The following is a 144,179-nucleotide window of genomic DNA, read 5'->3' as shown; positions in this document are numbered from 1 at the left end:
CCTATTAGCGGGACTTTAGCGGACTTTGTGGTGTTTTTATGCTAGGCTAATTTATCTTTATGGCTGTTAGCTTGATGTCATGTGCATTTAGTGGAGCTCTTTTTTAGCTAAATTAGAAGAAAGCGTTGGTGAGTATCAATTTTCAAGACGTTTGCCAAAAATAAGATAGCCACAGACTTTAGAGAAGTAATGAAATGGTTATATTATTGAAAAAAAAACCCAAAATAAAACAGAAGTGGTCTTATTTGGATATGGTAGTTGTTATAAATGTCCTGCATGTTTGGCTAGCCAGACAGCAGGAGATTCATTAAACTGAATGCCTCTGGATGAGTCACAAGGGATATGTATGTGGGGTTTTTTTTAGCAACAAATGCAACATGACAAGTGCAGCTTAAAGTCCCCCTCCCCTCAAAAATGTCTTTTTCTTACTGTTACTTCACTTGGATGTTTGACTGTGCAGAGTGACGTGTGTGCAGACACTGGGAGGCTGTTTTGCATTCACCTGCTGTAGGAAGAAAGTCACTTTGTGCTAAACTTAAATCAGTTTAATTGTAAGAGCAGTTTGGAAGCCAATCGTCATCCAATATGCAGCTTACACAAGTGTGATGCAGTACACTGAGGATCAACAGTCAAATAGGACACATTCTGTTAAACTTTTAAACAGAAAAATATTTGCGTATTTGTAGAATCAGTGAGGGAGAAGGAGTGGAACTTTCTTTATTAGTTCATTTTTACTTCTTGTGGAAAGACCATATCAGACACAAATTATTATTCAAAGAAAAGTATTTTCTTCTTCTACTTCTGACACATTTCAGACCAGATCAAAGAAAAGGGTAAGAAAATAAAATTTTGAGCTGCCTAAAGTTGTCTCTGCCTTACTTGTGATAAAGAAACTCTGAGGTTAAGAGTTGAAAACTTTTACTTGCAGTGTGTGTGTGTGTGTGGACCTGCGCTCTCACTGACACCAGTGGGTCACTCATGGCTGGGAGGCAGATTTCTGACACTGTTGTACACATTCCTACCAGATTAACTAGCAGCACAGATTAATGGGGTGCAGAGCTCAGATTCACCATTGAAAACGACATGAATGATGTTCATATTTCTGCTGCAGGTGAAGAACAGAGAGCGTCATTGCCACAGTGGTGTGATGTATCTTCAACACTTGTTCCTCTGAGCTCACACAAGGTACCAATAAATGTCTAAGTGTAACCTTGATAAGCATATTTGCCTAATTGGTGCTTTTTAGGTGAGGGACGTTCCTAGAAAAATGTTATTTTTTACACTACTGTTAAATGAGGAAAAGCTTGAGAATTATTGCTATTTTCCATTGAATTCAAAAATGTTAAATTGCCATTTATTTCTTTTTTACCAGCCTGTCAGGGTATTTAGACGTGTGTGTTTGGAGGCACATGTTCCCATGTCCCTTGTAGGCTTAGTCTAGCTTTAATCAGCTCAAGGACCTGGCCTCTAGCCCTGCTGCTGAGATCAACTCTAACCTGAAGGGTTAAGAGGATCCACGAGTCGCTCAGAACTGGTAGATGTGACAATGTGGGAGAGAGGCACACTGGTTGGTGGTTGCCTTTCCTCTAGCCATCAGTTGACTTTAGATTGACCAATGTATTGGTTTTGATGATATTGTGATTGTGATGATATATACTGTAAATACGTTTTCTTAAAGGACCGTAGTGGTTTTGCATGTTTTAGCCAAATAAATTCAATCTGCTTACACCATCTGTTAGTGCCAGTAATTTCCCAAAGCTTGCAGCCATATTTTAGCTTTTGTAATATTGTTTAATAATTTTTAAAATGAAATATGTTCTGGTGATACACCCACCTTAAAATTTTCCGGCCAACACACACGTTTATACATCGCGGTAATTATGTTTCGCTACTTACACAATCTTATATTGTAGGAGTAATTTCCATGGAGGAGATATTCATTTCTTCTACGTAGTTCTGTGTCGGATCAGCTAGTACGACACAAGTAGTTCTGATTGGACAGTCTGCTCCGTGAAGCACACCACGTTTCTCCACAACACATTCTAGCTAGGGGGGACACATAACTTTGTCTTTAGGCACACTTTAGGTACACTTTACTAACTACTATGTCAGTCTTCCAACCCTGATCATCCAATGATAGCGCACATCTGAGTTTGACATAGTGGAATGGTGTGTGTATGTGATGTTGCTGTAGCTAAAACTCTGAAGTTTCGTAGACCATTCAATACAACTAGCATTCATCATGAATGAAAAGCTATCTGTCCGCTTAATGGCGAAGCGCTGTCATCAGACTTTCTCTTTAGCACTTGAATGCTCCACCAGGAAGGACTCACAGATCACTCAGCGATTTTACCAATATTAAAACTCTAAAATTAAGTAACTTTAACGGAAACCAGTGCGGGCATGTGTTTCATTATGATGCATTAGCTGTGTTTAGCTAGTTTGACATCTCTGTGAGTTTTGATAGTATACTGAAATGAACTGAAACCAATGGGCCCCTTTGGCAGGTCAGATGGCTACTTACATGAACTGGGAAGTACAGTAATGTAAGCTGTAAACACTGGTGTGGTCCTGTAAACATCAGGTGTGAGAGCTCATCTGCTGACATGATGGAGGTACTAATGCTTTTGCGTGTGATGGCAGTTCTCAGATGTTTCGGCTGTAATGTCACTGGTGATTTGGGCTGAGTGGGTGGACAAACGCAGAGGTCAGGTTGGATTGTGTGTGTATGTGTGTGTGTGTTAGAGGATGTGCTTTGTGCGTGTCTCTGCGCTAGAATCATCTATAGATCAGGAAGCCTTTCCAGAGACTTCTTGCTGCAATCGGCCACCTTGCGCTCCATCAGTGTGTCTTTGATATCTGATCCTCTGTCAGGGCCCCTGCAGGCTGAGACGCTCATAATCATGTCCCTGATATAAATCAACCCCTTGTTTGCAGCAAAGAGAGACGGATTAGTACTACGCCTCTTTTCATGTCTGTCTCTGTTGCTCCCTTCTTCCTGTCTAAAAGATATGTCTCTGGGGAATGATTTAACTCAGACTAATAGAGTGTATTACAGCTAATGATTATTGTACTTGCAACAATCTAACGCATCACCAGCTAGTGGCCATGCAAGTGCGTCAACGCTCAGCAGTAAACAATCACCAACCTACTTCTCTTTTGATTTATTACCCCAGTAAACATTTTCCTGATGAGTTTATGGTCTCAATCAATACTTTCAAGCCTTCTTCAATGCAGCATGATGTTCATTTTGTAAATTATGGTCCATTTAGAGTAAAATAGACGATAAAGCTGGGTATGCTTTAGGGCGGGGCTACCTTCTGATTGACAAGTTGCTACCACAGCGACCTGTCAATCAGGATAGAGGCGTTCGGTTGTACTAAAAGACACTCGAGGAGTCAGCTGTTAATTCTTTCCAGTAAGTACATTTACAAGCTAACTTTGTTAGCAGCTACGTTGCACTGTGTAACTAGGAGCCAGGGGCAGCGAGGTTGCCAGTATAGATGGGCGTGCATAGTGTCCTTGGGTTCTCAGATTCCCAGCTCCACCCTCTCGTCCAAATGTGGTCATTTCAGGTTCCAAAAAACCAAGATGGCGACAACCAAAATGCCAAACTTGAGGCTTCAAAACAGTAGTCCACAAACCAACGGCTACGTTCACTTCTTTTATACAGTCTATGGTCGCCCATAAATCATTAGAGGGAAGAAGAGTGATGGTAAAATGTGTTTCAGACAACTGTTGCTATACCGTTTGTTTGATAAATGATATTTGTTTAGTGCATAACTCAGTCACTGAACTAAGACCTTTCTGTTTGTGTCATCATTTTCATAAAATCCCAACTTCTGTAATTTTCTCGTCTTCTCTCTCTGTTTCTCACTGACCCTGACATTTGAGAGCCGTTAGATGTTGTGTAGATGAGTGGCTGTAAACTTTGGTATTCATTTGACAACGTCAAAACACACACAAAACACTTAAGGTCATGAAAGCATGTGACAGAACTTGTGTTTCTGCACACAATGTGATAATCTTTTTTTAATGTCTGTCGGTCAGTCTGATGAGCTGCAATCATTGACAATTACCTCTCAGGATGTAACGCAGTTTCTCTATAGGTGTGTCTGTTTCCCTCTCCTGCACACACATACACACACAGAGGGGACATTTATACTAGAAATGTCTGATGGCATGTATCACGGATTGTCTCGTCAATAACAGGAAATGCAATTTCCTTATGTGTTATTGAAAAAGTCAGCCAAATGTCCTGCCTATCTTTTATGTAGGCAGGAAACTTCTCCAAGCACTGATTGCCCCTCTGCTGCAACCTTCAAAGCTAATGGAGATCCAAACAAAGAATAAAGGATGAGGAGTTGTTTTTGTTTCTCTCAAACTGCAGGAATTATAGAGTAATGGGTGGAAAATGTTCACGCAATAGACTGAAGAACTAGATATTAACATCTGTTGATCTGGTCAGAGCTCAGGATTTCAATAAGGTGGTGGTTAAATTTTCCACAGAAACTAGTGAGGAAGAAACTCCTGCTTTAATGTAAGACAGCTCACACTGGTACTGTGTGTGTTTATGGCTACGACAGATGTATGAGTATCACATACAAATGTACCTCTAAACAGTAGTTTCCAGCAAGTTCCGTCCTTTCTAAATAATGAATAAAAGCTCTGACAATGACAATTTCCTTTTCTGAAATGATTCCCTGGAGTGTGGCCTCGGGCTTAAGGTCTGCCTGACTAATCTGCACATTACTTTCCTTCTCCACAGGACGTAATGCTGAGCCACAAACTGCCGTTCACCTCCACCTCTCACCTTCTGATTCTCTGGCTTTCTAGTACAAACATGAATGTGATGGTTGTGTAGGTTGGTGTGTCTGCACTGAATTTAATCACCTTAAAGGCTCCTCACTGGCTACTGTCTGGTCATGCCCTCACATTAGCTTTTTGTCCGCCTCTCGGGCGTGTCTGAGTTTAGTTAAAGATTAATTTCTGTGATCAACTGCTTAAGACCCTAAACGACATCGCTGATTTCAGAGCAGATCGGTTACAGAGTGTAGTTGTTGTTGTTGGGTTGAATAAGAGGGCTTAAACCAAACTGTACTGGTTGTGTATGAACAGGAATGCGCTATACACACTTTCGGTTGTGTGTGTGTGTGTGTGTACATAGGTGGTGTGGAACAAACACTAAGTAAGCCTAGCAGTAGATGGTATTAGGTGTGCCTTTGTTTGAGGTCTGGGTCAATAGCAGTGGAAATCTGCAGTGCGTCTCACACTGGGAGATTTAACTCTCTCTCTGCAAACCTGAAAAGGAATATTATCTTTGATGGTAATCTTTCATTTACAGTAAGATGCCAGCAGAAAGTAAACATCCAGACAGTATTATGAGATTTCCTTTGGCTCCACAGGCAACGATCTGACAATGTATGTGGCGGATTAGGAAGTTGTTTGAAGGGAAGTTGTTTCCTTGATTGACACCTTTTAGTTCCCTCTAAAATGCTTGCGTGTTTGGGTGGTCTTTTTCCATCAAATCAAGGAGATGATTGAATTGTTGACTGGTGGAGAGTTAATTGTTTGGACTTGTATTATATTTGTTGGTATCTGCCAATGCTTTCCCTGTAGCTTTCAGTCCATAAGTGTTTCTTAAGGGTTTTGTAAATCTATTGGAGTAAGCCACCTTCTTATCCGTAAGACCCCCATGAAGAATCATTTAAACCTCATTGTTTCACAAAATTTTGGTACAAGTTGTAAGTGTCGTTTTCATAGCTCCATGTAATTGTAAGGAAAACAATACTATAAATTTGAACATTCGGCATACTGTATGTCTATGTTGAAAAGTAGGGCACTAGTTGCCAAGATGGTGCAGATTGTTAAATTTAGAGAGACACAGACTCAGACTCAGACTCATTGTGGCTTCAAGGTGTGTTACAGTAATTAATGACTGCTTTGACTGCTGATTTTTGCAGAGCAGCGCAAACGTTCAATCAGGCGTCTGGAAAAGTGAGTCATTCTGATCAAAAAAAAACGTTGTCTACACCAACCTATTGCTATAATTACTCTCTCCACCGACACATACAGTGATATATACCCCAAAGCTAAATGCAAGTTCTCATCCAGTCTGTTTGGGTAGCTGGAAGTCATTTATTAACAATATAGTAAATCACTAACTGAATTAAAGGTAGATAAAAAAAAACTGTGGAAGTGTGGAAGCAATAAAACTAGAAATGAAAGTCGCACTCAGGAGGCAGCATTCAACTAACACATTTCTCTGCTGTGCGTAACTTGTTGAGCAGTGCAGTCAGTAAGAGCTCAACTGAGCAGCACTGAAAAGTATTGCACTTCAAGGCACTTTCTTATGTTTGGTCGTTCTGCTGTAGATATGAGTAGAGTATTGCTGCAATGGGTTGTTTTGTGTCGTAAGATCAGTGGTTAGTTTTTAACCAGGCACTCTTTTCTTTGATACTTGAGTGCACTTCACCTTCTGTTTGTTAACTGTGGCTTTTGCTCTGTACTAAATTGACTATATGATATGATATCATTTACTGTATATAGTTTATCTGCAATAGAGGCGAACTGAATTAACTGTATTGCCTCTTTGCTATTTGCAGATTTTGTCCTTTGAGATTTTTTTTTTTTTTTTTTAACTCATTCTTTTCTTTATTCCTAATTTTTTATACCTTGTGTTGTCCAGATCAGTGATTCCTAACCATTTCTGTAGCTGTCAGGGGGTACATGGATGATTGTAGAGTAGCTTAACTACTTTGAAAAAGTAGACATTACAATTTGATTTAAAAAATACATACTCATATTGAGTCAGCGGCAACACCTGAACTGAACATGTTGCGTTTGAGAGTGTGTGGAAACTAGATAGCAGAGGAGTTAGCTAAAAGTAATGGACAAATGGTTAAAACTTCTGCCACTCCAAGGTAGTATCCACTTTTATATAATTAGTGGTGTTAGATAACATCCAGTTTAAAATCAATTCAAAAGAACACATTTGGAACATGGCGATGAAGATGAGCTTGATTTCATCTGGGCTGTGGGGATACATCAGACAAATAAGGTTGGGAACCACCGCTCTCGATGACTGCACATATTTCCCCCTCACAGTAGCGCAGGTAGCAGCAGCTCTGAATATTGAGTCACCTGCCTGTATAAGGTTAGCAGACTTCCTCCATGACCTCATCTGAATGATCTGATCCTCTTTCCAGCCCGCCCTTGTCTTACAGTACTCCAACAACAGAGTCTCAAGCTGTGGCGTATTGGCGGTGTGTTCGGTAGCTCAGTCTGAAGCCCTTCATTTGATGTGTACACAAACTCAGACACACACAGAGTCTGGCTTATCGTGTTATTGTGTTTAAGGATATGGGAGCCTGGGATTGTTTGGACTGGTGTCTCGAGATTTCTTGGCTTTGTCTGACGCCTACACAGAAGCTGTAGTGGTGGCACTGAACTTTCTGCAGGTTTCCTCTTATCTTGTTGTCGCGATTGTGTGTGTGTGTTTGCGTCACAGTCTTTGCTCAAGGTCTAGGCTAACCTGGTACAGTCTGACTTTTCTCCTCTGATTTATTTGACTTGTACAGTAGTTCCTTTATTAAATACCTGGATGCCTGCATGCTCGTGAAGTGGAGGATTACAGAATGTGTGATAGATATTGTGACGAAGAGTATTCAGTTTTAATGCATTCATTGCTCAGGCTTTTTCTCTTCAGGTTTGTGATTGCACTTCTTTTGGAAAGGGTGTTTACATTTATTCACCAGGAAGACATCTCAGTTGTCTCATAAGTCAAACCTAAATTACCAAGTACAAAAGACGATGAGTGAGAGTGCAGTGATTGAAATTAAATTCTCACAACTGATGGTTTGAGAAAATCTATAATGTAGAAAAAAATATATTGATTGATTTCTGCAGCATTGAGTGCATTGAGCCATCTAGCCTAGAACTTGCACCAGTAGCTCTGCTGTGTGACCATCCATCTCCCTCTTTAGCCGAGGTCAAAGGTCGCATCACCAGAGAGCTGTGATTGTGAACACTGCTTTGTTTGTCGTCTCGCCTGAATCACACACATGCATGCACATAACCCAGACATGCATATATATCTTACATGCACAGGCACAAACACGCACCTTCCCACTCCTTTCCCTTTGTCTTTTCTGATCTAGTCATAGCACCAGTTGCTTCAACCTTTTGAACTTTTGAATAGAGTTGACCTCCATGGCCCCGGTCCAATGCCACAACCCAGTTGATTTGTCACATCCCTTTTTTCTCTTTAGTCTAACTGGAGGTAACACGGATGAAGCAGCACCAGCAGAACTGGTAACTGCATTTCAGTAAAACAAATCTTAAATAATAATAATAATAATAATTTTTTACAAAAAATAGCAGTGAAAAAGGTTTGCACAGCATTCATCCTGCAGTGCATACGACTAGCTCTTCACAGTTTTGGGGAGAGTGCATTTTTGTCTTTCAGTGCAGGTTGGTGAAGCTTTCATCCGTTGGTCGGCTCCTCTTGCTAAGTGCCATGAAAGTGGTGCTATGTGGTGGTGCGGTGGAGTGGACGGTGGTGGTGCTGCACTGAAGCTCTGTGCCCTAGTTTACCCCAGAGAGCCAAAATGTCTCTCCGTCCCCGTCAGAGTCCCTTCTCTCCTTTCCTCATTCCTTTTTCCAGTAGGTTTACTACTTCTTCCATCTTCTTCTCTTTCTCTCTCTCTCTCTTCCTCTTTTAACTATCTCTCTCTCTCTCTCTTTCTCTGGCCTCCTCTCGCCCTTCACTCTCCCTCAGTGTCCAGAAGAAAGGGGTGGTGCATTCCAAAAGCCTGGAGACCATTCCCCTCTTTCAGCCAGTGGCCCACAGAGTGACAGAGGAATTAGAATAAGAATAGCTGTCCATTCACCCCAGTGCCCCAGTGACGAGCTGGAGGGAGCAAAAAAGGACGAAACGGAGGGAGCCGGAGGGAGGAGAGGAATGGGGGGGGGGGTCTTGCACACTGGGTTCCCATTTGCCGGCGGTATTCCCTCTGTTTTTACATTGCTGCCGTCAGTTGTGCTTTCAAGTTTGTTTTACACATTCTGGCGCACATACACACCACACATGTGCATGCACGCGTAAATATACACATTCGGATCCAGGGCCTGCACACGTGCACACTTGGATACGGGAATCGACACACACATACACACTGACAGACCAAAGTGGCCCACAGAGACAGAGTGAGCAATTCTGACCACGCAGTGCAGAGGAGAGTGAGGTGACCTGTGGCTGTGTGAGTATGAAGCTACAATCAGTTATTGCTAATGCTGGACTGATAATGAATATTACACTGTTACTGTAAGTGTGGTCTTAGTGTTTTACTTATTTGTATCAGCTGAAACTCTGTCTATATTCTTGTGTTTTCGGTGAATTAGTCTTGTGGTGGTGAAGTTTTAGATTAAAATGTGACCTTATGTCACTACCTCTGTAGGTCGCCTGTAGCTGTTTATTTAATGTAAGAAGCTGGAAAATTATCTCGACCCATGAATTAACACTTAATCCGTCATTTTTTTTCTGAAAAATTCTCAATCATTAAATGCATGGTTTTCCTTGCACAGCAATAATTAGTTTGTCTATTCATATCCTGCCCATGTACTATGTCTGTAGGGTGAGCATGCATGGACAGCGTAATCTGAATATTACCAAGAAACACAAGTAAAACTGACTTTGTTTGAGTAGTGATGAAGCAAAAAGCTATTGTGATCTCTCATTGTTGAAGGGAATATTGGCATACAGCAGCTGATACAAGTTAGTTCAGGCTGTTATACGGTATTTGCATGTAAACATCAGGAACACAAATAGCTTATTGTTATGGATGCAGTCAACAGCGTAATACACATGTAAATCTGTTGAACTGAGTGTTGAGATGTTGAGCGGCCCCTCCTCAGTGCCTCTGCCTTTGACAGTGAGAGCACTGGGCCACGTGGACCTCTCATTACCAAGCTGAGTGTGAAAAATGCTTTCCAACAGAGACCTGCTTTAGATCTCAAACATGGATTAGTGAGTAAGGTTAAGCTTTAGAAATTCTTTAAAATGGAAGACATTTGATTTGTGATTTGTCAGACGACAAAGCAGTTCTCCTTCTGACTCAAATGACTTATTTAGGCTGCAAAAGCAAACCTGGCTGTGAAGTCAGTCCATTCATTTAGTCCGTCCTCTTGTCTTCCTGTTACCACTTTTACTTGTCTCAGAAGTCAGATTGGTTTAGTGTGTGACATGAATAACGTGTGTTCTTGTCTGTCAAAGTGTGTGCCTACTCACACACACACACACACACACCCACAGTGGTCTCTATGTTTGTGGAGCCTGAGTATACAAGAGGCCTTTTCTCTCCTCTGTGGTTCAACACAATCAACACCCTTCTACCTCAGAGTAGAACTACTCTGAACTACTACACTGCATCGGCAATCCGTTTTTTACCATTTAAAGCTGCTTTGTGTTGTGTTAACACCAGCCATAACCACAGCACTTTGGGGGCATAGTAGTAAAAATGTACTGCAGACAAACAAGACCATTGTTAAGACCTGTAACCTCCTAAGACCTGGCATCCACATGCGTGGACATCACATTTTGGGTTATACCATAATACTTAATTCTGCTTATATGGAAATTCAAAATTGTCCCCGTATGTGGAACCACATCATGTCAACAGATGATGCTTAGTTTTTATACTTATCAGGTCCCAATAAGCCCAAATAGCAAAGAGAAATTAAGATAGAGCTTGGGTCTTAGGAGGGTAAAGGCTTTTACCGTCTGCTTTGACAATTGGAGAATTTCAGAAAAAAATGACTTCTGGGAAATTTGCGAAATGATTGCCCTGGCCTCCTTTTTATTCTGGCAGTTTTTTACTAAATAATAATAATAATAATTTTTATATAGATGTTTTGTTGATTTCTTGGTCACACTCTAAAATTATTTGTGTCCGCTTGTTACAGCCAGAGAGACAGCCTGGTGTCCATGCGTCCAGGCATCCTGATGCCCATCATGACTGTGTATCTGGGCCTCCTCATGCTGGGTGAGTAGAAGTCATAGATCAGTTTTGTCTTTGTCTGTTTGGGGGCGCTTCCACATCTCTTTTAGGCCATTTAGGCCACCTGGCTTCAGTTTGATTCCAATTGGATTATGGTGCAGTTTGATTGTGGTGTGAAAGCAAAGCAGACCAACCACAGAATTTAGTGATAGTGGATTGATTTTAGCATGAATTCAAAAGCTATTAAAGCAATCTGCTGATCGTATTAGTAGTTAGTTATTTGTAGTCGTTAATCATTTGTTAAATCTTGCTAAAATCACGTATCTACTGTCAAAACTGTCCATTTTGCTTTCACACCATAAATGAACCACACAGAGTCCGATTGGAAGTGGGCCGAAACCCTACTTTTCAAGCGGTCAGTCCGGTTGTTGTTGCTTTTACACCAGCCCAAATGAACCACACTACATGGGCAAACGCACCAGAGTTCGATTGAACCAACCCACACAGGTGAGGTGTCAAACAGGTAAGCTGAGCTGCAGTTTATCAGTGATTACACATTTTTATATTGCAGTTTTTATGCGAGTACAAAAACAGATCCAAAAGATATTTGTTTGTTGTTTTGCCTTCGCTGCTGCACACACAATATTACACAGACTGTAATAGTGAAGAGAGACAAGCCTAAGCTCATTGGCTATTGAGCACCTTTCAGATGTCTCAGTCACACATGTTCAAAATCTCATCGTCAGTCAACAGTGTGAAATGACTTATAGCAACAGGACAAAGTCTCTTCAGTCAAACCAAAGCGTGTCATGCCAGCCTATTCCTCCTCAGTGATGCAGCAGTAGGGTAGCATGTGAAATGTGGTAATTATTACTGAAGACGGTGTGAACAGGCTCCCTCCAAGCCTTAACCCTTAGTATGTTGTTGTTGTTTTTGCCTCAGTAGACTCACAGCCAAAGGAAATCCTCACAGACTCATACTCTCCTTGTACATTGTCATTTGGTCTAATCCATTATTATTTCATGCACGCTAATCACAGGATTGAGCTGTAACCACAGATGTTTGTACAGGATTGTGTTTACTTTAAGAAACAGGAAGTGAAGGTTTTAAGTAAGAATTTAACTCTCCTTCACTGAGTTGATGTTGCCTTTTAGTCAAGTCAAAATGACCAGGTGGCCAGACCCTAAATGATAATAATAATAATTATGTCGTACTTGATTCACCACCATATAGAGAAGAATAAGGACTGTAATCCAAGACCCTCAGGAAACTCTCTGTAAACACACTCTCTGTCTTTTTTTATTTGTTAAATAAACACAATAAGCAAACCAAAAGGCCTGTAATTTTAAATTGTATTTACAGCAGAACAACCAAGTAAAGCACAATATCAAGTAAATATTATTTGGCTCCCAAATTGGGAGTGAGTGGTGCAGAGTGGGAGCGGAGCACCATGGAGTGACTTTCCTTTTGAAAGTCGGACTGTCAGTGTTCTCTCTCACGCCAAGTTAACGAACAAGCTGCATTTAGATACAAAGTGAAGTGGATTTTCAGCTGGCTTTGAACGCTGCTGTGCAACAGACCCCTCCTGTGAGGGAGACAGAGGTTCTTACCTGTACATGGTCCTGAGCTTACAATACTTGCAAAATGTCTTTCACCGTAATCAAATTTAAACATTTATTTTCCCACAATCAAAAAAAATTGTGGTCTCTATAATCGTCCACAGAAGCATTGCCATGTATTCACGCTTGCTTTCCAGTGTGGACACTTGTTGCACTGAGCATCAGCTCCATCCCACACATGATGTTAAAGCTCCTGTGGTCGTGCAAACGCAGGTTTATTAGGTCAGCTTGTAGGATCTGGAAGCTGTGAGAATCTGGGGTATTTGTGGAATGTGTAGTAAATGATGGGCTACTGACAGCAGCGCTGGATCTGAGGCAGAATGGGCCCTTGCAGGGTTAATTGGTGACTGAGGGGCATTTTTTGAAAAGGGCCACACACACACACGGACAGCCACTTTTAAATGTTCTGTCTCCTGCTCACCTATGTGTCTGTGTTTGGGTGTCTCCGGAGACTTAACAGTGATTTAAGTTAAAGAGAAGTTCTTGTCTTTAACTTTAGCCACCCACACATGGAAATTGAGACTGACTAAGTATATTATACTTGCTTTTCCCAACTCGCCGACACACAGGCATCTAGGTCAGTCTCTATGTTAATTATTAACTGGAAGAAGACTGTATTTGTGTGTGAGAGGGCAGAATATGCCAACTTCAGTAATGGTGAGCTTGCTTCAGTCTTGCAGTATATATTAATGAATCAATTAATCAATGAGAGAATTAATTAATATTTAGGGTGACTAAACAACAAATGACAGCCTCAATAGTTATCTCATTTACCAAAGATTGACTACAGGTAACTGAAAAAACATCAGGAAGAGTTGTGTTGACGGGAGTTTAACTGATCAATAGCAGCAAAGAAGAAAGGGTTGAACTTCATTAGCGTATGAAAGCATTATTTCTTTCAAAAAAGAGAAAGCGCAGTGTTGTGTTTTTACCTTGCCTTCATCAGCGACCGGCCTTTATTTGTTCTTGCAGACCCCCGTGTTTTATTTGAGACATTATTTGAATACTGGTTTTTATATGGGAAGTACAAACTCATTGGCAGAGGTGCACTCTCAGACTCTCAGAACTGATATTACTAACTGATATTTTGCTTATAAACTGGTTAATGTTAACTCAACTTTAAAGACATGAAATCGGGCTTTTCAAATATGCTTTGGTGGAGTTTAAATGTATCAGTTAACCAACGTTTGTAGTTTGCACAGGGAACAGGCTAGAATGGATACTGCTGCTCCTCACATTTCAACATTTCAACATGCAAATACACTTAACAACATAGATAAATAGATATAGCTAAATTTTTGAGATATGCCCAAAATTTGATTCTGAGATTTTTAGGGGGCTCTATGTGTTCATTATCCATTGGAGACCTACTGTATTGTCAACACTGTTTCAGGCAGAATTTGACTCCGTTAAGGTAAAATTAGTCAAACTGAGATTACACAAGCAAGGACTAGGTTAAAGTAGTAGTTTAAATGAATTACTTGAGTTGAAAGTAATAATGTCTTACATTTTAATCTGCTCCTCTTGATTAATTATTCATATAACTATATACTGTAATAGTGATAGCCTGTTTGCAGTTCATAAAAGCGATTAACCGATTAGAAATAGCAATGAACGACTGCAACCATGGCTGAACAGAAAAAGAAAATAATCTGCAAAACATTGAATTTCATCAAAAGAAACTCCACAGAAAAGACTTTGCTGTACTAAAGGACATTGAATGAGAAGTGCAGTGCAGAAACTCCACTTATCACCCAACAAAACAAAACCTGGATCTCAGAGCTTGCCACACTGATTACTGGATATGAAAAATCAACGTGCTTTGTTTACATTCCTGCCTCCTCCTGCAAAGCTGTTACACCTCCAGCAGAAATGTTGTATCACTAATTCAACATAGATATAAGATGGGGATGAATTTCGCAGCATGCGTTTGAATCTTGAAGCTTGAAACCCTATTGATTGGCCATTAGTAGAAAGAACGTGTGTGTACCGTGTAGATCCTGTACCTCCATTCTCTAGCCTACATACTGTTTGTGTGTATACATGCAGAACTCAAGCGTGCGTTTGCATCATTTGCGGACACCACGCTGACGCCTGGAATGTTTCCTCTAATGAATAACATTTTCCTCTCTGTCTCTGCATTCCTGCCACGGTGCTGTATACAGGAGGGAGATGCCCCAGGGTGTGTTTACCTGCAACCCCTCCCCTTTGTGTATCTGCTTTGTGTGCATGTGTGTGCTACATTGCCACGTGCTAACACGCTAATCACACACTGGTAAACCAGCTGGTGTCAAACATCTGTGCAGCTGGCTTCACTGACTTCAAGTCACACTCATGCATCTCAGCCTTGCTTTTTCTTTGACGTTCGGTCGTCTTGCACAACAACTGTTTTTGTGTCCATCAGGCACATTTGTTGGTTTGCCTCAAAAGGTGCCCACTAGGTTCACCATTTTACCAGACAGCTAGATTCTCAGCATAGCGTAGCGCTCCTATAAGTCAAAAATGGCAGGTAACTTACCAATACTTAACAAGACAGTACGTTCCCACTCTTTACCCCAGAACCTCAGACATTTTAGTTGGAACCAGTGTTTCTGTTTTAAGTGTCTTTGCTTGCATTTTTTGTCTTGCTGGGTTTTGTTGTCCTTGTCTTGAAATGTCTTGAAAATAACTTGAATGGAATGAAAGCACACTTACTTTACCTAAAGTAATCACGGTTTGGAAGTGCCTTGCTGAATGGCACTTTTAAGTGTCATTTTCCCAGCCTCAACCTGGTGACTGGTCACTTAAGCATCCTCTCCCCTCATGTGTGTTGTTGTTGAGCTGTATCGTCACTTCTGCAATCAAATCTGAAGGTTCCTAAAGTTTAAAAGCATCCTACAAGCAGGCTGTAATTGCAACATATGCACAAACAGTACTGAAAATGATGATGTCAGTATGTTACTGTATGCACCACTAAAGTAATACAATCCACACCTAAAAATACACGTTCTGACGTCCTCCATGCTAGTCGGGGCAGGTGAAAACCAAGTAAAGGATATGTTTCCGACAGCCCACACAGAGAGGGGGATGAACACTACTGTCATGTCTCAGATGTCAGAGGCATCTTTTGAAAAATGAGGCTCTCCCACATTTGAGTGTGTGCCTAGATGATGGCTTTGACTTGTAATCATCAACACAAACACTATTGTTTTTTGTTACTTTATAGTAACGACATACCATGCATGTGTGGTCTATTTCAAGACAGAACACAACCTCTGCCATTAATTAAAACTGAGGGCAAATTATGAGAAGTACGTGTCTAGACAGAGTGTCGGGAGAGGAATTCATAACACATCTGAATGTTATGGCCAATATGATAAACTGTAATGATACAGAGCCGGTGCAGCTCAAAACCTAAAATCTGAATGACAGGTTACCATTAAAGTGGTAACCTGCTGTATGCTAATTTCTGTCATTTTAGTGAACTGATTTCATGCTTTGGGGCTTTTCCATCAAAATCAATTTGAAGTTGTGCTAAATCTTAAATAGTTACAGATAGTAAAATACTATCAAATCAGAGACATAAATTAGTTCTACTCATCACCAGGGTATATCTTTTTTTTTTTACTTTGTAGTAGCAAAAAACACCAAGATGAGATGGAGAAACATTCTTTTAGAGATTTAGAGAATATTGTGAAAATATTTTGAGGAAATCTTCATTTGAGAATGTGTCTTTGTATGTTGAGGATAAAAACAAACTCAAGAAGAATTCAAAAATGTTTCAAGAAAAAGTCGTAATATTTTGAAATTATTTTTCACAACAGTACTCCGTCATACGCAAAACATATTGGAGACACAAAGTTAAAACAGTGCCAGTAACATGAAGTGCAACAAGAAGACGTGGAAGCCTTTGTAAACTCGTGAAATAGGAATGTTGTAATGGATTACAAATAAAGTTGAACCACAGCTGCACTTCAACCTTCCTGAATTCCAAAGACTGGGAGGAGCTTTGACTGAGTCTTGATTGAGTTCCTCTAGTTACAATCCAAAGCCAGATGAAGTTCAAGTTTTTTGTTCATGGCAGGAAGATTTCCATGTATTTCATGGCGTCTCATTTAGGGCAGGTTATTTGACCAGTGAGTGAACCCATTGCATAATGTCATACCTGTAAAGTGAGGTCAGCTGAAACCCAGCTACAGCTCTCAGTCAGTTTCTATGTTTCTGTATTCTTGAAGGTTGTTTGAGTAGAGGGGTGGGACGACATTACAGCTTTAATAAAGACACACATGGGCGTATTTATAGTTTTCTACTTCTCTTAGACTTTGTTTGTTAGGGAAATTTTTTCTTTTTGCAGCCTTGTGTCTGTACATAACATCGTTGAGCTTCAGTATTGCTGCGCTGCCTTGTGTTTTATGTTTGGCCAGGGTGTGTTTGATCTTTATCTACAGTCCACAGGTTTACCTTCTAACCCATGTCTGTGCAATTCTGCATGTTCACATTGTACATGAGCACACCTGCGTATACGGTGTGTGTGAATATGAGTCTCATAGTATATTCATGCAGTGGAATAACATTACAAGTGATTGTGTGGTGTATTTTCCTGCAGGTTTATCAGTAGAATTGTTAACATTGTCAGTCAGGCATTGTTAATGCCTCACAGGAATTCAGAAAATCTGCCTCTGTTAAATCTTTTACTTGAACTGGAGCCAAGAGATTTATACACACACAGACATTGTGTGTGTGTGTGTGTGTGTGTGTGTGTGTGTGTACAGAAGGACTGACGGAGCTGCAGTCTTTTCTAGTCTCAGAAAACGGTGAAAATATATTGGAATTTATTACGATTAAGATTTGACATAAAAGTATTTCATTTTGTTGTACAAAATAGAATTCTTGCACACTAGAATCTGCACACTTTAAGTATATTCACAAGTATTTGAGTGCTGTTTTGCATGTAATCATGAAAAAACAAATCTATTTAGTTCCTGAATCATTAAATGGTACAGATAGTGGGATGATTTTGTTAATTAATCAACAATGACTGTGTTGCATTACCTAACACTAACCCTAACCCAAAACTGTAAATCCTCAAACATATCTTTTGTGTTGAATATGATTTTTGTTATTTTTTCTACTGAGGAGGCCTACCAATTAGCTCTTTCTCAAACTGGATCAGAATGAATATTCTTAAAAGGCTAAATAACTCCCCGTTATTTGACCCACGACCTACACTCCACAGGCTCATATCATCTCTCATAGCAGCTTAAGGATGCACCTCTCTTTGTATATAGTGGGGGCATTATTGACAGGAGAGAGAGACGGGGAAGGCAGGGGAGAGAGAGGGGATGGCATGCAGCAAAGGGCTTGGGTCGGACAAGATGTTGAAAAGGTGTTCATGCATTTGTCTCTCCAAGATGCAGACATAATGTGTGTTCATTTTAAATGTAATTATGCCGGTAAGCACTCTGAAAATAACCTCTCGCAGCGTTTGTCCCCATGATAACAGCGACTGAAGTTACTCGGCAACCAAACTGAATTAATAATAACTAATTACTGAATTAGCCGTTGTTCTTCCTGTGCCAATAATTTCAACACATATAGTCATACAGAAGGAGCTGTTGCAGCCTTTATCTGATATCGGTTCAATCACTGAGTGATCTGGGTGAGGGAGCAGCGTCCAATGAAGACAATAAAACTTTTGTCTTGTCTGTAGTTAATAAATACGTTTCATCTGTGTAAGTAAGGAAGTAATTTATTTGTTTTCTACAAACAATAACAAACAAGAGCATTAATATATTGAGACTGTGCCTTTATTGTATCATACATAAAGCACCCTCCTATGCTGTTGCATGTAAGCATTTAACACAGACTGAAAGAGGTCAAACACTTTGTCTGTAAACAGGTACTGAAGTCTACATTCATCAGACGTAGAAAACAAATCAGGACAGTCTGCAGACATTTTAAGGATGTCTGTGCGTTTGTGGTTGCTTATGGATAGTTGTTAACTAGCTAGCTAAACTTTTATTGTTGCGACTAAACTGTAACTAAAGCGCAAAAGTTATTTTTGTTTTGGTTGTTACTAAAAAGCGTGGGGTGCATCACCACCACTCTCTGGACTAGTATTGGTGACCCCGATTAGCATGTAGCCCAAGAAAACACAAACACAGACAATCAGATTTGCAATCTGGCCAACAGGGACACATATACAGCATATGGCCGAGTGTGACTGAAGTGTTCTTGTGTTCTGTTTTCCTTGTATGTCAAGCCTGTGACTGAAAGCTTGAATCCTTTAGTATTTCATGAGTGAAATCAACCACACAGTCATACCTCAGAGTGCTACATAAATGAGCTCTCCACCAATAGAGAGTCTGTATGCATATATGCAGCTCTTTTTTTACGAGGATGCTTATGATTCCATCTGAAACAGTTCGTGTCTTTGTCATGCCTCAACATGTTGTTTTCTGTAGATCAACAGGATGAAAGGCCCTCAGATATCTCTGTCAAGATCTCTCATCCCCTATCACTCTGTGCACTGCTGATTATGGAGCCTCAGTTTTTTTTTTTTTATCAGGCAGGCACAGAAGTCACATGTTCCATACGACCACGCCCTTTTCACAGTCCATAGAAAAAGATTTTGTGCTAATTTCTTCAGCATACATCATTGCTGCCACATCACTGCCTGCTTCCCAACATATGTATCTCCTTCTGTCTCCATAGTCTTCTCATGCTGTTAGATCTACAGTGAATTTAGAACATTTCTCTCAATAAGGTTTCATGTTCATTCATATGTTGCAAAGTAAATGGTTAAACCTTGACGTAAATACCCTGACTGAACTGTCTCTACACTGTCTTAATGACTGCTGAACCCTTTCTGAGCCTCTTAATTCTGTTTGTAGAAATTAGTCCGTCCACATAGTTTTTCCGTACATCTTTCAGTTTTGCTTTACCATAATTTATCTCATTGTCTCTCTCCCCCACCCCCCTCACTCTTGCTGTCTCTCTCTCACGTAACCCCGTTATTCAGAATCAGTGATGCAGAGAGAGTGTTTACATGGGTGAGGGAGAGAGTTTGAGGGAACAAGGCCAGAGCATTTCAGAGAGTTAAAATGAATGTGCTTCCTCTCAGACACCTAAGTCCATTAAGGCAATTACTATCTTAGATGTCAGGCAGTGTCTAAAATGTTATACCACAACAATGATTTTACTATTTATAATCCACCATGCTTCTGTGTAGCCAGACTTGCTGTCTATGAGTCTACTTACTCTGGATTAGAGCCGACTGAAACTGAATAATTTAGGCCAAATACCCATACTAATACTTGAGAGTTACAAAAATTTGTTTACATATTTACAACATACACATACAACATTTTTGATAAGGATACCTTAAATTAGTTTTTAAGGAATTGTGACAAAGGTATGTACTGAATGGAGATGAAACACAAACTTGTCAGTGCTCTATGGTGGACAAAAAGATATGATTGCGACACTATAAATTACCTCAAACATATCTTTGGCATTTCTCTACCTCATTTACTCGTTATTTATCAGCTGAGCTATACTGTATGCCGATACGATATATCTGCATCAGCCAATATTTGCTGATATATTTGCCTGGAGGTTAGAGAGAGTGGTTTGCCTTTATCAGTCTAGGACCAATTTCACACCTTTTACAATGTCTGCAATTTGGCTGTTACATAGTGGCAAATTTAAGTTTGACTAGCTTTAATGAGTTTGGCTGACACGAGGCGTCTATGTTTGTTTGGTTCCTTCCATTTTATTGCTAAGCAGTTCGTATTATCAATCATGTTTTTCATTACAAGAGAAAATGCTATTAGGATGTGGACTAGCTAATGTGTTTTGTAAACATAAAGCTATCTCGGACACAGTGGAGGTGCTAGTCGTGAACAGGGCTTTTTAGCGTAACTTGCTATTTAGCTGGACATGCTAACGACTGCAGCTTACATTAGAGCAGATAACACACTGTTCCCCAACATACAATTTTGCTCTTGCGTTTTTAGTTTTGGGAAAAAAAGACACTACCCTCCAAGCTTAAATGCTGAGTATTGCTCTTACTACCCCCTGCACACCGCTTCAGCATGGGGGGGAGTACAAAGCTTGACAGGCTTGCCATGCTAAGCTATTATTGGACATTGGGGTTAGAAAGTATAACAGTAACTCTGATATGACATGACAACGGCATGTGGCTTTTTGTGTGCTGAATCGAAATGGGGTGCATCACAAACAACTGCCACAGTGTTGGATTTTGAAGTGACCCCCATTCTTATTAGTACATAGATTCCGATCACATCAGAGCAGAGGCCTAATTAGTCAATTAACATCTGAAAACACAGGGGTACTGGGCCTTTAAAGCATGCACTTATTTCTAATAAAGGATATATACCCACATCAGCTCCATTTTTGTGTGCCACCCAACGTATTGTTACTAATTTCTGAATTAAATTACTTATTAAGATGAAATGCTCTGACTATGTGCACTTCCACAGCATTAAGAGCTTCACATGTAAAGTACGATGAGTAAAATAATTATTGTCTCCTTTGTTTCTACCCTCCATCCCTCCTCCTCCAGCTCTTAGTGTGTTTGGACAGGAGCTCCCATCAGGCCCTCATGGCTGCACGGAGGGCAGCTGTTATCCTGCGACAGGAAACCTTCTGATTGGACGGGCTGTCAACCTATCCGCCACCTCTACTTGCGGCCTGGACGGGCCGGAGCACTACTGCATTGTCAGCCATCTGCAGGTCAGAACACACATGAACACACAGTCAAGGTGAAATATAAAGAGTAACATTATCAGCTTCAGATGATGGCTGATTTTCTATTCACACTTTTCCTGCTAATGACTAATGCTAATCACGCATTATTTTCTTCCTTCATTTGCACCCTGTATTATGTGCTGTGATTCACATTGATTTTTCCACAATTGGCATTTTCAGAATATAAAACCCTCAATTTTCACTGCTTTTAAAAGTTTCTCATATACACTCAACTTGCCTCTCCCACCTGCCTGTTCCATCTCCCAGCACCCTCCTTTACAATACATGGCCCCCTATAGTCAAAGCAAAGAGAAATGGGATGGTTTGTTTGTTCTTTCTTTCATGCATTCATCCATCTTCATCCTTCAGTCGCCACTCTTCCATCTTCATTTGTTCATCTGTCCGTTTTTTCCATGAGCCAGGCCCCCCAACGCTACCCAGCCTTTCAATATCAGGCCCCAGGTGGACACACAAGTCAGCCACACCTTAGTCACACACACACACACACACACACACACATACACACTCCCTCCATCTCTCTCTCTCTCTGCATCTCTTTCTCTGTCAATATCATAACCTTGCTGTTTTTACCTTGAAGTAAGCTCTCTTTTAGTTTTTCTTTTTATTGTCTCCGTTTTTGTCATTTCCATGATCGCTGGCCATATTAAGTGATTAATTTAGGTACATGGTTATGTTAAAGCTAAACTTACACATTGATGTATGAGTGGTATAAATGCCAGCAGAAATGTCTTTAGGCTAGGCTTAGGCTCCTGACACGTTCACCATCAAGTTGACATTCACCTCTCTTGCATCCGTACACTACATGTGTTTCCGTGCATCTACAAGTATGTGCCTGCACTTCCATTGCCTCAGGGCAGGAATATTCAACAGTGTCGACTTCCAGGTGAACATGATTGACATTGTCTGATTGCTGAGAGGCCCTCTACTACAGTAACAGGCAGGATATGGTGATAACCTGTCGTACCATAAATCCAGGTGCGGACCATTGCTGGTCTGTCAGAAGCTACTTTAGAGGCCCACACCAAACATTTGTCCCTCAGCCTTTAAATGTCCAGAAGTTCATCAATCATTTGTGTTTGACGTAGGGTCTCCTAGGTAGTTTTTTTGTTCCTTGTGGGATCGGATTGCATAGTTTTTTATGCACAATTCTATCCCAGGAGAAGCAGTGTGTTTAGGGAGCTGCTGCCGAGCCAATTGTGTTTAGACCTTTAAAGGGGTTCTGGTTTGGCCCTCAGACCTACCTGGTAGAGTGGAACTAAAACTGTAACTTTAGACAAGCTCCCATGACCAAGAGAGAGGAACAGGAAAAGTGAAGGAGATGGAAAAACAGGGAATGACAAATGACAAAAAAAAAAAAGGAGGATGCAGAGGAAGTCAGAGACATGGAGGCAGTAGAGAAAAGAGCGAAAAGTATGGCAGGAAAATGAGAAGTGAGATGCTGTATCAACAACAAGGGAATATCAGTTTCAGAGTTGTAACTGAGGTGGAAAGGAAACTGAATGAGGTAGGTGGGGTGTGCTTTTTTTTTTTTAAAGCCACCATCGTGTGACAAAGAACATCAACATCAGACTTACATCAGTGTTTTGTTGGAGCAGAAAGCCTCATAGTTGAGCTGACCAGGCTTGACTAATGGGAGATAAATAAGAGCTCAGAGGGGGGAGGGAGGGAGGGTCTTAAAGCCACACAAGTTTACACCAAGCACCAACTGAAGCTTTACAGTATCCTTGAAAGAGGAGAAAGAGATGAATTTAAACTTTCTGAGTAGAAGTTCAAGGTGTTTTGGTTAACTACTACTTTTTGCTACATCTACTCTAGATAAGGTAAATCTAGATTTACCTGAAACCTTGCTCTTGGACCTTAATTCCTGAAAACAGTATAAAGCTGCAGCGAATACTCAGTGCTGTTACAGAAAGGCTCTCTAATAATGGCACATTGCATCAGGATGGATGGACTACTGTGCAGAGAGGAATGCCCTTTTCAGCAGCCGGGCTCTGAGATGAGGGTTTGGGCAGATTTATGCTGGGAGGGTAGGTGAAGAAGGCAAGCATGCATGTTAAAAACACACACATTCACTTACATGTGGGCATGTGTCCACATGTGGTCACGCACATCCACACACATCACTTCCAGCACGCTTTAGGCATTTCTTTTCACCTCTCAGCTGAGTCTCTTTAACCGCCATGTTGTTGGTTGCAGCTTAATCACCCTTGACAACAACCTAATTAAGAAACGCTGCCCTGGAATCCACTGTTTCTCTGTGCCAACTTACCCTCATCTGCCTGTTTAGCCCTCTTTCCCCCTCTCCCTCCCCCCCTCCCTCCCCCGCTCCCCTCTTTATGGCCCCCTCTCAAACGCACCCCCTTTTTACCCTCTCCCAGCATCTCCCTCGCTCTCTGCCGGCCCCCTTCTTTGTCCTTCAACCCCGCTGTGCTGTTTGAGACCCCTCTCCACTGCATGCCCACTTCTCTCACCTGCACCTTCCTTTCTCTAACCACCCTCTCTAACTTCTAGTACACCCCTTCATTCAAGCTCTTGCTCTTGGCCTTGGTCCCCACATTCTTGTGTCTTTCCCATGCCCTCTGACTTCAAGCTCTTCCCCTCCTTCTTCTTCCTTCTACCTCATCAATGTCAGCAGCTAACTGCATTTTCCCTTCATCTTCCCCTTCCATTCATGTCAGTGCCTCCCTTAATGATAAAGATGAGGATAATGAGACAAATGCAAAAAGCATTTGTCTCATTATCCTCATCTTTATCATTGATGCTTCAGATGCAACAGTCATGTTAGTGTGTAGACCCTCTGGATACCCAAAGTATCGATTGTTAGCCATGCTAGCTGTGTGGCTCTAGGGATGGCATTGTCAGTTAGTCAGTCGGTCCACCATTTTGGCCCAGATGGAAATATCTCAAATATTGAAAGTTTGAGATGAAAGTTTGTACAGACATCCATGGTTCCCAGAGAATGAATCCTACTGACTTTAGTGATCCCCTGACTTTTCCTTTTGCGCCACCATGAGGTTGACCTTTTTGGTTTTTAGTGAAAAGTCTCTATTGAATGGATTGCCGTGAAACGCTCATGTCCCCCTCAGGATGAAATGTAAGAACTTTGATGATAATTTGGTTTAAAGCCAAATACCTGCAAAACCAATGACATTCCCATCAGCTGAACTTAATGTTTAGTGCTAATTTGTAAATGTTAGCATCCTAACACACTAAACTAAGATAGTGAACATGGTAAACATTAAATCTACTAAAGATTGTTATATTGACATTGTCACTGCTGTAGGTTTTCTTTATTGCCCTTTATTCTTATCCTCTCACCTGCCTCCTTCTCTCCCACTGTGTCCCTTGCTCTCATATGCCTCTCCTGTTTTCTTCCCCTCTTTTACTCCTCGCTTTCTTTTCTCTCCTGTCAGCTGTTCTTCCTTTTTAATCTTCTGACCCAGTGGAGATACAATCCAGTCCCCTTTTGTCCCTTTCACACTGGTATTGGCGCACATTGCCCACATTATTTCAGCTTGACAGATGAAAACCTTAATCTGAGGAAACAGCTCCATCCCAGGGGCTTGACTGACACTGTACTACATGTACAAGACACAACCTGTGCAGACAAAATTAAATGAAGTAATACCGTACACACTGTAGGTGTCTGTAAGGAATTACAGCAAGTTGTTTGAATTGTTTCCCATGTAACATCCGCGGGTGGTTTATTACACAGATGGTTCATTCTTTTGGGATATTTTGGTACAAATAGAAAGGTGCTGAACTTTCTGAGCCAACAACTTTCTCCAAGAGTAAATGTGTGTTTTCTAACTCGACAGGAGTCAGACAAGTGTTTTGAGTGTAACTCCCAGCATCGCTATGACCCGTACCGCCACAGAAACAGCCACCGCATCGAAAACGTGATCTACCTCATGGACAGCATTGAAGACAACACCTGGTGGCAGTCTGTCAACGGTGTGTGTGTTTTGTATTTACTCTACAACAGAACACAAGAACACATCAGTGTGTTCATTGCCTCTGTCCTCCCACATGTATGAGAGTATATGTATGCGAGGAATATATTTGTTCTTCGTGTTGTGTTGTTGATAGTTAAATCCTGATGGTAAAGAACATATACATTTTAATTCATTAACTGTAAGTCTATATCCAAATACTTACCATATGTTGTTGAGATGCAGTGGTATAAGAAAAAGACTTACTGCTAAATCTATGTCCTCACTGGGGTAACAAAAATGCAAAGAAAGATCTCCTACAGTCAGTCCGTCTAGCAGACACTGACTTTAGGAGACAAGACTTGTACATCCATTGTGTTGTTATGACATTGAGTGACAGTTATTTCCTCCACAGGAGAGGAGAATGTCAGCATCAGACTCAACCTGGAGGCCGAATTCCACTTCACGCATCTCATCATAAAGTTCAAGGTACAATGCGCACTTTTTTGCATGTATGTAGGTGCCGTTGTGTATGTGTGTGTTTGTGGACCTATGTTTAAAGAGGTGACAGTACTGTATGTGCTTAAGCATGCAGGGTGCATACTTGTCTAGGTGTGTCTTTGTTGTGTACACTGAACTTCGATGGCTGCATTCCATCATCCTACTGTTTGTAAAGACAACATGAAACAAAAGGTCCTGATAGATCAGTCAGGCTGTTGATACCATAACAAATGTCACAGATTTTTCTCATAGCCCATAACTTATTGATGGGACGTGTATTATATTCATACATGAAATACAAGTCTCATTATAATCCCCAGGTGCCACATAACACCAAAATACAAGGAGCAGATGAAGCTTAAAGGACTGAATTCTCTTCCTCTCTTTTCCTCCTCAGACTTTCCGACCTGCAGCTATGATCATCGAACGTTCGGCTGATTTCGGCCGCACATGGCGCCCCTACCGCTACTTTGCTTCAAACTGTACCAAGACCTTTCCTAGCATCCCCGCCAACGGCCTGCACCACATAAACGACATCATCTGCGAGGAACGCTACTCAGACATCGAACCCTCCACTAACGGAGAGGTAAGAAGTAGAAGAGGTGCTGGTAGCAGTAATAGTAGGGACATGTTAGACTGTGAGAACAGAGTGTTAAGACAGTGTCAAAAGATAAGGCTGGCAATATTGTAAAACAACAGAGGAGCAGCTGGTGTACCTGTTTACAGTGTGGACAAACAAACTCATGTTGTTTTAATAAAGAAGTCAATAATCAGCCTTTTTCCATCTTGCCATGAGCAACGGTGATATGATTTCATGCAGTGCACGGTGCAAGTAGTTGGAGGTGTGCAGCCTGTCGCCTGCAGCTCTTCATTTAACAGCTCAATAAAAAAAATGTGACCTTTAATGTGAGGCAGCAGCAGAAGTAAATGTTGGGTTAGCATTAGCAGGAACTTAGCGTCACTTAGCGTCAGGATAGTGAACAGTGAGTAAACAGTGAGGCTGACTTCGATGAGATCAAATTAGAAACATTTCTGAAAAACACAGACATAAATAGTATCAAAAATGGAATTTTATTTCATGAAAACATTAAGGATTAAAACTTTAAAGAATAATTTGTATGAAGATCATAGGAGGAATGGGTGAAGTGTGAATCGTATCTAACTGTTTCTAAAATAATAGATTTTGATAAAAGTGCTGTTTGAAGATTGTGAAGGAAAGTGACTTTGATTTGTTCATAGTAATTGTTGTATTCAAGCTGAAGATCCAGCCCAGATCTGCTTTGGAAAATTGTTCATTTTACACAGTATGCCTGCTTTTGGTTCGCCTCTTTCTCTAGCTGAACAATCATGTTCTGTATTTAAGGTAATTTATAAAGTTTTGGATCCCGCCATTCATGTGAAAGACCCCTACAGCTTGGACATTCAAGGTCAGTGCAGACGTTTAACTTTGACTCTAACATTGTCATTAGCAGCACTGCATAATGTGCCTCTAAAAATTTCACCTTGATATTATTTCACATTTACTGTATTTTATTATACAGTAAATGTGAAAAACCTCTTAATTCAGGCACTGAAATTGAGACTTATGCTCTTATTACTTTTCTTCAGAATTCTTCATCGACCTCTACATCTATAGTGTTTGAAAGTAAATGCTAACTTTGGGCATTTAGGTATGGAACAAAAAGCTTCTTTGCAAGAAGTACTTAGAACAATACTGTTTTTAAAGAAATTATACTATAGTACGTTTTGAATAGTGAGGCTAATATACATAATCAAACCTAATTAATCTGTTTTTCTCCTTTACAGAACTTCTGCGTATCACCAACCTGCGCATCAACTTCACCAAGCTGAACACTCTGGGAGACGACCTGCTGGATCGACGCTCTGATGTCCTACAGAAATATTACTTTGCCATCTATGAGCTGGTGGTCAGAGGGAGCTGCTTCTGTTACGGACACGCCTCCGAGTGCGCCCCAGTGCCAGGGGTCGACGTCCGGGAGATCGGCATGGTGAGCTAGTGGCTATTTATTGCAATCCTGCTATCTGTAATCATCAACGCATCTGTTGTGGGACTAACCAGAAAGAGCAGAAAGCAGTTTGTTTGAAAATAATAAAAACCTCAGCTTGTCTGATTCGTTCAGTACACATTACCATGCCATTATTATTGATAATGACCTTTTTGCTTTTCATTTTGCTACATCGTGATTGGCCAGATCCACGGTCGCTGTGTATGCAAACATAATACAGAGGGCCTGAACTGTGAGCGCTGCCGAGATTTCCACAATGACCTGCCGTGGAGACCAGCTGAGGCGGAGAACCCACACAGCTGCAGAGGTGGGAACACAAGCCTGTTGCTGCTAAAGGCGATATGTAGTTTTTTATTGAATTTCACAATTTACATAAAGTTGCAAAAAGGAACACCATTCTCACCCCACAACGAACATCCCATGTGTATGCACAGTGTGTCATTTTACACAAGGCTCACACAATCATTTCATAAATCATTTTTTATGTGATTGTTTTGTAAAATAACTTTGTGCACACAGTAAGCACACTGACAGGAGTTTCAGTCTCTCCTGAAATGTAAATTCAACATCGTCTGCCCTTGAAAGCATGCATTGAGATGCAAACAAATTTGGGATGTCTTAAGATTTGAAGTTCAGTATAGTAATCTTCCAGATATTAATATACTGCTTATGTACTGCTGTATCTTAATCTTAAGAGAACTCTAAATCTTATCTTCCTGTAGAAGAACACTTTCCTTCAGAAAAGCCTGCTGGAGTTTTTCCACGGCTCATTAAACTGTCTGCTAATTTGAAAGTGTTAAGCAGGATGGTGGTGGTCAAGGTGATGTTTGTGTGCGTGTAACTAGTCTTTATTTGTTCAATTTCTTCCTTGTTTCTCCAGAGTGTAACTGTAACGGCCACTCAAACCAATGTCACTTTGACATGGCGGTGTATTTGGCCACGGGCAACATCAGCGGAGGAGTGTGTGACGACTGTCTTCACAACACTATGGGACGCAACTGTGAGATGTGCAAACCTTTCTTCTACCAAGACCCTGTTAGGGATATCAGGGACCCAAGAGTTTGTGTTGGTGAGTCCTTTGTTCTTTCCTGCCATGATATAGAACATGGGTCACTAACAGGCGGACCGCGGTCCAAGTCCGGACCCGGACACCGTCCTATTCGGACCCGGACCTATAATCAATAAATTACTAAGGGATTTTTAATTTTGACGGGGCGCTTCTATTTTAACCGGCGCAGCTTTTCTAGTCTTGACGGCATTGGTTTAGCGGATCAGGAAACTCACAGACCAGTTGCATACGAGTTACGCCAGCCCACGTGATGCTACTCAGCCAATCAAATCTGTGAATTCCAGGCGATAAACATTGCGACTCAGACAGACGAGAGAGGTGACAGGCGAGTGACAGATGACAAGACGAGTGAACAATACAGGGAGAGAAGACGGAGAGACGAGTGAGCAGGAGGGAGAGAAGACACATTATTTATTGTGAAATTGGTTAAGACTGTAAAGAAAAAGGGAAACTCAAGCTGCTGCTACACTTTTTTCTAAAATTAAGCACTTTATTTTAAGATGCACAATTTTTCAAAAGCTATTTTATTTATTTTCTCTATTTTATTTTTAAATGCAGCCCTTCTTTTACTTAATTAGAGAAGAGCATTATACATATCTACAGTATTATATATCTGTATAGGTCAATGTTAAGTGACAATAAATATTGTCAAAATGTTTATGAATTGTACTTTCTTTATTTGATTTGACAGTCAGTTGTTAATTACGTTGATTCAACTACTAGGCTACTTCAATATATATCACACTAAATCACAATGCAAGTTAGACATTATGATGTTCCAGACCTTTGCTTGAGGAAATTTTCTCTAACTGGACCTCTTCAAATTTTAGAGGAATACCCCTGATATAGAACAACAAATGTTATCTAGATGAAAGTCAGTATTGAAAAATCCCTAAATTGTCCATGAAACATTTGGAAAATTTCCTGTGCAAGTGCAGTTATCTCAAGGATGTTCTTATTTGTGCCATTGAACACTCAGTCAATGGCAATCAACCTCAAGTTAGGAAAATGCCGGAAATCCTTGAGACTGCATTCAAAACAAATGAAATTATCTGACGTCTTTGACAGAATGTTCCATTTAGTTTTGAGGTTACAAGAGTTTAAAATTCATCTGACACTAGATGAACACCTTAACCAGTAACACTTTTCTACACAAAGATCTACACAAACAAAAGCACAAGCATTACTCATTGCTCATTACATGAGCGTTATTAAGTATCTGTTTGCTGATCTTCATGAAAATAAAACCTTCTCAAAAAAATGTCCCCATTGCTCTTGTTCTCTAGGCAAGTTTCCCATTTATGCCCTTTAGTTTTGGCCTCTCCTTTACTTACTCTCTCCATCTGACTTCTGACCGCCAGCTTGTGACTGTGACCCAGTCGGATCACTGGAGGGAGGAGTGTGTGACAGTCACACCGACCTGAACATGGGGATGATCACAGGACAGTGTCGCTGCAAAGCCAATGTCAAAGGCACGCGCTGCGACGACTGCAAGGAAGGTTATTACGGACTCAGCCAGAACGACCCACTGGGTTGTCAGCGTACGTATCTGTGCGTGTGTGTTTGTGCAGCGATGAAGATGGTTTCATCGACCACTATCTTATTCTTTGTGTGCGTGTGTCTCCATCAGCTTGCAACTGTGACCCTCGTGGCATCATCATGATGGGAGCTCCTTGCGACCAGATCAGTGGGGACTGCTCCTGCAAAAGATATGTCACTGGTCGCTACTGCAACCAGTGTCTGGTTAGTAACAACTTTTGGTTTCATACCAAAAGATCATGTTGCTGTTGATTAGCATTACTAAACAGAGAAACGTTAGGTTAGGCTGTTTGGCTGTTGAATGTAATGTTTTTAAATATTGTATAACAATTGAAAGCAATTGTGTCAAGAGAAATAGATATCTTGGTGTCTTTGATGAAGGGACATAGTACACAGTAACAACTGTGCAAGCTGTACAAGGACAACAGATCGTCAGACGCTGTGCAGAGATATATAGATATATCACTGTGCATCCTGGTTTTGAGGTTTATTTCTCTCCCCGTAGCCTGAATACTGGGGGCTCAGTAACGACCTGGCCGGCTGCAGACCATGTGACTGTGACTTTGGTGGAGCCTTCAACAACAGGTACAGTACAGATTTTCAGTGAGGCTGAGACTGTTCATGAGTGAAGACGACAAAGAGGTAGAGAGAGAAAGAAGAAAAGGTCAAGATCAGATTCAATTGGCATTTAAAGTTTGTCTCTGTCTGTCACTGAAGGTGCATGATGGAGAACGGCCAGTGTGACTGCAGGAGGCATCTAATTGGTCGACAGTGTTCAGAAGTCCAGCCTGGGTATTTCTGTGCCCCGCTGGACTACTACAAATACGAGGCTGAAGATGCCGCTGGACACTCCCCTGGTGACTCCGCACTGCCGGTGAGCGCACTGTTCAGTGTAGCTCACTAATTCACATTTCAGGTCACAATAATTAAGACTTAAAGTAGACCTCCATCAAAAGAGGGAGAGATCAGTTTGAAGGCTTATTAGAATCAGACACAAAGACATCCAAAAATATACACTTTTTACTGCAGAACAGTCACAGTTGTCTTTTATTTGATCAGCTGATGGTTTTAATAGAGGCGATTGTACAGTGGTGTTACAGAGTGGCAGTTCAAACAATCTTTGACCGGCTTACAGAGAGCACTTAGACCAGACAACTGACAACTTTTATTTTGGCTTGTTATTATGTTAACTCTTGGAATTACTGTTAATTAGCGACAGCTGATATGATTCAAAGTACAGCAAACACACAGTATCACACACAGATCTATAAACACCAACACATACACGCCAAGATATTGCACATTCCCCTCAATAAGAGCCGTAACGTTGTTTTCGTGTAACATCCAACCTGTTACAGCAAGAAGACAGCCACTGTGACAGGCCTGTTCCTGCTGTCATGGACTCATCTTACCTACCTATCAGTCGTACATCGCTGTCTCTATCCTCTCTGTCTACCCGCTTCCTCGCATTCTTTACTGTCTCTGTCTGTGTCCGTCACCACCCTGCATCCACCTCCGTCCTCCCCACTCTAAGCAGACCCCCTGCCCCCTCCACTTCCCCATTCAGCCCTTTGGGCAAGCTGAGACAGTCCACACTTACAACATCACCGCGACAGGAATGTGGAAAAAAAGGCAAAGTATTGACTTAAGAAGGTTATGAGATAAAGGCAACAGTGCAAAACACTAAGCAAGAGGAGCTGCGTCTTTGACATATGAGGCTGTTGTCTTTAGGGGGTGAACATGTCGTGCTTAACTGGCTCTGGATGGAAATTGAGTGTTCATGGAAAAGGACAACAAAGAGGTACAGAATATGCAGGATACAGTCAAAGTCCTGCATTTCTGTGCAGAATTCCAACTCCACAGTAGCACAGATACCAACCTGTCACAACTAATTGCTGCACGGCACACACACTTACTAACACATATAACACACGCACACACACACACACACACACACACACACACACACACACACAGAAAAACACACTCTCACCATCACATTCTTTGTTTCTGTCTGTCACACTCCGGCAATTTCAGCACAGCACGGCTCTTTCTGCTCTGAGTGGTCATTTTCAGTTTTGGAATGAGAAAGCTGTGCAGGATTAACCCCTGTAGGTTGTAAGTGTAGTTGTAAAAAGTTGTAAAAGTAAAAGTATGATCGACACAAGCATGAACATTCTCCTCTCCTCTCAGGGAAAAGTTCGTCCTCAGGCAGAGACTGACTGTGTTCAGCACCTCAGCAACCAGCTGAGGAGGCACCGGCGTCACCGTCGCATTACCAACTCACAGCAACATCGGGCAGCACTGAGACGTATCCGCCAGCTTCAGCAAACAGTAGGATATTTGCTTCGATTGATTCACTGATTTCATTCATGGTTTGGACAAAAAGCAATGTAGATTAGTGGTTTTAACCTTTTTGACTTGTGACCCCTAACATATATCTACTTGTAAAAGTACAATATTTGCCTCTGAAATGTTCTTTGGTGATCCGTCTGTCTCTCTCAGCCGGATGTGAGGACCGTTCACAGAGAGCACACTCCCAGCCACATGGTGTCGTGGACAGGACCTGGTTTTGCCCGCGTCAAAGATGGTGCCGGCCTGGTGTTCACTATCGACAACATCCCTTACGCCATGGAGTACGACATCATGATCCGCTATGAGCCTGAGGTGTGTGTGTGTGTGTTTTTATTGATGTAAAACTACTCTTTTGTTACTAATTAATGAAGGTCTTTTGAACCAAGCCTTGTGTGTGTGTGTGTGTGTGTGTGTGTGTGTGTGTAGTCCACAGAGGACTGGGAGGCTATAGTTAGTATTACATCTGTACTGCTGCCGTCCAGTCTCCGGTGTGGAAACCTCCTACCAACTGAACAGCTCTACACAGTGACCCTGCCGCACCGCAACAGGTACCACAACCTGAATATATAAAAGTGTGTGTTTGTGTGAGAGAGGTGCCACTGCAGCCAGGATGTTTGTTCAAGTCACTTAAGATTTGTGCTGGTATCCCGTATGGTTTGTTTGTTGTTTTATAGCTCAGGAAGAATTGCATCATTACACTGTTATCACTTAAACCTGCCCTGGCTTGTATGAGTTAGGCCTGTATTTGTATTCTCATTTCACTGCACCCTCTGCAGTATGTTTTACTATTGATTCACTGATAGGAGGGCAAACATACCGGAAGGCCTGTGTAAGAATCAGGGACAGTAATATGAAAGGAAGGCAGGAGCTTTGTTTGCTGAAGTCTAGAGTGGGAAAAATCAGATACCTGTTGAAGACGAGCAGAAAGCAGTACAGAAACGGCAGAGAGATTGTATATCTAAGCCCATACACCTGGTCCAGGTCCATTGAGTTTATTTTTTTCCCCCTCTATCTTTAAAGGATCAAAGATAATTGAGGTAATAGTGTGCCATCAATATAAGAAAGAACTGGGCGAGATCCTCCATTTGGAGAGGTTTGGATTTAACATTGCAGGAAGGACGAGAATATTTGATAAGGCATGGAGACCAGTGTAGAGACATTTAAGGGGTCTGAGGGAGGAGGTGGGATGAAGGATCAACTTTTTTTCATCCTTGATTTGCTCTCTTGTTTCCTAACATGACTCTTGCTTTTTAAAAACGACTGAGAGATATTGACCGCCAGACCTACTGATATTTAGAGAACTATACAAAAATATAATACATGGAATTTGACTGTCCACAGTACCTGCTAGCTACAGAATGAACATGAATCAGACATTTATGTTCCCCACAGGATGAATCGTAATAACTTAAGTGGTCCTTTAACTCTTTGTCAGTTTAAAATTTGTATCTGTCCAATGCTTCGCTTTATGACATTCATCAGCTATACGTTGCGCTTAGTGCTAATTGACTAATGTTAACATGCTAACACACTGAACTAACATGGCGGACATGGTAAACTCTACACCTGCTAAACAACAGCATGTTAATATTGTTACTGTGAGCTTGTTAGCATGCTGACATTAGCATTTAGCTCAAAGCACTGCTGTGCCTCAGTACAGCCTCACAGAGCCGCTACCGTGGCTTTAGACTCTTGTTACCATACATTGCACTCCCTCCACTTTCCCTCCCATATTTTCACCTTACCCCACCTTTGTCATACCTAATGACATTACTGAGAGTGAAAGTTTTGTAGTTCAGATATTTTTAGTTCTCAGCTTATCATTTGTATGTTTTTTTCCTGAGTTATATTTACATTTACGACCCCCTGAAATTAAAGGATTACAGCGCGATATTTACCTCATATTGATCTGTTGATATGAAAAGCTTATTTCACTGTTGCATGGTCAACACATTAGACAGATTACTACAGATCAGACTACATTAAGTGTTAATTATCCCTTTATCCCCGTAGAGAAATCAAGCAAGCAAAAATAGGATATAGGATAAAAAAACAAGGAAAGCCTTACACTAAGACTGTTTACTTTCAACCTGCTGAAAAGCCTTTCAGTGTCTGAACTCATCTGGAACTAAGAGGTCAGGCCCTTCCCGGATCTGGCTTTCTCAGCGGACCGTAGCTTGCCTTCCGTTCTCTTCTGTGGTTGGTCCATCAGCCAAAACCAATTAACAAAGTGAGCCCAAAACACAGACCGAGTGGTGGAAGCCAAACACAGGTAGAGGAGAGTGGATGGAGTCACCACAAATATCACAAATACTGACATGACATGACAAGAAGTTTTACTTACCTAACACAGTCGTTCAGGTTTTAACAGCAGGAAAAATCATTCTGGGGGACTCAGTCGTGTGCAGTTATGAATCAGAATCAGAAATACTCTACTGATCCCCGGGGGGAACATTGGTCCATAAATAACTGTAGCCACCGCTGATTGGTCAGCGTTTCACAGAAGTCATCAAAAGCCTTGTGAGTGAGATCTAGTACTTGTCACTTCGTAGGGCGTCATGAATAGTTCCTCTTTCCACAGGAAATGAATGTACAGTGAGATGACATTGAGCCCGTTAGCGGAAGGAAACCGAGAGAGAGTGGAAAAGGAAAAGAGAAAAGAGATAGGAGTAGAGTCAGACAAACTATGGCATGTATGAATATATATGTATTAATTTATCTATTTAAGTGCTTTTGTATGTATTGCGTTTTTCCAGATACATCCAGATGCCAAGGCCGTTCTGTTTCGAGCCCAGTAACCGTTATGTGGTTGCAATCAGGTTCCAGCGCCACGGGGTCACACACAGACATCTTACTGCCTTCATTCTTATTGACTCGGTGAGCCAACACCGCCCGCCATCCTCATTATCCACCTTTATGCCTGCTTGAAAAGTAGCAGTGGCCATGGAAACTGAGATCACCTTGACTTGACAGCATGTTGCTCAGGGCTTCACCTATGAGGTTCCCCCTAGTGGTGGGAAAATATAAATGCAAATGCAAACAAGTAAATATACTTCCCTTTAAAGTAATTTCTTTAAACATGAAACAGATTTTGGTTGTTCAGTATTTAACTGTCCTCTGTTGTAGTCACTATCATTTTCTGAAACGACCTTCTTGTGATCAATATTTCCTCCCTGGCTCATAATCCCAGCCAATTTACATGCATTGCTATAAGTACAGTATAATCTTTTTCCTTTTTTAACCTTTGTTTTTTTTGTCCCCAATAGCTGGTTCTGATCCCTAAATACACTGAGCTTCCTGGTTTCCAAGGTAACGAACCGGAGGCAGAGCAGCGGCGGGACGAGATGATTCGCTACATGTGTCTGGATTCCTTTATGATCACGCCGATGCCCGCGCTGGCTGAGATGTGCTCCAAACTCATCTGTAGCATTTCATCCATCATTCATGATGGAGCTCTGCGTGAGTAGAAACAGAAACAAACACACTGACAGTTCAAATCCTTGGTTTATTTTTAAATGATAATAAATGGCTGACATTTTCTTTCTGGTCTTTTTTGGTATATCTGTTGTGTCCAGCCTGTCAGTGCGACCCTCAGGGCTCCCTCAGTGGTGAGTGTGATAAGGTGGGAGGTCAGTGTCGTTGTAAACCCAACGTGATGGGTCGACTCTGTGACCAGTGTGCCCCAGGAACCTACGGCTTTGGAGTGAATGGCTGTACTGGTGAGTCTGTCACATGATAACACCTTTACCCAACACCATCTGTCCCTTAACCCAAAGCTAAATGAAAATGTTGTTGCTGACGTCCTTTGTTAAAAAAAGCCTTAAGACATTCTGTAAACTAGGTTCTGAAATGAATTGCATTAATTATATGACACGATGCCTGAGCATGCTGTCCCAGCACAAAGCTGAGGGCATCATTTGAATCCGCCGCAGCGTCTCAAACAGAATGGCTCGCTGTACATACACCAATCAGGCATGACATTATGACCACCTGCCTAATATTGGGTTGGTCCCCCTTTTGCTGCCAAAAGAGCCCTGACCCGTCAAGGCATGGACTCCACTAGACCCCTGAAGGTGTGCTGTGGTATCTGGCACCAAGATGTTAGCAGCAGATCCTTTAACCTCCTAAGACCCAAGCTCTATCTTAATTTCTCTTTGCTATTTGGGCTTATTGGGACCTGATAAGTATAAAAACTAAGCATCATCTGTTGACATGATGTGGTTCCGCATTAGGGGACAATTTTGAATTTCCATATAAGCAGAATTAAGTATTATGGTATAACCCAAAATGTGATGTCCACGCATGTGGATGCCAGGTCTTAGGAGGTTAAGTCCTATAAGTTGCGAGGTGGGGCCTCTATGGATCGGACTTGTTTGTCCAGCACATTCCACAGATGCTCAATTAGATTGAGATCTGGGGAATTTGGAGGCGAAGTCAACACCTCAAATTCGTTGTTCCTCCTCAAACCATTCCTGAACCATTTTTGCTTTGTGGTGGGGCGCATTATCCTGCTGAAAGAGGCCACAGCCATCAGGGAATATCGTTTCCAAGAAAGGGTGTACATGGTCTGCAACAATGCTTAGGTAGGTGGTCAAAGTAACATCCACATGGATGGCAGGACCCAAGGTTTCCCAGCAGAACATTGCCCAAAGCATCACACTGCCTCCGCCGGCTTGCCTTCTTCCCATAGTGCATCCTGGTGCCATGTGTTCCCCAGGTAAGCGACGCACACGCACCCGGCCATCCACGTGATGTAAAAGAAAACGTGATTCATCAGACCAGGCCACCTTCTTCCATTGCTCTGTGGTCCAGTTCTGATGCTCACGTGCCCATTGTTGGCGTTTTCGGCGGTGGACAGGGGTCAGCATGGGCACCCTAACTCGTCTGCGGCTATGCAGCCCCATACGCATCAAACTGCGATGCACTGTGTATTCTGACACCTTTCTATCAGAACCAGCATTAACTTCTTTGGCAATTTGAGCTACAGTAGCTCGTCTGTTGGATCGGACCACCCGGGCCAGCCTTCGCTCCCCACGTGCATCAATAAGCCTTGGCCGCCCATGACCCTGTCGCCGGTTCACCACTGTTCCTTCCTTGGACCACTTTTGATAGATACTGACCACTGCAGACCGGGAACACCCCACAAGAGCTGCAGTTTTGGAGATGCTCTGACCCAGTCATCTAGCCATCACAATTTGGCCCTTGTCAAACTCGCTCAAATCCTTACGCTTGCCCAATTTTCCTGCTTCTAACACATCAACTTTGAGGACAACAGTTGTGCTGCACATAGCTACACCAGACACGACACCTGACTTCAATTCACTGACCAAGCTGGTCAGAGGCTTTATTCTTTCCACTCACAGTGACACTCTTGTCACAGAACGCCCATGTGTGACTAGTACAGTTGTTCAAGCCCAGTGATGGCTGGGTAATTGTGTCAGGTGTAATCCGTGCTTGTCCGACTTCTTTGTTGTTTTTGTTCTTTTGTTTGTTTGTTTTGTTCAGATAATTTATTTCTGTTAGTAAGTAAGCTACTGTAAGTCGGCAAAACAGTTTTTTGAGGTGAAAGGTGAGGAAAATAATCGGCCAGTCCTCTACTTTTGACATTAACATCCCATTTCCAATATCCAAGAGAAGTCAGATTGACTCATGCAATTTCAAGCCAAAAGAGCAAATTGTTTTAGTCTACAATAAAAATATAGAGCAGTCACAACATTGACATTGTACAGGTAAAACATTCAAGTTAATTTCTACTTTCCCCCAGCCCCCGTTAGAATTCAAACTGATGCTGCCGAATCAGATACCAATACAAAATGTGAAAACAGAATTTTGATGACTGGGGGCAGCTGTGGCTCAGGACGTAATCCCAGGGTTTGGTGATTTGATCGCTTGTCCTCCTGTCCGTGTATCAATGTGTCCTTCCTGTTCAAGACACTGCTCCCAAAACCAGCGCCATGCATGGCATCTCTGCCTTACACATTGGTGTATGTGAATGGGTTAATGTTGAAAATCACTATATGAATGCAGTCCATGAACATTTTACCATACGTGTTTGTTTTATCTCTTAGATGTTAAGTAATATTTAATCACACATTTGCACAAACCATTGACCTTGACTATAGAGCTGCAGTGTTTGGCTCTAAGGAAATAGACACATTGTTGTATGATTATGTGTCATAATGTTTCATGTTGAAAGAAAAACCTTGTGCACATGCCCCCTTTCCAAGAAGAAAAGAATCATTTGAATAACTCATTATATGTTGTTTTCCTGATTCCAGTAAGAAGCACAAAAGGGATTGTCAATAGAAACACAGTGATTAACCCTTTAAATGCCTCCTCTCGTTCAGCCTGTGACTGCCACTCAGAGGGCTCATTGAGCCACCAGTGTGACCCAGTTACAGGCCAGTGCCAGTGCAGGCAGGGAGCCACCGGGCGTCAGTGCTCAGACTGCCAACCAGGCCAGTGGGGCTTCCCCAGCTGCAGCCCCTGTCAGTGTAACGGCCACGCAGACATCTGTGACCCCCGCACCGGGGAGTGTGGAGACTGCAGGGACTACACAGCAGGACACCTCTGTGAACGGTAAGGACCCCTCAGACTGTCAGACTTTACTTCACTTTGTCCCTGGTTGTCAGACTGATGGTAAATGTCTCCCTTATTGGTCCCAGTTGTGTGGATGGGTTCTTTGGAAACCCGGTGCTTGGTTCAGGGGAGCACTGTCGGCCGTGCCCCTGCCCTGGTAACCCCGGCTCGGATCACTTTAACGGCCACTCCTGTCAAGCTGACCACACCTCTGACCAGATCATTTGTAACTGCAGACAAGGTTTCACTGGTGAGCTATCACACTACCCACCCCCTGCTGAAGTCTCACATCAGTGAACAGCAGCTTTAAAGCTAATTGTCTTATCATATTCTCCCTTTTCTCCCCAAGGGCCCCGCTGTGACCAGTGTGCTCCTGGTTACTATGGCAACCCAGAGCAACCGGGTGGGCAGTGCCTCCCGTGCAAGTGCAACGGCAATATCGACACCCAGGACACTGAGTCATGTGACCCCAGGACCGGCCAGTGCCTCAAGTGCCTGTACCACACAGACGGCCCGTCCTGTGCCCACTGTCAACATGGTTACTATGGCAACGCTTTGGCCCACGACTGCAGACGTGAGTAATGATGGCAGATAGAAATACATCTTTATGCATTGTTTATTTTTTTTCAGTTGTAACCAGCTCAGATTGATTTTGTTATCTTGCCCCCCCCCCCAATGTTTGGTTTCTTGAATGGGCTGAAGCTGATTTTATTGATTTTATTTTGTTGACTTGGATATGACTGTATGACAAATATGATGACCAACTAGTTTCTCAGCGTTGAAGTTTAAAGACAAAAAAATGTTTCATTGTATGTATAAACAGTATGTCTTAACCACAAAGTTTTCTTAAAGGATTAATTTTGTCATTTTAGTGCTGTGGAACATACAGACACTGAGTAGAAACTTACTGTCTTCTCTCTATCTGTGCATTGAATATATGTTTCTCTTCCCAGGCTGCACCTGTGTGACTGCTGGCACCGTCCAGTCTGCTTGCAGTGATGGACAGTGTCACTGTGACCGGCAGACTGGTGCCTGCCCATGCAGGGAGAACGTGGCCGGCCATAACTGTGACCAGTGTGCTCCTAACCACTGGAACTACGGTCAGGACCGAGGCTGCGAGCTCTGCGGCTGCGACCCACAACACGCCCTGGGAACTCACTGCAACATGGTGAGGAAGCACGAAGGCCTTGGAAAGCCTGAGAGTGGATAACGCAAAGACAAGAAGTATAAGTTTGTATTCTTATCTGTCTGTCTTGCAGTGTTTGTCAATCAGTCTCCCTCTGTCCTCTGCAGTTCACAGGCCAGTGTCACTGTCGCCCAGGATTTGGAGGTAAACAGTGCACTGAGTGTGAGCAGCTCCACTGGGGAGATCCACAGGTGCAGTGTCAAGGTAACTCACCTTGTCACAAATACTATAGAATAAATATCACTTGTGAACAGGAATGGGCATACTTTACTTTGCGTGGCGGCTCACATTTTTTATTTAGTTCTCAATTTAGAGCAGAAATTATGCAGAAACATTTAGTGAAGCTATAAAACAGTCCATCAGTGTGTCATGTTCAAACGCACCAAAATCCACTTTCTATTCTTTTCAATTAAAAGGGGACAAGACACATTTTGTGAATTGATCCTGCCTCGTTTGCCTCACGATCAGTTCAATGTGACTGAACTCTGAGCTGAGAAAGGCCAGATTTACTGACTGTGTCCACTCAGGAGGCGTAGCGTGAGCAGCAGCAGCAGCAGCAGCAGTCTTCCATCATGTCCACAGGATGCGTTCAGGCACAGTATTGAGTGTAGGTCACCTGGAGAGCCCAACACACTGTAGTAACATAAAGCAAAACTGAAGAAAATAGATTTGAAGCCTAAAAATGCGCTTTTACGCACAAGTAAAACACAAGCCGCTACGTGGCCTGTGTAGGAGCGTATGTGTTCCATCAAACACGTGTAAAATGGACGACTGAAAAACATGCCGTGACCTGCTGCTCCACCCCCCCCCCCCCCATCAGTGTTATCTTGTAACATCTCTTTGTCATTTCCCATGAGGTTCGTCTGACTCCTTTTCCATTAATGATATAGTAAAACCTTCAGATTATAATGTTATCATGTTCAATTTAGTCGTGTCTTCCCCTCCTGTGTCTTCCTTCCATTCAGAGTGTAACTGCCATCTGCTGGGCTCAGAGATGGCCCAGTGTGACCGAATAACGGGAGCGTGCGAGTGCCGGGAGGGAGCAGCAGGGAAGCACTGCGATGAATGCGCTCGCGGCTTCACTGGCGTCTTCCCCAAGTGTGTCCAGTGTCATCCGTGCTTCCAGCTGTGGGACGATGCGGTGTGCCAGATTAAAAGGGACCTGGAACACATCCAATACTCCGTGCAGAACATCCTGGAAAGCGGGGTCACGCCAGGAGTCGGGGACACCCGCATCAAAGAGCTAGAGAGGAAGCTGAAGCAAGTGCAGGATCTGATCAGTGCGGAGGACAGTGACAGGATCCACCAGCTGATTGGACAGAGCATCGATGACCTCAGGTGATGATTCGTAGTGTTTGGATGTTGATTGAGGGTTAGGATGATTTACCTGACACCATCTGCTGAGATATTATATAAAATACCCTGATCTGTGTGTTGCAGGGCTGAGATCGCCCTGACCGATGGGCGTCTGATGGCCGTCACCCGAGAGCTAAATACAACAGCAGGAGAAGAAGCGGCCCTGAGACGCACATTGAGTGACCTAGAGAGAGAGCTGAGGGACATCAACACCACTGTGGCTCACAAACAACACCTGCTGGATGACTACCTCACCTCAGGATTTGCAGGTAGCAAACTCAATCAAGTCGGTAAAGCTTTGAAAAACATCATGTGTGAGTAGAGTTCAGAACTCCCCTCAGATTTCTGTAAACACGGCATAAGTAGACATTAAAAATATGTGTGATACAAATCAAGCTGCTGCAAAATGTTGTGAAAACAATAACAAAAAAAACAATTGTATATAAAACTCCTGCTCCTGATTCCTCACAGATCAGTTTGAGAAAGTGAAGAAGCACTATCGGGAGTCAGTGAAGGCTGAGGAGAAGTGCAACTCTTCAGTGTTCGGTCCTTCCAGTCCTGTGGAACAGTCCAAAGCAACCCGCGCTCTCACTGGAGACCTGCTGGATGCCAGTAAAGACAAGTTCCTCCGCACTGTGGCTGCTCAGAACAAATCATTAAACGAGCTGCAGCAGAAAGCCCACGACCTGGATAAGAAGGCCCATCACCTCAGTCACAAGGTAGGCAGTGTTGCATTTATCATTTCCTTCATTTGTCCATGTAATTATCTCGCACAGTGTGTGCAGTATTCATCTACTGTTGAAAACATTCCTGCAATTTGTATTATGTCTGTTTATCATCCATCCATTCAATTGTTCCTCTGGAAAATGGACAAAATTTCAATTTTCTTTTTTTTCCCGTTTTCATCTTGAGGTGGATAATCTAATATATATCTGATAATCTAAAAATGTATCCAAAACCCCAAAAAACGCTTCTGTTCTCAACATTTAAAGCAATTAAAAATTTACATTTGAGTTCAATTTTAATGTTTTTATGTCATTTTGTCAGAGGACTACTGTTAATGATAGATACTAATCTTTACTGTCAGGTTTATCAATAATGACAGCAGCCTATGTTGAACAGAAGACTGACCAAAATGCATTAGACTGTCCAGAAATAGTGTTTCTTTTTTGCACATGGAAGCTTTTGTTGTCGTCAATGTGTTTTTAATCATGGGAGTTTAGACAGTTATCCTGTCATGCACTACAGAACTGATTTGTTCAATTTGAATAGTTTTATGACGAGACAATGCTCTTGTTTGTGATATTTTTGCGTCCCACAGTGACATCTAGTGGCCACAAGTCATCAAAGCAGTTCCATTGCACCACGTCGAGTTTAGTGACCAACCCTGGATGTAGCCTATCACTGTTTGGGGAATCTGACACCCATGAGTCCCTCATGACCAAAAGCCCCAGCACTGGTCTTCCTCATCAGTGGTGGAGGGGGTCAAATAGATAGCACATGAAAACAGATCCACACAAGTGGACAGTAAATACAAAAGCAAATGTCACACATAGGATACATACAAGGAACAACCCCCCTCCACAAACAGTGTGTAACTTATTTTTCACAATACAGCTGATACTTCTTCTTTAGGCTTAGTCTGTAGTTGATTAAATATCGTTACATTGCATAGCTTACATATATTACTTACAGATATTTCTCGTGAGTCTAATAATGCAAATACATTCATGACATAGGCTCCGTCTAACATTATTGGTGAAGAAACGCAGAAATACACAAACAAATAATACGCAAGCCGTATGTCTCACTTATGATATGATTGATATGCTGTAAATTTTTAATAGCATAAATAATTCATCAGTATTTTACTGCCCTTAAACTTAGTTTGATTTGACTTCATAGAACTATGCGCGAATTATTAGTCCCAGCTTGTTGTGGAAAATGTTTCTGACTATAAAAGTGTAAGTTACTTTCAGTAGCTGACAGTAGTTTCCACTTTGTTTTAATTCATTTCTGAATGTATTTCTATTCATTTTCTTATTCCATGTATTTTATTGCACCCTCCAGGTATGTGGTGGTCACAGCAATGCCAGCGCCAATGGCAGTTGCTCAGACAGCCGATGTGGCGGTGCCGGTTGCCGTGACGATCAGGGCAATCGTGTATGTGGAGGAGAGGGGTGCAACGGGACAGTGAGCGCTTCTGTCGCAGCACTGAGTCACGCCAGGAACGTCAGCGACAGTCTGGACGCTGCCAATGAGGACCTGCAGAGCGTGGCGAGAAAGGTGCCGAGAGTTTGGACAGAGTGATGGTGTATCCTCTTATCTGACATGACTGGAGACTATAAAGGATAAAGTTTCTCTGTTGACTTGACATCTCGGTTCCCTGTGTCCAGCTCCAGGATATAGCCTCTCTGACACAGGATGTGAAGAACCAGGCGATGAACACACTGGAGAAAGCCCAGAAGAAGAAGGACCACTTTGAAAACAACAACAAAAAGCTCAAAGATTTCATTAAGAAGATCAGAGACTTCCTCACTGGTATGTAGATGTAGTTTTAACTGGTTGTGTCACCTTAAAAGTCCAACTTAAGTTCAACTGCAGCCAGATTTCTGCTGTGGGCTTTGTTTCTACATTTTGCATTTATTTTCTCTCCTTCCTCCCTTTTGCTGTCCAGAGGAGGGAGCAGATCCAGAGAGCATAGAGAAGGTGGCTCTGCAGGTCTTGTCGATCTCCCTGCCAGTCAACAGGACCACTCTGGACAAAATGGTCATGCAGATAAAGGACAGAATTTCCAACCTCACCAACATCGAGGGGATCGTCAACCAAACCTCGCAGCACATCAGCAAAGCCAAGGAGCTGCTCGACAAAGCTAAAGATGCAAAGTAAGTACTGTTTTTTTTAAACTGAAGACCACATTTCCCACAAACCATCTTGCTTACTGTCAGGAGGAGCAGGATGGCCAACGCTTTAAGGCTGTGCTTCTTGCATCGTCACAGGTGATAATAATGCACTGGTCAAACTTACACAATGCAACCAGAATATCCAAAACACACACACACACACACTCACACTCCAAGATTGCTGCAGCTCCTTTTTCTGTTTTTCCCCTTTGTAGCATAGATTTTGAATTATGGTATTTTTCCTTGTCTTGTTTGCTTACAGTGGTTTTAAAGTGGCAGTGACTTTGTGTTAGTGTTTAAATGCTGCATAGATACCTTTAATTAAATTCAATCTTATTTCCTACACCGACTACAACATATACTCATTACTGAGGACTATACGTCTAATTTCTGGTTGGCATTGTGCAGGAGCCGAGCAGAGGGAGTGAAGGATACAGCTAATAATACCAAGCAGGCGTTGGATGTGTCTGAGAAGGCCATAGAGAAAGCAAGAGCGGCCCTGAAGGAGGCCCACAGCAACCTGAACAGCACGAGGAATGCTACAGCTGAGGTACAGCACGCTTGAAAGTTGTCCGTGTGTTTGTGTGTGTGATAACTACTAATGTGTAAAACTGTAGGTTTTCACATATTCTCCTTACTTCCACCTGCCTGTAGAGCACTTTATTATAAGGGTTTTTTTTGTCTTTCCAACATCAAAATACTACATATTTCTCCATCTTAATTTGTAACTTTTTTATGTCTCATTCCCTCCTAGGTGGATGTGAGGCTGACACAGCTGGAGGATAAGCAGATGGATGTCATGATGCGTTTAAACAACCTCTCCTTAGGGGTGGAAGCCCTGAGGAACAAGACGGAGCAGAACAGAGAGATGGCAAAGGATGCTAAAGCACTGGCTAACAATGCTACACACCTAGCATCCTCACTGGAGCAGGTGAGTGTGTGGGCGGCAACTTTGTTTTTTTTATTTTTGTCCGAAAATGCATGAAAGGAAGCAAACACTGTGGACAACACCAGTAAATTAAATGTTTTTGTTTTTTTACAGTAAATAAAGTCAACTCATAACTAACTAATATTGTGTCGTCTCCCAGAGCCTCAATGACACAGAGAAACGGTACCATGAGCTGCAGATGAAGGTGGACTCTCTTGGTGGGGACTCCGGAGGTCTGAACAGCATCAACCAGAAGGCCATGGACATCAAGAAGGAGGCAGAAGACCTCCTCAACAAAGCCAGCAAGGGAATAGAACAGCTCAGGAGTGAGTACATGAAGCTGCTCTTAGTGTTCAATCTTTTCATTGGGGGGGGACATAATAGTGAGTGTATTATTGCAAAAAGCACACGAGTGTTCTCCACAAAAAACAAGGATCTCAAAACCTCACGGTGACGGGGAAATGCAGCTTTGTAACAGTGACGATTTAGGCCTTTTACAACCAACAGATTTCAGTCGGTAATATATCAAATTTTGATCACTTGTATAGCTCCTCAGGTAATTAATTAATTTACGTCCCCCCCGACTCATCATGAAGTTATGAAGAAACAAGCTGCATTTATACAAATCATTGGTTTATTTCTTCATTTACTCTTTCGTTCATTTATTCAAATTCACAGGCTATATTTCAGAGACATGGTCATGTTGTTATAGTGTATTTCTCACCACAATGTCAGCATCCCGCCCTCTATTTAAGTGAGGCTTTGCTTGCTCACAAAGCGACTGGAGTGTCTCGCTGTCAATCAACATATCAATAACTCTGACCTTCACGAGCAAAATGAGGCATCAGCTTGGTCGTGACCCCATTTTTACATCTATTTATCTCAATCCAAGCAACATGCATCAAACTTTGCTTGTGCCCAGTTCTTGTCAAAGAGTTCACCGGGGGGGGGGGGGGGATAAGGCACAGGGATATATATACAGGGATATACAGGGACACATTAAATCAGCTGCAGGGTTACTTTCTATAGCTTAATACCAAAGACAAGTGTTGATGATGGCATCCACCTGTAGTGATCCCCCTGCTGTTACCCATTGTGACCTCTGTGTTCACTCCCTGTGGTCGCAGAGCTGGAGAAAAAGTTCAAGAGCAACGAGCAGCGGATGCAGAGGCAGCGCATGGAGCTGGACGGGCTGAAGGAGAACGCCACCGTGGTGCGGGACGAGATCCGGGAACAAGTGCAGAAGTACAGTAACTGTGTGTGAGGATGTTACAGTTTCCCCCGTTTACCATTTGCTGCTGTAGTCCAGAGCAGAGTTACGGCTTGCGCTGTGACTGGGACAGAAAAACTACATCACTCATGAAAATAAACCGCTGCTTTGGTACCTCCTCTCTTTCACTGTCATATCATGTTTTACACATTACCTGTCAAGTGTTATATCACAGAAATGCCTTCCTCTGTCCATGTACTGTACCACTTTGTGACTCCTTGATATCTACACTATCCTGTGTGTGGGTGTTTATGTTTTTAAGCTACTGTATTACAACAAGTGGAGAGTATTTGTTTCATTGTATAGGCCATGACAATTGATTTCATAAAAAACAGAAGAAATATATCAGAGTATGTTATCAGAACTTTGTTATTTTGACCAAAAGTACTTTAAAGATTGTTGATTTTAAGATTGTGTTTTCTTTCTGTAATTTGACCACATGTGTATGGTATTTACAATATGACATTCCTATTAAGAAATGTGTGGAAAAGTTTGATTTTGAAACTAAATTGTGTTTTCATTTTTATTACAAAAGAAACTCTTGATTAAATACATGCAAAAGCGTACACAAGTGTTCTCATAAGCAAAATTCATTCCGAGGTGTGACGATGGAGACAAATAAATTTGACACAGTTTATGTAAATTCATCACATTGTGTGTCCTGTTTGTGTGATCGTGTGTGCGCAATATCAAGTTTGTGTTGTCTATATCAGTGGTTCCCAACCTTTTTCTTAAGGGACCCCTATTTTACCATTGTGTATACACTGACGACCCACACTGCCCACCACCCATACAAAAAGGGGAAAAAGCAGCCTACTTCTTTTGAAATATCTTTATGTATATTTCATTATAGTCATTAAATAAAAAACAGTAACAGCAGAGAACAATTAACTGTACAATTCACCTAAATAATGAACGTAACACCTGCAGGAAGTTTGTGTAAAACTAGCAATTTGTGTAAAACTCCTGTGGTTAATTTCCTGTGGATATGTATGTCACGATTGTTCCTTGTATTTTTAGGAACACAATTCTATGTTTGTATTATGATTTTCTTTTAATTTCACTATCGTACATATCATACATGCATTTTAATAGTCTGGCTTTTTAATACATAAAGTTATAAACTTATAAAATAAGCTTTACATTTAGTTGTGTTAGTTACACACACAGGTGTTTTCAGTTAATCTGACTGATTAGACTTCTTCTCAGGACTGTGAGGGCGTGTACAGACTGGGCTTGACTGACATTCACCTGACCCTATGGCTGCTTGTTTGTGAAAGGGGGTTGCTCGTAGTGATGACCGCCTGACTCTGCAGATCACCTCAGCTTTATGGAGCTGTGCAATTGTACTGTTTCGGTTCACTTTCAGCTCACTGTACTGTCTCAGCACCAGACAGAGTGAGAAGACCAAGTGGCTCCCAATCCAGGGGTCAGCTCCCCTCCAGAAGGTCACAAAATAAATCTGAGCGGTCGATTTATCCTCAAACAGTTGAATTAAACCATCTGAGGAGTCTTTGGTGGAACTGTTAACAACTTATAGACATCTGAAACGTGAGACAATTAGACAGCTTCTTTGTGAGGAGTCACAAGCCAAAAAGGCTGGGAACCACTGGTTTAATTTTTAACAATGAACTGCACTTTATAACTGCCAAATGGAGTGAAGTCGAAGTTACTTTCCACCTTTATCACTCTTGTTCGTATGTAGGTTGTTGAGTCCCACGAGCAGAGGTCTAATCACAGCAGCTGAAACACACCTGTGTGCAGTGTCCCTACAGGGATTGTTAACATGTTGAACACGAGCTCTGTTCAATCACAGGTATATACGGTATATAGTACCAGGGATTCATTCATCCCCCTGCTGCTCTCAGTATGAAGCAGCTCTGCTATTCTCTGCCGGGGTCTGGCACTGGATCCTGAGCTCTAACAAAGAGAGGCTGTCCTCCAGCCGCACAGGGAATGTGTAATATGACAGAGATTTACAGCAGGCTTTGTCCTGGTGAACACAACCTGCCCGCAGTGGGGCTCAAACACCTGTACACATCAGACACACTGTATTAGACATTATTAGAGACCGAAAGACATAACTGATGTGATCAAATGCACCTGTAAAGTGTAATACATTGTGTTTCATGTCAAAAACTTCAGCCTACAGAAAGTTAATTCATTGGATCAAATTTAAGCTACATTAAGGTCTTTTTTTTTTCCCCTGAAAAGTTGACCTTTGCTTCTCGCTGCATGACTGTTAGTCCGAATGGAAATCGTCTCCAACCACCTGTTTGATGAGGCTGATGTTTTGAGACCGAGCAGCCGGGGGATCTGAGATCTGTGCGCGGCCACAGTTTGCTCATTGTGTGCAATCAAAAGGAATCTAATCCGTCCAGCAGGGAGCGCGCATTCCTGCTCCCAGACACAGACGGGGGCTCGCTGGAAAACACGCGCTGGGTTTTGTCGAGGGGGAAACTTGTGGAGGAATTCAACTTTAACGTTAACATGTTGTCACTGTTTATCACGCAGCATTGTTTTTTTGTCTTTTTACCTCTTTGTAACCGTCTCACTGAAAAATATTACACTAGAAAATGACACCAATGATAAGCTAATAGTAACGTAAAGACATGGTGGAGTGTACCTGTAAGCTATAGGCTAACTATACATAGTAATACTTCATGTTTACCCAGTTACACAATAACATGTCATTACTTCAAGTTGCGGCAATTTTACATGTTTAGGAAATTTACTTCCCATATGTGACAATCTTGGTTGACATCCGCCATCTTGTCTGCAGCCAGGTTACTGAGAGCCAAACAATCTATTGGTAAATTCTATTTACTATTTAGGTAGAGTCACAGTGATACTGCTTGCATTATCAATAATAATTCAACAAAGCCAAATATCAGCTGGGGATATTGATCGCCCCACTCTGACAGCTGGGGGTGGGGCAACTTCTGCTCAAAGGGTGTGTCCACATTGAAGTGTACAGGAAATACTCGGTTTTCTTGTGTTTCAATGCAAGTCAGTGATGGTTTGTAGAAAACCACAAGAAAAGTATCCATTACCCAAAAAACTGTTGAGCTGTTCCACCAAAACACAGATGAACAAATCTGATGTAGATTTAAGATCGCACTTCATATTATGACTTTTTGTTCAGGAGGGGGTTCCCCCTTTCCCGCGACACCCTGACTTGAGGCATTCCGTGTCCTCGTGCTCTGCTCTGGCATTCACAACTGCTGTGTTTGGGCTGAGCGCGCAGCAGCACGCAGATCCTCATGCTTCGTCAACACCCACCACGTATAAAGCGAGGAGCGACCTTCTGATGGCACTGGATGACTCTTGAGCGCTCACCTGGAAGAGGCCTCATTCTTTTATGAGCACCAATATTCAGCTCTGGGAGGTCTTTGGCAGAGGTGTCATGGGTCGACCAATCCGCTAACTTTTATTATTCAGGCGCAGGTGTACAAACAATACAATTCATTGGCTAGAGGCAGTCCATCGTCAGTATCTGAGCCCTCTTGCCCTGCATCTTCAAGCACATACACTTTTTGTTATTTTGTTGGACTTGTTTTTCTTATCATGCACACATTCACACTGTCTGTTTGGGCCCTGAATAAATTCACTGGAAGGGTAGAGATCGTTCATGACTTTGTGGGGAAATTGTTTCAGTTGGAACTGGGTATTTGAAGGACTTTGTTCTCAGTTTGGATACTGTTGGTTGGTTGTCGGCTGTCCTTCTGAATTCTGAAAAGACAGGACGTTTTTGTTTTTGTTGTTATATTTGACCATTCAGCACAGCACTCACGTGCACACACATCTGGGTTAGTTTCTCAAAACACCACTAGGTGTCACCCATAGACTGTGTCACCCAAAAACAAGCACCAAACATATGCCCATACGTAACAGCACCTACATGTGAACAAGACACTATCTGAGTAACCAGTCAGCATCTGTTACCTTAGTAACCAATGTGTTCAGAGTGACATTTCAAGGGCATCGCTTTCACCAGTGTTTCACAAAGTTACATATTATCATCAGTCTTTAAGAAATGTAGCATGTTTATGTTATATGTAAAATGTTTCATTTATTACTTTACACATTGCTCGTGTACATAAAAAGACATGAACAATGTGTTTATTTCACTTTAATGGAGACTTTAAAGTCCAGGCAGAGGGATGGACCTTCTGCAAAAATCTCAATTTGTTAGAAGCTAATTTTCAACTGTTGTTGTGCCGCCGGAAGTAAGAAAAAACAAAGGAAAAAAAAAACACTTCTTAGTTTATAGCTTCACCCGCCCTCCGGGGGATTCGAACCAACGACCTTACCGTCAGCAGGACCGCCTGTCTCCCCCCCGCCTCTCGCTCCCTCCTCCTCCAAAAGCTTCGCTCCGCTCCGGGACTCCAGCTCGGGGTTTGCAGCTTCGAGGCGCAGGAGCTGAAGACTCCTCTTCTCATTCACGCAGCTCAGCCCCGCATCTGTCCGGCAACTCCGCAGCAAGTGGACCAAGAGGGAGACTGTACTCGACACACACACACGCGAACATCTGAATCGGTGAGTGTTTGTGATCCGCTGACTGTAACTGTTTAAGGGGAGAGACGACCAGGTCACACGCTGGACGCTGAAAGACCCACGCGTTTGGGACCTCCAGCCGGAAAAAACATAAAAGCCAAACTTCACCCCAAAAGTGTGCCCTCTTCTGCGGGGACCACGGCTTCACGGCTCCTCATCAACATGTCATTTCCTAATAAACTCTGTGTGTGCCTGTGTACTTCCTCTGCGGTGTATAACTCAGACTGTTGCGTGCCGCAGGATCCCTGCAGCCCCGCGGGTTGATGCGCGCTCAGAGATGCAAGCGTCACTGCTAATGCTCGTCTGCGGTAAGTGGACTGTCCGAGTCTATCCATGTTTTCTGCTCCACAACAGATCCTCAGAAGTGATCCAGTGAGCGGGTAACGACTGTCTCCAGATCAGTGGGCTTTCTTTGATTAGTCTCTGGAAAAATATGGAGCTTATGTATCCCTGTTAAGCCTGTGGGTGTTGAGTTGAAGTTTTATTTTTACTTACTTACAACAACAAAAAAAAAAAAGTGATTTCATGTGAATCTGTAGCAGAGTTGTTTTCATGAAAGTGGCTTCAAGATCCTCTTCCAGAGGGTCTCTGCAAGTGAGAATGCTTTGAAAAGAGGTATTTATCTCAGCCCACAGAAGTCAAGATAAAAGGGATTTGAAGTCAGGATGAGAGGCTTCGTTGTCCTTTCAGATCAACATATTTGCAGTGACATGGCCGGGAAAAGGAAAAAAATCTACTCACCTCTGTTACCTACTATTTGTTTCCTTACACAGGACTGCACTTTGTAAATGCCCATTTTAGTTGTAGTTTCATGTGTTTAACTCTTCTATGGTGAAGAAAAAGGCAGATTTGAGAGTCCAACTGAAGACCAAAAGAACATTTGTGATAGATATTTATTCAAATTTGTCCCCTTCCAGAGCAGACTTTATAGTAACGTCTCTGCTTCTCTACCAGTATACACCAGTATACGGTCAGCAGCCTGACGCGGTGCTGGCAGAAACAGTAGCCTGAACACGCTGGATGTGAGGCTGATGGGAGAGTCGGGCCCCTGCATCCCCCTGCGCAGAGATAAGATAGCTGATGTTTCTTTTTTAGGGCCCCTGGAGCCCTCCGGGTCTCTGGGGTCATCCCTGTCTCTCTCTCTCTCTCTCTCTCTCTCTATGGGTGGCGTCGCTCTGTTTATGGTCCTCTTAAAACAGCCCAGCTGAATCCGCAAATAGAGACACCCACTCCACACCTACCTCCAGCACTGCTCAAGACCCTTCTGCTGGATGCGTGTGTGTGCGCAGCGCTGCATGTATATGTACGTGTGTGTGGGTGACAGAAACAAAGGACGTCAGGGAAATGAACAGATTTAAACGGAATAACACATATACCCCGCGTTATCTGATCAAGGCTTCTTTTCTCTAGATCAGTTGTTTTTATCTCATTTAAATTCAGAAAATGACACTGAAGAGTTCTGAGAAGTTGCTGTCTTGACACCTGCAGTCCTGCCAAAGTGGATGTGTACTCGCCGCCATCAGTGAGCTAAAGATTTATCAGAGTAATGACCCTCCATAAAATGCCTCCTAATGCATTGTTCCCTGGAGCTGAGCACAATAAGCTCATTGCTCCAGTTAAAGTCTATTAGTGCCTGCTGTTAGCACCCAGGGTGTCCCCTGAGACATTACCGCTCATCACAACTGCAGCTCTTTATGTCGGCTGGAGGCCGTTTTCAGGATACACAACACCCTTGGCAGATTTAAATTCAGGCTTTTGTAACTTTTTCTTTTGTATTTCTTTTACATTTCCAGTGCTTTGCTGTTGTTATTGATGTCGGGTAGCTTAAAATCATCAGAATGAGCTTCAATGCATGGATGGCCATAAGAAGGCAGTAGTAAGTAGAGGAAAGGCATTATAAAGTAACAATCGAGATCACACACTTAAAGGCCCTGAAAATGTATTTTCTCATTCACCTTTTTACTGTGAGTGATGGGATCCCACGTAAACAAACTATTTTCTGCCAAATTTAGAACAGTTTTTTTTGGGGGGTATTTTACATGCAAGATGTCTGTATTTGCGTTTTTCTCTGTGGTCCCATCGCTGGTTTGAAGTGGGCGGGGCTCAGTTGGAAGAAGGGGGCCATTTTAAACCTTTATTTGATCGCGAGCAGTGGATAGGTGACAGGAAAACGAGAGCCGAGAGAGATGGGAATGACGTGCGAGAAAGGTCTGCAGCCAGACGTGAACGGGGGACATTGCAGTTCGGGGTCGGGGTCTTAACCCCTTGGCCAACAGGGCGGCCATGTCACATACTTCTGTGCACTAATCAGGATTTAGCACACAGTCCTGATGAAAAAGATTTGTTGAGTTTTTGACTGGAATAAATAATAGCTGAAGATGCTGCTTATTTAGCCATGAATATTTAAAGCTACAGAGAAATGTTGGCTTCAGCCGAGCTTTAGAATAAACAGGGACTGAGAGTGCAGCCATGCCCCACATGCATGCTTGCTGGTGGCTCTATGAAAAAGTCCTTCTCATAGGATCTGGTTTCATCTCGTTCCAAATCTCGTCTTGTAGCTCAGCATTCAACTCAGAAGCACATTCATGTCTAAGATACGTACTTACAGTAAAGAGAAGTAAAGAGACTCAGTCAGAGACGGAAGAGGACATCTTTGCAAACAATATGTGGTGTGGAAAGATTGACGTGTCTGGAGAGGAAGTAAGTAAAGAGAGCTACAGAGAGACAGAGAGGGTCAGCTGAGAGTGTGTTAGAGCGAAATGTGTTTCAGAGCGGAAAGGTGAACAAGTGTGTGTGATGTGAAGTGTGTGTCTGTGTGTGTGTGTGTGTGTCTATAAACTTCATGCACCGTCATTATGGAGACAGGGAGCTGTCCATTCAGACTCCTGACGCCTCTGAGAAGGTCAAAGGTCGTGTCCAAACCCCCAGGTCAGAGACGAGGTTAATTGGTGTGTGTATGAATGTATGAATGTGTGTGTGTGTGTGTGTGTGTGTGTGTGTGTTTGAGAGAGAGAGGGAGAGTGAAAAGACTCTGAGGCTGATCACAGGTACAAAAGAACCAGCTGTGCCTCCTCTCTTCTCTTTTTCTTTTCACTTTTGGGGGGGGGGGGGGGGTTGAAGAAGGACCCGGGGGAAGCTGGTGTGTATGTGTGTGCGCACGTGTGCACCTGTAGAAATGTTCTTGAGCAAATTTAATTTTGAGCAAAAAATCTTTTGAGCCAAAAAAAAAAAGCACTGTACTTTTTCCCTTTTTTGTAGCTTTTTAGCAAAGGGAAGTATGATAATATGGCTTTTTTAAAGTGTCATTTAGCAAATTACTTTTCATGAAGTGACGTGATTGAGTTCAACTCGGGGGAGGGAGCGACTCATCGTTATTTTTGCAGGGAAGGCAGGGAGGACGGAAAGAACTGGGAAGGAGGCAAGGAAAGAGAGCTTCACATGAAAGGGGATCGAGGTAAATCCTCTGTTTCACCTTTCTCAGAGGTTTGTGTTTGTAGGAATGGGGTTTTGTCGAACTACTGACGTTCTCCTCAGCCGTCAGTGTGTGTGTGTGTGTGTGTGTGTGTGTGTGTGTGTGTGGGCAGGTGAGGGCTGGCATTAGTCAGTGGGAGTGAGAGAGTGTGTTCCCGAAGCCTTTGTCAGCGACAGCCTCCGGAAATGTGCGGATACCAGAACAATGGTGCGGTAAAGCCTACTAACCACCAGCACTAGAGACAGAGAGGGAGAGAGGCTGAAAAACTAGAGGGGGGGGGGGGGGGGGGGGGGGGGGGGACAAAGAGAAAAGAGGGAGAGAAAAACTTTAGGCACAAGGGGAAGGGGTGGGGAGAGAGAGGGAACAGGTTTGTTCCTATGAAAGGACGTGAGTTAGGTTTCCCCGTCCTGTTGGCAGGGGCTTTTCTGGATGAAAAGAAGAGGTGGAGGAGGAGGACTTACGGGGGAGGATGAAGGGGCAGGGAGGAGGAATAGGAAATGGAGATGGTCTCATTAAAAACAATGGGGTGGCTGGTACAGCGGTGAACCTGAGTGGAGCTGCCATGTGCTCACAGTGTAGAGGTGAACAGGCATGTGGTTTGTGTTGCTGTATATTGACCCATCATGGTTAGTAACTAGGCCTGATCTATAACTATCAGTGACTAGTGAACTGACTGTAAATAATAAGAAAAACCCAGGTTTAGTTATCCAATATTACACAGCAAAATCTTTACACCCACACACCCTAAAACAACCACAGCAGTAGGCCTTTTTTCACAGTGGTAGGAAAAGCACAGGTGTAAGTATTCAAATGAATCATGGCTGAGTTCCATTTAGCTGCCTCACTTTCAGGGTCCTGGTGTTTGTCCGTGCTGGCTCACTGCCACACTAAGTGCACTAATACGCATTCTCAATTTGTGTATAACAAGACCTCAGTGGAAACACCAGAAATCTGAAGTTGGTGTGTCAATAAAAGCAAAATGCGACAACAACAAAGTGCAATGGAAACTGTAATGTTCCTCAATTTAATACATGAAACACAGAAATTGCATATTTCATCACATTTTGCATGGCTTTCCATTGTTTGAGGTTTGACCTGCGCTGTTTTGATTATGTCATCCTGTTGCACCCTCTTCTTCTGCAGTGGTTTAATAGCACCTGACCGGAGAATTAGCACCGTCAACTGTTTATCTCAAACCAATCATCTATCTATGAACCAACTCCTAATATTTGACATAACATTAGTGGATGAAAACGCACATTCATTTGCATTTTCTTTTGCAGATTTTCTGAAATTCAGTTAAAATTTGTGCTGTATTTGAATGGAAACTATTGGCATGGCAATGCAAAGCCACGTTAAGAGACGAGAGGACAGAGGAGGGACATCATCAGTCAGGATACATGAGTAAGAGACTGTTACTCCTGTTTCAAAGGCTGTGGTTCCATGAATAAAATTAGACTACAGAGAGAAATGTCTCCATGCCATGTCCACCCTTTGTAGCTCAGACGTTTTGTTTTTTGATTCTTTTATTGCTACTGGCCACAGGCCAAATCTAATAACAGGTTGTGCTGTGCAGCTTGTTAAAAAGCACTCTCAGACACCTCCACAGCTCTAATTATCTAATGGCAGACAAGCAGCATTTACAGTGCCACACTGCAGGATGGAAGGAAGGAAGGACACAGAGACAAAGGAAGGAAGACAGAAAGTAGGGAAGGATGCAATTAATCAATTAATTCATATTTCTGATTCAGATTTTGTTGTCATGGAGGATTGCCTGACCTCTAGCCGCAATGTGTAGTGGTTTCATCTTGTGGCACCCATATACACACAAAGGTCTAATAAAAGCTCTCATGTTCCAGGTCACCTGCATTATATTGACATGAGAATTCCCAAAAAGCCTGCATGTTGTTGTTAATTGTGTTGTGTAACATTTAGCATCATGAAGTAGCATCGTGTGTAGTGTAAAAGAGCAGCATTGGTTTGTACTAATGTAATGATTCATATTTCATACTAAACTTGTCAAAAGACAATTATGGTATTTTTCAACATGGGCCTTAATCTCATAATTGTGGCCATTTTGACTAATGGGTCATGATAACTTTGCGCTCTCCTCCTTCAGTATAGATATAGTGAATGGAGTGCATTTATATAGCGCTTTTCCACCTTTTTCTACCTTATTGGACAAAGCGCTTACAATTTCTCCTTCACGCACACTTCAAACACGTTAACGGCGACGGGAACTTAGAGCTCAGTGTCTTGCTCAAGGACGCTTCGACATGCAGACAGGAGGAGCCGGGGATCGATCTGCCAACCCTTTGAAATGATTTTTTAGAAATTTAGGAAAAAAATTATACATGATCTGAATTTAAGGAGCCTAAACCTGAAGAATAAACTAGTCATCTCATCTAAGCCTCTGCAGATACCTGGAGAGAAACAATTGGTGACATTTTCAAGCATTGTTTGGCAGATTTGTGTCCCCCCACCTCCTCTCTCAGGGGAACCGAAGGGTCATCTTCAGTTCAAACCGAAGATTCAAAATAACATCACACAAACACACACGGGGTGCTCCCCTGTGTTTTCTAAATTATACTCAGGGTATGTGACCTCTGCCTGTGACCACACAGAGGTTACCCCCCCCCCCTCTCTCTTACACAGGAAAGCAATCTCAACATGTAACGGTCAGACACAATGTAATTGCGTTATTAAGCTCATTGCTGGTCATACGAGCATGCATACTGAAGAACACAAATACAGTTAGAGAAAACACAGGCACACGGTCATTAGACAGAAAAGTATTTGTAATTGTGCACAAGCACACACACACACACACACATTAGCCAGTTCATCATGGGCGTACAGACAAACACACACATGTGAACACACCGAATGCGTGCCTCAGCTAATGACAAGTCCCGCGTGTGCTGTAGTTTTCTCTGAGCTTTCCCTCAAAGTGGAGCCAGATTTTCTTCATCGGAGGCTGATTAGCACCTACAGTGAACACATCTGCTCCCTGCTCGGCGCTCCATGTCTCCCTGAGCGGCTGCTGAGCACCGGGGCAAACACCGTAATCACTAACCTAACCAGCAGCAACTCACTCTCTCTGAGTAACTGACGGACAAGCTGGTTGACCGACGGGCTGCACCCAACATCTGCTGGCCATGTGTGCCTCTCACGACAGGGACTCTGTGGCTGGTAGCTGGCTTCAGAGGAGAACTTTACAGATATGATCATCGTAATCAAATAAGTGCCACTGCACTTCACAAGTTTCATGTGCTGTGCTTGCACTATTGCACCATTGTTTGTAGCAGGGACTTGTGTGTGTGACTCATGTCCCACCATCAGCAGCCTTTAAGGACAGTTCTTTGAGCTGAGAACTTTTCATCCCTAGAAACCGTGATTTCCAATTTTCAAAGATGGTCTGAGGATACAAACTTGCAGCCTGCTTTTTACAGCGGTGAACCTCGCGGTCAGACAGAGTGTCAGTGCTGTTTTACATTGATCTCTGTTAGAATGTCAGTAAATCATCAGTAACTGCAGACACGTGGGAAAGAAGGCTGGCATGGGAAGTCACGTGTCAGCTGTACCACTAAGAACAAACATTGTTCAGCTCCTCTTTTCACTGTCCACCTGTTGCTGATGATATTCCATGTTTCCTCTCCAACATGGAGTGATTCAGACGTCTCTGGGATGGGACAGGAATGTGAATGTCTCCTTCAGTGGGACCAGCTGCCTCCCAGTGCCGTGCCTTGTTAATCTAACAGCCTGTGTAATGGCCAGCGTCTGGCCACGCTCACTGAAACCCACTGTCAGCCAGGCAGGCAGTGACAAATTAAGAAACAGCTGAGGGAGAGTCAAAGACCATGTCAGGCCGAGACAAAATATATAATGAATGCAGTCCAAATATATGAAAAATGACAAGTAGCTACAAATAGGGGCAAATATCTGCTTCCTGGGTTTTTCAAATACACATTGAAACAGATATGGGCCATCATGTTCTTTGATATGAGTAGTTGACGGTATTTTTTACATAAAATTAAATTAAATTTATTTTGCACATATCATTCAAAAAGATCCAATACAATGTGTGTCACAAAAGATGAAAAAAAATACCCATAAAAGAATAGGAATATTAAAAACAAAGCAGACAGGATTTTTCAAAAGAGACAAGGAAATTAGATATTTCAATAACGTGGGTGAGGTAAAATTAAGTAAAAGTTGTTGAGATACATTTTAAGTTTTCTTTTAAAGGTTGTAAACGAGGTGCATAGTTTTAAATCTGGGGAGTAAAAATGCAGCAGCATCACTGTAGGCTTTAGTCTATAGTAGACCGAGGACCAGTTAGTGGGAGGGAATGCAACACAGTGGTCTTTTTGATGAGATGCACCTTCACATCAATTCTACAGCTCACAGGAAGCCAGTGGATAGATTTTAGCACGGGTTTGTTTTGGGGGGAATCCTTGTTGCAGTGTTTTGAACCCGTAGTAGATGTTTGAAAGGCCTGTGAACAGAGCATTACAGTGATCGAGATGAGAGTAATAGTGTGACTTTGACAATGTTCTCCCTAGATGCAAAAGGAGGTTGTATCTCTCTGACGTGTTCCTTGTATCTCTGTTTTGTCCATATTTAACTGAAGAAGATTTCGAGCGATTCAATCACAAATTTATAAAATGCAATTTACAAGAACGTCGACAAAGTTCAGATCATCGGGTGAAGCAGAGATATACAGCTGTGTGTCATCCGCGTAGCAATGGAAACCTGGTTTGTGGTTAATAGACCTTTAATGGCGACGTGTACAAACAAAAAGCAATGGGGCCCAGGACTGAACCATGGGGCACACCATAAGAAATATTTACAGAACTCCCTTTGAGCTTACAGCCAAGCCACCAGTGGTATTAAAATACAGATATTGCTACACATATGGGCAATAACTACGTTCTGATATATCAAAGGCTAAACTTACTTTTTCATCATCATTTGTCATCTCCTAAAGTAAGAATGTTATGTGGACTAGGCCTGGGCACGGTTCTTAAATGATACATGACATTAAGGTCAGCGATCATATTTATAAGAAAGGCCCAGGGCGCTGATTAAGAAAGGGAGGATGAAAGAAGTGAGGGAGGTGAACGGCGGGGCAGAGCGGGGAGTCAGAGCTGCCGAGGTGCAGCGGACATTAGTAGAGAAGAGAGATGGGAGGCGAGAGCTGAGGGTAATAAAGAGGCGAGGAGGGAGGAGAACAGCTGGATGTTTGGCCGTGGGAGTTGACCATCCATCAGCTAAGTGCAGAGCAAAGAGAGGATGGAGACACAGAGAGGGTGAATGTAAACTAATTAGCTGGGAGGAGTTAGAAATAAAAGGCTGTTGACTTTTCTCTGCCCAGGTTTGAAAGTAGCTGTCTGATGGCGAGTGCTAAACATATCTGTGCCGCCTTCTAGTCCCACGCTCACTCAGGTCAGGTATGCAGCTCATTGCCCGTCTTAAAATGGTGCTATTCTTGTCTGCTCGCTGTCATAGGCGAGCTGATATTGGATCTGACCATGCTGTCATTTTAATATTCCTGGCAATGTGTTTTGTTTAACTCTTAACCCTCCCCCTGTCTGAGCAAATGTGTGTATGTGTCCGCGGCGTCCATGTGTGCTTTTCTTGTCCATCTGTTTGTTTGTTTGTCTTGGTTTCCGGCATTGTTTACACAGGTAGATGTGACAGCAAACTGTGTCTGGCCAGCCGGTCCAAGAGGAATGTGTCATGTCAATGTCACATCCCTCCCCTACACATAGAGCCGGAGGAGTTAGTTACTCTCCGGGATTAGATGCATGAGAAATTAAAGGAAAAACATACATAAAGTGAGTAAGATATTGGGTCACCGCGAGCCTCCAGAACAGCTTTGATTCTAGATTCAGTATCTGAACTCTACTGCAGGACTGAACACCATTCTTCCAAAGTATATTCTCTCATTGGGCGTTTTGAGGATGGTGGTGGACAGTGCTGTTAAACATACTGGTCCCATAGGTGTTTCATTAACCCTTCACTAAATATGAAGCTGCAGATGGCAGCCAATTAGCTTAGCTTAGCATAAAGACTGGAAACAAGGGGGAACGGTTGTCTTTCGGCATAAAAGCAAACACTAATTATTAATATTTCCCAAAATGTCTGTTACTGTTGCTACACCTGTGAAGCCTTCCACTAGCATAGCACTGCACATATTATGTGGCAGATATACCACTCAACATTCATAGTCATTTTCCTTGATCTCAGACATTAACATAAGTTAACATAGTTAACATAAGCAGCCTCTCATTTTCAGGTGCCGGCTGACAATTTTTGCTGGCTGAAATGACAACTTTCTACGGCCTTGAAGTGTCTTGAATATGCATATTATGATACTGCCTATGTACTCAGTGCTGTGTAATGTGGTAAAAAACTGACTGAGGCTAAACCTGTGAATGTAGACGACACTGGAATAAAGGAACAGCGTTGGTTGGTCTTGTATAGCTGGTACAGCTAGTTTGCCCTAACAGTACTTCAAACTTAACAGTGTGCATATATTTAGGATAGAAATACCTAACAGGTTACTTGAACAAGCAACTAAAGGTTGGAATCATGCTTTATTATGCGTAAAACATGTTTAATGTGTGTGTCTTTTGCAGTCGTATCTCAGGTGAACTTCCCCAAATCCAATACAGAGCAGGACAGAGCTGCTAACATTAGCTCAGGCTGCCACAGAGTGCATGTTCCAGTCCTTGTAGCTAACTCTTGGCCTTGGAGTATCTCCCTTACTACAGCCCCGTCCACGCCGCCTCGGCATGAGGAGAAGCCCAAAGCTTGACAGACCTGCCGAGCCTAGTTACGATTGCTAAGCTGTGATTGGGCAATCACTGTTTGGATCTGGATTCATTGTGTTTCTCCAAAATGTCCCTTAAATCTGTCACCCATCTGTAGATAATGAAGATATAATAACAGTGAACATCAAATGGAAAATCTATATGTGTTCACATGCTGGCGACTGAGGCACTTTTCAAAAAGTTTGGTGTAGGCCGCTCTTGTGTACTGCACTTTCTGTTTACTGACCGTTCGCAAGCAGAGAGGAAATCAAACGCAGGGATGAAAGTCAGGAATAAAAGCAGAGCTCACCTGGGGGGAGTGGGGTGGGGTGGGGGTGGATTTCATTTGTGGGAATGAAACTCTGCCCTGCAGACTGCACCGTGCATTCTGTATCACTGCCTCTGACAGTTAAAGCATTGCCTCATGTGGAAGACCTGTTGGATTAGAGTCAGATTTCACTGTCCTTTAGCATGAGCATAATGATATCATGCCTTTTTTAACTGTTAGCCCAGAATAGGTCAACAACAGTGGGCAGTTTGTGACCTGCTTGACGATGGTGTAATATAAAGATTGTCACCTATATGATGCTAAAAGCAGCTTAATAATCAACCTTTATGTGGCGTGAGGCTACAAGAGGCTAAACAAGCTGAACAGTGCACAATGAGGTGCAGGGCCACAGTGCATAGCCTGCTGTTACAGGCTAATGGCTGGTTGAACAGCAATGCTTTGTGTGCTGAGACCCCCCCGCCCCCCCCCCCACACACACACACACACCAGCAGCACCACCACAGCCCCCTTCTCTTCTCTCAGCTGTCAGCCTGCATTCCTCCCTGCCTCTCCATTTATGGCTACAGTGGAAAGAAAGAGAAAAAGAAGAAGGAAATTCACTCTGATGTCTAATCAGCCACTCTATCACCTCTGTCCTTAAAGCTACAATATATTTTTTTCACGCTGAGCCGCATAAGCCTTGCTTAAAACTTCCCCTCAGCTGGTCTACTGCCTGCCCACTTTTCACTCACGCTGAGTCAAGGCATCGAGGCGCCTGGAAAGCCACCACAGGCCTTAAAAAAAGCAGACAGAAATAAAAATGCTGGTACAATCGTGTTTTTGAACTATAGGGCTGCAACTAATGATTAGCACTTCATCTGTTATCAGTTATTTCCTCCATTTTTAGTCCAAAATACAGAGACGTTTAATTCACAATGAAATAAAATAGAGAAAAGCAGCAAATCCGCACATCTGAGAAGCTGGAAGCAGAAAATGGACCAGGGCATGTTACAAAGCTAGTGTTGGTTCTGTCTTCAGTCTTTATGCTTAACTAATAGACATGAAAGTGGCATCAATCTTCTCATCTGATCAGATTTCTTACAGTTTCAGTGCGATAATAACAATGCATGATTTATCATTTGATGTTTGGGATAATGAACTTGTCCTGGATTGTAGTACATACCATAGTAAGTACATACCATAGTAAGTTAAAAAAATGTGAAAGAATAAAAACCTGTGAAGTGAAGTGGTTCAAAATGTTCACCTTGTCATTTAGCACTATCCAGTGTGTTATGAAACGTAATACGCAATTCATTCTTCTGTATATCTTGTTTTCATGAGGCCGCAGTGATGTCAGCTCGGCTGGTGTTGTGTGTGCAGAGGTGTGAAGCCTGTGTAGTTTATCACAGACAAACAAACACAGACAGAAACACACAGAGATAAAAGACGACGAGAAACCTAGTGATTATACGACACATCAGACGTCTGCCTCGCTCCCCCACCCTCTCTGGTCTTTCTCACACACTCACACACAGACCTTTGAGTGCGTGCCAAGAGTTTCCAGAATAGATATCAAGTTTAGACATCTGCCTGTACTGTTTGTGTGTTTTTTCACACTAAGTATAAAGTATAAGGAAACGACCTCAAGCCTATTTTATCACAGGCCGTTATGTCAGTCACTGACTTCCTTGATAAATGAGAAGCAGATCAGAGTTTTAAACTTGCACAAATCCTCTAATAGGTGTCTTTTGTGCAGTCAACAAGCACATATACTTGATGCTTACATTCAAAATACAAAATTAGAGAATGTGTACAAGGTTATTAGGTACTTGTTGGGTTTTAGTGTCAATTAAGTGCCAAATGAATCCTGATTTACTGTAAGAATGAGTGTGTCTATGTGCAGAAGTGGGTATGTGTCTCTGTATGGATGCACAGGTGCACGTAATGCCCTCCGTACCGCCTGTGTGTGTTTGTGTCCTACAGTACGTTAACCTCCTTTCTACTTGTTGCTCACTTGGCTGGCACCAACCTGAGACTTGTCCAGATGCCAGGCAACACAGGTTTCCTCCATAGTGTGTGAGTGTCCATGTGAAATCCTCCTCTGCACCGTTCCCAGCATGCTCCCTATCCACAGCTGGCCTCAGTGCAGTGTCAGGCTGTGATAATGCACCGTCTTTGTCTGCCTTAATCAGTGAGTGTGTAGACCTGCAGAGAGCATCCAGGCGCCGGCAGGTACAGCAACCAGTCTCCCTTTATGTCTGACAGCATTTAAGAGTTTTCACATCTCACTGTTGTACAGTGTGTTGCCTACACACTGTACAACAGTCAGATGTCAAAACTGAGGCACCCAGTTATGGAGAAGGCTGATATCATAGCAGGCCCACATTGTTGAGATTCGTTCAGTTACAATCTGTTAATATTGAAGTCTACAAGTGAAGGACACGTGCCTGTTGTCATTCATTATGTGCCGTGTCTCTTTTTGATTCAAGAAGCAGTGGCATAGCTGACTACACGTGCCATGTTGCTGACATTGTGCCATGACTGCAAAATGTCAAATGCGGCTTTATTTATTCAAGGGTTTTAGTCACAGTTGCAGTCATAATCTACATTCAAAGAGGCTTTCAAATTACTGAGAATATGAGAAAAGTTACTGGGAGCTGTAATTTAGCCATATAAATAATCTCTTAGAGGCCAATTAGATGAACATTAGCCTCTCACGAGACAAAATCAGGCAGTGGGTTAATGGACAAAATTGTGATTAAAAAGTCATGTGATGGACTGTTCAGAGAGTCTTATAGTGAAAGGCTGCTGGTCCTTAACCGTCTTAAGAAATGTGCATGGACAAAGTAAGTTGGAAATGTATCGGTGCCTCAATCTTGAGTGTGCGATGGCACATTTTGGGTAAAATAAGGTTTGCAAGCACATAAATTGTAAATAATTCACACAAAGAACGAGCAACGTGCTCAGTTACATGGGTGTTTGTCCTTCATGTTATGAAATTCTGTTTGCTAGTATTAGTCTGAACTAGCTAGCTAGCTAACCTCTGCCAGATTAAGCAGTAGCTAACTAAGCTAGCTACACAGCCACAGGCATTGTAATCATGAATAGTGTTCATTAAGAAAAACCTCCGAACTTTAACTGTGCCCCTAAAGTTTTTTTTCACTCTTCAATTATCAAGTTAGCCAACTAGTTAGCAACTGCTTATAGCAGAAGTTAGCTAGTAAGCAAGATAGCTTGGGTGCAAGCTACTAAAGTAAGGTTACAGGCTAACTTACAAACAGCGAGAGAGGGGGCTAACAGATTTTTATTATTTGTGCCATCATTTCTCTACAAAATATATAATTGGGACATTTTGAAGACAGAAAAAGAAAAGGTTTTTGCAAGCACAACATCCGCTCAGGACTGAGGCACAAATGAAAGGCCAAAAAGTGGCACTAGCTGCTGCAGTGAGTGCCCCGGAGGAAGGCACTAAGCCCCCACGATGCTCAAGTGAAGCTGCGTGTTTTATTCTGTATGAAGTGTGAATGTTTACAACTGCGATAATATAAAGCAGGCTGATGCAGGAAGAGACTAGGCGTTCATCTTTGTGTCCCTTTGGGAATGTGAATATAAACCCTGTTAAATTTGACCCACAGTGGAGGAGTGTTTTTTCGTAGAGCTGCTGCCATGTAGACTGTATACATATGGAGGGAGGATTGGAAACACCTGTTGTGGACAGACCATAGATTGACAGCAAGACCCCTGGGTCTCCACTCTCCTCGTACCAGCTTCCTCACAGCAACACGCACAGACCGCAGGTCCCAGAGACATGTAGGAGGAGATATCCACGTCAAGATGTCCAGTGGAATGTGTGACGGCTGCTGCTGGTTGTCATGAAAGTTTATAAGGTTTATTTTAACTCCCACACATAGCACGGCTATTCAGTCACACCGAGGCTCCAGTGCTTTATCATATGACACGTTATCTGCTCACTCCATGGTTCAACATTTGTACCAAGTCTATGAAAATAAACTTTTCTGTAAGGTATGTTCATGTCACATCTCCATCTGGAAGATTAAACTATGAGTAAATAATAATCCATTCATTTTCAAGATGCTATACTTCCAACTGTTGCTTAGTCTTAGTTGATCTCTGTATGACCTGCATTGGTTAGTTTCCAGTTTTAGCCTGTGGCTGGGGCCTCTTGTCAGGCCAGTTCTTTGGGACCCCTGCAGACAGCAGAGCCTGTTAACCTGCAGGGTTGCCTTGAGATAATCCCCCTCCCACTGAATGTTGTCTCAACATTGAATCGGCTCTTGATCAAGCAGTAGCTGTCTCGTTACGGGTGGGGGGGCAGTGTCAAGCTCAATAAGGTCTTCATGTCCATGACCTTTATGAGGCTTCTACATACGTGCATTCTAGTTTGCCAAAACATTTTTTTTCCAATTGCTATGAACCATGACAAATATGAAAACAAGTAACAAGCTTTTTCTTTTAATTCCTCTCTCATGCTATCCTGTGACCATCAGATTTTATCATTGATGCCCTGCACCAAATACACTTGTGAATCTAGAGAGCATCTCCGATTGCTGGTGCAGTGTTCGCCCTGTCTTTAAAATCGCACAAGATGCCTTGATTTTATAGAAATGACTTCTAGCAAGATGAAACTTTTTCTACAGTCATTTAGTAAATGTTCTCAGCTGATCTCCTGAACTTAAGACTGCTTTATAAAACCATTTTTTCCAAAGAAATGGAGTTTTGTCTATCCTTTGAGGGTTCTTCAAAATACTGGATTCTAAGTTAAGACGCATATAAACCTTAAACATGAAGACTTTTTCTCGAACGTACCAGGGAGGTGCTCTTTCTGGTGGTAACAACCTATTTGTCTAAAAGACAAAGCATGGTGTCAGTTAAGATCTGAATCTTCTCTCAGCACAATCTTGGCTGGTGTTCTTATGAAACGATCAAAACAAATTTCTATTGAAACAAAATGATGTATAGCTATAGAAGAGATGTACACTCCCGTAGAGTGTAAAGCATAAAATATCAAGTGTGGCTGTTCCCCTTATTACAGATAGTATTCGCCTCTTTATTCACTTATGCCCATGATATATCTTTCTGGGACAAAGCACAGTGAACAATTGTTTCGGACTCTCTGGTCAGGTTACTGTAACAGAACTAAGTTGACCCAGATGTGAGACAAATCCACAAATTTAGCTCTTGAGTTCTGAGGGTCTGGGGTCTTTCTTCCTCAGGAAGCGATAAGAGCTTTTTTGATGTTTGATTTCATGTCGGCTTAATTTGCCAACACAAGCTTGTGAATGGGTGCTCTATTAGGGAATGATGCCATCCTCCACTGCTGTTTCCTGTTCATTGTAATTAATTTCCTGCCCCCCCCCCCCCCACACACTCCTCCAGCCCTGGCTGCTGCCGTTGGCCAGGAGCCTGACCACAGCCACGGCTGTGCCCATGGCAGCTGTTACCCAGCAACGGGGGACTTGCTGGTTGGACGAGAGAAGAACCTGAAGGCCTCGTCAACATGTGGGATGAGGAAAAAAGAGCCCTACTGCATTGTCAGTCATCTGCAGGTCAGTGTGTGTGGTTCAACACATCTGTGATATATTATCTGTGGTTCTGGGCTGAAGTCTTTCACCTTTGACCATGTAACCATGACCTTTCCTTGTCCCATTGCAGGATGAGAAGAAGTGTTTCGACTGTGACTCTAGACGGCCATATGACCCAGTGTACAACACCATCAATCACCGCATAGAGAACGTCATCACCACCTTTAAACCTCACCGCAAGAAGTCCTGGTGGCAGTCTGAGAATGGTGAGGAGACTTTGTGGTCACTATTATGTTAAAGGAGATTCATTTCATATGACAGAATCTGTTTTTGCTGCATTACTCTGGTGCAAATGGAGTATGTTACAGTGAAAGTGTCACTCTTTGTTTATGCATTAATCGACAAGCATTTGTCTGAATGAAATTAATGATCTGTAGCCCTTTTTTAACAGAATTCTCCATAACATTTTCGTTAATAAAGAGAATTCTTTGAAATCTATTCCTTAATCGGACAATAAATAACAGTTCCAGCTCTTATTTTGCACCTGATTTACATTAATTTACATTTCAGTGTTTAATGCTTCTGTGAGACGTGACTCAGAGACAGGCGCTCGGCAAGTCTGCTTTGCACAGTCCATGCAGTCATTAGATTTGATTCAACTTTATTGTCATTGCACACAGTAAGTACTAGTACAACGAAACAGTAGCAAAAGTGCATACAGAGCTATATAAAGATAAACCAATGTACAGAATGAATAATAGACCAATGGGGTTGTGATAGAGAGAGGGGATGTCAGTATGTAACTATGACATGTACAGTATGAACAGTAAATCTGAGATGTATGTAAGTTACCTATATACTGTCATATTAGTACTCAGTATTTGGGCTAGGACATCCTTCTACACAACTTTTCTCAGCAAGCTAAATGTGTTAGTGGCACAGTGTGATTTCAGCTTTCATTTTCATGGCTATGAACCTTTAAATAAAGCTGAAATAATCAATTTGAATTTCTCCTAAAAGTATTAACAAATAAGAAAGTGCTCATACTGTGTGTTTTAACTCGGCGCTGCACATTGCCAAAGTTGGGTATGTGACAAACCTCTACTTATAGGTGCTGGTATATAGTTAAAGCTATTAATATTTTTAGAGATGAATGGGGGGGGGGGGGTGGCTGGCTGGATAGAGGGGAGAAAATGAAGCAAGAAAAAAAAAAGATGTCTTGATAATTCAATTGGAAGGAGGAAAAAATAAATAAAAAACAAGATCCTGAAAGTTTGTGGCAAACAGATATGCAGCAGTATTAAGTTTGCACACAAACACACACACATACACTGTGGCCAACGTCCTCTGACCAGCTACAGATGGGCTTAATAACAGAGTAGGCCCTGCTGTGGCATGTCCACAGAGAGAGAGAGAGAGAGAGACAGAGAGAAGGGGGATGACGGGGAAAGGAGAAAAGTAAAACATACCCTGGAAAGATAAAAGTGAGTGTTCAAGCCTGAGTGAGAGACAGTAGTAAGGACTGGGAGAGGGACACATTTGAACTGATGTATTTTTGCACTCACTATGACAATGAGTGGCTGTGAAGCTCTGCGCAGAGAAGCCAGTTGGACACAAGGCTCACTTCAGCTGTTGGTGAGCCATGTTACTGTAATGGAGTGCTGTTGATGACAGCACGGTGCACCAGACCCAGAATAGAACAGACAGAAACAGAAGAAGAAGAGGGACAGGAAGCATAGTGACTATTTTTACTCTTGGTTGCTACTGCTTTTCTATGGCATCTCGGTGGCATTTCCATGGTGGCAGTGGCACAGTGCGCCTGTTTGATATGGATAACAGTGGTTTGATTGTGTGCGCTTATTAATTGGAATTGCAATGTCCCGGGATTGCATGCATACATGTTGGCACTATAAGGCACTGCACAGTAAGTGAGTGTCGGCTAAACAGTGGAACAGGTGCGTGTGTCTTTTCCATTACCATTTAGTATGTATGACTCGCCCAACAAACCTTTCTATCAGCAAGGCTCAAAGTGTACTGTCAGCTCACTCTCTCTCTCCCTCTCTCTCTCTTTTCCTCCCCTAGCTGTGTCACACCCTTCCTCCTCTTTGTTTTCCATCTTTTCCCTTCCTGTGCCTTGTTAACTGTTGGCTTGTGGTTGATTATGGAAGTGTTTGTATTGGGTTAGGGTTTGTATTGTGCACGTATTTGTTGTTCTAGTTTGCATTGGTTAGCTAAACCATTTAAAGAAATTAATTTCCTAAATAAATGACCTGTTTCTCTCGGCACCTGGGCTGAATTCTTACCCTTTAAAGGCTACTGTTTCTTAGGTGTGGGCTACTCTAAATTCGCACACCCTCAGGGCTTTCTGCCAGAAAGCCTAACAAAGTAGTTTTGGTGCATAAACCTAACCAAACTGTAACAGTTTCATAACCTTAACCCCCTGTTAGAAAGGCTTTCTGAAGAACTACTTGGTTAGGTTGGCATGGTGATGCAGTGGTTAGCACCGTCCACATGTCAAAGTGTCCTTGAGCAAGACACTGAACCCTAAGTTGCTCTTGATGTAGGCCAGCACCTTGCATGGCAGATCAGTCACCATTGGTGTGGGTGAATGTGGGTGAGACCAAACTGTAAAGTGCTGTGAGAACGGTTAAGGTTGAAATACAAAGTCAACTTTTGGCACAGCATTCTACTCCTTACATGGACTTTCTCACTCATTGACGTCCTAAAGGCTTTCTGCCAGAAAGGCCTGAAGGCAAACTTCTCCCATGTACTGTCTTGGCTACCAAAAGCACAGCTTAACCACTTTTACTAATTAAGCAACGTCAGCATGTTTTAGGTGAGAGTGAATCAAAAGGGTAAAGTTGTGGGCCATACAACCACAGCAAGGAGCTGAAAGATGCTAAAAGGCTCTGTAGAGCTGAGGGGGGAAGCAGAGGTGGGTGGTATTTCTCTGTGGATTCATTACTGCGAGCAACACATTTCACATTACACATCGTTCCTTGAGCCATTGTTACTGTATAAAAATATAGATAGCATAGGATACCATCTACTACATTTCTCCTTTGCTTCCTAACGCTCTCCAACTCTGGTTTGGGCTTTCACTAACATGCCTAGGGAAAGCACTGTGGCGCCACACGCATTCACACTGTCATTACCTGCAAGTTATACATGTTAAAAAGGTGATTCCCCAGGATCCATGGATGTGTGTAGGCACATGTGTTTTTGGAGTTTTTGGATATGTAAGTAGACATCAAAACAAAGTCTCCCTTTTTCCTCTGCATGTGTGTATGAAAGAGCTGTATTGTGGTTTCTAATCACCAGTTTAAAAGTTATTGGGCTGCATAGTGTTAAGTTGTAAAAGACAAAATTCATGTGGTGCGGGTTTTATGTATTGATATGCAGGCATGGGAAAGTCCTCTTGGCTTTGTGCTGTACATTTAATACAAAAACACAGAGAACAAGAGTGAAAGTGGTCCTTCAGAATATTTAGTGCTTTACAAGCTCAGGAAGTGTGTGGGCTTTTCCGACATGCTCTCTACATTTCCCCTGCCAACACTGAATGCCTTTTCCTGTCAAGATGCCATTCCTCAAGCCAAAAGCATTCTTGCTAGTTCACTTTTAGCCATTATTCTCTGTCATCCATCTGTCAGAAATTGATGATATACGACTGCAATCTAACTGACAGTCTTGAGCTGTAAAGGAGAATGTTGTCTTTATGTTAATTTAATTTCTGTCACTCTCTCTCTCTCTCTCCCAGGAAAGTCGGATGTCTTTATCCAGCTGGATCTGGAAGCAGAGTTTCATTTCACTCACCTGATTATGACCTTCAAGGTAGGATGTCGTCTGCTTATTGACCTTTATCTGCGAGTAGCTGAAAAGAGCCACTTTCTCCATTTTTTTTTTTGAAAATGAACAGTGCAAGCAAATACATTGCAGAATTTTTGTCTAAGACAAATACTTGCCTTGCAGACTTTCCGTCCGGCGGCCATGCTGATTGAACGGTCAGCAGATTTTGGTCGTACCTGGCAGGTCTACCGCTACTTTTCCCACGACTGCGCTGCAGCCTTTCGCGGAGTGTCCCAGGGTCCTTTGCGTAACATTAACGACGTCATCTGTGAGTCACGCTACTCTGACATTGAGCCGTCAACAGAAGGAGAGGTGAGCGATTGATTAAAGAAATAAATGACCGGTCAAAGTAGTTGCTCAAGATAAACACTAAAAGTCTAAAGTAGTATATAAAGTATTTCCCAATATCACAAATCACAAATTTGCCTCAGGGGGCTTCACAATCTGTACAGCATACGACACACCTAGACCCTCGATTCGGATAGAGGCTTCCCTCTCCCAGGACGGACAGACAGGAAATAGATGGCGTTTGTACAGAATAGCTCTTCAAATGGCCAGTTTCCAATTCATTCCATATCCTAACTGGAATTTAATTCGCAGATCCTGCATTTGAAAGAAACGTTTAGCAAAAAGACAATATACAAACAGAAGGGACAAAGAACCCAAGCTTTTGAACAACCCCAGCACAAGTAAAAAAGCACAAGCAACATCTTTAATGCACACATAGAATACTGCAGACCACTAAGTCTGATTCAGTCTCATGCTGCACATGTTGCTGCTTATTTTGTCGTTGTTTCTAGTCTCAGATAGTCCTCCAAATGTGTAATGTGTGTGCATAATATGTATGTCCTGGCCTAGGTAATCTACAGAGTGTTGGATCCAGCCATCAGGATTGAGGATCCATACAGCCCAAGCATCCAGAGTAGGTCACGTTCGTATTTGTAACAGCAGATTGATGTTGTATAACGCTATAGAGTGGTGCAAAACGCCATGGTCATGTTGGACAAGCATAATAGCTGGTTTATGTGGGATGAATGATTGTTCTTTTTATTATGAAATACCTAATATTTGTAACAACATGTGTCCTCCCAAATATGACAGACGTCTTCGATTGCGCCTTAGAGTGTTTTACATAACCAACACTATGTAGACTGTAAAGGTTGACAAGAACGTCTTGTATCAACATTCATGGGCTCTACAGGTCTAAAACATTTTCCAGTCAGAAGAGCACCACAGAAGTTGGCAGCGTGTCTCTTAGCAACACCGGACCCCATGTGTCCGTCAACCGCTGCCATGAGAAACACTCATCCACCGTAGATGCCGTTTCCACAACTGAAACATATGCACAATAGCTGCAGTATCATTACAGTTTAAATACAGAAAAGTGAGGAGAATTCAAATTTCAGCTTGACTCTAAACTTAAAGTTTAATAAAGTATTCCACAGGAAATTCTATTCTTTTCCTTTGTGTACTATGGTCACATTTGTCACCATAAATCAAACTCCGGCCAACACAATTAGCTCTTGTTATCCAGCTGTGACACATTACGGACTCTCTCTGCGGTGTGAGACATGGAGAGATGTGAAAAGCAGCTGCTTCTCTCCCACACTGCCTCACTGTCCGAGCCCTCGTGTTTAGACTGGCAGGACATGAGAGCTTTTCCCAGAAACCTGAGCTCGGTTTCCAGTGCAGCAGCAGAGGTTGTCTTGTTCTGTTGCTAAATATCTCGCTGTAACCGGCCCACATGAAGACCCCCCGGCCCCCTTACAGCTGAGCAATCCTTATGTAGTGTCTGCTGTTGTGAAGACAATGAATCAACACCCAGTAATTCTTGTTGGCTAGCTGTTTCTGCATCACTTGAATGAGATTGGGGTCAGGCGAACCTTCCTCTCTGTACATATTTTGCCTCTTTGATTGGCAGACCTTGACCCACGGCCCAGACTCTAACCTTAATCTATATCTATATCATCTATAAACTAAAGCATTTCACTGGTAGAGCCTTTTGGGGATAATACTCAGTCTCAGTGGAAGAGTGTCAAGGAGGCTCAGTTGAGAACAAAAAGTCCTACAGAACTTTCTAAATTTCTATCTGACTCCCAGCATTTCCTGAACTTGGTATTTTAGATTAACAAACCGCTGCCATGCTGTGTTTGAGGCAGCAAGGAAAAGGACCCAGATGCAGACAACCAGGTAGACAGGAAAGGTTCAGTGATTTAATGGTAAAGTGATGATACTTAAGCTTACAAGCAAAGGCAGCAAGTCCAAACGGAAGTAGCTGAGAGTCCCCAGGTAAACAGGAATGGGGCAGGTAAAAGGTGGCTGGAAAGCAAAGGCATGAAGCAACATTGACAATCTTGCCAGGAACAGGTGGAGATGGGCTGGTATGAGTACTCTAGGGGGGGGGGGGGGGGGGTAATTGTGGAATGAGGAACAGGTGAGAAGGCGGATGGAGGAGTCAAGTAAGTAAGTAGGTGGTTCGGATGGGATTAATATTACATTATGTATTAATATTAGGTGGGGAATTAAATATTCACTGGACAGAATTCCACAGGACAAAGCCAAAAAAGAAAGCCAAAAGTTTCCCAGGGGGGAGCTGGAGAGTTGAAGGGGAGATGGCGAATTTGAGTCAAAAATCGCACTCCTTCTCGGAATCATTACTCAGTCAAATCTTGACACACATTGACCATTCAGAGTGGCTTACACTTTCCAACTATATAATTATCTCTGATTTCCATCACAAAAAAATACGCTTCAGAATGTTTCTGAGAATCGTCCCATTTTGACAAATCGACAAAATGTAAACAAATATGGGGCTTACAAGAGTACCTGTAGCTGACATTACAACAGCCCTTTTAATTAGCTTCTACGGGGTCTTGTTCTCCTGACCGAGTCTCCTGTTGCATATTGGTTCCCAAACAGGCCTATATGTTGGTGTTAACATATTTCCAGATTAACAGTAATAATTTTGACTTTCTCCATTTTGATAAAAAAAAGAAAGCAAAGTAGGACAAGCAGCTCTTCCCATTGAAAAAACTTTAAGATTCAAGGATGTCACACCGGACAGGATTTAAATCGACTGACTTTTCCTCTAGCATGATTCCTCTAGACTCTTGTTTTTTGTGAAACAAAAAGGAAATCTCTTTGCTGCTGAAAGCTACTGTTTGGCTGCTGCAGTTGTTGCAGACTGAGTCGGAGGACTGTTCTCCAGTCTGCTATTACAGACCGTGTCTTAGTGCAGTGGAGCTGGAGGGATTATCTCTTGTCTGTCAGAGAGGGACTCTATTACTGCAGATAAAGTCAGCTTGGTGGGGTCAGAGTTTGGACGAAAATACAGCCTCCCATGAAACATTTCATCCATCTTATTGCAACGGTGGTGCTCTGGGCGCTTTTTCAAATGTTGGTTATGACCGAGGTATTTCCTTTTTTTGTGGGGAAGAACAGTTTGTAAAGACGGCTCAATGCAGGCTGCAACTGCTCTGATGCCAAATTAGAAATGCTCATAATCCTCATAATTATATTCATCATGTTTGATGATGGTACAAATTTATATTACAATTACCACATCATTTTGTGCCTTATTTCAAATCTAAAATGTTGTAATGTGTGTTGGTATGCTTATGTACTTAGGTATATCTGCATTAGTTTGTGTGTGTGTGTGTGTGTGTGTCTGCTGGTGAACAGCTGGACTGTAACAGCAGAGGAAGTTCTGACCTCCGGCATATTGACAGGGTGTAAAGAGATATCTTTCTCCCTAATAGGAACTCTCTCCAGATAGTTTGAGAGGATAAGGAGGCAGGATGTGGGAATGACCATTTCAACACCACATTCCATTATTGTCCATCATTTTTGGATTTTCCCCCTTCTGGAAATGTACTTGAAAGTCATGGATGCTGTCTTGCTTATTGCCTTATTGTTAGTTGAAGTGATTGGAGTGGTGGAGAGTTGCAGCAGCAGAGCAATAGTGAAGTGTCAGGTTATAATGGCTGCGCTGCACATCAGTATCATTGGATGTGACGAATCAGCTGATAGCCACAAGGCTGATGAATGAGCCAGTGATAGTGAAGCAGTAATGAAACAGATGATGCCAATCAGCTAATACAAGCACGACTTTAGTGCCCTGCCTGAACTATTTGCTGTGCTGCCGATGTGAGTGGGTTGACAATATCCACTTCTCACATTTAGATGAAGACAGACTTAGAAAAAGAAAAAAAATGGGTTTTGCGTTGATGAACCCCCAATAATACATTTACCTTACCAGGTTGCCAGTCATGTCACGTTAGAAGTTGTAAGGTTGCAGGTTTTGTTTTGCCATGCTAGAGGCTAGGCTCATTCAGTCGGTCCATTACTTTGGTCCAGAATATAAGACCTCAACTACTATTACATGGTTTGCCATGAAATTTGTGCAATTTCTGCGAAACGTCAGCATGTGCACTGCATTACATGTTTGTAGACTGTGTCATGTTTTTAAAAAAAAAATGTCTTAAAACAATACTCGCATGCGCATATGTACATTGAAAGGGTTATTGGTCACGGTAATCATTCCTCCTTTCCCTACTGGTCATGGAGAGATCCTTTCCTAAAGCGATTCCAATGTCTGTCGGAGATGGGGGACATGTTTTACATGTCATGAGGATTTAAACTACTCCTAGTAAAATACTCCCATTGTTCAACCCTGTTTACGTTCAATGTAACCTCAAGTTGCCTCAAAACTAATCCTCACACCATCCCAGGTCATTAACTGTTGTTCACCCGTAACGGTTTGCCACACATGTTCTGTCACGCTCCACTGGCCTTGACTTCCTCTTGCTAGGGCAAAAGGGCTTTAATGCTTTGTGTGTGCATGCGTGTGCGTGTGTGTGTGTGTGTGTGTATTTGTTTGTATTTTTAACCCATTTTTTAGCTGCTGTCCTTCATCCTCTACCTCACCAACTTGTGTCATACCATCCATCATAAGACTGCCAGCCTTCATATAACAGAACACTAAACTCCAGTGTCCACATGAAAAGAAGCCTTATTCTGAATACACACCTGTTCCTCTCCCACTGATTCTCTTCATGTCCTCTCCCCAACAGACCAGCTAAAGATCACCAACTTGAGAGTGAACTTCACCAAGCTTCACACACTTGGAGACAACTTGCTGGACCCCAGAGCTGAAATCAAAGAAAAGTATTACTACGCTATGTATGAGCTGGTCGTGCGCGGAAACTGCTTTTGCTATGGCCACGCCTCGGAGTGCGCCCCCATCAATGGCATCAGGGATGATATAGAAGGAATGGTGAGTGATGAGGCTTCAGTTACAGTGCAGACTTTTAATCAGCAGTTTCCCCCCTGGTTTTCCTCCTGTAATTTACTCTCATGATTTCAAAGCGTTTGACTCTTCATCTCATATAGATTGCATTAACTCCCCCTCACATCTCTTTTTAAGGTTCACGGCAGGTGTGTGTGTAATCATAACACCAAGGGATTGAACTGTGAGCAATGTGATGACTTCCACAACGACCTGCCCTGGAGACCAGCTGAGGGACGCAACACCAACGCCTGCAAGAGTGAGTGCGGAGGAGGAAGCAAAGGGAACACTGAGTGCAATGCAAAAACATCACAGATGTGTCAGCCAAGAAGCATTAATGAGAAAAGACATCATATGCACTGACACTTTTTAACTGATTATTTCTCTAAAAGTATAACCTGGGATGCACCTGCCTGTGGACAGTAAACATTTGGTGAAAGTGAAAAAAGCAGTGGCTCATTCGATTGAAATAAATATGTCTTTTATTTCTAGAGTGTAACTGTAACGGCCACTCCACCTTGTGCCACTTTGACATGGCGGTGTATTTGGCCACGGGTAATGTCAGCGGAGGAGTGTGTGATGACTGTCAGCACAACACCATGGGACGCAACTGTGAGATGTGCAAACCTTTCTACTACAAAGACCCTATTAAGGATATCAGGGACCCAAGAGTTTGCATAGGTGAGTGTGTGTGTGTTTGAGTTCCCCATCAGAGAATATCTGGAGAAAATGTGTGTGATTCCTGTCAGTGCTGTTACTGCTGGAGAGTCGAAAGGGAGTGACGCACCGCAAAGATACTGCATGAGGTGAGAGGGACCACAGCAGGAAGTTAGTTATTGTAGTTTGGTCCACTTATCAACACAGTCATGGATATCATTATCTCTGATGTCTGAATAAACATCCATAAAACGAAGAAATACTTCTTCTAAGAAATACTAGAACTAGATTTTTCTTAAAATTCCAGATCCTTAGTGAGAATCATTACGTTTTTAAGTTTTCTTCAGTATTAAAGTAATCCAGTGACAGTTGTCTGTATATCCATGGGTACGTTGCAAACAGGAACTGCTGATAGATCATTCGGCATACTTTTAATGGTGCCAATTTGCCAAAATGTAAACGACCATAGGCCCAAAAAAAGATGAGACAGACAGTTGCACACCTGTGGGCTGATAGAGCATTTCTAACCTTGTCAAATGTATGTCGAAAGCTGATTGGCTGATTATATTCTGTAGCATGTGTGAATCATGTTAGAGAATATTAAAACATTATACAAGGATAGATTGTCCTAGCCTGGCTCTTTGGTTTTTGTACGACTTAAACAAAGAAGATATAATGTGTTGATTAGTGAGCTTTCGAGGTGTTGGTAGGTGGAGTTTGTTACCTTTGGACAGAGCCAGGCTCGCTGTTTCCCCCTGTTTCCAGTAAGCCAAGCTAACCAGTTGGTAACTGTAGCTTCATATTTAATGGACAGTTATGAGAGAGTGACTTGAATCTTCTCATCTAACTTATCACAACAGAGGCTATTCTGATATAGTCACACACCACATTAACACCACATTAAAATCACATTACAGCACACCATAACACCAACTCACAACATACAAAACTTTCCTGGCATCTGTCTGTCCCACAGCTTGTGACTGCGACCCAGATGGTTCTCAGAACGGAGGGATGTGCGACAGCCACACCGACCCTTCCCTCGGCATGGTGGGAGGTCAGTGCCGCTGCAAGGCCAACGTCGAGGGCCCACGCTGCGACAAGTGCAAGACCGGCTTCTTCGGCCTGAGCGCTGACAACCCTCAGGGCTGCCAACGTGAGTACTCTCTCTGTTATAACTCACACAAACGTAGAAATCTTTTAATGACCCAGATTGTCCGCTCTGAGATGAAAGTGTTTAGCCGGAGTCAGAGGTTCTTCAACCGAAAAAAACCCTGTAAATATATCAATGCCATTTTCTGCATTTATACACATTAACGTCGTCTGGCAGATAGAAGTATAGATGTATGATGAAATTTGTTATCAAGCTCCTCACAATAATGGTGGTATACACAAAATGCATAGATTTGTATAATTTCCTTGATAGAGACCTAATACTGTATGATAGATAATAACAAATAATGTTATATAAAAATGTTTGATAAATAATTCAGCCCACTATTTACAACATCAACAATGAACCTTTCAACTCAATTAATAATGTCATATTTCCATCTTTACTACAAAGGGCACTGTTGTTTGTTTTTGAATGATTTATTCATTTATCATTTTAAAACTCTGCTTTTCAACGTGCTGCAGTGACTAATTATCTATCTGTGAGAAACCTCACACATGTTGGCCCTCTACCCTGTCCCACCAGCTTGCCGGTGTGACCACAGGGGAACAGTGTCAGGCAGCTCCCAGTGTGACCCAGTCAGTGGAGACTGCTTCTGCAAGCGTCTTGTCACTGGACGCAGCTGTGACCAGTGTTTGGTAAGAAACTTGTGCACAACACTTTTTCGTTTGTTTTCTGGCTTGAAAGGAAAATCTAGCGAATCTAAGTCCTTTTAATGGAAATCTGACAGTGAACAAAAAAACCCTCGGATATGTTTTCTGTTTCCCTTTCTGACCTTCTTACCCATGGATAACACTGTTTTCATCTTTTTGTCTGTTGGTGTCTTTCTTTTTTAACACTTCTGTCACTTTAACGTCCTATGTTTAACAGTAAACATGACACAATTAAATTTAAATGCAAGCATTTAAACTCATTCCCTTTCTTTTCACTCCATGGCCCATTTTATCTGTATCTTTCCTTTTCCTTTTTACATCTTAATTAGTGCTTCTTCGCTCTCTGTTTCTTTCTCACATTTTCCTCCCACCCTCTCTGCCCAGCAGCCCAAGATGTTGGACGGTGATCGGCTTCCTGTTATAATTCAACCTCTTATCCCAAACCTACTCGGCCAGGAATAGTGTAGGCAGGAATGTGAGCTCCTGCCTGGGCCCTGTGTCTAAATTTAGCCCAGGGCTTTGAGGCTCGTCTGGATGGTGTGGGTTACAGCAGGCCTAAAATGGTCGGGCCCTGGACCTGGTCCGAAAGTGGATCCTGTCTTCTGATGAGCCCTGTGAAGCCTTGTTGTAATAGCAATAATGTAACATCAACATCTGACAGAATTTAAAAAATCCTCCAGAAAAGAAAAAGTACTTCACTGTCACTGTGGTGAAATTTTGTTCAAAACAAAAAACAGCAATATAAATGTCCACTCACACGTAAAAAGAAGCGGCCTCACTGAAGAGTGAAAGTTAATGTCATTACTGCCTTAGAGTTTCCCCTGTTGGCTTTCCAAATAGCTATCAAGTCTAACAGACTAGCGAGAAAACAACCAGGCACAGACCAGCATTACTTTAGATGGATGATGATGATAAAGTTTTATCCACAACCTTGAACTGGATTGATGCAGTAAGTATAAAAGTGACCCGATTGTTATATAACACTGAGGGAGAAGCCGCAAAATTTAGCAAAGTACAAATACATCAGCCAAAACGTACTCAAGATAAAAAGTGAAATTGCTGACTGCAAAAAATCCAGTATTCACACTGTCAAGTCAGCTCTTTTCGACAGAAAAGAACATTGCACAGTGTCAGTTGACAGGAATGGGGCCGTAATGATATGCCCGAAAACTACGAATGTTGTTTCATCGGATTAGAGAGCCAGATACAGCATCTATGACTCATGACAGTCAAACTGCAGTGGAAGTTCCCCTCTCGCTCTGTAAGGGCAGGGGGAGTGATCCATCATGTCCGTCTGGAGCGAACTGTTCAACCGTCTGTCTGTTGAGTGGTTGCTCTGTCCTCTTCTGTTTCTGTCCGTCAATCACTCTGCCCTTTTGTCCCCCCCCCCCCCCTGTGTTTCCAGCCGGAACACTGGGCTCTGAGCCACGACCTGAACGGCTGCAGAGGCTGCGAGTGTGATATCGGAGGAGCCCTGGACAACCAGTGAGTGACGCTGTAGCTTTAATCCTCGGCCACAGGTCACACGCCAAGTGTGAAGCTGTTACAAATGAGATTACATAGCACGGGGGGGCCCTTTCAAATGTTTTTGTCTTTGAGACATACCGCTTCGAAATCGTGTTGAATTACTATCCCCAAAATAGCAGCTGTAGCTTTGTGTGCTCAGGTTTATCGGCCTGAAATATCTCAACTGTAACATGTATTGCCATGACAATTTGTACACACATGCATGGTCCCCAGAGGAGGAAGCTTGCTGACTTTGGTGATCCCCTGACTTCTCCTCTGGTGCCACCATGAGGTTGATGTTTGTTGACGTTTTGAGTGAAATTCTCAACAACTATTGGATGGATTGCTATAAAATTTGGTACATTCATCATCCCCTCAAGATGAATTGTAATAACTTGAGTGATCCCATAACTTTTCCTCTCGGGCCATCACCAGCTCAAAACTTTAATTTGTGTAATACTTTGAGTTTAGTGCTAATGATCCACTGTCAGTTATGCTGACATGCTGAATTAAGATGTCGAACATGGTAAACATTATACCTGCTAAACATCAGCATGTTAGCATTTACTTCAAAGTATAGCCTCACAGAGCAGCCAGCATGGCTGTAGACTCTTAGCTTGTCTTGTTATATGGTAGTAATGATGTTAGTGTGGATGTTTTGAAAAGTTTAACTTCAATGTCAGATTAAGGAGTTTAACTGTGAAAAGCAGTAAAATGTAAAGGTAATTGTTTACATCACTGATCAAAGGCTACGCACTCAAAATTGGCAGCTAAACCATAAAATTGAATGTAGCAGTGAAATATCAACGCTATTTCTGTCCTCTCTGTAGCTGCTCCATGGAGAGCGGTCAGTGTCGCTGCCGCAGTCACATGACAGGACGCCAGTGTGTGCAGGTGGAGTCTGGATATTTCTTCATGGCTGTGGATCACTTCCTTTATGAGGCCGAGTTGGCCAAAATGGGGCAGGTGAGCCCACCCTTATTCTTCATGGGCACACATTTGCATTGAAGTGGCTTTAATGTGGGAATATATTTTAAAAATATATGTCTGAATACGTCTGTATGTTCTCAGAGCTGTACAGTGGAGACCAGGGAGCACCAGCCGGGTCGCCCCGCCACGTGGACGGGCATTGGGTTCGCCCGGGTACCTGAAGGTGGCACCCTGGAGTTTGTCATCAGTAACATCCCTTACTCCATGGAATATGACCTGCTTATCCGCTATGAGTCACAGGTCTGTGTGCTTGTACATGTGCATTTTTCTTCTCTGTGGGTAATAGACTCCTCAGATCAACAAGAAGCACTCAAAGGAATGGTTAAAAGCTGTTTCCGTTAAGCTAACCGTCTCCTGGCTCCAGATATAAGAGTGGTATTGATCTTCTTCTCGACAAAAAGGCGAAAATGTCACAAACTTTCAAACTATTCCTTCAACTATGTGCAGCCTTTGCTGTACAGACAAAACTCCACTGACTATTAAAGTAAAGGAGCATGCATTGCATATTTCTGCCCTTTTGCCGAAAATCATGTATGTTTTACATGTAAAGGATATGGCCATGGGGAAATCATCCAGGTAGTCATTACTCTGCAATTGTCCTCCTCCCCTTGTCACACTCTCATATTTCATGATCACTATGCATTTGACTGCATTTATATTCAACAATATAACACTGATTCTACCTAGATGCCCCGAGACTGGGAGGAGGTGCGGATAACAGTGATCCGTCCGGGGCCGATTCCTACCAGCAGCCCCTGTGGAAACACAATCCCAGATGATGACAGACTCACTGTCTCCCTCCCAGCTGGAGCCAGGTCTGTGGCTCAAACACAAACACACGCACACAAACACACATAAACAATCGCTAAATGTCAACTGTGTTGTGTTTGCTCCAGGTTTATGGTCCCTCCTCAGCCTGTGTGCCTGGAGCGAGGTGTGACTTACACCCTCCGCTTTGAGTTCAGACGCTATCAGGATGCCAACAGCATCCTCAACGGAGCGGCCAACGCTTTACTCCTCGTGGACTCTGTGAGATGAATTTCTTTATTCCATCAGACTCATGAAGAAATTGTAGTTTTCATTCCACACTCAAACACCTCCCTCTCTCTCCTGTTCTTCGCTCCAGATTGCCTTGATGCCGCGCCACTCCTCCATGGAGATGTTCAACGCAGGGGATCCAGCTTCTAACAACAGGAGGCAGACCTATGAGCGGTACCGCTGCCACGAGGGGGCGAAGAGTGTGACCCGCCCACTGATGAGTGACACCTGTGCCAAGCTAATCACCAGCATGTCGGCCATCATAAATAACGGGGCTCTGCGTGAGTGAAAATGAAAATGCTTTTGCCTTGTCTGAATGACGTTTATGATGTTGATGCAGTAGGCTGCAAGGTCACGTGACCTTTACCCTGACCTCTGACTGAGTTAACATTATTAATTATATTTTTGACATGTGGAATTTGTTTCTCCTGAATTTTTTTCAACTTGTTGTGTACTTAACCATTTACTTGTTTGTTGATGCTTTTCTCCTCTGCATGAGCATCACCCGGGTATTCCATGATATGGTATTTATGGCATTAGATATGTTTTTAGCATTATAATGGTGCTCAAAGGCTCAGCACAAACTGCTAGAGCAAGTTTCACATTGGTATAACATGAAGAATTATATAGGCTATAAGGATGTAATGTATATCATTATATCAACAATGTATTAAATGAATCAAGTGTGAAAGGGGCTGTCGTAGTGATGATGATCACCTATTATTACATGAATCTGCAGCTCCCCCGGCCCCTTGGAGCTTTATAGTTTCAGCTCATTGTGTAGCTGTCTGGCCCGCAACTTTACTGTTCTGGCTCACCGATCTCACAGCAGGCAGCTATTTTCAGTGAAAAATCTCAAAAAAGCCACTGTACACTACCTGCTCAGAGCCAAACAATTAGCCGGTGAACATAGTGGAGCATTTAGCAGAGTTCTCCTCCAGGAGTTGGTAGAGACCAAAAACAGAGCTAAAAGAGAGTGAATATTGGACTTGCATTCGCCATGATGGATGTGGATGTGTAAATAAGCAACTACTTGCTACATGTTTCCGCTGCCCCCGAGTGGCCAAAAAAATCAGTTATGGCAGGTTTAAAGTCAACCTGAAGTTAAAATTCAATTTTGCTGGGGAATCAGTATATATACGTATACAGTGTATATTCTTGGTGTTTGTTTACCTTGTGTTCTTATTTGGTCAAACTTGTTCTTACAAAAAAAAGAAGAACGTTTTCTGCCATGACAGCACCCCTTCATTGGTGTTCTCTAGTACTAACAGCACTTTTAGTCTGTGTCATGAATCGTGCTGTAACGTATGGAGTGCTGAGGTTACAGCGCTGCCAGTTGCTGTGAGTTTTGGCTGGTCTGGTCATTAAAGAGAGACAAGTAACACTAGAAAACCTCACTTCTATAATAGAGGACGAATGCAACACTGAGTGTGTGAGAGCTGTTATTCGAACACCTGATGTGTCACAGACAGCTCGGAAAATTCAAACCTCAGCTCAACTTTGAGCTGTAAATCTGTGCAATATACTTGGGTGACCTGTAAAACTATTAATTAATTACATTAACAGTCATATATATATTTTCAGTCATCAGCCTTTGCTTGTTCCTCTTGTACCCAGAGTGTCAGGATCGTTCCAATATGTTAGGGTTCAGTGTCTTCATGCCTGTGCTTCTCTGTCCTCCTCCAGCTTGTAATTGCGATCCCCAGGGGTCCATCAGCTCCATGTGCGATGTCCGCGGGGGCCAATGTCGCTGCAGGCCCAATGTTATTGGTCGACGCTGTGACCAGTGTTCTCCGGGAACTTATGGCTTCGGTCCCTCAGGTTGCATAGGTGAGAAACTCTGAGCCTTTCAATCAATCTGATCTGTTTATGGAGGATATGATGTAACAGTTTCCATATTTTTACACCCATAATCTGGTTGAGGTTTTCCAACTAATGTTTAAACTGTCCCTGAAAGGGCTGAGTAAGGCCTTTGCTAAGGTACAGACAGTACAACAACTAATAAAGCAGTTTGACTGGAAAACTTCAATCAAATCTCTTGGAGCTTGCGCACTGCTGACTATAGTGGAACTCAAATTCAGTCTTACATTTTGTTCTATTTATTCTATTTATACATAAAAGTGAAGCTGAGTGTAGATATTTTACTATACATCTTATGTGATTAATTATATGCTGTGCTGCTGGCGCCCTCTACTGTCTCTCAGTACACAAAGCCCCTTTACTTAAATGATTTATTCCCCATCCCCTTTTTCTCTTTCTATGTTTGATTCCTTCTCCTTTACACTACCATCCTCTCCTCCCTCCTATATGCCCCTCCTCATCCCTTACCTGCCTCTGTCCAGCCTGCGGTTGCAGCTTGGAAGGCTCCGTGACTCGACTTTGTGACAAGTTCACTGGTCAGTGCCAGTGCCGTCCGGGAGCGTTTGGTCTGCGCTGCGACGGATGCCAGGCGGGTCACTGGGGCTTCCCCAGCTGCCGACCCTGCCAGTGTAACGGACACGCCAGCGAATGCGACCAGAGGACTGGAGCCTGCATCAACTGCAGGGACAGCACTGGAGGAGACAAGTGTGACAGGTGATGATTCAGTGTGAAGGTGGCCAAGCTACGTGAGATCAGGTTCAGTTTAAACATAACTTATCATGGGGATGTGGGGATAAAGAAAGGGATTTAAAGACTTTGGAGACTACAGATGTTCATCATCAGAAAACTAACTCCATAGTGAATGTCACAGTGAAAACACTTCTGATCATACAACAGCAAAACAAGTATGAATACAATAACTGAAAATTGCATAAATGCATACTTCTACTTTGTTTCTTTACTAGGCACAAAATAACACACGTATTATGTAATTAAAATGTAAAATGTCTTGTGAGTGTGTGTGTTACTGTAGGTGTAGAACAGCTACAAATCAACTGTATACTGCATTCCCTGTGTCACCTTTTAACTATGGCGTTTACCTGAGTAAACTCTGTCATTTCTGTAGGTGTGCCAATGGTTACTACGGTAACCCAGTTTTGGGCATGGCATCCGGTGGTCAGTGTCGTCCGTGCCCCTGTCCAGACGGGCCCAACAGTGGACGCCACTTTGCTGCCTCGTGTTACCAGGACAACCGTAACAGACAAATTATCTGCAACTGTAACCAGGGTTACACAGGTAAACCTCAGATGATGCTTCTGCTCTCGCTCTGTCTCTACATTTCTTCTTCTGTCCTTCCTGTTCCACCAGGCCTTGCTTTCTGCCTTGTTTCTCCTCTTCATCCTCAGCAAGTGATGCTGATGAAATCGTTGGTGTGACCAGATGTGTGCGTGTGTGTCTCTGAAGTTACAATGAATTTCACATAGAATTTCATTCGAACTAAAAGGGGTGATTTATTTTCCACAGAACCTGTGACATGGGAGTGTCATTAGTTTTCCAAGTATTTGGTCATGAACCAACTTTTGGCCTGGATGAATTTGTAAAGGGATCACCATAGTTATTACAATTCATTCTGAGGGGGACGTAATTGTCTGAAACCAAAAATGTAAACCTCATGGTGGCGCTATAGGAAAAGTCAGGGGATCACCAAAGTCAGTTGGCTTCATCCTCTGGGGACCATGAATGTCTGTACACAATTAGCAAACTAAGAGGGTGAACATGGTAAATATTATACCTGCTAAACATCAGCATATTAGCATTGTCATTGTGAGCATGTTAGCTTGTTGACATTAGCATTTAGCTCCAAGAACTGCTGTTTCTAAATTTAGCCTCACGGGGCTGCTAACATCGCTGTAGACACTTGTTTAGATACTTGTTCTATGGAACAAAAAGCTGGTCAAAGGGAGATGTTTGACCTGATGGTGGTGTAAGAGGAAAGGTCAGGGGGTCTTCAGAATCACTAGGAACCATCCTCTGGGGTCCACGAATATCCATCAGGCCAGTCTAGCAGAGTCCATCTTTATTACCACCGCATTCAGCTTTTTAGTCAACTACTACGAATAAATCTTTTACCTTATGTGAGAAGGCAAAGTATATAACTACAATGAAGTAAGAATGGTGTTTCTCAGTGGGCTCTGGTGAATGGTAACCTGTGTCATTTCCTCCCTCCCCTGTATTACTGGCACAGGGATTGTTAAACGCTCCGGGGCGACCATTTTTAAGCGTGAGTAATGATGGTTGATCCCTGTCCCGTCCCCTCTTCCTCCTTCTCCTCCTCCTCTATTATTCCACCAACCCCCCACTTTACCAATCCTACCCATGCATGGCTTCAGCACCCCCCCCATCATTGGTGCTGTGCCACAGTGCACTCCTGCCCTTGTGTGAGACCTGGCTCAAAGAATAACGTCAGACCTTTCAGCTTTTCTGTGACTGCCCATGTTTTATATGGCACTAAAGGGACAAATAATTGTTCCTAAAATATTATTACAGTTATACTATAAGTGGCTAATCAATTTCAAAACAAGATTTGAACCAGGTCTGTGTAAATGTTCCCAATGGAAGGACCTGACCCAGAATCATTATTTTTGAGGTATTGTGTCAAAAAGTATGATTTTCTTCTTCTTTTAAAAAATAAACCCTTCAAAGTGAAAAGGGAGAAATTGTGAGATGGGTCATATAGGTAGGTGTTTCTGAGTCTGGGTCAGCTTCTGTCTCTTGTGTTTGAAATAGGTTTAGCTGTTCATCTTTATCTGTGAATGAATGATGATGTTGGCTGGTGGTTGAGCAGTCGTCTGATACAACAATATAGCCACACAGCCCGGATAAGTACACTTTTGCTTTTCAGATAAAGCACAATGGAGCACACTGAAGGCTATCCACTGTACATCCAATATACCATTATGAACTGTCTATAAGGCAGGTTAAGCAGGACAGGGTACGCCCTGCTATCAATAATCTCTCCATCTTCTGAAAGTTTTAAGGCCGGCTGCGAAAAAAGAAATAGATATGAAGTGGGGAGAAAATCTCGAACGCATACACAAATAATAAAATAACACCAGACGCTGTCTTATACAATTTAAAATACTACATACTCCATTACTCCAAGATAAAAATACACAGCATATACTCAAACGTGTCACCCTCGTGTGATAAATGTCATAGCTTCATATTTTGCCACAAAGTTGCGTCCTTTTGGTCTGATAATATAACCTCCATTAATTATTATTATCTTGACGTATCTGAAGCATTATGAGGACTCACCACGGCCCAACAACGAGCCTCATCGTAGCAAAAAAAAAAACCCTACTTATTTCATGGAAAGAAACAATGGTTCATACCTGAAGGAATGTGGCTACGTGATCTAACCAGTATGTTACATTTAGAAAGGATTATTTTATGTCTCTTTTATTTAGTGTATACACATTTGTTTTATCTTTGTCAACTTTTATTTAATTCAATTATGTATTTGTTTTATTTTGAAAAGTTTTCCTTTCTGCTTTTAATGTGCTTGTTTTTGATACTGTTCCAATCTCAATACACAATCCTATATCTTTTACATCACCTGTGAATGTACATGGATATCATTGTATAATTAACATTCTTGAGCTTCTTTGGCTCAATAAAAAATACGTGAAACAAGCAGGACAGGGTACTCGCTTGCGAAAGTACAGGAGAGAGACGTAGTGAACCTGAAAAACTGATTACATTTAGTTTTTTCCCACCCCCCACCCCCTTCAGTCCTGACCTTCATTCAGCTTTCTCTTTTTTCTATTTCTCTCTCATCTAATCTTTTACTCTGCCAGCACAGCCCTGCTCTGTACCTCTCCCCACCTTCTCATTCCTTCTTTCTCTAATTTCCTTCTGTTCTCCTTTTCCTGCTCAAATATGCCAAGTATTTCTTATTTCGAGTCAGATCTAAAGGGACAGCAGATACAACAGTGAGGGAAAACAGCCTAACGAAACTAATGCTTCACTGGCAAAAGAATCCAGTACTCTCCCTGACTGTTGCTGTGGCTGTGTGGTCTGGTATATGAAGCAGCCAAACATAATACACAGCGCTGTGTGGGATACTATTGTGCAGATCAGGTTGCGTCTGTAGTGGTTACATCAGTCTCTGTGGAGTTTCTTGAAGCAGACTGTCGTGCCAAAATCACAGAATGTGAATGACTGCTGACTAATTTTATAGTCTTATTATGTAATCAACGAGTAATGTGTTGCATAATCTATTGAAGAAGGGTGTGATGACAAAGACACTTCCCTAATGAGAGCTGCTTAACCCAACCCCACTGAGTGACGAAAAGTAACAAAACTGATTCCAGTAACATGCTGAATTAATATAATAATGCTTTGCAGGGATGGGTTAAGCCCATGTTAGTTAAAATATGTTTCTTTCAATGGAGGTATCCACTGAAAACATTCTAGTCCCAGTCTAGGACTTGGTAAAATCCAGTTGTATGAGGCGGGTCCTCCTTTCCTTGTTAAGTTTACCTGTTGATTGTACTGCTGTAAATTCACTGCTGTTTCATAGACCCTAAAAACAGCTTGGGTAATCCTGTGGATTCTTTCAAATAAAAGAATAGCAATTATGCAATTATCATACCTCCTCCATCCACTCCTTTCTTACTCTTGTTCTCCTTCCTTTTTGCTTTTTCTCCCAATTCAGGTGCCAGATGTGAGGAATGTGCCCCAGGTTATTATGGCAACCCCTCTCAGCCCGGAGGACGCTGCCAGCCGTGCCAGTGCAACAACAACATAGACATGTCGGACATGGACGCCTGTGACAGGCAGACCGGAGAGTGCCGGAAATGCCTTTACAACACCGAGGGCACCAACTGCGGCATCTGCAAGAGCAGCTATTTCGGCGACGCCTCACGACGCAACTGCAGGAGTGAGTGACATATGAGTTGAAAAAAAGAAAAAGCATTGTCTCGCATGTTGATGTTATTCTAAAAATAAATGCTTCCTTTTCAGAGTGCACATGTAACTTCCTGGGTACTGACCGCAGCCAGTGTATGGAGCGTGAGGACTGTGTGTGCCAGCGTGCCACAGGGCAGTGCCAGTGTCTACCAAACGTCATCGGTCTGACATGTGACCACTGCGCCCCCAACCACTGGAATCTGGCCAGCGGGGGGGGCTGTGAACCCTGCGGCTGCGATCCCAACAACTCAGTCACCTCGTCATGTAATGAGGTAGGGAACACTTGGACCTGAACACATTCAAATAAGCCCATCTCATGATGCAATATAAGTTTAAATACATTCACATTGACAGAAACAAAAGAAACTGATGCGTCATGCTTCTGTTTTTCCTTTCCCCGCTGTGCAGTTCACTGGGCAGTGTCAGTGTCGGGATGGCTTTGGAGGGAAGACCTGCACAGACTGTCAGGAGAACTACTGGGGAGACCCCAGGACGCAGTGCAGAGGCAAGACACATAAAGACATAATGCATGCTCTTAGGAAATGGTGTAGTTTTTATGAACATGATGAAGAGACCAAAGGATTCAATGCAGAAGTGAAGTGCTCTAGGTCTTGAGACACCTATACAACACCTATTAACATTTGAGAGAGACCAAAAATAATGTATGCCATGGCTAACACCAAAGTGGGGGACGAGGTTCAACGTGTAGCAATTGGTTTGTGATAAGTTAATTAATCGGTATAATCTTGACAATACTGTGAGCACAACTGAAGCACAATGAATGCATGCACTACTAATCAGAAGTTCACAGACACCATGCCTCTATCGTCAAATCTTAACTATTTTACTGATGTTGCACACACACACACACACACACACACTCTGGACATACATGAACATGCATGCGCTTAATCAAGTTATAAACTAATAACTAACTAATACATACATAATGCACAGACGGTGGGGCGGTTAATAGGGGCCTGCTGCTCGTTTTGGCTAACACTGAAACACGGTTCACCTAGTAACAAAATGCAGAGTTACATGTGAATGATGTCATAAACGTAGAGTTCAAGCTTGCCTTGGAAACTTGATTACAAAATGCATTTTATTAGAATTCTGAATGTGTCAAATAGGAGAGACTAGCCAGGGTGAGGCCTTACAACATCGTAATCATATAATAATCAATTAAAAACTTTTTTTTGCAGCTAACATGGATACAAAAGTGTAAACAATGAGATTTTTTTCTCATTACAAGCTCGGCCCCGTTGTTCACTGCCCACTCCTTCCTTCTCCTTCTCTCCCCGTCCAGCTTGTGACTGTGACTGGCGTGGCATCGAGACCTCTCAGTGCAACCGGGTGACGGGCCACTGTGTTTGCCAGCAGGGGGTGTCAGGCGTCCGCTGTGACCAATGTGCCAGAGGCTTCTCTGGCCAGTTCCCCAACTGTCAGCCCTGCCACCAGTGCTTTGGGGACTGGGATCGCATTGTACAGGTACAGTTTCATGCAAAAGAGGGGGTCTAATCCTCAGTCAGAAAAGGCCAAATGTGAAATATTAAATAACTGATTGATTGATTAGTCAACCATTGTCTTTCTCTTCATAATTTTTTCTCGTCACCAGGACCTGGCAGTGCGTACCAAGGCTCTGGCAGAGCGTGCCCATGAGATTCAGACCACTGGGCTTACTGGGGCCTATGAGAAGGCCTTCAGAGACCTGGAGGAGAAACTGGCACAAGCTCAGGGCATTGTCAACGCACGCAACGCCACTGCTGCAGCCGTCGCTACCCTAATGGAGCTTATTGAAGATCTTAGGTACGGCTGTTACATTCCACTTCTTTTTAAGAGTTTCCCGTGTGAAATGTTTTCTGTCACATAAGGTAGCAATATCAAGATAATGATACTTGATTTATTTTATCATTTTTTGAAAAGAAAATGTATTTTGCTTTGGAGTCAAGAAAACTCTCTTAGCAGATGTATTAAATCTGTCCAAGAAAATACATTTAAAATCATATCAGGATTACAAATTATATCCCCCAACAACTGCTTGTCTTGCCCTGCAGAGCGCAGATCAGTGAGACCACCGACACCCTAAACCGCCTGGAAGGAGACCTAACCATCGTCCAGGACAGCAACTCTGAGGCAAGCAAGGAGCTGAGTGCTCTGGAGAGAGAGGCCAAAGAACTAAACCTCACTTCAGAGCAGCTACACCGCCAACTGGATATCCTAAAAAACTCCAACTTCCTAGGTGAGAAAAAGAGGGAGGATCACACTCTAACCTCAAACTTTCTGCTGCTGTCGGCTCTCCATTAACTGTATACACTCTGGGCTCCCTCTCTTATTCCCCTCACATGCATCATCATTATTCCTAATCCTCTTCCTCTTTCCATCACCGAGTTAAGAATCTGTAGTGCCTCGTAATCCTCAAATTTACTCCAGCGTCCGTTTGATTAATCTGAGATGTGATTGATGTAAACTCTTTCCTCTAGGTGCGTACGACAGCATCCGTAGCTCCTACAACAAGTCTCGTGATGCGGAGCGGCGTGCCAATGAATCAACGACCACCAGGCCCAGCACAGTCAGCCAGTCCGCGGACACTCGCCGCCGAACCGAGCGCCTCATCGCCGCCAAGAAGGACGACTTCAACCGCAAAAATGCTGCTAACAAGCGTGCGCTTGGAGACCTCAACGCCAGAGCTCAGGGCCTGGACATGAAGAAGATCAATGAGAAGGTTTGATCAGCAGCTGTTATGATAAAGTTTGATAGCATTCATGTATACAGCCAAGTAACTACAGAAGCAGTGAAATTAAGAAGACGTTTTTTAGACATAGCTGTAAACTGCATAACACAAAACAGTTTGAATTCCTTTCTATGCCTGTGTTTCTATGGAAACACAGTATCAGCAATGTCTTCTTTTAGCTTAGTTTAAGATGATAACATTTTATTATTTACGGTCCATGATTCATAGGGATAAGCTATTTTGCATTGCTTTGTCTGTCTGCTGTTTATATTGACATCAATAACAAAGTAATCTACAAATAATACATTCAAATATACGATTTAAAGATGGCTTCTAAACCACGCCAAAGAACATGAATTCCACTACTGTCAAAAGCTGAGATGGCAGTTGACGGCAATGACTGCTCCATTTTGTTGTGTTGAATAAGAAGATGGTTTTTATTAAAATGAAGGCAACAGCGAAGTTAATTTAGCTTTAGCTTTAGCTAAAGCTAGCCCCTGGTTATTTCACTGGCTATCTCACTGGCTATCTCACTGGCTATCTCACTGGCTAGCTTTCACTTGATATAGCTCTTTTTGCTTTAGCTTTCTAGTTGCTTGTGTCTCTGTGACAAGTTTACGTGCTGTTTTCACAGAAATTGTACATTTCTATGGGGTAACATTTATTTATTTATATGATAAAAGAGACAGACTTTGTGGGACAGTGGAGTCAAGTGTCTCAGTCCTACACACACACCTGATCATTTCCATACAAATATAAGTACATGTTCACCCGTCCCAACAGGTTTGCGGCGCCCCTGGTGATGCTCCCTGTTCGGAAAGTCCTTGTGGGGGTGCAGGTTGCCGTGACGATGAAGGGAACCGTCACTGTGGAGGCCTAAACTGTAACGGCGCTGCAGCAGTAGCTGACAATGCCCTGGAGAGAGCCAAGCACGCAGAGAAGGAGTTGAGCAAAGCTATGGGAGAGGTGGAGGGACTCTTTACCAAGGTATGGAGGCATATGAGTACTATAGCTACTGTACTTTTGGACTTCAGCTGTTTCAAATATATAGAATTACATGTGCTGTTAGGCTAGACAAATACTGATAAAGAATTTCTTGCTGAAACTTATTTGGAAGTGTTGCATGTTCCCTCCTTAATCCACATTAAGGGGAATCTCTTGCAATTCTTGTTGGAGTCTTGTTGATTTAATTCGTACAGTATGTAGTTATTCATTTTCATTTTGTGCCAGCGTCCCTCCATATAACATCACGGACTGAACCTCTCAGAATGGAGGGAGGGCTCAGACTTTACAGTGCGTCCCTGTTAGATAACCAAAGGTGAAGAGTGCAGTAGTGGTACAGAACAGCAGCTGTGGTGAATGAGTTGTATCTGTCAGCCTTTTGCGTCCTTTGTAAGCATTTCTGCCTTTCATTCAGGTGGCAGAGGCCAAGACCAAGGCAGAGGAGGCCAAGGGTAAAGCCCAAGCAGCTCTGGACAAAGCCACCGCCACCAAGAACAAAGTGGAGCGTTCCAACAATGACCTCAGAGACCTCATCAAACAGATCAGAGACTTTCTTACTCGTGAGTCTGACAGTCTGCTGGGTTTATACATTATGATATAGTTTACATGTACAAGTTTAGCAAAAACATGTAGAATATTCATTAATCCACCCTCCTATGTCAACCCTGCCACTTCTGATATCTTTCTCTCAGAGGAGGGTGCAGACCCAGACAGCATTGAGGCAGTGGCGAACCGTGTGTTGGAGCTCTCCATCCCTGCTTCACCCCTCCAGATCAGACATCTTGCTGATGAAATCAAGGAACGGGTTCGCAGCCTTTCGAATGTGGACGCCATCCTGGAGCAGACGCAGGATGATGTCCGCAAGGCAGAGCAACTGCTGCTGGATGCCAAGAGGGCTAGGTAGTCAGAAAAGATAGATAGTCAGACTAAAAACACATGTTGCTATGGAATTATTTGCACTAACAAACAGCATTCCATATTTATTCATCCTCTCTAAAACCATTCACTGTCAGTAACACTATGTTGTTGTTGTTGTTGTTGTTGTTGTTAAGGCATCATGCTGAGGGGGTGAAGACCACAGCGGAGACAGTGAAACAGGCCCTGGTGGATGCAAAGACTGCTCAGACATCAGCAGAGAAGGCCATAGAGAGAGCCAAAGCTGACATCGGGGAGACTGAGGCCCGACTGGCACAGGTAACCACCCAAAAAAAATAAAAACAAAAAAACACTAGAGACTGTCTTGCGATGGGATCACACAAGCCGCAATGCTCATCAAGATGTTGACATCATTACTACATTATTACATGAGTACTCATGGGTCGGACCACACCCACATACTGGGATACAGTGATCTGAGACTTAAAACGAATGTGGGCCAGGGGCGTAAAGTTCCCTACTTCCTACCCCCTTACTTCCGGCGCCCTTGCTCGGACTACACCCATCTTCGAACTCTGCCTTCCTTTGAGAAATCCCACACTGGCATATAATGAAAACATAATGCTTAGTCCAACACAAGCAAACCATGTAATTTTATTTCAGAGGGATCAGAATTCACTTTGCTTGGGCATGCTCTCCTCAGATTGAGTCGGAGACATCCAACAGTGAGAAGGACCTGAATGATGCCATGGACCGCCTGGGCACACTGGGACTGGAGATCAATGCCCTGAAGACCAAACGTGCCAACAACAGCATGGCAGCAGCCCGAGCCGAAGAGACAGCCACCATGGCACGAGACAAGGCCAACGAAGCCAAGCAGGTGTGTGCTTGTGTGTGTGCACACACTTTGGCTCATTAGAAAAGCACACACAGCTGAAAAACCTCTCTTCTGTCTTGATGTTCAGATTCTAGATGGCCAGCTGACAGATAAATACCATGAGGTGCAGCAGCGGGTTGACACAAAGGCCAAGGTCGTGAAGGACGCCAAGAAAAGGGCAGAGAGCCTCAGAGATGAAGCAAAGGAACTACTGAAAGATGCTCAGAACAAGCTCCAGAGACTAGCAGGTGCTTAACAATATCTGTGTGTGGGTGCCTGTGTGTATGTAGTCAAAAAGACTGACAGGGCCTATGTGTTTGCATTTGTTTGGTGGAAGAAAATTATGATTTTATAATTTGAAGGACACAATTGTTGCAATGTGTGGAGTACAAAGAATCTGTCACAGACTCCAAAATTAGTCATTCAAACTTGTATATTTGTATAGCACTTTTCATACAGGTTAGTGCATTTCAAAGTACTTTACAGGTGATTGACAAGCTGATAATAACACAGTACACATATAAACCTGTGGAGACCAATGCACACAAAAAATACAAATGAGAAAATGGAAATGATAAAGCCAATAGAATAGATAAAAGGCAATAAAAAATACAACAGATACAAGGCAATAAACACAAAAACACAGTAAAATAAGTTAATGGCCTGGCCTCACTGGTTCATACATTGCAAGCTTGTCAGACAAATAGGCTGGCACAAGACCATGAAGTGCCTTGTAAACAAGTAAAAGACTTTCAAAACCAATACGGAAAGCGGACCAATGTAGAGACTTTAAAATTGGTGTAATGTGTTCTCTAGTCAGAGAAATGGCGCTATGTTTTTCTAATCATAAAAAGCTGATTTAGCGACAGTAGGAAATAGTCAGTAGTCAATAGTGTTACGCCCTAGAGAATATTTTTTTGTGTCCAGTTTCTCTCTCAGAGTTTTGTGACATCCAGGCACTAATGACTAAAACAAGTCTAAAATGAAAAGATATATAGATTAAAAAGTAGGCCATAAAATCGATCCTTGCAGAACCCCAAGAGTTAATTTCCAGTGTATTGAGAAATGGTAAATAACTCTCTGCCAGGGAAGTAGGCCAATGTCTTCCCTCAGTCTATTTCAAAGAAAATTGGGGATCAACTGCATCAAAATCAGTACCCAGATCAAGTAGAATGACTCAAGAGTGACTTACAGTAGCACCAAATGCTGCTATTGCCTTGCTGTGTAACTGTTCCTGAAATCCCTGTTTCCCACAGAGCTGGAGAAAAACTATGAGGAGAACCAGAGGAGGTTGGAGGGGAAAGCTCGACAGCTGGACGGCTTGGAGGACACGATGAAAGCCATCCTCAATGACATCAACAAACAGATCCAGATCTATAACACATGCCAGTAACTCACTTCTCCATGTCGTAACAAAACAAGTCAATCAGTGTGTGTTCTGCCATTTCCTCCAGATACAGTAACTGCACAAGAAGAAAACAATGAAAGAAAAGGGCTGGGTTGGTTATCTTATCACCCTGCAAGTGAATTTGCACATTTTGTGTGCAAACTGTCTTTTATATAAGTATTTAAAACAGTTGCTGTTATATTTGAATATATATAAACATACCGTGAACATGTTAAGGTTGTCTGATCTCACATATTGTGTTTTAATTCTAATTTGTGCACGTTCTTTTTGTTTTTAATTTTAATCCATAATCTGGAAATGTATCTGTGTCTAAATTTGTGTTTTGAATATGAAAAATGAAAAATCAATAATACACAGATATGGGTGAAAACAATGCATTGCAAACTATCTGTACTAATCAGCAGGTCAATATCATTTTCTCACCATTTATCTATGAACTCTCTGTTACAACTAGAAGTATATTCTGAGCTGTGCTCATTGCAAGAGGACTTCATTTAACTTACAGTGGACAATTGGGTGGGTGGGGGGGTAGGCACATCAGTTAAAAAAATACAATTATGAGGCTTTAATTATTTTCAAATAAACCAAAATACAGAGATGAGGGTATGGTCACTAGACCCTTGTCCCTGTGTAGTTTTAAGGAAATACCTTTTTAGTAGGATTTTCAGATAAAAGTTGTACCAACTGTGGTGCTAGGAATCCATTTTTTTGTATTATGTGTATTTTGTATTATGCCTTTATATAAATAATGGGGAAACAAATGATATGTCCATTTTTATGGGAAAATAAAATTAACTGTGACTCTGCTAAGCAAAATAGATATAACCAGCCCCAAAACCACCTCTGCCTGGAGTAGGAGGATGGCTGTACACTAATACTACACAGGGATGATGTAGAGAGCGGTGTAAGCTAACACTGTATGCTAGCGGCACAGCTCTAGTGTTGCTATTATTGGCCGGTCTATCAGTCTGCATGTGGGTGAACTTTGGTCCAGAGTGAAATATCTGTCAGATGGAACTGATGAACCAAGAAGACATTATGGTCTAGCTGAGCCTGACAAGCTGAGTCTGACATGTTCTAAGTGGTCACTGTACAGAGGATAAACCCTTTCCCTCTGGCACCACCCTCAGGACAAACTCAAAGGACTAGTTAAGTCATTTTGAGAATCAGGCTTAATTGCTCTCTTACTGAGAGTTAGGTGAGAAGATTGATACGACACTGTCAGATAAATACCAGTTAGCTTAGCTTAGCATAAAAACTGGAATCATGGGGAAACAGCTGGCCTGGCTGTGTTATATCTCTGACTTCCTGGAGTCTTGTTGTCACTGCTCCGCACGAAGAAATAGTCTGGCACATAACTCCCCTTAAAACAATTTTTTTATGGATTAAAGTAGGTAGGCTTTTTTGGATAGAGCCAGGCTAACTATTTCACCTATTTCCAGTCTTAATGCTAAGCTAAGCTAACCGGTATTGATCTTCTTATCTAAGTCTCTGCAAGAAAGCAAAGTGTAATTGCCTAGAATTTTAACTATTCCTTTTAGTCATCACCAGGATTAATTTTTATGAATGCCAAAACTGTAATGCACAGAAAGTGAATTATATAGTATTATACAGTATGTACAGTGTTTAATTGTGCCTTATAATATGCCACTGTCTTGGACATTTACTCGTACTATTTGCATGATAATTTGTGTTTTAGGAATCATAACAAACCAAAAAACTATGTAAACATATTTCCTCTCAGACCATCTATCAACTGGCAGCCACATGATTTTGATAACTAATTGCCAAAGCAAAAATACCAAATAAAGCTTGTATAAAGTTTAACTGTGTATAGTTTTGTGAATAAAGTTTGGATAACTTAACATTTCTCTATGTTGAAGTAGCTTCTTTGAGCATCTTTATCAGGAGTCAGTTAGAAATCAGATTACACATTTTGATCATATGAAAAGCCACCATGTTTGATTCTGTCCCAAATTATTAGCTGGCGGGCTTGTGCCCTGAATGTACATGTGTTCACACCAGAGTCTGCAAGGGTGTAAGATGTCCCATTGCTATTTTTGTGTCCTGCAAGGGTGCTATTGAGCGCTGTCATGAGTCCTTGATGTGCCCTTTGGCAAAGTCTGCATCTTTGCAGACTTTACAGTCTCTTACTCAAACCTTCCTGCAATGTTTGATCACTGTGAATGGCAGTATTAACAGTCTAGAGACCAGGGCCCTAAGACAGAGTTGGCAGAGGGGAAAAGCCAATTGAAAGAGAAAGCAAAAGTGAAGGAGGTACATTAGAATTAAGGGAGGTCAGAAAGGCACTTTACTTGTAATAGTTGCTTTAGCTGTAGAGGTTTTTCAGCTATAAAATATTGTTGCCTTATTAAATTAGTCAGTTTTTTGATGATGTTTGGAAGTTCAGTGTATTGATTAGGGTCATGTCGGTATCAATTAGGGTGATGATGACAAACATCTGCGTACTTGAACGCAACAGTCTCCACCCTCAATAATTAGGGATAAAGCATTACATAAAAAGCAAACTTTGTTTTAAAAGGTATTGTCAAGTAATCAGAAATCAGCGCCATGATTATTTTGCTCTTTGTGTGAAGTGTGCATATGCAGGAGCCACTTCACATCATTTCAGTTTTTATTGTGTTTTTGCAGTGCATATTGCCTTATCCCAAGGAATTTGCCTTCTTCCCCTGTCGATAATCCAATATTGATAAAAAAGACTATAGCAAAAGATTTTATGTTGTGACATGTTTGCAATACAATTCATTCGTTTCTGCCTGGTTTGAATGGACTGTCTGAACTGTCAAACACAAGAGAGAGAGAGAGAGAGAGAGAGAGAGAGAGAGAGAGAGAGAGAGAGAGAGAGAGAGAGAGAGAGAGGTAATGGAAGAGTTACAGATCACGTGAACGCGCCAGCCAGGAAGTGGCTTGTGCGCGCACTCATTTCAGCTTCGGCCGGGCAGCAGTGTTTGGACCCTGCTGGTGTATTTTGTTCCAAACAAAGTAGGACCCACGCCGCAGAGGCCGAATGACACAAACAGACTGAACAGTTTTTCCTCTGTTATGTTTTGTTTGAATCTCTGAAATAATTAGTTTAAAGTTGCCAGAAATGGGTCCCGGATAAATGAAAGAATATTCTAGAAACACCGTGGACTACGGGGTTTCGAGTGCGGGCAGGAGCGCAGCGGCCCGCAGCCGTGAAGGAGCTTAGCAGCCGGGAGAAGCAGAGGGAGTCGCCGGCCATTGTGTAGTCGGAACGGAATTCAGTTCTCGGCAGATTGAAGCCCCGTAAGTCTCCCGTTTTAATGTCAATATTAATTTGGCATTTTAATTACAGATGGGCGTCAGGTGTCACGAGATGTCATGTTGTGTTGGTTGTGTAAAATCGGTAGTCATATCAACCCTTTCGTGTCAGTTAGCGTTAGCTTGATGTGGCTAATGACATTAGAAGACTGTAGGAGCGTTTGATTGTATGACCTGTTCTGTGCTCGGCTGGAAGACACCGATTGAACATCAGGTGTAGTGATCGTACTGGTAAACGAGCTATATAATTCCCTCTGACATTATGCAGTAGTAACGTGGTTGGTCATTCCAGTCAGTAAAGCTAAGACAGGTATACAGTATATAGTTAAACCCAAATGTTCCGTCCAAGTATTGCATTGTTCCACTCTCTCCTATGTGGATCAGTTACGTTAAAGTATCATTTTAATGCTGTTGAATACGTATTATTTGCTAATTCCAATGAATGGGGTTGCCAAAAAAATCTCGGGTATATAACATTAGTTAAACGCTATAAACAGGCAAATGTGTCTGCCTCACAAGGAGAGACACATGACAGCCCGAAACACGTGTGCCTTAAAATAAACGAACCTCTGCAGTCGGCTAACTTACCAGTTGCCAAGCTAACGACTCTGTGGACGGGAAACTGCATTGTTCAGCTTGCTAGCTAGCTTAATGGACATCACCCATGTTTTAAGTAAATGTGCTGTACTTAACGCCGAATAAAATGGCTGATTTAGTTGTTGTCCTTTGTTTGCCATTTGACTGTCCAAGCTAGCAACTTGCTGTTGCTATGCTAAGGAAACGAGGCAGGGTTTAACCTCGGTCTGTTTCGGCTAACGTTATGTGCTGTCTTATGCTTCCTTTTGTAAGGCATACTGTCCACGTCTCGTTCAGCATTGTTGTAATTAAATGAAACCTGCTCCTAATTACTTACAAGCAGTGAACTACTTTCCTTCCCTCTGTGTGTCTGTTTGTGTGTGTCTCTGTGTAATATACAAACATAGTAAAGGCAGATTGTCATCATTACCTGAGTTGTTTAACTTTATTCTGGTGTACCTTGCACATAGCACATATTGATGCCAAACAATTATGAAGATTATTATTGGTTTCTCCTCTCAGTTATTATTATTATTTATTATTTTATTAGGGCAATTTTGCCTTTATTAGATAGTGACAGGAAAGGTGGGAGAGAGAGAGGTGATGACATGCAGCAAATCGAACCCAGGCCCCTGGAGAAGGACTCAGCCCTAGTAAATGGTATGCGCTCCATCAGATGAGCTACTGGTGTGCCCCATCCCCTCAATCATTAAATGTCTTTCTGCCCTCTGCCTCAGGCCCCCATTCCTTACCAGCCTTCCTGATTCTGTTCTGGGAGAGTTCAGACCAGTATCATCGCCAAGATAGCCGGGCCAGGCAGAAAGAGGCACACCTCAGATCCAGACCCCAGCAGCGGTAGTGATTCCGGCGACGGGCGGCCTGTTAGTGCCAAGTGCCTGAAGATGGCCAGCAGCGGTGGTAGCGAGACAGTGGGCCGTCGCGGTGGGGCACAGCAGAGAGGGGGCAGTGGTAGAGACAACAGCTCTGACCTGTCCTCCAGTACCAGTAAGAAGAAGCAGAAGGACAGGGCCAACCAGGAGAGCAGAGAGGCCAAGAGGGCAGCTGCTGCAGCAGTAGACGGGGTTATTGCAGAGGTCAAGAAAGGTAAGCGATACGTGTGTTGTGCAACTAATACAACATTTGTTATTTGTTCATTTGCAGATTATTTGTCAGGTTAAACTGTTATTTCAAAAAATTCAAATGGAATAATGCATAACCACACTGTGTATAGACATTGTAGTATATTATAAACTGAATATATTTTCTGCAAACATGGTATATACACTTCCTTTCTCATAAAACATTTGCCAACCTGTTTTTTTGAATATTTAAAATTGTACATTATTTCCATCCATGTGTATTAGCTTGCAGTCTTCTTCTTCTTCTTTGCCTTTGTTGGTGCATTGCTACGCTTCTTTGTATGTCTCCGCCACCAACTGTCAATCAGAGGATTAGCGTGAAACTGACAGCAGAATAGTGTATTTTGTCTCCCGTGCATGAGCGTCCTGATGCGGTTTGATGAGAAACATTGAATGCAATCATAAACAAGTTATGTTTACAAGAAAACTCCATAGGGCTCCTTTTTGAATAAATCCTTTTAAACAATGTTAAACAGCAACTGCTAGTACTAGTTACCGGCTTGCTGAATAACAAGATTTACTGCAATAATGCCTTGCACTATTTGCATAGTAATCAAAACATTGTCACGTTAGGTTTGTTTATACATTACACGGGTGTGGTGTTTGTTTCGTTTTTTTTAAATTGTTGTATTCTCATCGCTATTGTCGTCGATTATGTAGATCACAAAACCTTGCTACTGGTAGAAATGCTGGGCCTATAATTTGGCATCATTATCTGGAAAACACATTTTAGAGGGAGATCACAGTTTATGGGTGTATTGTGACTGCACAATGACGACCATATATTCTCATTCATTCACACATTTATGATATGAATAGTTTTGCATGTTGATACAGCAGTTTCTGCACATTTTGATTTGTTAAAATGTCTTTTCCATAACACATTGAAACACACAGCACTTACACATTTCACTCCAGTTACTCAGGAAGTCCTCTACTCTGTACGAACCAAAGATTTTTCAATCCACAGCCGTGTGTGATCACCATTCTGTAACAAAAAGACAACATGCAGCCTCTTGTTATTGAGTTGCACTGTTGTTCCTTCGCTGTAAATTTCATCCCTTTATTGCAATTCATGCTGCCACCTGAAGGCTGTTTTTGTATGAGCTGAGCACTTTGTACATACTGTACTTTTCATTTATAGTGGGGTGTGTGGCTCTTTTTTTCAGTCTACATTTTACATACATGTGTGGATGTGGATTACAGCTTCCTTCATATGGTGTTATTCCTTTCATCTGTGGCTGAATGTGCATTTTATTGTAGGAGGAGTGCTGCCAGTCAGAGGTGGATTTTTTTCCTTTTTTTTTGACAACACCCCCACACAAACATTTGATTAAAAAGAACATGGCAATGTTTCTTGGTAGAACTCAGTAAACCCTGCTTTGTGTGTTTTTTAAAGATACAGTAAATGTCTTATACAGCTAGAAATTATTATATAAGACAACAATTTTTCCAGTTAAAGAGTTATAAAGGAGGGAACTGTAGGTTGTGTTTTGCCTGACCACTCAAGTATTTATTTTGGGTCAAAAGTATTGGATCAAAGTATTCTGCATAATTCCTACACAAGACTGTAAATAAGATTCGTGGTTTCCCTTTGCTTAAGGTATCTATCCTTGTATTTACTCCCTAAATGCTTTGTGTTCCCGAGTAGGAAAAAATCTGCTAATCCCTGTAGGTGTTTAAATGAAAAACAACCTGACATTTTAAATGCTTAAATTACTCCAAACTGTAATTGAGTTGCTTCATGTGATGGAAATGCCTGACACCGGTTCATCCCTGGAGGTAGAAATGATGTTGCGAGGAATATCACATTCCCATAAACCCTTGACCAAAGAGACTGATGTTTCACAACACCATCTGAAGATATAAGTCATTCAAACAATGCAAAGCAGGTCTACTACTTTCATTATTTTGCCACAGAACTGGTCAGATCAACCCAGCATGTGGTTATCGCAGGTGTGACATAGGAAAGGGGTGAACTCTAAATATCTAGAGTGGATCCGGTACATCTTTCATCCAGCCCAGTATTTTTAAACAGGTGTTATCCAGAAATGTCATACCTAGATATACACTTTTGATAAAGGCTAATTTGTCCTGGCTAAACATTGTGGCCCTCTGGTTAAAAATAGAACTATATCATGGCTGTCCATGTGGTTAAACATGAGGAGTTTATTTGGTGTAAAATGATGGTGGAAAGCTGCAAAAAGTAAATGTGGCATGGTATCTGTCGTAGCTACCTGCACCATATGCCGCTTCACACTTGTGTGTGGAAAGTAAGTTGTGTATCTAACATTTTTGTATGTGTGTCTACATGGAAGCACACTGTGTTATTGTTATGTTTTTAAAAAATAAAAAATAACAGTGGCTGGTTGGAACATTTTAATTTGCGCAGGTGTGTGGTGCGCAGGGGGCTGGGGAGTCCCCATTTGTTCTGTTTGAATAAATTTGGCTTCACCTTATCCTCTCCATGGTCTTTAATGTGATAATCTAATTTAACTGAAACATTACAGCCTATAGGCCTCTCTTCTTCAATTAAACAAAATAGATTACTTTGAGATCTTTGCTAAGCAGTAAGCTGTAAAGACGGGCTGAACAGCTACACGACACTATTTGAAAAAGAGTCTGATGGATGAAGGACGCCTCCGCTTTCAGCCTCCCAATGAACAAACAGGTGGGGATAAAGTAATTATGCTATTACTAAGTATACTAGCTATACTAAGTGAACAGGGTGCACAACTGCACAAACAGGTTTTGGTCTCGTTCTCAAATATGATTTATGAATTTTAGTCACTACCCTGTTTTGTGAAACACTTGTTGAAAATCAGGGCAGTAAGAATGTACATATGGCCCAACTGCCAGTTCCTATTCGTACGCGCTTTGAATTGTTGGATTCTGGAGGAGGCAGACCAACAAATTAGCAAAATAAAATGACAAAAATCGCCCCAAAAAATGACCGGCCAATCGCCAAAGCTGGTATATTCGTCCCAACCCCATTTCCCACTAGAGAGTTGCATTTGTGTTACAGTGTTTGTGTTGCTGGTTGGCTGCGTCAAGCTGAAGTGCTGTAATCTCTGAAAGTGTCTGCGCCTTATCTGGGAAACCTGTGTTTTGCCGAGGTCCCGAGAATGTCTTATAGCAGATATATTTGTATCTGTGTGTGTATCTGTCAATAAACAAGAAATTGCAGTATGGAAATGCAAAACTAGGTTTGAGATCATTGTCACCTTTACATAGTTTGTCCACCAGAGAGCGCTGACGAGGTGACTTTTCAACTGTAAACTGTAAAAGGATTCAAAGAAGCAAATCCAAGCCATCTGTATCAAGAAGTTATGTGTTTATATATGAAAAATAGCTATTAGCTGATATATGGCAGATTTTTTATACTTAAGTTTTGATACTTCTCTCAATAATATTAGTAGGATTTGAAGTGTTGAGTGAATTGAATTGATAAGGCTGGAAAAAGACCCAAGCCAACATGACCGCGTTTAGCCTTTGTGTCATTTTTGTGCTTACTTTAATGAAGCAATAATTAAATCTGTCTGTTTACTAGGTTTTGGCCCATCCACATCTTCCTGCCACAGCAGCTCCGACTGCCCTCTCCCCACAGATATTATACAAAACATTGGAAAAACAGCGGAGGAAACAAACAAATCATTTCTTAAGGCAGAGCTATCAAAAATTGGATTGTTTACTCATTTTATGTAAACATACTTGGGTGCATTAGGTGTATTTTGTCGGATATTGCAATAATAATCATGGTCATAAAACAATACTGCTGTACTTTATCAATGTCTTTTATTTTTACAGATATGCAGCTTTAATGATTATCCACCCATTATTAACTTTTATGTTGAGGTGCAGATAGAAATAGTCCACTGTGTTCGTTTTTGTGTACATTTTCTTGCACCAATAATGGACTTTCTGGCATAAATTATGTGAAGATGAAGATCAAAGCATTGTATTTGTGCTAATGTGTTCATATCATGAGTGTCTTCAGAGTACACTGTGGCGTGGCTCCACTGGGAATACAACTGTCACCAGCTGGAAGGGATTGGGTGTTGCTTGTGACCTTTAGAGAGCGATTAAGTTAGAGAGAGGGGGTGAGAGAGAGTGAAGAAGTGGAGGTGGGAAAGTTTAGGCTCTCTACTTGTTGTTGTCGAAGACTATATCGAAGTACGAGTGTGTGCATGATCCATACATGATTTGGTTGCCGGCAGGGAATCGAGAGCTTGCTGTGCTTCTGGGATGACATTTTATTTTCAATCGCTGCAACGACTTTGAGGTCACTATGAAAAATGGTACATGCTTGTTTTGTTTTTCATGTTGGGATATTTTTGTCAAAAGTTTTCCGCTTTGCGATTCTTCCTTGAAAAGTGTGTGAATGTCATGGTAACATGTTTTCTAAAGTAAGTCGATCATTTGCTTTCATGCAATTGTTTACTTGGTATACAGTTTTTGTGGCACGGATAATTTTAGATGTCCCGTGTGTGACTGCTGAGTTCACTGTACTGTCTTTTTCCATCTGTGACTGAGTGCTTTGGTATGCCCGATGTGAATTTGTGAGCAGGTGCATTTCAATGTGTGTGTCTATATTCTCTCAGGGTGGTAGAGATACAGTATGTTCACCACTGGTCGTACTTAAAAGCATTCTGCTGCAGGTTTTTTTTTATTTCTTTATTCTCTGCGTCCATATTTACCAGATGGGATTGACTGCTCAATTCTACTCAGGCCAGAGACTGATATTTTCTGAATCTATTCTAATGATCATGGTGGGGGGGGGGGGGGGGGGGAACAACCTTCTCTGGTTTCACGTCTACATGTGTGTCCATTCCTTTGTGTTTTTCAGATGTGTTTGTGGACTGGAAGCAAAATGTCAATGAAGTGACTGTCAGACTGCGCTGTGGGGAGGGGGTGCAGAGGATAGAGGATATCAACACAACCTTCACTGATACACACTGCCATGTGTGCTTCCCAGGTAAGTAAAGCATGTAACAGAAACAGAAACTACAATTACAATAATATTAAAATAAAGCCACAAAAGAACAGGCACAGTTGTGCATTTGGGTTTAGGCCTTATTGAACTTTTGAACACCTTTTTTGTACGTTAACCACATGTGTTTACCTTTTAAACATACTGTATGTGGTCTTTCTTGTCTTTGCTGCAATTGTATCATTTCTGTTGAGTGTATGAGTTCAGTTCTGCTCTAAAACTGGCTGTATGTATGTCATATTTCAGATGGGCGGCAGTGGCGTTGCCAGTTGCAGGAGGAAATTGAGGCCTCATGTAGCAGAGTCCAGTACAAGGAGAAGGGAGGTTTCCTGCATGTCATCATGCAGAAGAAGATTCCCTTTCACATCTGGCCTTCACTTAAGGTGAAGAGATGATGATTATTATTTTTTGTCTGTTTTTCCTTCATCTAGTGCTTTTGTGTCTTGGTTTTATCTGCGCTAATAAATGTAGTATTTTTGCATAATGTATTATAGCATATATTTCATGAAAATTTCAGTGTCTTCAGTTCAATCTGCCTTTGGTTAAATGATAAAATGGATTTGCTTCTGTATACTCTGCTTCAGTCAAACAAGAAGGAGAAGGAGGCAGTACCCATAGAGACCAAAAATGACAAGGAGCTGGAGATGAAGCCTGTTGCTTTGGAGTCATCAGAGAAACCCAAACTGTCGTCCTCGCAGCCACAACTCCAGCCTCCCTCCTCACCTGCACACAGCGAGGCGAGACGCAGCGGTGGCAAAGCTGAGCGGGGTGTCAAACGCTGCCTGAAAAATAAACCAGCGTGTGACAAGGCCACTACGGACTCTGTGGGTGTGAAAGGTGGAGCTGGAGATGGCTCAACCACCACCAGCAAGCCTGTCACTGTCACGAGAGGCGAGCCTCAGCCTCAGGAACCCAGTGCCAAGCGCACCATTGTACAGCTGCCCAGGACCACCAAGGAGGCTATGTCACCGGCCGGCAGGGACACAGACTCTGTCAAGTCTACAGTAGCCAATGGCAAAGCTCCACACACACACCTGCCCGCTGGTCGGAGCCCGCAGACGCAACACAGGGATGGAGACAACAGAGCAGAGAGACTAGGCAGTGGCCAGGAACAGAAACCAGGAGTCGCTGTCACTGCTGCCAGCCATACCAACAAAACTCAGGTGAGAAATGCTTATCTGAACCCTCCAACTGGGCTGCTTTCATTTAGAATGTTGACATATGATGCTTGCATCAGTAACATGTACACAAACACTGAATATCAGGGCCTACAGTATATCTCTAAAACAAACAAAAAAAGCATGTAGAACTACTGAATGTCAGTCTGTGAAGCTAACGTTAGCTTAAGCAGCTGGAGTGCAGAGCTGTCAACTGTGACATTAGGTGTTGTCAGTCTGATATTGAATATTGTATTGTTGCAAATGAATGATGAGTCTGAGAAAACAGGAAAATATTCACGTTTGAGAAGATGGAACCAGAGTTTATCAGAAAAGTTGCGGATTATCTGTCGATCAACTAATGGGTTAAGTGATTTGTTTGATTTTTCATGCTGTCATAAAACAATATACATGAGGCCACACTTGTCCAACACCAGCAGTTTGTCATTGTCACCACAACTATGTAGCTGTTATCAATGAATATATGTCATGATTGTAATTTGATATTATTGAGTAGTATACCACACATTTAATATATTAATAAATGTTGGCTTAACCGGTCTACTTTTAAATTTTACTTGAACCCTGTGAGAACCTCAACAATAAGCAATTATTTTATCTGATGCTGTTCATTTGAGACACGAATAGGGATGATTATGCTTGCTATAAGCATATATTGTTTAACAGACAACAAGTTCAGGACTGGAGTTTAATTTAAAGAAAGAAATCCCAGTTGGATAGTTTCCTCAAATCACTCAGCACTTTGATTTAATAAGAGTACAGCCAATAACACCATCTGGCCTGTGTCGGCTCTGCCTTTTCAAGTTTCCCAGGAGCTTGGAAGAGACTGGTAATTTTATTAAACATTACAAACAGCAAACACCCAACCTAATTACTGCCTCTGCAAATGAACTGTCGGTTGTAAAACTCTGTCACTAGTCTTACAGTTTGTTCGCACAACAGCTTGCCTGATGAAGAGGAGTGAGCCAGACGAGCGATATCTGCGCTCTGTCTGATGTGTGTAGTGTAGCGAGGTGTCTTCACAGCAATTAGCTGATACTGTACTGTACACTGCCTTGTCTGAACTGGAATCAAGTTGTTCGCTGTCTTATAACTGCAGTGATGACAGGGAGAAAGGGAGTTGTGGAGTCAATTGCTCCTGGACATTCACTTGGTCTCCAGTAGCTCCAAGGCCTTAGAGAGTGAACACTATTCTCTGGAGGTTTTTAAGTAAAATGTCTCGTGTCTTTTCTGATTCAGGATGCAGAGAAGCGAAACCAGTCTTCAGACGGGTCCAGAGCAACAGCACATGGCAGTGATAGCCAACCAGCAGCTCCCGTCGGCACCACTGACTGCCCAAAAGCTGTGGACTCTGCTTCTCCGGAACCGCTGGGAGATAGGACTGACTCCGAGCCAGAGAAAAAGCCTGTTGAGCAGGATTCTCTGATACACCAGGATCTTGGATCAAGAGAGGCAGGTTCAGTACCAGCTGCCAAACAAGGCCAGTCACCCGATCCAGCCCAGAGGCCGGGCAGCTGTGACGGAGAGGAGAAGCAGGACCAGTTGAAGGAGGAGCCTTCTCTGGAGATGAAGCAACAGGACGGTTAGTTGAGAAGGCTTTGGGAATTCAGAGGGCCACTTGGATTATCAGATATGTGTTTTGTGTAAACATTGTCATTGATTGGAAACCAACTGCTTTCCATTGGATTTATATTTGTAGAGTCTTTGTACCCCCACATTGACACAAAGTCTGTGTGTGTATGTAGATGGATGTTGCAATAACAAAGTACTGTATGTACATTTGTCAGCACTGATTTATTCAGCAGTTAAATATGAGTTTGCTGACACCTGTAATCACTTCCTGCAGCTCCAGAGCCGATGGTCAACCTGCAATTTGTGAAGAATGATTCGTACGAGAAGGGCACAGACCTGATGGTGGTTAATGTTTACATGAAGGGGATCTGCAGGGACACGGCCAGGGTCATCTTCAGGGAACAGGACTTCACCCTCATCTTCCAGACGAGGTAGTGAATGTGAATATGCTACAAATCAAGGATAGTTTTTTGGCATGCTTTATGACTTGAACCACATCCAGAGAAATGATCTTTCTGTGCCATTCTTTTACAGTGATTCTAACTTTCTGCGTCTTCATTCGGACTGTGGACCAAACACAGTCTTCAAGTGGCAAGTCAAACTCAGGTAACTGTTGCAGTCACTGTTTTTCAAAATGTTTTTCATATTGAAAAACTTAATCTTTAAATGGGAAGCTTGAGAGAGCAGAGATTGCATGTTTTCCTGTGCCCAACTGTGAGTAGTGTAGAAGGCATAGAGGTTATTTTGAGACTTGTATCCTGTGTCATGTTACTGAAGGACTGATGAAAGCCATCAGGCCATTCATTAAGCATTGGTTGCTTTTCAAAATCAAATCACAACAAAGTCCAGATTTTCAGAGGGTGGATAAAAAGTTTTGTCAAATGAGCAACTTTTAATGTCTGCTCATTCCCATCATATGAGATAATCAAGGTAGTTGACATCCTTTGTGTCATTGTGTTAAAATGATAAGAATCACAGTCAAACTTTGGTGGTTAAAACACTGATAGCAGATTGGTGGTGAGCTGTAGCCTTATGTCACTCCGTTTTGTCTTTTTAATCTGACCTGTCTATATCTCTCTCCTGTGCATCAGGAACCTGATCCAGCCTGAGCAGTGCAGCTACTCCTTTACCCCGTCCCGACTGGACATCACCCTGAAGAAGAGGCACAGCCAGCGCTGGGGGGGCCTGGAGGCCCCTGCCACACAAGGTGTGCTGCCCAGCTTCTAACAGTGTGGATAAAAAGTGTTGATGTTGCATTTTTTGGTGAAATGATACACTCTTGTAACATTCTAGGTAAATCACCAATGTGATCTTAAACTTGACATACGTTATGTACACCATTTAAAACTATGTCTTTAAACAATATGCTCAAAGCAGTAAGTATACTGTGTGTTATGAGTTATTTATGTGTGTGTTTTTTACTGTATGTGTCTGAGGCAAATGTATGTGCACTCTAGTGTAGCTCTCAATGACAGGAATTTGAATCTGTAACTTAGCCAGTAAGTAGATATGGGTGCCAGTCTACCCTGCTAATCTTATGTGGCCTGCAGACTGTGTGACCCCCACGGCTCCAGGTGCCCTTGAAGCCCATGAAATGGAAGAAGATTTGGCAACAGTTTATTTTATGGATCCATATTTTTCTTGGAAGATTTCCAGACTGTTATTTGCTTCTAGTTACAGGAAAAATGGAGACCGTGTTCAATTGGTACACACGGGTCAATAAAAAAAATAGGCGTACAAGCAAACTCATAATTCAAAATATATGGAGAATAACATTTCCATTAATAAATGAATACTGAATGTATACTTACTTTGGGTTTGAAGGGAGCTTCCCAAGAAATAATCTGGAAAGTACAGACCTGTTCAATAGAGTGTTGCCAAGATTTCATGTCAACACAGCAAAATATGGGAATGAGCTGATTGTTTAAATTACAGAGATTTAGTTTAAATTTGTCAGCACTCTTATATTAACTAAACAATGATGAGTGTAAATGGCTCTAATTTTTTTTATTTCAAATTATGGGAATGTCATTTTTCACAAGCATGCCCTGTTGAAAAGGCTTTAAATGCTGTATGTTCTACACCACAGTTTATAACTATTTGTTACACCAGTACGGTCCAGCCTCTTGGGCCATCATCTTCTAAACCACAAGCTCCATTGTCCTCTGTTTAAGGTGCAGTGGGTGGCGCCAAGGTCGCCGTGCCCTCCAGCCCTACCTGCATGGAAAAGAGCCAGCCAGGCAGCAGCCAGCACAGCCTCCCAGCAAAGGAGGAGCCTCCGAGGGTCGGGGAGGAGAAACCCAAGGCCCCTAAGGCCTCACCCAGAGTGGAGGATGGCGGTCTGGACACTGTTGCTCCTCGCACTGTCTCTGAGCATGTTGCCATCACAAAGCCAGAGCCCACTGTTACCACGGTGAGTAGAAAGATAAATAGTCATCTACACTGAAGAGACGAGGCAAAGGAAAGTACTGTTTATACACTGGTTGGTTTGGTCTGTTTGGCAACATATTAACAGTCTAAGAATAGAAAGGTGAGGTAGTTGTTGAACCCAAGTAATTAAAGAAAGTGATAGCATAGTCAAATAGCTAGAAGGCAGAAATGAAGGTAAGGATGGAATTGTTCTAATTTGTAGAATCTGTGTGTAAATCTTTCCTGTCTCAGCCTAAACCTACCTGCATGGTGCAGCCCATGACCCACGCACCTCCTGCCAGCAACGAGCGCCACGAGGAAGAGGAGGAGAAGAAGGTGTGCCTGCCTGGTTTTACAGGATTGGTCAACCTCGGCAACACCTGCTTCATGAACAGTGTCATCCAATCCCTGTCCAACACCAGAGAACTCAGGGATTACTTCCATGGTAAATAGTGTCTAATTTGTTTGAGCCTGAGCCATAATGAAATTAATTAGTGTTGACCAAGTACATCTTTTATTATACTTATATATAAATGTATAAATCTATACTATACTTTGTACCTCTGCCAAAGACCAGTAACTTGTTATGTTGCTGTGAAATATAACGCGGTGTGTTTTAGTCGTGCTTGGGTACACATATAAACAGATAATGACGTGATAATTATTGGTTATATTGAATGCCTCTGCTTGCAGCTAGTCCTAGGGACTGCTAACATGGACACAAAAGCTGTGCCAAGTGGCCCATAGGTGCAAATTTAATGGGGATTCAGTAACTTTCAGTGTTTATTTGTATAAGCCAGATATACTGTAGTTCCAGCTGTTCAAGCATTCAAATAATTTCTGCAATATCTAGGTCACCTAGTTCTTTGGAAATGATGTGTTTAGCCAAATAATGATAGACAGTGAATGTTGTAGGGATAATACATGAACTGATGAACCTATATATCACATAAAAACACAAAGGGCTATAGTTCATATATTTTTACATTCATTACAGCAATAACTAACAGCAAACACAAGAAGGTTTTAAAACAATTGAAAGGTTTAAAGTGTTTTAGTCGCTGTGTTTCAGTATTGTTTCAAGACTTATTTCCGTATTCATGAAGTCATCAAGATATTTTTGGTTTTCCCATAATGATTTTCCATGTGTCCCTGCTTGTCCATCCATGTCTAAGCTCCCGCTGACTTCTGTCTGGTTCCATTATCTCATGCCTATATTTCTTGCGCCCCTGCAGATCGTGCATTTGAGGCAGAAATCAACTGCAATAACCCACTGGGAACAGGAGGCAGGCTAGCCATTGGCTTTGCTGTGCTGCTCAGGGCCCTTTGGAAAGGAACACATCATGCCTTCCAACCCTCAAAGCTGAAGGTATACAAGCAGCACCCAGTGGTTTTCCCCGCGTAAACTAAATCTTATTGCGTCCTCCAAATTGTTTTACTTTGAAAGTGTTTAATCTGTCTTTGACCTCAAGGATAAAACATTTACTCTTCCCTCCGGGGAAACGTGTTAATGCCAAACGTAGCAAGGACAATATGATCTGTGTTTTCATTTCCCCTTTCCGTCCTTTTTGTCGTTTGTTTGTTACCATGCAGGCGATCGTGGCCAGTAAAGCCAGCCAGTTTACAGGTTACGCCCAGCACGATGCCCAGGAGTTCATGGCTTTCTTGCTGGACGGGCTCCACGAGGACTTGAACCGCATCCAGAATAAACCTTACACAGAGACGGTCGACTCTGACGGACGCCTGGATGAGGTGGGTGTTTCTCTCACCTGTGAGATATCTAGAGGCGGTCTGGTTGTGAAGTCTCGGGCAGGAAACATTGCAATTACTGCCGTAATTAGTGACTTGTTTTTGTAAATCGAGTTCACTGTGTACACAAGTTTTAAAGTGTAATCATTTACACTTGGATCTTTACTTACAGGATAACAACAAAGTAAAAGAAACTTCTTTAGGGGATGTATTTATTGAAATAACTAGCATTCCTCCTACGGTCTAGTCAAGCCTTGATCTGATGATATCTTTCGTCTGTTGGTGTAGGTGGTGGCAGAGGAGGCGTGGCAGAGGCACAAGATGAGAAATGACTCCTTCATAGTGGACCTCTTCCAAGGCCAGTTCAAATCCAAGCTCGTCTGCCCCACATGTTCCAAGGTAACGCACAATAACTTTCCACGAAATGTTAATGCTTTAAAATGTTTGCCTTGTTCCAGTGATGACTAACCTACCTCCTTCCTCGCTTCTCTCTCTCTCTTCTTCAGGTGTCTATCACCTTTGACCCTTTCCTCTACCTGCCTGTGCCCTTGCCCCAGAAACAAAAGGTGCTCTCAGTTTTCTACTTTGCTAAGGAACCTCATAAAAAACCCATCAAGGTAAGATAAAATAACTGGTTTCCAGTCTCCACTTGAATTGTCATACTACTCACAGTGTCAATTAACAGTGAAATGCAGAAATGTGGCTTTGCTTTGTTTTGGAGAAAAGATGTCTTCTGTGTGACGCACTCTCTGATCTACTTTTACATATATGTGTGTCTCAGTTTTTGGTAAGTGTGAGCAAGGAGAACTCCAGCACTGCTGAAGTCCTCGAATCCATCTCCAGGAGTGTCCGGGTCAAACCAGAGAACCTCAGGCTGACGGAGGTTAGATGTTTAAAACATTCAGGATTTCACACCCTGGCATAAATGTCTTTTAGAAATGTCTTGCTGAAGGACACTTGAGGACAAAACTGGACTTGTTTTTTTCCCCCTCTCAGGTGGGGAAGAACCGCTTCCAGCGCATGTTCCTGCCGTCCCATTCCTTGGACACAGTGTCCTCCTCTGACATGTTGTTCTGCTTTGAGGTGCTTTCCAAAGACATGGCCAAAGAGAGAGTGGTGTTGCTCAGAGTGCAGCAGGTAATAAAAATCGAGCCCTGCTTTTACATTTCCACAGCGTGTTGAATACGTCATTGTTTACAGATATTCAGAGGGCTTTTCTTTCTCACGTTTGCCCTACAGAGACTCCAGGTCCCCAATATCCCCATCTCAAAGTGTGCTGCCTGCCTGAAGCCTCCAGTGTCTGAGGAAGACAAGCTGAAGCGCTGCACTCGCTGCTATCGTGTGGGCTACTGCAATCAGTGAGTTCTACTAGAAAATGCTGTCTCAGCATGGGGGGGGGTGTTTTCCTATGTACACTGAGGCATCTGTCATTTTCTTCTTAAATGAAATCCATCCAACGTTTCTCCAAACATGTTAACTCTTGTGTTCTTCACCTCCTAGAGTGTGTCAGAAGACCCACTGGCCCAATCACAAGGGTCTGTGTCGACCCAACACAGAGAACGTGGGCCTGCCCTTCCTGGTCAGCGTGCCGGAGTCTCGACTCTCCTATTCCCGCCTCACCCAGCTGCTAGAGGGTTACTCCAGGTACACAGTCTAACTGACAGTCTTCGGTGCTCTTCATCATCATTTCAAATGCAACATGATCCGCATGTATGATTGTTAGGACAGCTTAGCCCCATTTCAGACACGTATGTAATGTAAATGTAATGGCAATATAGGAATGAAACAAAGCTATAATTTTGATATATCTATATGTCAGTTCAAGATCACTGTCAGGAATCACTCGCGTATAAAATGTTGCGAGCTGTTAAGAATCTCTCCGATGTCTCTGTGCAGGTTTTCCGTCAATGTGTTCCAGCCTCCTTTCCAGTCAGGCAGGACATCCCCCGAAGCATCTCAGTGCCGGGTTGACCTCCCCCAAATGCCAGCAGGCTCTCCTGAGGGTCTTGGGCCCGGGGATGAGGCCGTGGGTGGTAGCAGTACTGTAGGAGCCGGTGATCTGGAGCTGGAGAGCCACACTCCGCAGCCTGAATCCCAGGCAGAGTATGCTCAGGCCTCAGCCCTCCACTCTGGGGAGTCGGAATCCCTCTCCTCCTCCCAGACCTCACTCTCCACCACGCGAACTACAGATTCAGGCTTCTCAGAGCCTATCTCCTCCGCTTCCTGCTGCACGGTAGACCCTCATGCTGAAAAAGAGACGTCCTGTGAGAAGGCAGTACGTCCAGAAGGTAATAACAAGGCTATTAACGGACAGATGCTTCAGTATTTCGGTGATTGTTATTGTTTTGTCTCTACATCCTCATTCTTGCCACTGTTTTGCAGCTGTAGTAACAGGCTATCAGCATCCAAGTGAATCAGCATCAGGTCATGCCAGTCAGTTCTACATAGCTCTGCTGGACTCAAACAACAAGGAGCAGAGGCTGGATGAAAAAGGTACGACCAGAATTGCCTGTTCAGTGTTTGTTGAGACTGTCAGAGAGGTGTTGATTTACTGTAACTCCAAAGTAATGTTTAAGACCATAGTTTGTGGTGTTTTATATGCTGCAAGGTTTAGTGACCCCCCCCCCCCCCCAAACCTCTCTGCAGAAGACATGCTGGCGGACCTCCCCGAAGACTCGCTCCTGGAGCTGGTGTGGAAAAACAACGAGCGTCTGAAGGAGTACGTCCTGGTGAGCTCCAAGGAGCTGGAGTATGAGGAGGACCCCGGCTCTCTGAGTGAGACAGCCAGAGCAGGACACTTCACCCTGGAGCAGTGCCTCAACCTCTTCACAAAGCCAGAGGTGCTGGCACCAGAGGAGGCATGGTAGGGATTTATGTTTTGTGATTGGATCATCTAATAATGCAACATTGTCTCTATCCTGTCTCTTTGGTTTTGGTTTCCTTCTCGTTTCCCTTGTCCAAGGTTGCATTCTCACCGCATTTTTCTCACCGAGGGAGAGAATATCTGAACTAAGTGAGGGCAACTAATGATTATTTTTAATTATCAATGAATCTGTAAAATATTAATAAATAGTTCCCAGAGCACAAGGTGACATCTTGAAATGACAAAAACTTCAAAACTTAAATATATTCACATATTCACAAAGAAAGTCAATCAAATCAATATAATTGAAGATAGTTTCTGTTCAACTGACGATCAATCGACTAATCATTTAAAGCTCTTTATTCATGTTTGTTTAACTAATATAATGATAGGAGTAGTTGTATAACAAATCAGTGAACGTCAAAAAGAACAATCTAAAAGTAAAAATGAATAAAGTACGTTTTTTGCAGATAACAGGACCTAGACTAGGAGACACTGCAGACACAGACAGACTGGTGCAGATTCTGGCAGTGTGTACTTCTGACGGGGGTCTCGAAGAAATGCGTATTAAACTGTTCAAGCCGTACTCAACAATGGCCATGGCCTCCTGGTTTCCACAAGTCAGGGCGCCTTAGGTTCTGCGTTGTGTTCCGTTAAACCTGCTTGCAAGTCTAGTTATACATGCTATTGGGTTCATTTAAACTGGGGAGCAGTGGTCTACATCCACACTCTGTTTGTTTTTTAAGGTACTGTCCAAAGTGCCAGCAGCACCGAGAGGCCTCCAAGCAACTGCTGCTGTGGCGTCTGCCCAACATTTTGATCATCCAGCTCAAACGCTTTTCCTTCAGGAGCTTCATCTGGAGGGATAAGATCAACGACATGGTTGACTTTCCCGTCAGGTAAATGCACAGGAATAAGCTGAATTTCCACCACATATTCTTCTGCACCACAACACTTACATGTACTTACTTTTAATGTTAAAAGATGTGATATTTTCCACATGCAGTACTTCAAGCTCAGTGTTCCCTTATTTCCATAACAAAGCCTCTAATATAATCTTGTCCTCTAGGAATCTGGATCTGAGCAAGTTCTGCATTGGCCAGAAGGATGAGATGCAACAACCTCCTATCTATGACTTGTATGCAGTCATCAACCACTACGGAGGAATGATAGGAGGTCACTACACAGCCTACGCTCGCCTGCCCAGTGACAAGAACAGCCAGCGCAGTGATGTTGGTGAGTGTGCAATCAGTGCGCTTTATTCTCGTCTTTATATGACTGTTGGTAGTTCTGACATGTGTTGCCAACCTCACCTCCCTTCCTCCTCCTCTGCCCATACTCCCTGTCCCACAGGCTGGCGTCTGTTTGATGACAGCACCGTGACAATGGTGGAGGAGAGTCAGGTGGTGACGCGCTACGCCTATGTTCTGTTCTACCGACGACGAAACTCCCCTGTGGAGAGGCCGCCACGCTTCCTCAGGCCTGTAGGCGCCGAGTCGCCCACTGCTGCAGGAGCTACTGCCAGCCAGGTGAGGGCGCCACAACAATAAGAGAATGAGGATCTATAGGAAAGCCTTTCACATTGGCATGTGGTGGCCAGAGTTAAGCTTTTAATATCCCTTGGCTCAGTCACATCTTTTTTCTTTTCTTTTTTAAGCTTTTGGTGAGGAGTTGACGCCTGATATTCAATTTAATTTTCAGGATTTCACACTGTACATACATCTTGTTCTACACACAGCTGGTGATCAGAATCCAACTTAATTAATAACAACTTAGTTAATAAAAGCAACACTAACTCTTTAATATGCTAGTGTAAGGTGTTGCAGTGTAGCCCAGGGTTAAATGGAGGGTGTGTAAATGGTTTAGCTTGGGGTGAACTGTTTTGGGAAAAGATCCTAACTGTCGCATCACAGTTAATGCAATGAATGTGTCGCTCACCACTGACAATTGACCTATTTAAAATAGGGGGATCTGTTTGCGGATACATCCCATCACAATGAGGATGTCACATGTGTTTATTCTACATGACATAGAATCAGATTGTATTGTATATTTCACCAGGCATTGTGAGTTGTAACCAGATTTAGTATATATTTGAATGCAACAAGTGTTCAAATCCACTTTTCATGGGGTTTGGGAAATTGGGAAAGGAATTAGTCTTGACAAGAGCTCCTGCTCTGAGATTCTTATTAACTATAGCCCAGTGGGATCACAATGGAAAGACCCATCACTGAGATGGTCTGTTAATCTCGACAAACCTCAGCTGTCAGGCAGCATTAGCATCTTGTGACATTTAATTATTTGTAGCTTTGGTGGAGTGCAGTGCTTTAACTTACTAGAATGAAAGGATTTCTGTTCAATTGATGAGGCTAAGAGAGAGAGAGCTGGGAATGTGCTTCATCATTTGCAAATCCATATGGAGTCGAGGAATTAGTGGGGAAACGTTGCAGAGCATGATTTCTTTCCCTGTTGATGTCCGTAGTTTCTGACTTCTGCCACTCTGAAGGTACACGTGAGGACAATTGTCTGCAGAAATTGAACAAGTGCTGAGTTCTGTTTATACAGTTAGTTTTATCACATAGGTTGTCAGCTGTAACCGTGTGATGCTGATAGTGACATGACACTGTGAGAGACCTCTGGGATAAAAGGGATGAATGGTTTGTACGCGCACAAAGAGAAAACATTACTTTAACTTACTTTCCATAATTTAAAAGCATATTAACTTAAGAGTATTGCAGCGAATGCATTTAAGTCGATAGTCAACTTAAACCATATGCCTTAACTTTTCTTTCTGATATGTATCATGTTGGTAAGTGTTGTAGAGAGAATGGGTAAAATACACTTCTTCCCATGGGCTTTGGCAGGAAAGGGCTTGAGGAGAACAGTTAAGATGTACTTGTGCTTTTGATTTACTGTGTGTTTACTTTTAAATCATGGGAATTTCCTGCATACTTAACCATCTGATTTCTGGAGAAAAAGCCTCTCCCAGTTTGTCCCAGGCATGTAGCACATTAGCTCTTTACAACTCACTGTAATCACCATGGTTGATCTGGAACTGTGAGGCAGACCAGCTAAATGTTTGTAATTGTAATCATAGCATTTGTTAGACCGCGCCTTTTCCCAGAAGCTGACACCGGTTTCCGCCAATCGCAGGCCTCTCTAATATGGCGGGAACTGGAGGAAGAAGAGGAGGGGCTCGACGAAGGGCCCCGCGGACTGTTCCGCTCTACGCTGCGGAGGGGACAAACGGCGAGGAACAGAGATGAGGAAGGCGAAGACAGGACTGAAGGGTCGGTGCGACGGCACCGCAGGCAGAGGATGTCAGACTATCCCGATGATGACTGCGTGCGATACGTTGTTCTGGGCACCCTGGCAGCTGTGCTTGCTCTGTTCATCAATCTGGTCTACCCTCTCCTCTAGAAATCCAACTGGACCTGACAGTGGCTAGTTGGTGACGTTCTTTGGCCTGGACATTCAGAAATACGAATGTGAGGTTGGATAGGAAACAGGAGGCAGTTGAAGTGTTAATACTCATCACTCCTCTTAAGTAAGAACCGAGTAAATGTCCATTCTACCCAACACTACAACACATGAAGTGCATGTGTAACTTTACATGGCTCAACCCTTTAAAATACTTTGGGCACTACTTCACACACTAATAGACACTGAGGGCCTTGAGGTTAAAGGCACAGTAAAAAGAAGAAAAAGAAAACCTTGTAGTTAAAGCTGCAGTAGAATGATACTATCAGCACACAGTGCAGGTATATTGCGTGTGAACTATTCACTACATTGCCTCTATGCATTGTATTGACTCTTTCTTCCAATGTTCTCAGATGATGAGCTCTGACAGCCTTAATCACCTACACTAATATTTAATCCTGAAGCTACGTAGTGAAACAGTTTTAAGCAGCAGTTTGACAAATAAATCTTAACTGAAGGACCAGGAAGGCCACATGATATGGTGTAAAGCTCTGGGAAAAGCTTGTAAGTGGACCTTTTTTTGGTTCAGGTGTTTTTGTCAAAGAAGCTATATAATTATACAGTAATTTATCAAACGCTTATAAGCTGAGAATTATGACAAAATGATTCTAGTACAAAAAGAAACTACAGATGAAGCCCCTGTTGGAGGCCGCCTTTTGTTTTTATTGCACTACACTCTTAAGACGACAAATTCCTGCAGTACACATGCGAGAGATATGAATGGAGTATATATGTGAGGCACTTCGACTCATTTTAAATGTTATATCATGAAGCAAAGAGAACCCTATATTTTTTTTTTTGTGACCAATTGCTGTTGCCTATTTATGTCACACAAATTGATTTACGGGCCTTAAACTTGCTGTTTGTGTCCAGCCGCCATCGTGTTTTTTAAATGGCTTCTTTCAGCAATATGTACTGTAGTTATCTTATTTTTTTTTTCCATAATATTTGTTGTTTTGGTTTTTACTGAAATGCCTGTTAAAATCTGTTTTTAGTTGCTTTTTATTTAACAGGGTGAGGATTTTACATTCTCAGGATGAAATGAAATTGCTCTGTGTAAAATCCTACAAAATAAGATGAGATATTTACTGACGATGCAGTCATGTCACGGCTAAGTCAAACAAGGAGTTTGCATCTATGAATTAAGGAATTACCGTCCACCTCTGAATGTAATGTTTGTCAACGTGATATACTGTTTTGAGTGGAAAACTCCAGTTATTGATTCAGTTTGAACTGAACAGTTGACTACACAGTACAGTTCCACCTGTAAAGTACAAACATTTTGATATTGTCTTCATGAAATGATCAAGTTCTTGTTCATTTTGCTTTCATTTAAAAAAAAAAAAAAAAAAAGTTCTGGATGATTTTATAGCGTCTTGATCAGCAGTTAAAATATGGAGGGTTTTTAACTCTTTTTAAAGTCTTAAACACTTTCTGAGAACTATCCATAGATCATTTCTTCACTCTGCTGCCTCAGTGATTGGGAGTGTGTATGTGGGTCTCAGGGAAATCCCAGTGCTCTTCTGGTGTCGAGGCAGAGTAGAGTGACCTTTTTGTTTGCCTTAAATGCTCGGCATAGCTCTGAGCGCCGTCAGACTGTGTATACTTGACTCAGATATATGCAAGGCTGAAGTCCGTCTAATGTTCAAATTCTTTAAAGGTATAGCTTGTGCGCAACATACACTATTTTGAAGAGTTTGTGATTTGTGTGAAATCTCCCGGTACCCAACTTAAACAGCAGCAGTGGGCTCAACGAATGTTAAACCCGTATCCGGGCAATGTTTTGGGGGGGGGGGTTTCCCAGCACAAGCTGTGCTGTTTTTAAACGTCTAAATGCTTTTGGGTTTTTGTCAAGCTGACTGGATTTAAATGGACCGGACTGAAGGATGGAACTATGTTTGTGTGTAGTCTGCTATAAAATGTCAGTTACAAAGAATAATTGTATTTTGTGAGGAAATGATTGAAGGTCACTATCTGTAATATACTTTGAATCACTGAGTTGTTATTAAAATGATTGCAAGTACTGTATTTTTAAGAAAATCATAACCTATTTTAATTTCCCTGCAATAATGTGTCTGGATACCTCCATCTAAATGCTGCTTTCTAATATAAAAATAAAATCTGTTTGTTTATAATCTTTATGTATATTATTATGCAAGTCATGTTACATTCTCACCATTTTCCCCAAACAGATGAAATATCCCAGAAAACTAAACCAGCATTATTTACAGTTAACATTGGTTTATTTTACAGGCCTCTAGCCAGTCACTATTTGGGACAGACCTGGATCCTGAAGGACCACCTACGTTGACCCCAGAGGTTCCCTCTGACCTCTTCGCCCACTCTGGAGAGTGCGCAGCGCCATCCTACAGCAACATGGAGGAGGTGGACTAGCCATGGTGAGGACTGAAGGGACTGCAGATCAGAGCTGGTGATCCAGGGTGGTTCCCAAGTGGAAGCTACTCCTCAGCTAAAGACGCATCAGTGCTCTTTAATTACACAGGCATCTGAATCGGGTGTCAAAACAGAGCTGCAATGCTAGAAGATCTGGAGGTGGTCTTTGAGGATTCGACTGCACTCACTTGTGAAAGACCTCCAGCTGCACATATAGATGTGTACTCAGTACTAACTAGACACTCACATAATTGATATACTCACATGAATATACTTACCTATTCATAAACACTTAACAAACTATCTATGTAGTTCTATTCATCCAGCGCATATAGTCACACACACACACACACACACACAGAACACACACTTGTGTAATCTCAGAGCTCCTGTTAGCAGCTCATTAAAAGCTGCTGCTGCTGCAGGAGGTCCTCCTCGGCCACCTAACAGAGTTCAATGGAGAGCCTGCCAGGCGTCCACGCACCGACGCACCTTGTGGTCTGGTTTCAAGCTAAAAACCTCACTGCTAACCTTGACCAGACCTGTTAATCCCCAGCTGAAGCTAAGGTCGATTATTAGGGTACATTTTGGGAGTTCGAGTGAAGATTGTTGTAATGTGTGTAAATCTTTTTTTCTTTGTTTTGTTCTTTGAGGTATTGCCTGGTTTGATTTGTTTGTGGCAGGCTGTTTTGTAACTTGCGTTGGAATTGTAGCAACTGAAGAAAAAAAAATGAGACGGGTGCTGACCTGCTTCTTTTTTTTTTTTTTAAGTACAGAGGGCACACGCTTTTTCTGTTTGTCGCTTTATAAACTTCATTTGGCTTCTGTTGTAGCATATTCTTATTTTTCTCATTTTTTGTACTTGTGTAGATATTCAATCCTGTGGACGCAATTGTTAAAGGCTTCAGTATAAACTGAAACGTGCATGACTGCATGTTCCCCCTCCTTCTGAATCTTTGCTACATTTCATTATTTCAGTTTTGCGTGAGTTGTCCAGTCTCACCCCTCCCTTCCTTTGTAACGGACTGCGTATATAAAGTGGGGATCATTAAGAATACTGCTGTGGATACATATAAATGGTTAATATAAATAAAAACAATTTTGAAAACTATTCAGACATGTTTTTTTGTTAACAGTTATAGTAGATGTCTGGTGGCCCAGACCACGTGCCCAGTTAGTGGTCTGGGACTTCAACATACTACAATAGAGTACAATGAAGCTGCCTTTAGGGCTGAAAAGATTTGCTGATATGATTAATTGATCATCAGGACATTTTGATAATCAATTAAAGTTGATTTAAGTAATATATCAAGATAAACTGTCACATTCTCTGGTTCCAGCTGTCATGATTTGCTGCTTTTCTCTGTATCTAATTTTATATTGAACATCTTTGGGTTTTGGACTGTTGGTCTGACAAAACAATCAATTTGAAGATGTAACCTCGGACTATGGGACCTTTGGGGTGCCATTTTTGCCCCCAGGGCACCTTAGCAGGGTGATCTGGCCCTGCCTTAGGACTTAGATATTCCCATATTATGCTTTTTCATCTCGAGAGTAGCTTTGCATGATTCACTGTTCAAAGTCCTTATTTAACTGGCTCTTTATGCAGCCCCTCACTTCACCCTCTGTCTGAAACAAGTAGTCCTGAGCAGAGCGGTCTAATAACTTAGACTGAGAGTGTCCCTGTAGTTGGTGGGTGTGCTGTGCCTGGAGCAGATGACCTGCTGGGGGGTGTGACTGTATAGTTGTGACATCACAACCTTACGGACGTCCTGACGGCTTGTTTAAAGGCACCATTTCTGAATACAGGCTGTGTGCATTTGTCCGCTTTGATACTTTCACAGTATTTATACAGCAACTAGACCTGCTTTAGAATCAAAAAAGAAAAAAAATCTCACTTTCTACAATATGGGACCTTTAAGCTTTATTGAAAACAATCATGAATCAATAATTCAAATGCAAATACAGAAAGAACAAAAAGAGGAAATAGGCATTTTTCACAGCAGACATTTTGACATGTCACAGTAGGAAGAGCACACATAAGAGATGACTCACATTTATAGATAGCATCTTTATTCGAACGTTGTTCTAGATATCAAGTGTTTTGCGTTCAAACTGAATATCCATAATATCTGTGGAGAAAAGTTGGTTCATGCTAATAGTGGCAGCTTGTGAAAACAAGTTAGTTTAACACTTTCATCATTCTTAGTAGTCCATGGAGCTTTGGGACTTTTTAACCTTTCTAATAAGCCAGAATAAGTCAAAACACCTGTTGGCATAATGTGTGAGTGTTTGAAACCCCACTCACACTGCCTGTAAATCTCTAAATGTTTTCCGGCAGCACCGGAAGATGGCGCTCTTTCCTCCGTGTGGTAGTGGGCAACTATTGACTCGCAGAGGAAGAAGAAGGTGATGGCGTGGAGAACGAGGAAGTACCGGTAAATGTATGCGTTAGACAGCGAAGCCGGTTAGGTAGCAAGTTTCAGTTGAAATATTTTCAAACCCGTACCTGTCGTCAGTTGTGTCATACTCATGGCGGACTTCGGCGAGAACAGCGGCCGCCAAGCTGAAGAACACGACGGGACAAACAGCAGAAATGTCCCTGAGCCGGTGTGTGGGACAGGTGACACCGCGGTGACAGTCCCTCGGGGGCTGTGGTCCTCAAACCACGACCAGAGGAAAAAGTTAGTCCTGCATATCGACCTCAACAACACCATACTGGTGTCGGACGCCATGACTGGTCAGGGGACTTTAGCCGCTCTCGACTATTTCCTCACAACTGTCACCTGGGGAAAGATGAGCAAACACGGTAAACTGGAAACTGATAGTGATTTTCCGTATCACACAAGAATGCGAGGAATGTGTGTGTGTGTTCAGTCAGGTGATGCAGCGAAGTTATTGTTGCTGTGCTTTCAAAAACACACCGAATTCAATACAAAAAATCTGGGAATTTAAAGTCCCCCTACTCCGTTACTTCTCCTGAACATGTAACAGTTAAGTGACAACAAGCTGTCAACAAATCCACAAATAAATTGAGATGTTATTGAAATTAAATGCATGATTGGAATCGCACATATGACGAATAGCAGGACATCAGTTGCAGAACCATCTAAAAAAGTTCATGATGTTCTTATTTTGCCAATACGGAAGGGGACTTTGAATTAACGTTTTTTTTAATGAATTTTTGGCTGAATATTGCAGAGAGCCATTCATAGGAGAGTTGATCTGTTTATTGGAGCATATTCAAATGTTTTTTTTCCTTACATCTTCCCCATGTATTTAGTTCCTATGTAACTGGAGTGATAATACTCCATTAAGGTTGTCCAAAACGTTGGCTTGTGTATAACTGTCTTAAAGTCATCGGAGACTATGAAGAAATTTACTCATGAATGTTATTGACTATATTTGTATTTGGCTGCCTTACTGCATTTTAATTCTATAGCAAGAGATATTAAATTCCAGTGGGATCGCCAGGATACTGAACTAGCATACTCCACTCATTCTGTTGTTTAGCATGTCTACATTTTAACCCATTCACAACAACATCCTTGTTCTCCTATGCAGGAAAGTGGGAATGGCTGAGTGACTCACCCTCCCTGCTCCCACCGTGTGATGATGCTGTTAGTTACTACTCTCAGTTTGGACGGATACCAGGTTTCACCGCCGCTGCAGGGCGACGTTTCCGCGGAGTTCTGGATGAGCATCTGGATCTGCTCTGCTGGCCCAAGGGCATCCAGGCAAGCATCATATAAGAGAAAACAGATAAGAGGGCCAGGTGGAAAGTGGAAAGTTAGACAGCCGATCCCAGAAATCTGCACAAGTTCTGCTGTGACCTGGTGCAGTGTAAACAAACATCCAATGCAGTAATGAGGAAACAGTGGCACCTGGCAGGAATGAAGTGTAACATAAATTACTTAAACAGAGATATAACTCTTCAGTTCTACAAAAAGGCACATTTTTACGTGTAATTTTGCCTTATCTGACTGTAATAACAAAATTAATTTAAGTAGTACTTTGGCTAGTATTTTTCCCTATTACTCATTATGCTTCCACTCTTACATTCAAACTAAATCTGATGCTCGACTCCCAGGCGATTGTTATTTGAAAGGTTGTAGACTTTCTGATTCCCATCCATGCCCTTATTTCTTCCACTGACCCTGAGGATCATGGTGTTGTTAACCCTGTAATTTTGTTTTGTTTTTTTATACAATAGATACTTTTACAATTTAATTTCCTATTGCAATTCTACGTAAAGATCACACATTGCCGTACTTTAGAGCCCCAGCTTGATCTTGTCACTTTTCTCTGTGAGCCAGAGACGAAACAAACCACAGTCATCTGGTATCTGCTTAACCTGCAGAATCTATGGTGATACAAATACACCAGAGGTATGCAAGTTAAGCTAATAGTTGTACATTATGCACCTGAGGTTAGTTTCCTTACTTTCTGGCAGCCTCATTCAGAAGCCAATACTTCTCTTTTTAACTGCATCACATAAGGGGTATCTTTCCAATTCCTCATAAAGCATATTACATCAGAGTATACTCGTGGAATTTCAGGTGTAGCTGTTAGACACCTAGATTGTAGCTTAAGCAGATCTTTTTCTCTCCGAAGAAACAAAATAGCATGTAATATTCTGCAGCTTTTTACAGTTGTCAGGACCTGTTCAGTCATGCAGATTAAACCTCATGGTGTATTATGTGTTCAGGCCGTGCTTGTAAATTAGTTTCTCACTGGCAAAGTGGCTCCGCCAATAGATGGTAAATTTGCTGTATGAAAAGATTTCCTGTACAAAATTTTGTTGCAGCCCTGATGCAATAGTGTGTCACTGACTGCTCCCTGACTTACTGTGTTCCCTGCAGGGGGACAGAGAGCTGGCTGTAAAAGGAGAGGATGGTCGACTGTACCACTGGATCCTCCCCTCCTTCTTCCAGCTGCTCAAAGATCTGGTGCAGGAAGGAAGGGAGTTTGCCATCCTTTTTCGTACGTTTGGAACCGACCTACATCGTGTGCTGAGGGCTGTATACAGAGCGCTTAATGAAGGGGCTCATCCCCTGTTCCCTGATCTGCCTGATCTCAAGGTGAAGTAGAATCTCTCTTATTCATTATTAAGCTACGAGTTGAAGTGCGGTGGCGTGCAATATTTATTCTTTTAGGTTTAAGAGTCAGTTCACCCAAACTACAACACATTTTAACCCTGTGTGGTATCAAGCTGACAGTCTGGGGTTAAATGTAAGGTAATATCTAGTTTACTTACAAGTCTAAGTGGCCTTTACAGCAACACTTTCCATCACAGACTTAAGTCAAACGTTATCTACAGTATATAGCACTTTCCAAAACAGGGTTACAAAGTGCTTCAAAGCTACAAAAAAGACAATAGAAGGTATTTTAATTAATATTTAAATCAAAGACAAGCAAATAATGTTAAAGAATGAGAACGAATTAGGGCAAGGAAGCATCAATAAAATGCCTTTTAGAATAAATAGGTTATGAGATGAGATTTAAAATACTTACGGGACCTTTTAGAGGGAGATCGTTTCATAATCTAGGCACTTTTGATGATAGCCATTAAATAAGGATTCAGTCTGCTCACCAACAAATGGAAATAATCCAATAACACTGGAGATTATTTTGTCTCACTGCAGGAATTAGAACAATAGACTGCAACAAACTGTCTTCAGTTCAGTTCACTTTTTGTTTTTTGGATGTGCTGTAGGGTTCTCTGGTGAATGTGTGTGTGTGTGTGTGTGTGTGTGTGTGTGTGTGTTGATGTTCATTACGGTTGGGTGACTGCGAAGATGTTCTCTTGAAGAGCATGACCTTCTGTGGCCTTTAACATAGACCCTCCCACCAACACACTCAATCAATCATAAACGTACGCGTCTCCTTGACTCCCCTCCCAGAGGGGTTTGTACCTGTTAGCCTGCTGGAGTGGAACACATTGATTTTGAGGGAATAGTGGAGAGTGGACTGGATGGATGAGGGGGGAGGACGGGGGGGTTGGAAGAGATGTCAGAAAGGGAACCTGTCAGGCACAGTGAGCTATTTGGAGGAGAACACAGGAAATCTTATTCAAACTGTCTCCTGTCAGATGCTATTCACCTGTGCCAGTAGACAGAGAGAGCAGGGGGGGGGGGGAATCAATCACAAGACATAATGTGATTGTTCAGTTTCTGAACTTGAGCTGTTTGTTTTCCCGCCTCAGTGTCATTGTTAAGTCTTGGAGATGGGTGCAGTGGGAAAACGTGGGAAAAGAGATCACGCTGGTGTCGTGTCATATCCGTGTACATTGGGGTTAGTGTCCATGTACCACAGTTGCTTCACAGTAAAAGCGCTCCAGCACTGCCAATAATAGCTACACCACTTAAATAACACTTTTAATTTCACTAAATTCTGCCATTTTACATTTTTATGCAAATGCACATGATTTTTGAAGCTTTCTAACCTACTATTGAATCATATCGCTATAAAACAGAGAACATTTAATTCCTCTATGTGATGATTAAACAGACCGCTGGAATAAGCCTCTTGCCATTTCTTTCTTACCTGCTACATTCAAAATAGACAAAACCATGGTGATACTCAAAAAAGGTCTATATTGTTTAAATGGCTAGTAGTAGGTTAGCCTATATACCAAAGCATTCTTTAGCAACATAGCGTATACTAACGTATGGACATCTACTGTCATTTGTCCATTTGGGACACAAACATAATGTTAATTTTATAAGGTGAGACAATTTCCCAAAAACACACTGTGTACCTTCAAGGACAAAACAAGACTACGAGTCTACAGCAAAGCTAGCTGCTCTGTGAGGCGGTAGCTGCTATAAGCTAAATGCTGCTGTCGGCATGTTTACCAATGACGACGTTAACATGCAAATGTTTAATAGGTAATGATTACCTTTTCCACCATCTTAGTTGAATGTGTTAGCATACTTACATCCGCGAATTAGAGTTAAACACAGCTGTCAGGAATGTCATTAGTTGGCAGGTATTTGGTCATAAAGAATTTTGACCTGATGATGGCGCTGGATAAAAAGTTAAGGGATCACCAAAGTTGTTACAGTTCATCCCGTGGGTGGCATGAAGGTATGCACCTTATTTCGTGGCAATCCATCCAGTAGTTGAGATATATCTGTCTGGACCAAAGTGGTGGACCGACTGACGGACGGACATTGCCATCCCTAGAGCCACACTACTAAGCTATTTAATTGATGAACAGCTGAAACTAAAAGTGTACTATCTGCGTGCCATTTGATGGAATCACTTATTTGATATTTTAATGGTCATTATCTGTACAGTATCCACACTATGTATTATAAAGCTACAGATTAATAGAGCTGTTTTTTTTATGTAGCCGACACAAACCTTTTTTTTTTTTTTTTTTTTATGTCTGAGAAAGTTTAATGCTGATATCCCAATTAATTCAAGTCAAGTCTGCCAGAGGCCACGTTTTAATGACAAAATCATTTCACAGAAGTTTCTTTGGGTTCAGCTCGGAGCGGTTCTCCCACTTTGTTGCTCTTTCTGACTCGGACTCTTGTCGTTGCTCTCGGCTCAGTTGAGTGTGAATATGACTCCTGGCAAGATCCGCTGCAGCAAGAAGGGAATCGTGCTTAGCCGAGCCGAGGACCACGTGTCGACCTGTGATGGAGAAAGAGGCCTGTACCAGTACTTCAGCTCAGCCCAGGGCCTGGGAGGCTTTCAGGACCACTTTGACTGGTACGCTTAACACTCCTCAAGCTACCATTAATGTGGGTTTTGTGGCCTCTATCCCTTCATCCACCCTTTTCCTAATCTTTCCGTGCCCCTGTTTCTCATCCAGGTGGGCTAGTAATACCTTCTCCATCCGTGGGGGGAAGCCGCTGTGGATCGACCCCTTTGACCAAAATGTTCAGCACATCTTCATAGATGACAACATACGACAGAACGACGAGGATACCATCGTTCATCCCAAGGTAATCTTCTTATAAAGGGACGTCAACATGAATACATCAACAGTAAGGATTATAACTACATTCACAGGTTTATGGCTCAGCTTAAAGTGGTTTATATTTCAAATAAATAATGTTTTCATTTTGTTAATTTCCTTTCCATTTCGGAGATGATTCAGCTTTTTCATTAGAGCCAGATTCTGAGATATGGGCGTTTAAGAGATAAATATGTAAACAAGCTTTAGTACCACTGTATTTTCTTTCATGTTCTGAGAACAACATCTCAGCACTTTGTTACATAACCACTGAGTCATTGGTGTTGACCTGCAGCTCTGAGAAACCTTCATACAGAGTGGATATGGTGCTTCTTTCACCTGCAGTTGTCTACAGCTGTTTTTAGAGAAATAACATCAAGTTGTAGTTGGAACCAGGCAGTGCGAGCACACACCGCCTCCCACCCAGGAAGACTTTCGGCGGGAGATTTTAGAAGCACAGATGACATCTTAAATAGCCATAGATCAAGTCACAGGGCACGTTAGAATCAGATCATTTTACAGTTTTTAGCATCACACTAGCTCTTTGTATAATGAGGTAAAATTACAACTTGGTCTGTGATAAGTGAACGTTGTATATTCGAGGGTTGCTGATATCCCACCCTCTCTCTGTGCTGTATTAATTATGCTTTAAGCTCCTTTGCTGTAACTTTTCGACAGTGCTGTTTTATATTTTTCTGGTGTTCTTTAGTGAACTCTGCAGCAGTCAACTGCAGGAGCAAATGGTTTTTGCATGCATCATTTGAAGTTACTTTCCAATTGAACACAGCTTAGCTCTTCCTCACGGAAATAGCTGACCATATGGTTTCTCTCATCTCCTTCCGCAGTGCAAACACATTTAGATGAAACAGCTTATATCAAGTCAGTTTTACTTACTTTGCAATTATGTACTAGACGTTTAAGAAACTCTACTTATATCGAATGATCTTGTAGGCCTACATGCTGCCAACAGCTCAGCCTGCAGCAGGAAATTGCCTGTTGTATTTTGTCTTATGTCTCTTTAGCTATATGGCCCTTAGCTATATATTTCATGTAATAGTCCTTTTTCGCAGCGGACATTTTGACGTGTCATAGTAGGAAAAGCACAGGTGTTATTTATAACACTAACGGTGGCTCTGTTCTATTCAAGTGTCACAGTACGTCATGACATTGATCCAACATGCACAATACTAGGACCCTGAAACAGAAGCAGCTAAATGGAATTGACCCATCGTTCATTTTATTTACACCTGTGCTTTTCCTGCAGTGACGTGTCAAAACGTCCTCTGGGAAAAATCTTTTGGGTACACAAACTGTAATTGTAGTCCTTATAACACTTCTGCGTCTCTGCTGTTAGCCCCTCAGACTCACACTTAAAGTTACTTTTAGCTTCTTTATACAAAGTTCTACTTTTTGCGAAGAATTGTTCAACTTATGTAAATCATCCTGTGAGTCTCCCGACATGCATTCAGTGTAATGTATGATCCATTTACATTCTCAACTACTGTGTGTGTATGTTTATCTGTGGTCTGTGAGTTGTTTATACTGCAGCCTCTATAGATACCATTATGTTTATTATGAGCTATGTCTCATAATTTTAATCAATCTAAGTGAAGTATCTTCCACAGACATGTTAATGGGACTGTAGCTTGTTCAGAAGTCCAGAAAGCTGACATGACCCCCCCCCCCCTGTTTCACCCTGTTCCGTGTGTGTGTTTCTCAGGTTTTCTTGGACGCAGGTGGCACTGAGACTCGTACAGCCTGCACCTCCGAGCTCTATGATATCACACTGGTCCAGACCGACCTCCTCCGGGCCATTTCTGACCCCAGCCACTTCACTCATCGCGTCCACATCTGCCAGGAAAACTATGAAAGGAATCTCCAGCAGGGGGCAGGCTACAGCACAGTTCTGTAGATACCACACATACTTTATCTACTCCAGGACAGCAGTAGAAGGCTGTCAGCTTATATGTATGTATGTGTATATATATATCTATATATATATCTATATATATATGATATATATATATATAGAGAGAGAGCACTTCACACATAGACTGTACTGTCTGCTATCCTAAGGTGAACCGCCACAAAGACTTTTTGACTTAATTAAGCTCTAAAGTGGCCCGGCCAGACTCTTTGATTGCAGCAAAGGCTCTATGATTAATCACGCCACAGGATAATTGCCCTAACTCTCTGAAATGTGTGTTAGACAGCATAATTGGGGTCAGATATGGTGAAAAACCCTCCAAGTGTTGCGTTTGTTGTCTAGTGAGTAAAATCCACCAGGGTTTTGCTTCAGCTCTTCATTTGTGTGACACTTTCATGTAAGTTCTCCCTCAGATTGTTAAGAACATGCATTTTAACTCCGTTGGCCGTCATCTGCATTATTTACTTAAGGGTGACACCTCAAAGCGTACTGTTACCACATAACGAAGCATCGCATTCAGAAAATGGCGTTAAATACTTTCTAATGACTATGTTGCCAGTAAGAATGAAAAAACACTCCATTTCAGGTAAGAGTAATCCATGTCCATGATGCATCTGTCAGAGCAGTTTAATTGTACAAAGTAATACCTTATCATTAGGTTGAACATGGGTATGGGATGTGTTTGCACTGAATTATTTACTGTGGTTTTTATTATTTGAAGGCACCCTTGTGTGAAACATTTTAATTAGATGAATTTATGTGAAAGTTCTGGTGATATTTGCTTTGAGGGTTTTAGGATTTATTTATTATTAAGCTTCCAGGGAGGTTGTTTAATTGCTGCATTTTTCTCAGGTCAGATTTAGAGAGACAGCTGAATGCAAACAGTATCAATAATCTAAAGTAAAATACTCAAATGCAGGAGCAGTTGAGTGATAATGCCAATGTTATACTTATTATATAGTATGTATTTTTTTTAGTATATGTAATATACTGAGCATGGATTTCCTTGCAAGTGAATACATTAGTAAGACAAATGCAAAGACAAAGCTGAGATGGAAGGCTATGTTGGTGGTGGTAACAATACAATATTTTACAATTACTTTCAGTTCAATGTGCAAAACACACAGTGAAAGCATCTGTATCAAATTCGATAATAGGTCATGCATAGGTTTATCAGAGCATCACAGGACTGAATATGTTTATCAGTGAGTTTTAATCATTGTTGCATTTTAAAGTTGAAAAGTATTCAATTGGTGAAGAAGTTAGTACTTTAAATGATGTAGAGTAAGAAAACTTTATTACTGTAAATATAGACTTTACACTACTGTATATTCTACATTCATACAAGGCAAAATAATGATTACTTCACTGCATCAGTTTACTTCTTCTGTTCTGTTTCGACCACAAAGTTTGTTTTTCGTATCATTCAAGACTCCAAACCTTAGATATGTCAATGACTTCTATACGTTTGATCATCTAAAATACAGTAAACTACAGTAATGCTGTAGCGAAATGCTTGGTAAGAAACACTGAAACCAATAATTAGTAAGCTAATGTGAGGTGGCTTTATTCTGAGGACTGAGCACTTTGTGTGTAAGGGCAGCATTTTGTGGACACTGAAACTTAGCCTAAGCAATTGTAAAACACTGTGATACTGAGCACTGAAGTCTCATCAACACCACGTGGTTATCATTCATTCTGATGCTGCCATGCATTTGAATGCTCATCACATAAAAACGTATTTATTTAAAAATGTATTCATTTTTCTGATGTCAGATATTGCCATTCAGTGTTAAATAAACCTGTATGTTTTTTTATTAAACTGTTTGGTGTGTTGCATAATGATAACTTGCTGTAAGATGATTCATGTATTACAGACACAGTTTGTAAAGTTCAATTGATTTGGCCCCCGCTGCTCTGACACCATGGAGACTGACAGAATATGATCAATGGGGGAAATGGTCAAGGAGCCAACACATGGCTTTATTACAGCTTTTCAGATGCAGGTCATGTATATATCATTGTAAGGTTATCGATCAATATCTGTGTGTGTGTGCTGTAATTTGTGTGTATGTGACCAGGTCGGGTCCATTGGGGATTAATTAAAAGTGCAAAGTGGTAAGAGCAGTGGGTTGGTAAGTACATTCATTTGTCTACTCTGTTATGCTGTAATGAACGTTTAAAACGTCTGTAATACTTCTCTTCCTGCCATTTCAAAGCAAATATTATTATCTTCTACACAACCACATTCATCAGCACCCCTGCAGCCACCTGGAGCTACTTCAAGTGGAAATAATGAGAGAAAGCAGAAGAGCGAGTGATAACGGGAAGTGCGTGTTCCCTCTCTCTGTAGTTTGGCATGAGATTAAAAATGCGATGCTGGGTTTGACAGAAATGGTTGAAGTGAGGTTTCCTCGTAATCTCCTGAGACATTTGTGTAATTGACCGCTTCATTATGGCAGAGGTCAGTTCATTTGTGACAAGTCATGTCTGGAGTTTGTCCCAGGCTGATTGTGATGGATGATGTACTTCCAAAGCAGAGAGCACAACAGCGTCAGCCGAGATGACTTGAATAGGAACTAGAATATAGAATTGCTTTTTTTTTGGGGGGGGGGGGGGGGGGGTAATAAATTTATCATAGAATCACTTCAGGTATTGTTTTTATTGTCTTTTTCCTGCTCTGGAATGCTGGACTGCTTTTATATAGCGCTTTTTATCCAAAGGGCCTTACAGATTAGTCTCTCATTCTCTCAGAATCTGCACTCGGATTAGAAAACATGGCTGGTAAATCAGTACTTTATCAGCCCTTATTATAGCAAATAAGTAAATACACAGTACTTGCTGGCTGCCGTGAGAAAGGAATCTATAAATTCATGGATCTCTTTACAGATAATGTGTTTTCATCTTTTGAGCAGTTGCAAAGGAAATATAATTTGTCTCATTCTCACTTTTTAAAATCTTTGCAAGTGCAAAGCTTTGTCAAACCAAATAATGCACCATATCCTCATGCTCCAAAACAATCACCCATGGAGTTCATGTTTTTAAAAGATCCACCTAATAAGGGAGGCATATCTGTTATAAATGAAAAACATACAGCTAACCTGTTGTGGTAGTTCTGTGTCTCTATTAGAGAGTTGACCAAAGTTAAATAAGCCAGAGCTCCCAACCTGCTGCAGTGGGCCTGCTAGCTAGCTACCTTTAGCTAACTCGCTAACCGTTTCAGCCACATTTTCACTTACGTTAAGGTTTAAAGGCCATTTTTCTCACACAATATCATTAATTGTGATTTATTTTTTACAGTTTACTGATTTATAATAAGACTGGAGGAACCACGCCCTCACTCCAGAGCAGAGCTGCTACAGCAGGTGTGTTTAAGGTTAGCGTGTGATTAGCGTTAGCATAAGAAACTAGCAGACGAATATATTTATGACTGTACTGTACTGGGCTTCTTCTGACGTGTTCCTTACGCGTGAAACATACTGTAGTTAATTCTTCTAATCAGAGTAGAAAGTGAATATAACAGTTTCTTGGTTCAGCTGGTTAACATTTAGGCTAACACTGATTGACCGTGCAGCACCGGTTTTGAATATTCTTCTTGTTTGTTAATATCACTTCGGTACTAATGAAAATGAGTCAAAGAACTGGAGGAATTAATGTCATTAGAGAGTGCTCAGTTCCATTAAGTGTCCCAGTAAACTAGTCCAGTGAGCCAGCTGGCGCAATACCAGAACCTCCCCTAAGTGGAATGCAGCCATCATTAATGTTATTAAATACACCTGTTTGTCCTGCCATGAAATGTCAAAATGTCAAAATTATCTTTGACTCTCAAGTGCAGCTGAGATGAATGAACTCCTTCAGAGAAGAAACGACTGACCAACTCAGAGTCACTCCACACCCCCCCCCCCCCCCCCCCCCCAAAAAAAATGACACCATGTACAACTGGAAACTTTGTGCTGTGTACATTTTGAAACATGGGTATTAAGACGAAGGTGTTGCACAGATGGCACTGGCCTCTGGGCCAAACATAAATTTATCAAAATATTCCCAAACACTGGTCCCTGCTGCCAGTGTTGCGGGTCATGTTCTTGAGTTGTCCTAGTTTGTTGAATTGTTGGAGAGGTGTTTTTTACTTTAACAAAGGCATTGAATAGAAGTGTTAGATAGAAGTTAGACCCTTCAACAGCTGTTTTAGTGTTGTAATAGCAAAAACGTCCAAAAAGTCCAACTTTATAAAAGTTGACAGCCTGCTGGCAGGAAGATTGATTCTGCTTAATGCAGCGGGCAACAGTGCCCAAGCCATACGAATTGGATATGAGAAGTATTGATGCACTTGAAATGAGAGAAAATAAGATTTTCATTAAAAGGACAGGAGGATGAATGATATAAAATGTGTTTAACCGACCTTTTATCAATGTATAGATTTATAGCTCACATTTATCAGACCAGGAACTGAAATAGACTATCATTACTGTCAACCTTACTATTTTTATATGTTTACTTCTGCCTGATCTTTGGGACAGAACACTTCTAGATCCTCTGCAGGAACACTGACCTCTTTCATACTAACCAGAGTTATCCGCATTGCTTCCTCTGTTGGTATGGGTTAATGTCTGGTGTGCAGTGGTGTTGTTGGGCTATCATGATTGTATTTTTTTGCATTGTCTCACACATAAAGAGCTGTGTTCTTTATGTTTAAAACACAGTGAAATATAAAAGAAGATCTGAACTGACTTGCAATGTAAGTGCGTGTTACAGTAGGCTGCAGTGCCGTGCATACTGACAGTGTTGCATGTCTTTTGCGGTTTGAAGCTGGGAGTCGAGAGTTCCCTCAGTCCGCATGAGGGCAGCAGAGCAGCTTCTGGAGCAGCCTCACCTTTATCGGCAGCATCCGTCCCTTCAGGTGAGTCTGGAGTTACCTGATGCCGGTGGTGAGCGGTGCGAAGCCAGTGAAACCAGCGGCTGGTTCTCTCGCTGCGTCTCAAAGCGGACACACTGAGATGTCCAAGTTCAAGCGGCGATGAGTCGGGTGTTGCCACTTCAGGACGGCGGAGGGACAGCTGGCACCGCGCTGTCTCGGGATTGCGTAAATGCGCACTGGTGAGTGAGGGGTGGAGACGGGAGGAGAGGGACTGGGAGAGGAGGCAGGAGGGGGGGGGGGGGGGGGGGGATGTTGATCAGTGGAAGGAGGACGATGCTAACTGTTGGATTCGCTGGATTCTGTCACTGAACAGGTACACAACAGGAGCGACACTTCCCCGCGCTGCCCTGCGCTGCTGACATGTCGCGTACAAACGTTTACGCGGAGCCGCTCCGGCGAGCCCCGACGCGCCGCTGACTGCGCCTGCCGTCCACCCGTCGGACAAAAAGGTAAGGACCGCTGTCGCCAAACTTTCCACCTTTCTGTTTTTTTTGTTTTGTTGTTGTTAATTCATGCAGCCATGTGACGCACTGGCGCTCCTGCGGACTTTTTGGAGCTGGCTGTCGTGCCCTGCGCTGGCAGGAAGACTCTGGACGCCGACGGTTGGTGCAGTACCGCACATGTGCCCTGTTGGCCGAGATGCTCGCGTTGTTGTCGGGCCCTGCGGAGCAACTAACGGGCATTAAATCACTGTGAACAGGTGTGGATGCTCGTAATAAACCTAACTTTAATCATGCAGTTGTTGCGATAACATGGAGGACGCCATGTCCAACACCGCAGGTTCATGCTGCAGGACTGGTCATCTCGTGGATTTTGATGTCATGTCAGTCACCCGTGCTTTTGCAAGTTTGGATGGCAAATAATGTCAGCTGCGGGGGTGTTTGCCGCTGCGCAGGGTTTAGTAAAGTGGAGCCCCCGTGTTGTGTCCGCGGAGTTGCGTGATTATTGGTGCAGATTCGGGGATTTAGGCGCGAGGTTGCAGGGCAAATCCAGCCAGCTGTTCAGTGAGATGCGTCTCTTCGAGGCAAGCCGGAGCCATCTGCTGCGCTGCCCATCGCCTGGTCTTCATTCTGGTTTTTAGAGCGACCTCAACTTTCTGCTCTCTTTTTACTGAGTTGAGTGTGTGTCTTCAGGTAGAGAGAGTGCTTCCTCCTCTGTCCTCCTCCTCCTCTGTCCTCCTCCTCCTGGGGAAGCTGCTTCTCTCTTTCTCTCCACCCCCCCCTCCATCCTGGCTTTCTTTTAAGAGCAGCATCCTTGCTCTTGCTGCTGTCTGGTGCTGCTAAAGAGGTTGTTTGTTCCTCTAACAGATTTCATCACCCCCCCCCCCCCTTCTCCTTCTCTCTGTGTTGGTGCTGCTTTTCCAATCTGACCTGCAATGATAGCTCCTAACTTGGTGTGAGCTCATTTGCATAATGAGGATTACAGCTGACATGCAGCGTCTGGGCCTGTCTTGCTGGATCCAGCAGGGAGGCGTAGTGCTGTGGCAGCTCTCATTGTGCCAGTAAAATGCCACCCTCAATCAGGACTCACCCAGACTCTGACGGACCGGGCTCTGCCTCTTCGCCATCATCAGTGCAGAGGGAGTGAGGGACAACGGCAAACTGTTTCACTATGAAATTATTCATGTATTAAATAAGCTATTGACGTTGTAGTCGGCACAATGGCTCGTTATATACAGTATAAATGGTTACATTGAAATGCATGACTTTTGTTAAGCATTGCAAATTGATTTGTCTTGTCCATTAACAGTTTTAATTAGCATCAGCTCTGTCTGGAGGAAGTACATTCCTTCTTCTTTGTGTTTGTCGATTTTGTTATATGTTGCGTTTGACTTTTGCTGCATAAACAATTGAGCTGCCCACTTTACAGCTACATTTATACCAGAGTTCAAACCACGGGTCAGAGCCCACAAGAGGACACACAGTCCTGAAGCTAGTCGGGTCTCCACATGACAAAACCAGAAATGTATTTTTGATGAAGTTGCTTCAGCGGGCTAATTGGCCGCGTTTCACGTTTCTGTTCTGGTTTGTGGCTGTTTTCTTGGCTTCTTATTTAATCTTCCTGACATTTTGTCTCTTGTGCCATCATTTTCTGGTCATATCATGGTGATACAGTGACGGCAGTGTGGCCCTTATCCTTAAATGACCTGTTATTTGTTACTTGTGACATTTGTGATCCAGGAATTGACGCTTGTCCTACTGTTGAACTGGCTGTACTGGATGAAACCTTGTGCTTAAAAATGTGTGTGCATTTAGAACCACTCCTGATCTGGTACACCAACCCTTAGAGGCTCACAGGGATAAATTACAGATACATAAAACAACTTTAATGTCTGTCCTTCATCTTGTTTCTCTCCTATACAGAATCTGTTAATGACATTCAATTGTAATCAATCTTCCCTTATAATGAACTATTAAGTTTTGGTACCATTGATTTAAATTGATTTAACTAAACCGTGCATATTTTGTGTTATGCCGAAACTGTTGTTTCAAAGTGCAGCAATTAAAAAACGAATTTGTAATCTATGAATTACACTGAAGTGGTATTGGGACAGATATTTTTTTTTACCTGCCCTCATTCTGTATCTTCATTTATTCATATTTGGGCGGGAACACTCTGGGAAGCTTGAGCATGCATGTTGCACAAATGCCAATTTCTTTATGGACACTACGCACACATTTACAACTTGTTGTATGCATGCTTTGATAAATGAGGCCCCTGAACTCTACAGGACGAAGAGATGGTGTATGAGCGTACAGTACAAAAAGGTGGTTTGTGTGGGACAGATATGGCCGCTGCCACACACACACACACACACACACACACACCAGCCAGCCAGCTACAGACATTAACCCGGGCGGATGAGTGTGGAACTGAGCCAATATTCCCATCAGAGGATTAAGTGGGATGCTTACAGAGGACAGTTTGGACATCCAGCCTGCCAACAGGGGGGACTTCTAGGCCTGGATGAGATGTTTGAGGCAGGGAGAGAGAGAGAAAAAGAGAAAGGAATAAAACGGGTGGTGCATGTAGAGAAAATAACTATTAAGCAGCTCAAGCAGGCAGAAATCTGAGTCAGTGTTTTAAAAGGTATAGTTTGACATTCTGGGAAATATGCATTATCGCTTTCTTGCCGAGAGTTAGAGGAGAGGTTCAACACCACTCTGTATGCTAAATATGAAGCTACCGCCAGTAGTCGGTCAGCTTAGCTTAGCTAAGAGAGCAGGCAGGGGGAAACAGCTTGCCTGGCTGTGAACAAAGGTATAAAATCTGCCTCCCAGCACCGCTAAAGCCCACTTACAAACACATTATATCTCATTTGTTTAATCCATCAAATGGCATTTTCAGTATTCAATTACTGAAACATGTCCATATTAACATTTTTTTTAAAAATGGAAATGACATTGTCAAACCCAGCCTATTGGAAAACCCTGTAGTAGCTCCCCAAGCCAATAGTAGTCGGGTGGTCGCGGTGTGGCTACTTATGACCCTTGCCTTGCAGGGCGTTACAAGTCAAGAAATTGTCCTAGTTAATTGTCCTAAATTACAACTTTAAAAAAACATCGTTTTTACTCTTCAGTTTTCATACGGATTAAACAGACAAGATACCACATGTGAATTAGTGAGCTTTAGAGGTGCTGATAAGCGGATTTTGCTACCTTTTGGACAGAGCCAGGCTAGCTGTGTCCCCTACTCTTTAAATCACCACATTTTCTGTCATAATAAGCGCAAGATGAAGTGAGGAGAAGAGAAAAGAAAAGAAAAAAGGGAGAAAGTCGAAAGAGTGATCACCTCATTTCCATGTTTCTTCCCTCCACCTGTTAGGATGCAGACGTAACTCAGTGTGGGAGCCTGTTTCTGCTGTTCCTGCTCCACGTGTCAGCAGGACGCTGCCATGTTAATTAAAACAGCGCGTCATATGCGGAGGTAGGGTTCTCTTCAGCGCTTGTAGTAGCTCGGGCAAACAGGTTTGTGTGTTTTGTGTGTGTCTGTGACAGCAGCTGCCTCATTGTTTAATTGCATTTTATTGTTTACATGAGCCCCCTCATTAGGCCCATTGACCTGGTACCACTGAGGCAGCGGTGGTGGGATCATAATTACAGAGAAGGTGGAGGACATTGGAGTTCTGGGAAACATGTTGGCATGTACTTATTTTACAGTATGTCCCATTGATATATTGGGAACAACAGTAGGTCCTATGGGGAAAACACAAATGCTTTGTTTCCAGCAGCAGCAACAGCAGCAGCAGTGTGTTTAGAATAACGAGCACAAGTGCACTGGGATCATGGCTCATTCCCAGCTTGCAGCAGGTTGTGTGATTGGGCTGGGCAGTATGGTTAAAACCAGTGGTATTCACATCTTTACTTGAGTAAAAGTACTCATAACAAACTACTAAAATACTCCGCTACAAGTAAAAGTCGTGCACTGGTAATGTTCTTTAAGTAAAAATGTGTAAGTATAATCAGGATCCTGTACTTAAAGTATTAAAACTAAAGTACTTCATACAGAAAAATGTCCCCTGTGACTGCTATACATTTTACTGTTGTAGTTTGTTGAGGTGAAGCTCATTTTGAACTATTTTGCATCAGAATGCAACTAATGATTATTTTCATGACGGATTAATCTGCTGATTATTTTCTGCATTCATCGATTGATTGTTTGGTTTGAAAAGAATTGTGAAAATAGTGAGAAATGCTGTCACAATTACCCAGAGCCCAAAGTGACACCTTCACAGTGCTTGCTTTTGTCCAACCAACAGTCCAAACATTATTGAAGATAAATTTAAATAATCTAAATAAATAAAAGGAAAAGCAACAAATCCTCACGTTTGTGAAACTGGAGCCATGAAATGTTTTTAAATGACTATCAACAGTTGCCAATGAATTCTCTACTAATCCACTATTTGATCAATCGATTTCAGCTGTACTTGTATAAACTGTTGGGTTGTCTTATTTATAACAAAACATCATATTTTATAAGCGCTTTGTATGTTTTTATATGCAAAAATCATAACTTGTAAAATGACTAAAGCTGTGGCTGACATGCCACAGTAGTAAAAGCACCAGTGTACTTAATAACCTTAATAATGTGGCTGAATTATATTGATCTCAGATGGTTTCAGGGCTCTGTATTGTGCATGCTGATTTTATGTTTTAGCATATAATAGTTAACACATTTCACATAAAAAGTTGTCTATGATAAACTCTGTATCAGCAGATACTGGTATAATAATTCATAAGGTGAGCAGTTGAATGTTGCTCACTGCCAGTCACACTTGCACTAAATGTTTTAATTGTTGACGGTACCACACCGGGATACAAAAAAAGAACCTCTGCATGCTGGAATTTAGACTTTGAACACTTTATATCAAAAAGTACTACACTATTTTAGCATTGCACTTGTATAGTGGAATCAGAGATATCGTCTAATGTAGCCTCGAGCCGCTAGCCTCAAGCAGAGATGAGGAGCAGGCTACAGAGCTCCGGTAAGCTCACTTCTTTCTAACTCCACACCCCCAGATTTTTTTCTAATTTGTAGTCTTCAGCCCCAACTGACACTGACTTAAGTGACATCACTTGAGGACATTCATCAGACTTCACAAAGCTCTCTCTGGAGCCACAAAAGTCTTTATATAACTTTTTTCACTTCTGCAGCAGTAAACAGACTTTGATGTGTGAAATCGGTGGAGTTCCCCTTTAATTATATACGCAAGTGTCCTGTCATAGACCTCCTTCAGGCGGACATTCTGTCACAAGGATATTTAAACAAATAATCAACGTGACAAATAAAGTGCTTTTATTGTGTTGTGGCACTGTGCACACCCTTCACCTGTGTATAGTAAAATAACTGCAGTCGATCTTAGTCAGCTATAATAAAAACCAAACCAAACCAAAATCTCAGCCAAATTAACAACTCCAACTAACACAGTAAAACCTGAACAGCTATGCTCACTTAGCACCCAAAAAATAATGAAATTAGTACCTGGAGGATAATTACATTACGTTTTAGTTCCAGGCCGATCATATGTGGTGGAGCTTCGTATGACAACAGTTATATGTTGTAAAGAAAAGAATTGTCAGGCTGAAATTAGTTGCATTATTTCAGGCCCATTAATGCTGTGAGAAATCCAGAGCAAGGGTGGGAGGTTTGATTAAATAATTACTGTAATGGCTTCAAGTTTTAGTTCAGTATTGAGAGAATCCCGCTCAGTAGAGACATAGCTATTTGATCATTTGGTATGATTGCCTCCACTTGCCAGGAGCACAGACTGGAGGGAAACAAGTTGCTGTGTGATTGCTTTGTGACTGCTGCCACATGAAGTAGTGGGTATTATTTCAAGTTTGCCAGAGGCGTGGAGAGACATCAGCTCGTGGAACCTGATTGCTCTTTGATCGCTTCATGTGATTGCTGCCACCAGAAACATTGGCTTCCATGCTAGTTCCTGCTGGGGAGGCGAGTGAAAAGTTGCCACAAAGGCTGAACACTTCCATCAAGGAGAAAGCCCAGATTCATCATGAAAATGTGGACTAATACACACTAGGCACACAAACTATGGCTGCACATTATTGTTTTTGTTAATCAACTCATTGTTTAGGGTACGAAATAGTGAAAAGTGCCCATCACACTTTCCTGGAGCTCATAGCTTTATTCCCCCAAATGTGAAAGCCTGAAGGACTTAACCCATTTGACCTGTCACATCTGTCCATCTTTCAGTGTAATCATTGTAATGCAGGTGGCATAGTTCACTGCAGATTAATTGATACTCTGCAAAGGAGCGTGAGGAGAAAATCTCTTTGGCATTCAGCCCCAGAGCCTTTCAGTATGCTGCGCTGGTTTCACGAGGTCTGTGTTTCCTGGGCCTTACTGAACCCCTTTCTCTCTCCTCACGTTGTTCTCTTACTCATTATGTCCCTATCCTCCTTGACACTTCATTACTGGTCCCTGAGGTCCTGATCTTTCCCGGTCCTTGGTAGCCATGTTGGGGCTGATCAGCTGCCTCTGGGGCACTACGGGGTGTAGGTCTAATATGGAGGAGGGAGGCGAGGAAAGAGGGTCAGCTGGTGTTTGACGGTGCTTCAGCAGCATTTAGGCAGTCACAGCAGGTGTGTGTCTTCTCTAACACCAAACAATATGCCCAT

At 42.3% G+C, this 144,179-nt stretch overlaps 4 protein-coding genes across 5 annotated transcripts in view; all 4 read left to right on the top strand.

Moving 5' to 3' along the window:
• Window positions 1-47,680, top strand: part of lamb2l (laminin, beta 2-like) — a 47,947-nt gene extending 267 nt beyond the window's left edge. Inside the window, exons 2-35 of the mRNA XM_070910788.1 lie at window positions 10,963-11,042; window positions 21,183-21,352; window positions 25,207-25,342; window positions 25,736-25,809; window positions 26,219-26,407; window positions 27,185-27,248; window positions 27,628-27,830; window positions 28,035-28,155; window positions 28,729-28,917; window positions 30,279-30,458; window positions 30,548-30,660; window positions 30,962-31,041; window positions 31,174-31,330; window positions 32,650-32,790; window positions 32,962-33,123; window positions 33,238-33,359; window positions 35,568-35,688; window positions 36,078-36,270; window positions 36,387-36,530; window positions 39,159-39,390; window positions 39,477-39,640; window positions 39,740-39,964; window positions 40,344-40,558; window positions 40,684-40,780; window positions 41,542-41,914; window positions 42,017-42,201; window positions 42,404-42,651; window positions 44,003-44,218; window positions 44,329-44,473; window positions 44,610-44,817; window positions 45,244-45,385; window positions 45,590-45,766; window positions 45,924-46,089; window positions 46,891-47,680. Coding sequence (XP_070766889.1) covers window positions 10,985-11,042; window positions 21,183-21,352; window positions 25,207-25,342; window positions 25,736-25,809; window positions 26,219-26,407; window positions 27,185-27,248; window positions 27,628-27,830; window positions 28,035-28,155; window positions 28,729-28,917; window positions 30,279-30,458; window positions 30,548-30,660; window positions 30,962-31,041; window positions 31,174-31,330; window positions 32,650-32,790; window positions 32,962-33,123; window positions 33,238-33,359; window positions 35,568-35,688; window positions 36,078-36,270; window positions 36,387-36,530; window positions 39,159-39,390; window positions 39,477-39,640; window positions 39,740-39,964; window positions 40,344-40,558; window positions 40,684-40,780; window positions 41,542-41,914; window positions 42,017-42,201; window positions 42,404-42,651; window positions 44,003-44,218; window positions 44,329-44,473; window positions 44,610-44,817; window positions 45,244-45,385; window positions 45,590-45,766; window positions 45,924-46,089; window positions 46,891-47,027 — 5,547 coding nt within the window. The 5' untranslated portion in view covers window positions 10,963-10,984 and the 3' untranslated portion in view covers window positions 47,028-47,680. The remainder of the gene's footprint in view (window positions 1-10,962; window positions 11,043-21,182; window positions 21,353-25,206; window positions 25,343-25,735; window positions 25,810-26,218; window positions 26,408-27,184; window positions 27,249-27,627; window positions 27,831-28,034; window positions 28,156-28,728; window positions 28,918-30,278; window positions 30,459-30,547; window positions 30,661-30,961; window positions 31,042-31,173; window positions 31,331-32,649; window positions 32,791-32,961; window positions 33,124-33,237; window positions 33,360-35,567; window positions 35,689-36,077; window positions 36,271-36,386; window positions 36,531-39,158; window positions 39,391-39,476; window positions 39,641-39,739; window positions 39,965-40,343; window positions 40,559-40,683; window positions 40,781-41,541; window positions 41,915-42,016; window positions 42,202-42,403; window positions 42,652-44,002; window positions 44,219-44,328; window positions 44,474-44,609; window positions 44,818-45,243; window positions 45,386-45,589; window positions 45,767-45,923; window positions 46,090-46,890) is intronic.
• Window positions 47,681-51,835: 4,155 nt separating this feature from the next.
• lamb2 (laminin, beta 2 (laminin S)) lies at window positions 51,836-96,558 on the top strand. Its single transcript, XM_070910950.1, has 34 exons — window positions 51,836-51,898; window positions 67,546-67,715; window positions 67,822-67,957; window positions 71,449-71,522; window positions 71,661-71,849; window positions 72,396-72,459; window positions 76,610-76,812; window positions 76,963-77,083; window positions 77,317-77,505; window positions 78,458-78,637; window positions 79,181-79,293; window positions 80,714-80,793; window positions 81,645-81,780; window positions 81,886-82,044; window positions 82,492-82,619; window positions 82,701-82,833; window positions 82,931-83,123; window positions 84,529-84,672; window positions 85,185-85,416; window positions 85,829-85,998; window positions 89,423-89,647; window positions 89,731-89,948; window positions 90,085-90,181; window positions 90,986-91,167; window positions 91,295-91,485; window positions 91,734-91,918; window positions 92,160-92,401; window positions 93,194-93,397; window positions 93,828-93,972; window positions 94,105-94,312; window positions 94,465-94,606; window positions 94,992-95,168; window positions 95,254-95,413; window positions 96,422-96,558. The coding sequence occupies exons 1-34, from the start codon at window positions 51,868-51,870 to the stop codon at window positions 96,556-96,558; spliced, it is 5,358 nt and encodes a 1,785-aa protein (XP_070767051.1). The 5' UTR covers window positions 51,836-51,867.
• A 3,127-nt stretch (window positions 96,559-99,685) lies between these two features.
• On the top strand, window positions 99,686-123,337 carry usp19 (ubiquitin specific peptidase 19). Of its 2 annotated transcripts, none has more exons than XM_070911035.1 (26): window positions 99,686-99,861; window positions 101,190-101,556; window positions 106,438-106,566; window positions 106,828-106,964; window positions 107,166-107,744; window positions 108,999-109,341; window positions 109,606-109,762; window positions 109,866-109,937; window positions 110,423-110,538; window positions 111,512-111,744; window positions 111,993-112,185; window positions 112,976-113,109; window positions 113,334-113,492; window positions 113,778-113,888; window positions 113,996-114,106; window positions 114,271-114,372; window positions 114,486-114,626; window positions 114,729-114,847; window positions 114,990-115,133; window positions 115,386-115,777; window positions 115,872-115,982; window positions 116,136-116,352; window positions 117,099-117,251; window positions 117,422-117,588; window positions 117,706-117,881; window positions 122,086-123,337. In XM_070911035.1, exons 2-26 carry the CDS (start codon window positions 101,355-101,357, stop codon window positions 122,224-122,226), a joined length of 4,539 nt encoding a protein of 1,512 aa, XP_070767136.1. In that variant the 5' UTR covers window positions 99,686-99,861; window positions 101,190-101,354; the 3' UTR covers window positions 122,227-123,337. The 2 variants fall into 2 exon arrangements, with proteins under 2 accessions (XP_070767136.1, XP_070767135.1); XM_070911034.1 differs by lacking the exon at window positions 122,086-123,337 and adding an exon at window positions 119,506-119,809 and having other exon boundaries at window positions 111,506-111,744.
• A 3,561-nt stretch (window positions 123,338-126,898) lies between these two features.
• On the top strand, window positions 126,899-137,736 carry LOC139288452 (uncharacterized). The gene is made up of 8 exons (XM_070909756.1): window positions 126,899-126,943; window positions 127,089-127,307; window positions 129,788-129,948; window positions 130,052-130,184; window positions 131,916-132,103; window positions 136,932-137,022; window positions 137,354-137,489; window positions 137,597-137,736. Exons 1-8 carry the CDS (start codon window positions 126,899-126,901, stop codon window positions 137,734-137,736), a joined length of 1,113 nt encoding a protein of 370 aa, XP_070765857.1.
• Window positions 137,737-144,179: the final 6,443 nt, after the last annotated feature.

Source organism: Enoplosus armatus, chromosome 8 (genome assembly GCF_043641665.1).
Source record: "Enoplosus armatus isolate fEnoArm2 chromosome 8, fEnoArm2.hap1, whole genome shotgun sequence".
In the NCBI taxonomy this organism is placed as follows: domain Eukaryota; kingdom Metazoa; phylum Chordata; class Actinopteri; order Centrarchiformes; family Enoplosidae; genus Enoplosus; species Enoplosus armatus.
The sequence above is the reverse complement of the archived record's forward strand: the minus strand, read 5'-3'. Positions and strand labels throughout refer to the sequence as shown.

What these genes read in the sequence shown, in the direction of transcription:
- lamb2 (XM_070910950.1), top strand. Translation starts at nt 51,868, where the DNA reads ATGCAAGCGTCACTGCTAATGCTCGTCTGCG. An exon ending in GGACCCAAGAGTTTGCATAG is followed by an intron (nt 77,506 to 78,457) that starts GTGAGTGTGTGT and finishes TCTGTCCCACAG; the next exon opens with CTTGTGACTGCGACCCAGAT. An exon ending in CAACCCTCAGGGCTGCCAAC is followed by an intron (nt 78,638 to 79,180) that starts GTGAGTACTCTC and finishes CTGTCCCACCAG; the next exon opens with CTTGCCGGTGTGACCACAGG.
- usp19 (XM_070911034.1), top strand. Translation starts at nt 101,355, where the DNA reads ATGGCCAGCAGCGGTGGTAGCGAGACAGTGGGCCGTCGCGGTGGGGCA. An exon ending in CAGCCAGCGCAGTGATGTTG is followed by an intron (nt 117,589 to 117,705) that starts GTGAGTGTGCAA and finishes CCTGTCCCACAG; the next exon opens with GCTGGCGTCTGTTTGATGAC. An exon ending in CAGGAGCTACTGCCAGCCAG is followed by an intron (nt 117,882 to 119,505) that starts GTGAGGGCGCCA and finishes CGCCAATCGCAG; the next exon opens with GCCTCTCTAATATGGCGGGA.
- LOC139288452 (XM_070909756.1), top strand. Translation starts at nt 126,899, where the DNA reads ATGCAGATTAAACCTCATGGTGTATTATGTGTTCAGGCCGTGCTT. An exon ending in CTGATCTGCCTGATCTCAAG is followed by an intron (nt 127,308 to 129,787) that starts GTGAAGTAGAAT and finishes CTCTCGGCTCAG; the next exon opens with TTGAGTGTGAATATGACTCC. An exon ending in GCAGGCTACAGCACAGTTCT is followed by an intron (nt 132,104 to 136,931) that starts GTAGATACCACA and finishes TGCGGTTTGAAG; the next exon opens with CTGGGAGTCGAGAGTTCCCT.